This window comes from Eubalaena glacialis, chromosome 6 (assembly GCF_028564815.1).
Source record: "Eubalaena glacialis isolate mEubGla1 chromosome 6, mEubGla1.1.hap2.+ XY, whole genome shotgun sequence".
Lineage (NCBI taxonomy): Eukaryota > Metazoa > Chordata > Mammalia > Artiodactyla > Balaenidae > Eubalaena > Eubalaena glacialis.
Window position 1 is genome coordinate 97,128,546 of NC_083721.1, and position 130,213 is coordinate 97,258,758.

General features: G+C 42.1%; 2 protein-coding genes across 2 annotated transcripts; one reads left to right on the forward strand and one right to left on the reverse strand.

Annotated features, from left to right (window-relative positions):
• Positions 1-13,306: 13,306 nt before the first annotated feature.
• On the forward strand, positions 13,307-80,904 carry SLC7A14 (solute carrier family 7 member 14). The gene is made up of 7 exons (XM_061193439.1): positions 13,307-13,610; positions 41,246-41,482; positions 43,047-43,264; positions 51,879-52,025; positions 54,576-54,784; positions 56,958-57,835; positions 80,582-80,904. Exons 1-7 carry the CDS (start codon positions 13,307-13,309, stop codon positions 80,902-80,904), a joined length of 2,316 nt encoding a protein of 771 aa, XP_061049422.1.
• A 24,748-nt stretch (positions 80,905-105,652) lies between these two features.
• CLDN11 (claudin 11) lies at positions 105,653-120,131 on the reverse strand. Its single transcript, XM_061193440.1, has 3 exons — positions 119,680-120,131; positions 115,967-116,131; positions 105,653-106,940 (listed from the first exon to the last, which is right to left on the reverse strand). The coding sequence occupies exons 1-3, from the start codon at positions 119,903-119,905 to the stop codon at positions 106,708-106,710; spliced, it is 624 nt and encodes a 207-aa protein (XP_061049423.1). The 5' UTR covers positions 119,906-120,131; the 3' UTR covers positions 105,653-106,707.
• Positions 120,132-130,213: the final 10,082 nt, after the last annotated feature.

Sequence of the window (130,213 nt, forward strand, 5' to 3'; positions counted from 1 at the left end):
CTGGACATTGCTGCTCTAGATGGGCCACTGCTCTGGAGATACAAATCCTGGGTTCAAATCCCATACCTGCCACATGGTAGCTGTGTCACTTTGAATAAATGCCTTAACTGTTCTGTACCTCAGTTTCCTCATCTTTCATTTAGAGATGGTTAAAAATAAATCTCCCTCACAGGGCTGTTGTAAGAATAATATATATATAAATCAGTTACAATTGTGCCTGGTACATAGTAAGCATCATATAATTGGTGCTATTCTACAACTGAATTGTTACCCAAGATAGGATATGGGCAGCATCTGGCACATAGAAGGAGATGGGCAAATATTTCTACCTGACGTGCGATGAACAGAAAAGGCAGAGAGGGAAGACCCTCCTTTTTAAGCACTATGACTTGCATTTTAGACATATAACCATGTAACCTCCCCGTTTTTAGCCTCACAATAAACGACTCTCTTTTTTGTCTATTTTACCCTATATCCATTTGCAACAGAATGAAATCCAGAGTTCAAAATAACAAGGGGGCTGTTTTAATCCTTTTATGTGTCCCAAAGGGAGTTCACCCGTTTTTACTTGGAGATTTTCACTAACTAAATAGAATGGGGTCCTAGTCAGACCCAAACCACAGACAGGAAGAAATTACACTCTCAGCCCTTGCCTATGACAGGTGAGACCAATTAAGTGTTCTCAATACTGGGCTCTGAACACAGAGGCTCATTTGTTGGGATACTCATCAGTTGTCAAAATATGACACAGAGTTTGACCCACCCTACCCCGCTTGGTGCTAGAGAGACTGTACTTCTTTATGTATCTCACTGATGCAGAATATACTGAAATGGGTCTTCTGGGGCTGGTTCTGAACACCAGACACCATGGCCTTCTCTTCTGGGGTAGACAGAGAAGAGTAGGTCACATCTGGGCTGGCATCTTCTGGGGAAAGGGAGGAGGTCAAAGGCTCCAGGGCAGCAGGTCCACCAGCCTAGCTTGGAAAAGGGACTTTACACCTTCTACCAAGCTTCAGATCTCAGAGAGGGCAACAGTCTCAGACACATCAGTTCCAAGTACGGGTCAAGGTGCATGGATGACCAATAGTTCAGATGGACCTGAAAGTTTGTAAACCATCTAATCCTCTACCTCAAGGAATATTTTAATTCTTGTTTATATTTGTTAAGTAGATTCTCCCATTTCTTTTTCATGTTGAATGAAAGGGTGTCTTTTCCCCTTCTAAATCACTCTTTCAGCCAAGACATTCCAGCATCATGGCATAATGGTTTCTTGATGTTGACTCACACTGACCAACACATGGTTACTTGTAAATATCATTCTATGATTCCATTTAATAGTAGACCCCATATTAAGGACTAAAAATGTACCAGCAGTGAGGATCTTCTAGAGGATGCATTCTTCCTTTTAAAATCCCATTACACTAAAGAAGAAGAAGAAAATCACAATAGCTTATTCCTAATAGGAGGTCATCATCAAGCTTGCACACTACACTACACTCAACCCATGGTCTCACTGCTATAAGATGAAATAAGAGTGTTTGAGAAGGAGGACGTGAACAACAGTGTTGAATGCCTCTGACAGGCCAAGGGAGGGAGATGAGGGCTAGAATATGTCCATTGGATTTAGCAACACGGAAGCCACTGATGACTTCAGCAATGCAGTTTTGGTGGCAGGGAAGATACAGAAGGCAGAACAGAGAAGGCCAACGACTGACAAGATATGAAGAAGTGGAGACAGCCTGCAGGATGATAGCTAAAGTGTGGCAATACCTAAAGAGGGCACGGCAGTTTGGGGGAGGAGGGGTGTTTTTACTTGTTTGTTTGTTTTTTGGGTTTTTGTTTGTTTGTTTTTTTAACATCTTTATTGGAGTATAATTGCTTTACAATGGTGTGTTAGTTTCTGCTTTATAACAAAGTGAATCAGTTATACATATACATATGTTCCCATATCTCTTCCCTCTTGCATCTCCCTCCCTCCCACCCTCCCTATCCCACCCCTCTAGATGGTCACAAAGCACCGAGCTGATCTCCCTGTGTTTGTTTTGTAAGATGAAACTATCGAGAATAATTCGAATTCTTAGAACAGTCCAAGAAATTATCAGAATTAGCTGCCTTTGGGGGGGTGGGGGATAGTCAACCCGGAAAGAAAGAAAACCAATCTAAGAGAAGCCAGGATCATAGGGCTGAGGTATTTGCTTCAGGGGCAGATTCTATCTTCCTGTATTGGCCTGAGCTTTGTGTAGCAACTGGGAGAATCCTGACTCCAGGCTCCTGGTGATTCCAATCTGCTGTGTAAGGCTGATTCTGTAACCAAGTCAGAGCTTTCCTTGGAAATTCTCTGAAAATTCTATCTCCAAAGTGAAGAGTGATAATGATAATATTGGCTAATCTAATTCCACGAGGGAAACAGATCCTAAAAGACTTCCCCATAATGGAGATGCATGGAGACATAACTACAAAAACCGAGGATATATCTTCATTGCCAGGAACAGGAGCAGGCTGTTCTGATTTTCAATTAAACATTTTTCCCTGATTAAAAAAAAGATACATGCTGACCACAGAAAAGATGAAAATAGAAATCATTCCTAATTCTACCACCTACTGATTCCTCCTTTTAACATTTTAGCACTCTGCCTTCAGAAGAGAATGAAATTAAATCATACACTGTACAGTTTATATCCTTTATTATTGTTATAGTTGTTTTAAATTAATATATTCTGAGTAATTTGTTATGTCATTAAATATTATTTTAGAACAATATTTTATTGGATGCTTAAAATTTTATTCTTTGGATACCTCATAATCCATTTAACTCTGTCCCTATTTTTGGCATTTAGATTGTTTCCAATTTTTACTACTATAAATGATATTGCAGTGGCCCTTGAAAAAAAAAAACAGAACTTCTTTTGCACCTGATTATTTTCACATGATAGATTTATTTTCCAAAAACATTTATGTCAGCTCACACTCCCACCATCAGTGTACTGAAGTATCATTTCTTTGACCCATTTCTTTGATCCATATTACTGAATATTTGTATTTGCATTAACAGTTGCTATTTAATGTGCTCTATGAGGAATACATTTGAATTCAAGAACTTGCAGTTTACAAAAATTTTAACTCAACAGCTTGGAAGCAAGCACTTTTAAGTCAAATAGCTTGTAGGTTGGAAATTCATTTACAAGTCCCCAAATGGAATCTGGCACTCCTCTGTGAGTTAAGTGCTGTTGGCATTGAAATGTGCTCTCCCAGTTTTCAGATTTCCTAATGAACAGACATGCTGATAGTCAGGAAAGAAATCTGCCTCCAGAGAGGAGTTCTCTGGGCTGTGGATCCAGAGTATACCCCAAGGGCCTGCAGATCCACGAACCCTGAGTGGGTGCTATCTTCCAAGTAGACTCAGAAGCTAGAAATGAACAGTATACCCACAGGGCAAAGTGATCTCCATTTTTCAAAAACATATTAAATTCCAGGCTGTCAAAGTTCTCAACTATCTTCCTCCCAGATGAAGGAAAAAAAAAAAGCAATGAAGCAAACTAAAAATTATACCTTCTCTTCTATGGTGCATACTCTATAATGTATGAGATATTTACTGCTCTGATTGGGTAAAAGACTGTTTGAAGTCTCCAAGGAGCTATTGTACATGAACCATCTATATCAAAAAGTACAACTCTAACCTTAACTAGACGTAAATGTTTTAATGTTAAATATTTTAATATTATAATATTGTGGATTTTTAATTCAGTCTTCCCTTGACTTAATTAATATTAAAGGATCAAAAACACAGAAATGTTACTTATTTATAACTAGGTAATATAGATAATTTGGTTTTCCAAAGGGATTTGTGAAGGCAGTCAATGAGTTTAATCATTTGTAAAATCCGAGACTTGAATTAAATGATTTCTGAGGTTTTGTGTTCTTTGATGTTATGCACAAAGGGTACTCAACAAAGGAAGTCATCTTACACTGTAATAAATGTCTCAAGAGAACACGGATTATTACAAACTCCTATTGTAAATTATATCTTTTTTAAAGAAATATTTTATGCCAAATATTCTTTTTTAGCTGTGGAAAAATCTTCATTCTACAAACAATTGTTGATTACCTACTGTTTGCCAGTCCCTGCTATGGTCCCTGGGGATTCAAGAAAGAACGAGACAGACAAATCCATACCTTCAAGGAGTTTACAGTCTAGAGAAAGGATACAGACAATGAAAACATAACTAAATAAATGTCAAGTAGGGATAAATTACTCAAAAATAAATGGATGGATAAATACATAAGTAGATGACAGACAGATAGAGAGATAGATAGATAGACGATAGAACTTGAGAGAAAGAGTCTGAAAGACCAGGGCTACTTTTAGCCCAGATGATCCTGGAGGGCTTCTCTCTGCAGAGGTGACATTTCAGCTAAGACCGGAATCAGGAGAAAAAGAAAGCCGTGCAAAGACCTGAGATAGGAGATTCCAGGTAGGGGAAATAAGTGCAAAGGCCCTGAAGCAACAGAGAATTTAGTGTGTTTCAAGAACAGAGAGGAGGTCAGTGGACCAAAAGGGAGGGTGGCAGGCAATGAACTCTGAGAGGAAGTAGACACCAGGTCACTTACGGCCCTGTAGGCCATTGTAAGGAACTTGGATTTTATTTTCTTTCCAAGACAAAACCATCTGGGGGGCTTTAAAGAGATCCAAGCCTTCAGGTGTATAACAATCTGTGGCAAGACACAACTTAACATATGCTGAGTTGGGGGAAATCAGAGAAGAGGAGCCCCAAGTGGTTAACATACATTTAATGACAGATGGGATATGAGCTGAGTGCCAAAAGAACATGAAAATATGGATAGCTTTGGGGAGGGAAAGAAGCAAGAAGCAAAGGCTAAGAAGTAAAATCTTGGTAGTCAGTGTTTACTTCATCGTCATGCCTGTCTTCCTGGCCAGCCTGGGAGCTCCGAGAACAAGGGGGGCATTTTCTTCCTCTTTCTGTCTCTGCATCTTGCACACACGATGCCAGACATTTAGTAGGTGCTCTGAACCCATTAAAGCAGATGATGTGCATTGAAAACAGTACAAACCCAGAGCAGAGAGGGGTTGGGTATGTGGTGTCAGGCTTTGCTGAGAACCGAAGTTCATGAGGCGTGTATAATAACCTACATCGATAAAATTAAGATTCTGTCCACTTGTCTGTTTATTGTTGTATCACATACAAACAGCCGTTATCAAAATTTGAAGGATCTGCTTGAAATTATCTGACTTAAAATGCAGACTCTTTAGAATAGTAGAAATTTCCTTTGGGGGCACTGGAATGAATCTCAGAGACAAGAATCTCCAGAATAACTGAATCAAAGTACAAAGAGGCCTGGGTATGGGTTAAGACACAGTGAATAGGGAACACAAAAGGAGTTTCAAATATGGGCTCCAAACCCAAAGGCACAAAGCTATCCAAATTGCAGTTATGGATTTGTGAGGGAGCTTCTCATATGGGCAACTCTATTTAGCATATCCAGGGAGAGAAGCTGCAGGGATGTTATCTACTTAAGGATTTTCCTGAGCGACGCTGAGGAAGCCAGCTGGTTAATAATGAAAAGTGTTTATTAGACTCCTGCAAGACTCTTGCTTCTCCAAATTAGGATGAAGAAATTCCCACTGAAGCCAAGTTGATAGGAAAAGTTTTGAGGAACATTAAACACCCTCAGCTCCTTTAAAGGAACATTACCACATAGACAACTAGGTAAATGCCTCGTTTTCCTTTGGGATCACCCCAAGCCTGGCATGACTGTGATATCATATAAAGAAAATGTAGGCAGCTCTGTCCACCTTCTTAAATATGGAGCAGTAGGAAGAGCACTGGCGTGAGGTCAGGCGGAGGAAGGAGGGGAAGATGATGTCAGGTGGGGATATCCTCCCTGCCTGGGTGTTGGAGGAGAAAGTGACATATATATATATATATATATATATATATATATATATATATATATATAAACTGAATCACTGCTGTACACCTGAAACTAACACAACATTGTAAATCAATTTAAAAAATAAATATATATTTTAAAATATGTATCAGAAAAAAGATAGATGTCATTGTTTTAACATATTGAAATTTAGGATTGCTTGTTACTGCAGCAAAAGCTGATTAATGCAGTCAATAACTTTTTAGAAATAGAAAAAGAAATAGCAAGCTTTGTAAAGGAAGCCGAAATGATACCACCTCTTTTGCATAGCTATTCAGTTGTCATAGATTCAAACTCTCCTTTAAAAAACATTCCAAGCAAAACAAAGCCAGCTGTGTCTGAGATCTCACATACAATGTAAATGGGCTAGCACATTGATAAGTAACGTGGTAGGTGATCAAGAAATACCTCAAGTGGACTTGATCAATCAAACACTTAGCAAAGACATAATTGGGAAGATTGGCAATCTGAAAATCAGGAACCCTGGTTTTAAAGCCAGTTGTACATCTGAGTGAATTTGTCAGGCACCAGCATTTTATGATTTAGGAGGTTCATGCGTGCGTGCACACACACACACACACACGCAGGGCCAGACTGATCAAAAACATCTCCTTTACCACTCTGCTATGGTCCAAAAATGTCACCGTGATAAACTGCAGCCTGCCCAAGAAGTACAAATCAGAATGTGATTGATCTAGAAGCCATACCATGTGAGACACTGCTGATCACTGAAGAAATTGAAGATGTTTAGTCTGGGGAAGATAAGACTCCAAGAGATATGTTAGTTGCCTTCAAAAACTTGAAGACTTTCCTATAAACAGATTAACCTTAATCAGTACAGATACAGAGAACAAAACTGGGGACAACAGGAGAAATTTACCAGGACACAGATCTCAATTCAATTTACTAGGGTGTTCTGTTCGGACGCCGCAGACCCTGGGATTCACATATATCTGACCTGTATCTGGCCACCCCGTGTGAAATCATAGTGACTGACAGGCAAGTGACTCCGCAGTTGGGATACGAACTTAGAGCCATAACTGGCAAGTTTGGAAGAAATAGAAGAGCAACAGAAGCCAGGACCTCAGCAGAGAATCTGCCATCAAAGACTCTGGCTGAGTGAGCCACAGTAAGCCACAAGCAAGAAAGTCAGAAGGAGGTTGTGCTTTCAGGGATAGGGTGGTGACTGTAGGTGAATCCACCATGCCCTAGCCACCTTTGTGTGTGTGCATTTTGGGCAGAAAAGTCAAGGGTGTAAAGGAATGAGAGCAGATATAACATCCAAAGGTCCAAGCAAATCGGCTGAGGACACCCCTTTAGATAACAAAACACGGGAAAGGAGAAAGCCCTTCCCTAAAAGCATGAAAAAGGCAAGCATGAACACTAGGAGTGAAATACCAGGGTGTACAGTCTGCAGCCATAGAATCCAGGGGAGCTTCAGCAGAGAAGAGCCCTGGGTAAGGTCTGGGCAGTAGGCCAAAGACCCTCTGAGAGCTGCCTAGGGAGGTGGGAGAGGGTGTCAGCAGTCAAGGACAAAAAGACCTGGTCATCGGCCAGAGGAGGGTGATGCTAGCAGGCTGCCGCTTCCTGGCAGTCATGTATGCCAGACACTGTGCTAAAAGCTCCACACACATTAACTCCTTCGCTCCTAACTAGCCCTGTGAGCTAGTTAGTGCCCTTATTATCCCATTTAATAGATGGCAAAACTGAAGCATAGAGAGACTCTTAGTGAGTAAGGGCAGAGCCAGACTTTGAACCCAGGGGACCTGGCTCCTGAATTAGGTTCTTAACCAGGAGCCAGGAGCTCAGCCCAGAGGAGAAGCAGCGAGGCTGGTGGGGAGGAGGGCTAGCACACGACCCAGGGTACAGGAGTTGGGGGCGGGGCCTCAGAAGGCTCCTTCAGATCCTGCAGTCACCTGGAGGGGCTCATCAAACCTGGCACTTTCAAGTGCAACCTCCTTTTGCCTGGGGACATCGATTAGAAGAATTTTGTTGCAATCCTAACTGTTCAACCACGTGAAGGGGCAGCTTCCACCAGCCAACGTTCCTGCTTCTCCAGATGTTCCAGCAAAGGCTGGACACCAGCTCATGGGAAGTGTCAGGAAGGGATTTTTGTAATCCCTTAGTGTATTTGCAAAATCAGGCAGGAGTGATTTGAGGCTGTTTACTGTTTTGTTAGCCTTCGTTTCCTTCCTCTCTTCACCTCCAAACGCAGGCTCCAACCTAATTCAACAATCCTACCTAGTCGGTGAACTTCCAAGCCATAATTATTTTCATCCTCACACAAACCTGTTCTTACTGTCATTATACTTGGAGCCCACTGAACCCTCAAGCATGCCGGCAAACACCACAATGATGACTCCCTTCTCCCAGGGGCCCTGCAAGCCTTCCTTAGCGATAGCTGTGAAGTATTTTGAGAAACTTGAATTAAAGTGCTAGAGAAAGCACAACACACATTTATTGCTCATCTTGGAAAGACAACAGCAATAAGCTTCCAAAACTCTCTTTGATTAACATAATCTGGGGGTAATGAATATGGATATTGTCAATAGTCACTTAGAAGCATGTTTTCTTTTGTACATTTTGTTCTCTCCAGTAAATTTCCAACCAAGAAAGGAAATGCCCCAAGCCCCTGTTTGCATCAATAAAGCAAGCACTCAGAGGAATTACATGGAGGGAATGGAGCCAGGAAGGAATTCCACCACCTCCAACCTTTATTCTAGTTGATTCTCTCTGTTTTCACCATGATTTCTAATTATCTACCAAATTGAAACTGTCACGTCCCTAACCAGCCTGGTTCTTTTCTCAGTGTCTCTGTGACAGTTTCTGATGAAGGGCTGATCAGGACAAATATCCCAAAGGGTTTCTCCAGATCCACAGTCACCGCCTGCAGAAGACTGCTGCTGAAAGGCCCAGTTACCTGCCCAGGAAGAGAAACAGGAAGTGCCTGTTGGCCTTGGGACCCCACGTGGAAAATGGCAATGGGTCAGTCAGGGTTCTCCAGAGAAAGAGAACCAATAGGATTTATACAGATACATATGAGGAGATTTCTTACATGAGGAATTGGCTCACATGTTATGGAGGCTAAGAAGTCCCATGATCAGCTGTCTGCAACCTGGAGAACCAGGAAAGCTGGTGGTGTCATTCAGTCTGAGTCGGAAGGCCTGAAAATCGGGAGGGGCAGGTGGTGTGAGTCCCGGTTTGAGTTTGAAAGCTCAAGAACCAGGAGCACCAGTGTCCAAGGAGAGGAGAAGATGGGTATCTCAGCTCAAGCAGAATCAGTGAATTCACTCTTTCTCTGCCTTTTTGTTCTATTCAGGCCCTCAATGGATCAGATGATGCCCACCCATGCTGATGAGGGTATCTTCTCTACTCAGTCCACCGATTCAGATGCTAATCTCTTCCAGAGACACTCTCACAGACTCACCCAGAAATAATGTTTTACCAGCTATTTGGCATCACTTAGCCCGGTCAGGTTGACAAGTAAAATTAACCATCACAGGCAGTATCTGGTTTTCTACACCAGCACTTTAGTCATTACTCACAGGGCAGTGGACCCTAACCCTGCTGTGCTAGAATCACCCGGGGAGCTCTAAGGATCAGGATCTAAGGAATCCCTATATCTATGCCACACCTCAGACCAATTAAATCGGGATTTCTGGGGCTGAGGCCAGGCACCATTGTTCCTGAAAGATCCCCAGGTAATTCCCCTGTGCAGCCAAGTTGGAGAACCATGGCTGCCCTCAGCAGCAGGTCCACACCCCACTCACTGATACACCTGTCCTGGCACTGACGCATCATCGGGCGTGAGCCTTCAGTTAACTGCGCAGCAGCTACAATGAGCTTTTAAAAATGTAAATCATATCATGTTGCCCACCTGAATAAAACCCTCCCATGGCTTCTCATGGCTCTTAGAGTAAACACAAACCCCTTGTCTTGGCTTGAGAGACCCTCAGCAGTCTGACACTGTGCCCCTCAGGCAGGAAAGCCAGGAATAACAGCTTGGCAAGTGGAGCCAAGGCCCAGCTCTGCCCTTATGGGCTCCATGACTTTGGAGAAGTTACTGGACCTCCCCGGCCTTCTCTGCCTCATCTGTAAATGCAGATTTAACCAGCTGACACATGTAAAGCTCTCACATGGTACCTGAATCCTCCTCACACTCTCCCAGTGTCACTCAGTTCCCAGAGCAGGCCACCCCGTCTCCCCTCTGGCCCAGCTGTGCAAGACACTCTCCTCTGACACCTGGCATGACTGGCTGCTTCCCGTCACTCAGGAGCCAATGCTGTGACCACAGAGACCCTCTCGCCCTTTCATCACCCTGTTTGACTTCCTTTATAGTCTGTATTCATTTCCTAGGGCTGCTATAACAAAGTATCACAAACTGCAAGGCTTAAATAACAGAAATGTATTGTCTCACAGTTCTGGAGGCTGGAAGTCTGAGATCAAGGTGTCAGCAGGGTTGGTTCCTTCTGAGGGCTGTGAGGAAGAATCTGTTCCAGGGTTCTTTCCTAGCTTCTGGTGGTTTGCTGGCAATCCTTGGTGTTCCCTAGCTTGTAGATGCATCACCCTGATCTCTGCCTTCATCTTCACAGCTCGTTCTCCCTGTGTGTGTGGCTCTGTGTCCAAATTTCCTCTTTTTATAAGGACACCAGTTGTATTGGGTTAGGGCCCCATCCTACTGCAATGTGACTTCATCTTAATTAATTATTCAGTACATCTGCAACGACTCTATTTCCAAACAACCTCACGTTCTGAGGTACTGAGGATTAGAGCTTCAACATATAAATTTTGGGGGGACACTACAACATACCCCTTATCCCTCTCTAGAATGATCTGGTTTTATTTTTCTGTCTGTGTGTTTAATTGTCTTATCTATCTTCACTGAATGTTATTGTTGATACTGTCTGATTTTTCTGCAATGGCCATGCTATATACATTTGTAATATGAAAAATAAGAAAAAACAAGGTTTTCAGAAAAAAAAAACAAAAACCTTCTCCCTTGCATTGTGATTTGGGTGACCATCATCTCCAGTTCTAGACTGGAAACTCCACGAGAGCAGGGACTGTGTCTTTGCATCCCTGAGCCTAACATCATGCCTGGCACATAACGGATGCTCAGTACATGCTGGCTGGGTTGAAATTAAATAGATATGTACGCTGATTTCCCCACAAGAGCTCAAGAGCTCAAGTTGAGCAGTTGTTCTTGCAGCCTTCCTGGTATACATTTTCTCACAAATCTGGAAATCTTAAAAAAAAAATGCTGGCACTCTAGGCTTTTGAATGACTCTGGTATATACAGTGGCACTGTCTAAATGTACTGATATCTAAGATGTCAAGAATTAACACACAGCATGAAGCAACACTGTCAAATTTAGGAGGAAATTATAGCAGTAGGTCCATCACCCAACCCCTGTGAACCAAACTGCTACATTTCACCTGATTCTTCTAATTAGGTTGTATCTACAAAGCTTTTAGAAGTGGACAAGTGTTACATTAAGTGCTAAGTAGTATTAATTAATAATATGGGTAGATTACACGGGCTGGAACTTGCTGTAAATGTAAATGTCCTAGGCTTATCAGCACAGTACTTGGAATCAATGTTCCAGATGTACTTTAAAAATTCTTTATAGAATTTTATGAAGCTTCTGGCTTCCAAAGAAAGTAACTTCATACAATCTTGGCATTTTCTAACTTGACAAAACTTTAGAAATCATCTAGTACAATAATTCTCAAGTCTATCAGACCCAGCACCTCTTTTTTGTAATACATGTTTTGATACGCCCCTCTTTAATATCCTAAAGCAAAATTCATGGGTAACCTGCCTGTATATAACATATTTCAGTATTTAAACACTCAGGCAAGTACAGCTGTCATCATGAGATGCTTGCACTATATGAAAAAGTACTGTAAACGTGCCAGTTTCAAATGGCAGGCTGTTACAGGTATGCTGAATGGGTGATGCAGCACCATGGGTTGCACTGAAAGGGTGTCTTGGTTTTCTAAAACAGTGATGAACTCCACTTAAGTTCAAAACTAAAGAATTTACAATCTTCCTTCAATGTATTCTATAATTGCCTTCCTGGAAAAGTCAAGGTACTTGTCTATTAAAACCATCCAAAATAATCTCATGTGCTTATATGTAAAACAGAGTTAGGTTTTAGGTTCAGATCATCATAACCAGAATTTTCACCTACAAGAATGTCCAGGGCTTCCCTGGTGGCACAGTGGTTAAGAATCTGCCTGCCAATGCAGGGGACACGGGTTCGATCCCTGGTCCGGGAAGATCCCACATGCCGCAGAACAACTAAGCCCGTGCGCCACAACTACTGAAGCCTGCGTGCCTAGAGCCCGTGCTCTGCAACACGAGAAGCCACTGCAATGAGAAGCCCATGCACCGCAACGAAGAGTAGCCCCCGCTCACCGCAACCGGAGAAAAGCCTGCGCGCAGCAACGAAGACCCAACGCAGCCAAAAATAAAATAAATCAATTAAAAAAAAAAACACGAATGTCCGATATCTGAAAATGGTATGACACCATCTCACACGTTTAACATCCCTGGGGCCCACCAACCAAATGCCATGAACACTCCCCCTACCCCAACCTCTGAGAGCAAAAAATTTCTCAAAACATTTTCATTTCATTTGAGAACAAAGTTCCAAGACAATCCCTTGGGGTGGCACTGCCCCTCTTGAGAGTCATAGATCTAATTTTACATCGTTATATAAAAAATGAGAATTTTTGTCCCCAGAGATTATGCCCAAGAATCACAGACCAAGTCTTGGCAGAGCCAGGTAAGAAGCACTTAGAGTTTGACAGAAGAGCATTTTCCACAGGCCAGGCATTGTCTTAAGCTCTTTTTAGACAAACACTAATTTAATTCTCACATCGACACAAGGCAGGAGGCTTGATTATCCCCACTATGCAGTAGAAACTGAAGCACAGAGACATGAAGTAACGTTCCTAAGGTCCCAGAGCCCTGACTCAGACCACCCTCTTCATAACGACTATGCCACACGGTGCAAACTACGGACTGTCATTTAGGACTGGAGGCAAGACAAAGGGGGACATGCAACCCTCCTGCATTATAAATACACAGGTTAGGTCAGTTCTACCAGTTCAGTACACTGACCTCCATCCATGCCTTCAAGCCATGGTTTGTTTCCCACTTGGTCTCATCTTCCTTTTTCTTGTGTTTTTCCTGCAGACATTCATTCCCAGGAGAAGGCTGCCCTGGGTCCCTCTCGACCTTTCCTAAAAGGGAGATCCCTGGTCACTAGATGAGTTCCAGAAGCATCCACTAAGGCTTCTGCAGCCCTCTGCCATCAGTTGACCTTCACCACAACCCGTCTCGCTCAGGATGAGTGGCTTCCTCGCCTCCCTGGACCCCCGGCGAGTGCAGTGGGGGGCTGCCTGGTACGCCATGCACTCCAGGATCCTGCGCACCAAACCGGTGGAGTCCATGCTGGAGGGAACTGGGGCCACCACAGCACATGGCACCAAGCTAGCCCAGGTGCTCACCACCGTGGACCTCATCTCGCTCGGAGTTGGCAGCTGCGTGGGCACTGGGATGTACGTGGTGTCTGGCCTGGTGGCCAAGGAAATGGCAGGACCCGGCGTCATTGTGTCCTTCATCATCGCAGCCGTTGCATCCATATTGTCAGGTAAGCATCTCGTGCAGGCGCAGGCCTGTGGAGAGCGTGCCTGCAGGCCTGTTTGTCCCACTCTCCTAGAGTATTTAGTGGTGAGATGAACGAAGTGGTCATCATGCTCCCTTTTTGCCTTGACTACCAGGGAGTTCAGCGCTAGGTTTTGGCTCATTGTAGTAGCTTCCTTTTTCTTTGGTTTTTCGATCCAAATAAATATTCTGGTGCCTAGCCATTGCCCAACTTCTCATTCCCTGTCATGTCCTAATGGCTCTATTTTTATTCTGTCTCCCTTTCATGAGAAGATAGGTCAGTCCTTTCGTGGGGGGTGGATATAGCCAGGATATAAATAATAAATAATGGATAGGCAGAGTAGCAAAATAAGTCAGTAAATCTGATATGATTGGGATTTGATGAGCCTCAAACTGGCGTTGTGATCTCCAAGCAGGAGGAAACCAAGTTCGGAAATAAAGCCATCGTGAGAATCACAAAGCACCATCTGCCACAGCACTTCAACAGACTGATATTCTGCAGAAGTAGCTCAGCTAGCTCCTTCTCTCTCCTTGAGAAAGAATCATAAAACTCGTTGGTTTGTTTTTTTTAATGAAGTACCAGGACTTACATGGTGATGATAGTTTGTGAAATAGCTCTATTTCCTTTTCCTCTTTCCTCCTCTTCTCTTGAGTTGGAATCCACAGTATCTTCCCAGATGGTGGGGTTGGGTCAATGGACACCTTGAAAAAGAAAGAAAAGGAAAACTTCCTGCTTCTTGATGGTTATACTGCAAAAGCATGAGGCTTTGCTGGGTTTGGGATTGGCAGATCACGTGGGTCAACTCATGTCTTGGCAGTGAATGTTGTGGCCTCTTCAAATGTTTCTGGAGAAGTAAAGATGCTAACTTACATTGGGAGTTCTGTGTACTAATGCACACCATCACAAGAAGAGTTCTACATTAGTATCGTACATCCAGACTAAACAGTCTTCATCCATGTGGGATGCACAGACTAGGGATACGCAACCAGAAAGTGCACTGGTTTATATCTGACATCGTTTTAATGTGATGAGGAAAATATTTCCAGAACCGATTTTATTTATCTCCTGTCATGGCTTATATCCTTGTTGGTCTTACCACTATCTTTTCCTGAAGTCATTCTCTAATATGCATGAATATCCTAATAATTGAGATTCCTGCAGAATAGAGGATTTTTTCCTTATAGATGAAAATAAATTATTCACATGAATAAATTCTGTGGATGCTTGAAATTCTATTAATATTAACCTGATTGCAATCATTTTCAAACTTGTTTGGCAAGGAAATTATTTGGGGGAAGGTGCCAGATTCTTACTCACCATAAATTTATAAATCTAAAAATGTTAGCACATAGAACAGAAGAGCAGTGGTAAGACAAAAGGCAGGCATGTAACCAGGGAGTCCTACAGAGGGCATAGGGCAGATGGTTCAGAGTCCTGCCTGGTCAATGCAGACTGCACAGTCTCCTCTAGATCCCATCCTATTAAGGCCCAGTCCCCCAAACCATGACAATTCCCACAAATGAATCACCCACATCTTATCCTTCAAGGTGCTTCATTACATTTAGAAATTAGAACAAGGCCCAGTCACATTCTGGGAGCCTGTCCCTCTGACATCGTGCTCATGGGCGCTGCGTAACCTAGACTGGGGCTATGGAGGGAGTATTCAAACACCACAGAACTTTGCAAATGCTACAAATCAGAGTTTGTTTATTTGCTGTTTGTTTTCAGAGAGTGAGTTGTTAAACATTTACCAGCACATCACTGAACCAGCTCCACCGAAGGCCCTGGTACTGGCCAGTAATTGGTGCCTTCACCATGGCACCAGGCACCAAAAGAAAGCCCTGCTTCTGTCCCAGTAGGGATGCCCCTCTCTGCACGTGGCCTCATCCGTAACACTTCTCTACACTTTGTAACTGACATCTCCCAGCTGAGGCCAGCCAGAATCCTCCTAGAGCCCCCAGCCAGGGACAGGACCAAAATAACTGTGCCAAAGTTAGCATTTTTATATCAGGTTTCTTCAACCAGGCCTCTCACTCTATGACCCTTTGTCATTAAACCAAGGAAAGTCCCCCTCCACCCTCTTCTTTCCACTCCCACACCATCATCTCCATATAGCTTCTCTCTGGACCCAGCTTCCCACTGCTTCTCCATATCTGCATCTATCTCCAGCAATAACTGCTGCTTGGTTGCAAGAGTAGAATAAAGAAAAAGTTGGGATTGACTAGATTTAGCTTTTCCCAGGCAGAGAGAGAGGGGGGAAAAAGCAATGGGGCTAGGAATACTCGAAAAGGAAGAGGAAATACTGCTGGACCACACAACTTAGGTTGGATGAGAAGGGAAGTGAGAACATGAAGGTAATGGTGATTTATGAGAAGTGGCAGGATCGACGAAGACTGGTGTTCTCAATGAGGTCAGGAAATCACTGAAGTAAAAACACTGAGAAAGTGAACTAGAAGACAAAAGTGAAGTTGAAGAGTAGGATGCTTGAAATTAAGATTTCAGAGTGGTAAAGTAATCAGTAATGATAAGTTTAGACTTGGAACCTGGCTCAGCCACTGACCAGCTGTGAGACCCTGAGCAAGTTCCATAACTTCTCTGAGCCTCAGTTTCTCCACCCTGAAAATGGTGACAATAATACCTACTTCATAGAGCTGTTGTAAAGACTAAATGAGGTATCTGTAAAATGCCCATACAACACCTGGCACGTAGCACCTATTAAGTGGTTATTATTATTTTGTGCCAAACCCTATATTAGGAGCTTGCCATACATCATCACGTTTAAAACCATAATATCTCTTCAAAGTAGGTTTTATTATCTCCAGTTTTACATATGAGGAAACTGAAGTTTAAATAACAGAAACTAGATTTGAATTTATTACGCCAGCAATATCTCTCAACCCTGACTATGAACTTAAATTACTTGGGGAATTTGCTTCTGAATAAGGGATTGGGGGAGGGAGGCTCAGCTTTACTGAGTTATAAGTACATACAGTAAAGTTGACCCTTTTAAATATACAATTCTATGAGTTTTGACCAATACATACAATTGTGTAACCTCCACTACAATCAAGATACAGAAGAGTTCCATCGCCCCCCAAATAATTCCTTCATGTTACCTCGTTGTGATTTTCCCCTCCTGCCACCCCCAACCCCTGGCAACCAGAGACGTTTTCTGCCTCTATACTTTTGCCTTTTCCAGAATGTTATATAAATGGACTCATTCAGTATGTAACCTTTTGAGTTTAGTTTCTTTCACTTAGTATGAGGCATCTAAGATTCATTCGTGTTGTGTGTTATCAGTGAGACGTTACACTTTATTTCTGAGTAGTATCCCACTATATGGATATTCCACAGTTTGTTTTTTTTTTCTTTTTAATTTATTTTATTTTTTATTTTTATTTTTTGGCTCTGTTGGGTCTTCGTTGCTGCGCACAGGCTTTTTCTAGTTGCGGTGAGCGGCAGCTACTCTTCGTTGCGGTGCGCGGGCTTCTCATTGCGGTGGCTTCTCTTGTTGCAGAGCAGGGGCTCTAGGCATGCGGGCTTCAGTAGTTGTGGCACGCGGGCTCAGTAGTTGTGGGGCAGGCTCCAGAGTGTGGGCTCGGTAGTTGTGGCGCACAGGCTTAGCTGCTCCGTGGCATGTGGGATCTTCCCAGACCAGGGATCAAACCCGTGTCCCCTGCATTGGCAGGTGGATTCTTAACCACTGCACCACCAGGGAAGTCCCTCACAGTTTATTCATTTACTAGTTGAAGGACAACTGGGTTGATCCAGTCTGGGACCATTATGAATTAACCCATTATAAATACCTGTGTACAGGTTTTTGTGTGAACACAAGTTGCCATTTCTGTTGAGTAAATACCTAGGAGTGGACTTGCTGGGTTTTGTGGCAAGTGTATGTTTAACTTTATAATAAACTGCCAGACCTTTTCCCGAAGTGGCTATATTATTTTTGATTCTCACCAGCTCTGCGTGAGAGTTCCAGTTGCTCTGTTCTTTGCCAGCACGAAGAATTGTCAGGTGTGTTTTTTTGTGGTTGTTTTATTTGTTTGTTTGCCATTTTAGAAGGTGTATAGTGATATTTCAATATGGTTGCAATTTGCATTTCCCTAATTACGAATATTTTGAGCATCTTTTTATGTATTTATTTGCCATGCAAATATATTCTTTGGTAAAGTGTTCAAATATTGTTCTCACTATTTAATTGGAGTCTTCATTTTCTTATTAAGTTTTAAGACTTCTTTATATATTTTGGATACGAGTTCTTTATTAGATATATGGTTTTGCAAATATTTTCTCTCAGTTTGTGACTCATTTTTAAATTTTCTTTTAATTTCTGTTTATTTCTTTTTTAAAATACCGATGCTCAGGCTCTACGCCCTAGAGATTCTAATTCAGTTGGACTGGGGTAGAGCCCAGGAACTGGCATTTTTAAAAAATTCCCCAGGGAATTCTAATGTGCAGCCAGGGTTAAGAACTGCTCCACTATAGGAACCAGGACCTACCTCTGGAATAGCCATGACCTACAAGAAGAGGAACCATATGTTAAGACAGGAACTATTTGGCCAGCAGATTCTTAAGAGACTTTTGCCCTTGTGGCATCATCTCCCATGAGATGCAAACCAGCTTATAACATGAAACAAATCTAAGAGAGAGAGCCACTTTCTCTATAATTTGACAAGTTTTGTAAGTTACAAAAACTTCCCAGGGACTTCCCTGGTGGTGCAATGGTTAAGAATCCACCTACCAATGCAGGGAACACGGGTTCAATCCCTGGTCCGGGAAGATCCCACATTCCGCGAAGCAACTAAGCCCCCTGCACCACAAAAACTGAGCTCTGTGCTCTAGAGTCCGTGAGCCACAACTACTGAAGCCCACGCGCCTAGAGCCCGTGCTCCGCAACAAGAGAAGCCACCGCAATGAGAAGCCCGCGCACCGCAACTAAGAGTAGCCCCCGCTCGCCACAACTAGAGAAAAGCCTGCGTGCAGCAACAAAGACCCAACGCAGCCAAAAATAAATAAAATTTAAAAAAGAAAAAAACTTCCCAGGCTCCTCCTACCGTTCCTGCCCCAACACCATAACTGCCCACAGCCCTATCACAGGTGGAGGGAAATTTATCAGAGGAAGCAGCCTGTGCTGTAACCTTCACCCTTGTCCAAAAGGTCTTATCTACTCTTGAATAGCTCAGCAGCCCACAACCAGACCCCGTGCCCATGCCAAACCTTAAAACCCTTTTGTATATACCAGACTGTATAAACCAGATAGGGGAAATAGTTTTTCTTCCTGGTTCCCACTGACAGCTTTGTTGCAAGATGAGGGATGGAAGGAGGGTAGTTTATAGAGGTTCTCTAGTTCACTGGCTTGGGATGGAACACAAAGCAAAGTCTCCGTGTCAGCGACACCTGGCCATTAAAAGTAATCTGCCCCAAGAGGCTCCTATGAACGGAACGTGAGTGGAGAAATAAAACTTGTTTATTTCCAGTTCTTTTAATATTAATAAAATTGAACCTCAAACAGAGCGTAGATCTGAATGACTCCTAAGCTCTTGCACTGTCTACAACTACCCTTTCAGCCCATTTCTCAGGTGGCTTTGGTAAGGATTAAATGACAGTAAGCATGCATAGTATCAGTCCCCTGCCCGGTACACAATACCAGTAATTTTTATCATCTGCTCATGAGAAATAATAGCAAAAATCTAATGAGATATGGTTTGGGAAAGCTGTATTGGGTACCTACCATATGCCAGTCCTGGAGCAATACCAAAAATAAATAAGAAATTGTCTCTACCCTAAAGGACCCATCATCTCCATTAATGGAGGGGAATGCTAAACCTGATAAGTAATTATGGCAATAATAGTAATGATAATAATGATAGCAGCAGCTACCATTTACTGAGCACTTACTGTGTACCTGAAGAGTTCTAATTGCTTTCCACATTATTTTACTCAATCTTCACAACAACCCCATGTGTAAGTGGTGTTATTTTCCTCATATTACAGATGAGAAAAAGGAGGCTTCTGAAACCTTTGGTAATTGGTTTAAGGCTCTTGTTTAAGAGGTGACCAAGCAAGGAATAGAGTGAAAGCAGTCTGACTCCAGAGCCCTCTCATGAATCACTCTGCTATTCTGCTACTGTATTAGCAGATTAGGATTAGGTTCAATTGATACAGCAGAAAACTAAAAATGAAAGATAATTTCACTTCTCTCTTGTATAAAAGAAGTCTGGAGGGAGGCTGCTACTGTGGCTCTGCAGTCATGGGTAATCGGGCCCCTTGACCTTTCTGCTCTACCATCTGGATACTTGGCTTCCATCCTCAAGGTGACTGCAAGATCCACGATGGCTGCTGAAGCTCCAGTCAATTTGTCTGAGTTTTGGAAGGCAGGAAAGAAACAGGAAGTTGAGGCAGGTCATTTCCCACATTTCTGTCCCTTTTTAAAGACGCTTTCTCATAAATCCTTTCCTGTAACTTCCATTTATATTGCTTAAAACCTGAACACTTAAGATACAGCAAGTGAGATTGAGAAATGTAGTCTTCTGACTGGGTACATTGCCAACCCAAGTATTATAGGGGTTCTATTGGTGGGAAAGAAAAGGAAAACTAGCTGTCACTGCCACATCTATAATCGATGCATAGCCCCTAAGCCCTCCAGTTTGCTGAGGTCAAGTGGTTCTGAAACATTTAAGTAAAATTTGTTCTGATTCCCAGTAATGTACAATCAGAAAATCTACAGTCTCCCTCAATAAACCTAGAGAGTTGTGAAGCTTACTTCCTCCTAGTTCCTCCAGCTCTGAATCTCTGCTTCCGTAGAGTCTCTGTCTCCACTCCACGTTTCATCGGCTTCTGCCCTTTTCTTCACTTCATCATCCAACTAGATGATACCCCATTCCCTCCTGTCCTCCAAGTAACAGCAAGGTAAAGCTGTATGTGCAGTGAACTTTATGGAAAGTTTGGGCCAGAGATAGGCAATATAATGCAGTCCATCCCAGCAGACAGCAAGCTTACGATGGAATATAGGCTACTCCAATTCTCCCTGACTTTAGAGAATGTACACAAACCCTCTGTTCTTCTTGACTTCAGCCTCCAGCCCCATTGATGGGCAGCCTTCCTCCTTTAAACTGACCTTCTACTCCCTCACCTGCTCACTGTCAAGCCCTAAAACTCTTGTTCATATCTTATCCAGAGCAGTCTACATATCTTTCTATCGCCCTCCAAGTTCATCCTGGCCATTCTTCAAAGACTATCATCCCCTAACCAAAATGGTCCACCAGGATCATTCATTTAAACAAAGTGAGTTCTAGAAGGAGGGATTTGGGGGCCAGGGCAGGAAGGTTAGAGATCATTCTGTAGTCATTGAGAAGTTCAGTGGCGTGACCAGATCTGTCTTTTGGTAACACGGTGGGGAGAGAACAGAGGTGGGGAATCTGGCTGTGTGCATATTGTACAGAACAGGAAAGAGACTACGAGGCTCTAGGCTCTGAAGTGGAGGCTGACAGGAAGCCTGGGATGGAGAAGAGGATTTGGGCATGGCTGGATGAGGGAGGGTGAGGGAGAAGGATAAATGCTCTTTCTAGCTGAGAAAAGGCACACAATAAATGAGAATGTTTTTGAGAAAATGTCATTTGAATAATGGATTTACAATACCATCCTGGTGAAAGAAAGTGAAGGCAGAAACAGAAAACTCTAGTAAAGAGAACCGCCACAGAACACCACGAGGTACAGTAAACTAATCTTTGTGTTCAGAACACTGGATACGGTGCTCTCGTGTAGCGCCTCCTCTCCATCCCCACCAAGCCAGTGGAGGGAGGGGTGATTTTAGTTCTGCCCTCAGATGAGAAGCCAGGGGGTCAGAGGTTAAAGTAACTTCCTGAGAAGCAGGCAGATATTTACTGGCAGAGCCAGAACTCAAATCTAAGATTGCAGGACTCCAAAACGCACGATCCTCCGTTTCAGCAAGCTGCCTCTGAGATCTTTAAAGCAAAACACTCTTTCTCATTAGATGGGGATTAATAAATTGCAATGGATGAAACGGTCTAAAAGGCAATAAAGGACCCTCACACCGAGTAGTATGTTTCTTGGCACTCTAAGTTTATTGTTCAGCACTGGGGTTGATCATTTGTATTTCCTGCCATCCTCACTTGCTCTTTAGCATCTTCTCAACCATCATTAGGTGAGCCCTGGTAACTGCATCCCTGGAGAGGTGGTAAGGGGAACAGAGCTCTTTCCCACAGACGAGGCTCCCAACCGCCTCCCTGGGCTTGTTCTGCAGACCTTCGCAAAGCTTAAGCAGAGTCTCCTCATTCCAGTGTTCATCTCAGGTTGGATTTTCATGCCGAGGAAGATCGCTAAAGATTTAGGATCTATTTAGATAGTCTGGTGAGTTTCTTTGTTTTGTTCTTCAGAACAGACCATTTTCCCCTCCCCAGATTGAAGCCAGACCTGAGAGGTGACCACCAGAAGGGCTGGCCCTTCTGCAACCTATGTTCAATGACCTAAGATCACTCATTCATTCCACAAACTTGCATTTATTTGTTCCCCCAAACATATCTGAGAACTGCTCTTAACCACACTGGGGGGCGGGAGAGGCAGAAATGCAAAGTGGGTGAGAGGGTAAAGAGGAAATGCAAAGATGAACAAATTCAGGGCAGTCTTCAAGCTTCTTGAAAACTAGCTCTCCAAAATATTGTCTAAATACACAGCTGTAGGTTGAAATCTTAATAATGATAGCAGCTGCCCCTGATGTTTGTAAAGTCTCTAAGACATAAGTTAGTAAACACTCAATAAATGTTAGTCATTACTATTATTATTACTATTGTTTTTATTATCATTAGGCAAATTCTGTGCCCTGGGCACCATGCATATACTACATCATTTAATCCTCTCAGCCTCCCTGGTAGGTGATAGTAGCTTTCCTGTAGTATGCCCAATCATAATAGCTAAGCCACTGAGCACTGATAACATGCCTGGCACTAGCTGAACACCAGTTGCACAATCCTCTCAACAAATCCTACAAAATAAGTACCATTGTCAGATTCATTTTGCAGATGACAAAACTGAGGCTTGGGGGGGATGGGTGACTTGTCCGGGGCAACGAAGCAGTCAGCGGCAAAAGGCAAGTCTAAATTCGATTCTGCCTGCTCCAGAGACTGTTCCCCCCATGTTGCTCCATGCAGACACACCCCCTCAAAAAATTTAAAAACTCGCCAGAGAGAATCGAATGAATCAAGGAAACCCTCATTCTTGTTAGGGTTTCAAAAGAGCCTGTAGCTCATTCTATTCCATTGATTAGGAGAGCACTTTTCTAGCTCAAAACTTCTGTAACCCAGGTCATGAAAATGACTTCTAAGCTCAGCTGCTTTCTGTCACCTGTCAGCAGTGAGAAGGGTGTTGTGAAGTGCATGTAGCTCTTCTATGTGGGGCTGGATTGACAGCCCTGTAGGAAGGATGTCAGTTACCAGTTCAGAAAAGGTGAGCGCAGTTTAATAGAAATATGCAAGTTTCTCAAATTGCTGATTGTGAAAATGAGTTTCCTCCAGCAAACCCAGGAGAAACTGGGCTTCTTTTACATCTTCTCCAGCACTTGCTGGGGTGGACAGTGCATACCGAGAGCCCCCAGCACGGCTGTGAGAGGGACTGGCCACCGGCCCTGGGCTCAGCATGGCAGGGTGCCGCAGAAGACAGGAAAGAACTCCGAGACAAAGGGCTTGGCATCGATCGATGCAAAGAAACAAGACAGGCACACATGAAATAGTCATGAGAGCTGCAAGAGACAAAGGGCCTGGGTCAGAAGTCAGGACACCTGGGATCTAGTTCCAGCTCTGTCCCTCAGCAGCTCAGGACCCTGGAGCAAGTCATTCACGTCTCTTGACCTCAATTTCCTCCTATGCACAATGAAGAGTTCAGATTAGATTGCCTGTATGAGTTAGGGTGAAAAAGAGAACTCAGGGAGCGGAAAGATTTGTAAAGAAAGGTCCAATGCCTCAACTCCCTACACACACATCCCAACACCACGTAGCAGAGGAGCACCAGGTAGCATCAGAGCAATTAGTCCCAGAGCTGATCTACCTCACTTCAAGCCCTGCTCGGCCATTTACTACTTGTGCAACTTGAAAAATGTACTTAACCTAGAGCTTCCCAAGCAGGTTGCCAAAAATTATAGGTGTGCCAAGGTACTGCTCCCTCAGCCCTCAGGGCAGCAGGAGGTGGCAGAGGCCCAAGGCGACTCCCCGCTACCTGTGAAAAGCCTCATCCCTTTACACATGACCTCCTTCCCACATCCGTACAAACGTCATTTTCTAGGTGTATTCTGTCAAGTGGAAAATATTGGGAAGTCCTGAGAACCTGTCTAGATCCTGGACTCATTCTCTGTAAATGGAATAATGATGGCCTCAGCATCATTACTATCTTGTGAGATTAAGATCAAGTATGTAAACTGCTCAGTAGAGCTGGTGCACACAGTAAATGTTTAGTAATGTTTGCTCTTATTTTTATCACTACTACCACTACTGCTGGCCAGATCTCTAACCTAACAAGGCTAGGTTCGTTCTTAGTGCAAATGAGCAGGCCTTGGTTCAGATTCTGAAGCCCCTCAGCGCACACCTAGTAAAAGACTCAGACCCACCTCCTACTCACCCTTTCTCCAGATAAACCTTGGGCAAAAAGCATACTTTTGTTTCTGAAGGCATTTGCCCAAGAGGAACTCTCATCTCTACAGGGACAGTCCCCTTCAAACAAGCTGTGCTGCAAAACATACAAAAAAGCTGTGCCTCAAAAAACAAGTAAATAAGTACATAAGAGAATTACAAATTGTGGTAAGTGCTCCATGGAAATTAAACAGGGTACCAGTGCAAAGTACTCTCTCTCTCTCTGAACAAGTGATATTTAAGCAGCCTCCATTCTGTGCACTGAAACAGGGGTTAGAGGTGAGTCAGGCACAACAAGCAAGGATAACCACCTGAGACAGGAGTGCTCATGGAAACTCATAGAGGAGTTATGCCTAGCACCAGCTCCTGCCCTTGGGGCTCTGGGGAAAGGTAGACTATGTGCAGAGTCTAACTGGCTGGCCACAGCAGCTCAGGAGCTCTGCATGTGCCAGCCATCAGCTCTGAACACCCTGCCCCACTCGGTGCCCCTCCTCACACTGCCAGGTCACAGAGGCTGGTGCTAAGGGCCCATGGCCAGCCGAGTGAATCAGGGAGCCCACTGCCCCTCCCCCAGCAAATTCCACCAGCCCTGGCAAGGGGGTGAGATCACCAAAGCAAAGGGGGTATGAAGAGAAAAGAACAAAGGGCAGAACTTTGTTAAATGGCTACAATCAGATGGAGATGGAGAAATCAAAAGCAATAATGGAGAAAGAAAAATGTAGGCAGAGGAGGAGGAGTGAAACTGAAGGAAGAATATATTCTTACACATGGAACTGAAGAAGGTGTAAGCATTGGCATCCCAAGCTGCAGGGACGCAGATAAACGGCCTTTCCAGTTGACAGCCTGTGGATTGGAGCTGCCAATTTCTGGGGTACAGCATAGACAAACACTGTAATACAAAGGGTAGAGCTGGCATGGAGAAGACAGAACAGCAAGCAGTAAAGTGAAACTTTGATTTAACAACCCAAGAAATGCATTCATCTTAGACACAGTCTGTGCCTGTGCTTTATTGACTGTCCATGGGTAGCTGTATGTGTGTGAAAAGCAATGATTTGCTAGCATGCATCACAAACATTTCATACTCTACTTCACCATTGGCCACTTACATAGACCTGGGCCTCAAAGTCCCTTGCAAAGTAGTTGAAAACATATAAATATATGTATACATTTACATAAATATGTATGTATACACATACACACATAAATATATCTTTATATCCTATCAACTCTTCAGGAATTTCCTATTCTGTAATAAATTCAATAATAGTCCTTGGTTATTTATCTTGAGACTTTATTTACAAATACCCCAGTTTATAATCTCTGAGGCTTTGTAAAGAAAATAAACAATGCAATGAATTTCTCTTATGTATAAAACATAGATACAAATGCCTGCTCCTTTGCAAACACTTCTAAGCATGTTTTAATTATGAGAGCACTCGACACAATAAATCAGGTCAAGAGCACTCAGTGTTTTCCTTGGAGGGCATGCCTCTGTCAAGAAGCCACCAACATATCCAAGGGATTCACTGTTCCATTCACTGGAGTTGTCTTGTAGAAAAGTCAGCTAAAATCCCACCATTGCTATTGCATTTGGTAGGGGCTGTCCAGGTGGAAGCAATCCATTAGGACCATCTAGGTGAGAATCTAGGAAAAACAGTTACCCCAGATCCTGGTCAGCTGTGCCCCAGTACTGTTTACCATGCACTCCATCCTTCCATCCTCATGGACCAGTAGGCAGCAACACTCACTCCTTAAAATACAAACTTCATACTTATGCCCTACAGAAGGCCAAACTCTTCTAGAGTTTGTGGGCTGGAGAGTAGAAAGGGCGAAGGAGAGGGAGGGAGGTGAAAGTGGTACGTGTTTGTATCCCAGGAGGGAGGAGAACTATAATAGAAAGAATTCGGAGCTGTAACCAAATCCCCACACCCAGAAGATTCTCTCTAACAACTTCCTGAATCCTGAGTCTCTGGTCCTCCCTCTCTGCATGTTGGCCCATTTTCGAAAAAAGTCAAGATGGCACCCCTTTTAGGAGGGGTTTCTCATGTCTCTGGGAAGGTCCTCCACTGAAAGCAGATCCAGGCCCACGAGAGATTCTCTGGGTCTCACCCTCCTGGGCATCTGCCAAGAACACAGCCTGTCCCAGTGGAACCTGGTCCCACGTGATCGTCAAATGGGCTGAGGAGGCCACACAAGGGCTCAAGTGTGTTCTCTTAGCACTCTCTTTTAGTCCTGCCCACTAAATTCTCAGGGCAAGGGGGTGATGGCCTGGTCCCCTCACAGAAGCTTCTTAGGACTGTCATCTCTGTCAGCGCGACTTTCCCCTGCTTCAGAAACGGGGGCACTGCCTACTTCTGGAGAGATGAGCTGGAAAATCTTTGACTGGCTGTCACTTCAGTGCCTGCTCTCCTTGCCTTTCTGCACAAAGCCTTTTGGGCTCAGTCATCAGAGTCACCTGGACGAGGGGCAGTAGGTCTCATAAAGAAAGGTTGAACAAGAAAATGGGAACTTTCTCTTCACCCTCACAATTTCTAACAGGATTTGTGGAAAAGAACAGATGTTTCTAGATTAAAGATTAAGAACCTAGAAAGAAATTTTTCCAGGTTTTGATTTAGAAGTGAATCAAGCACACATAGGGCTTGGTCTAGATTCTAGATAACTTCTCTGCCAATGCTGAGTCTCTAAAACCTTCAGCCAACAATACTTGTTTATAATCTCTTTTGTCCCATCTACAAGGCAAAGGCTCCTGCATAGACACTCCAGAAGCTACTGCTAAGTAAAGCTCTCTGATATCCTTTTCCTCAACTGTAATAACAGCCATAGCTCCCGCTGGAGGAGTGCCTGCCCATGACAACCTGCACAGTAGGCATCGCCATCGCCAGTTTCCAGATGGAGAAACTAAGGGTCAGTGAATTGGGTGACTTGCTCAAAGCCACAGTTAGTAATAATTCTAGTTGACAATTATCAAGCACTTACTGTGTGCAATGCACTGGGCAAAGTGATCTGTGTGCATTATCTCATTTAATTGTTATAAGCACTCTCTGGGTCTCTCTCCAGAAGCTGTGTGTCTTCTATGACACCTCACGGCTTCTCCTAAAGCAAAGAGGGGCTGCTGATGGAGGCCCCAACATTCCCTCACAGCTTACCTGAGCATCAGATGAGGAGCCATGTACAATGGGCCTACCATAGGTAGATGCCCCAACACATGTGTCTTTCCCTTTTGTAACATCTTTTCCCCTGAAAGGCTCTCTTTGATGTTAACCAAGGTCACCTACATAAAAATGTTAGGAGCAGAAAAAAGGGCAGTTCTAGCCCACCTGCCACCTCAGCAATGAAGAGGGACCAATCTGGGCCAGAAGATGGACTCAGGAACAGCTAACCCTGTGAATTCTTCAGTTGAAAGCAACCATATGATCTTTATTATTATTATTACCATCTTCATTATCATTGATAAAGCAACAAAATTAATGTACACTAATGATGATATTAACAATAGCATGACCAGACAATATAATACTGGAATTCATCATGTTATGAAAACTGTACCTTCCAATAACCTCTAAAATATTTTCAAAGGGGAGATCTAGACAAGAGAGTAAACAGATAGTCTGGTCTTATTTCATAAGTAAATTAATAAACTTCCTTGACCTATTTTGGGGGTCACTTCTCTGACTATGAGGACAGCTTCTTTCCTTCCTGTTTATATGTTGATATATTGGTGCAGCAGGTTGGGGAACTTTCCAGTTCTCTGCTTCCTACCCAACTTTAATTGGAGGCCTGTCAGGTTCAGTAAGTAATAGTGTCACACACCCCCTGATTGAAGATGCCACCCATTCCCTAAACACAGGCTTTTACTGTCCACCTGGGACCCGCTTTGGCAGAAAAATTATGGCATTCCCAGACAAACTGCTTTTCTTCCAGATGCATTTGTAAAAATTGCCTGGGCATCACTGACAGGTGATGGAGTGACCAAGGTTACTCAGGTAGAAGAGACAGTCGAAGTGGGAGGGAGAGAGAGCCTGATGGATTACTCCCTGAAAAAGAAACCCACAATTTTCTTGGCTGATCAAGAGCATTGGGAAAAGGACATTGGTGCAGGGTCGCAGGGGGCTGAATAGATGTTTCTCAGAATCCAGCAACGTGCTTCTCAAGGGGGACAGTGATGATGGGGATACTTCATTACCACCATCTGGAATTCAGTGCTGCAGAGAACACAAATGTTTCCAAGAGAATTCACACTCTTTCTCTCTAGGGTCCTGTGATTTCTCCTTATACCCCACTCCCAACCTACTAGCAGTACTAGCAACCATATCAGTATATACAACATGTATAGCCCTGCTGTGAATTTATTAATGGAACAGAGATACTTTAAGAAGACTAAGAAAATGAGTAGGAAATGGGTAACAACGATCTCAGCAAAATGCTGTCTTTGGTGAGGACTTCCTTAAAGACATGTTTGGGTCTAAGTGGTGAGTTGCACTGGTGTCATCCAACGGCTGATTCCTTCCTGAGTCTAGGAGACAGAGGATAATTGGCACTCAGGAGGAACTGACTTCATGGACAAGGAATCGCTGACAGATAAAACATGTTCAAAACAACCAATCAGGCCTGTTATCTGTGACCTGTGGCCAGTCACCCCAGGCAGGCTCCTCTGAGCAACACACAGGCTGGGACTGATCCCAGAGGCCTGAATGAAACTGCAGAGCTGGCTAACTGTTTTCTTGGACACTCCTCTCCACTCCTTCTCATACCTCCTGATGCCCTTTTCTCTATGGATAGTCCTTCTGGCTGTCTGAACACCTCACTTCAGAACTCAGGGTTGCAGTTCTTTAAAGCAGCCCATGCACTTTCCCCCACTCCCTGCAACTAATATCTCCTTTCTCGTTTTCTTATAATTGTTGCTTTTCTGGTCTGTCCTTGCCACTAGACTATAAGACCCACAGAAAAGGAACTGTATTCTTCCTATTCACCTTTAAGTCCCTAAAATCTAACATAGATGCATCAAGATGGCACCTTATAAATGTTTCAGATAAATGAATGAATGAATTGGAAAGCTCCTAGAACTGGGTATCAGGAGACTTCCATTCTAGCCACTGCTCTGTCATTACCTGAATATGCAGCTTCAGGTCTGGGGCTCGGTTGCATCCTCTATCAAGTAAGAAAACCACCCAGATGAGCACTGATACCCCTCTCCACCCCACGCTCAGTACAGCCTGTGGGTCCTCAGAGGATAGTCAAAAGCTCTGGGGAGGCGTGGGATGCGGGAGATCCCGGGCAGACCAGCCTCAGGTCTCCTACTCTCTCCTCAGACAGAGCACCCTGCTTTCACTTATTTATGTATTAAGCTCTCAAATAAGACTTTGTGGGCAGAGTGGGTTTGACAACCGAGAGAAAGCTTTACGACTATAGTAGATGAACCGTCCGGTCCTTTTCTGTTAGATTCCGCCAACCTATTAACCAGGTCCCGCTCCCTCAACACTCGATCCCGGTCCACCTCTGCAGACTCATCATCTTCAATCCCCAAAGCAGCCTATACGTCATTCCAGCTGTGCCCTTTCATCTGCCTGAGACCCCCCCTTTCCCATTTTGTTCTGCCTGGGAAAGCCCAGCTCACCCTTCAAGATGCAACTCAAAAGCCTCCCCGCTTCGTTTCCCCACTTCCCCGGCAACCAGAGAACCATGCTCCCTCAGAACCACACTCACCCCACGGGGCTCCCAGAGCACCTCATAAATACCCTACAGCGTTACGTACCAGCCGCGTGGAATCTTCCGGTTATTAAGCTGTTTCCCGATTAGAATATAGACGCTTCAACGTCAGGAGACCTGCCTTACTTTCCGTTTAAGTCTCTGATACTCACCACAGTGCCTGATTTAGTAGGCACTAAAGGAAGGAAATTAGGAAGTCCGACGTTATTCAGGAAATTAGTAAATTCGCTGATAAGTAGGTTAGGGAATTAGTCACTATGTTAAACTACATGGTAATGGGAAAACCTCTCTTTATCTGAGTAGAGTAATTGGTGTTCAGGTGTAAATAACCACTAGATTTACTCTCCCCAGGCCCAAGTACACTTTTAAAAAGTACTTATTTGTCTGATGGCTTTCTTTGGTGGAAGGAAGAGGGAAATGTATTTCTCGAGTGGAGAAACCCTTCTCTACCTTTCACCTACCACCAGCAGGATCTCTCTCCTTTACACCCTCTTAGGGTGGAGAATCTTTGCTTCCTGGTCCTGAGAGGGTACTAGAGGACCAGGGTGGGCAGGTTGTGAATGACAGGATGACATTAGACGGGGAGGAACATGTAGTGATCATCTTAACTCTTGGGCAGCGCTGTCTTAGGTACAAGTTTAGAAAGTTCAATATTGTTCGTAGGCTCCCTGGGAGTATCTAACCGAAGCTTGGCCTATTATACCTATATATGATAGGACCATAGACTCTCGGAGTTAAAAAGAAATGCACACTGAAAGGAACCAAACTCTTCTGAACCTCAAATCACATGACATTTGGGGTACTCACAAAGGGATTGATAGAGAACGTTTCAAATATGGAATCTTCTGGTATCTTGTCCCAACCCACTTTTCAATGTGTAAACCCTAAGTTTGACTGCTCTTCAGGCTGGGAATTACTCAATTTAACCAAAAATAGTTCTAGGTATAGAAATAAAACAGAACACTAGGGATATTACAAAATGAGAACAGGGATATGTTTACAATATACTTAAAAGGTAGATAACTGAAAAGGATATCAGAGTTGCAGGCTATGAGGAACCATTCCTATTCTCTCTAGTCCTGCAGAAATGAATCCTCCACACTGCTCGAGGACTTGCCATCTCTGAACAACTCTAATGGGAAAACTTCCGTCATGTTCTCTGCAGCACGCTGTCGCTCGTTGATGGCCATCTTCACCCCGACATTGTACTCTCTATTGATTTTTCTCCAGCTACACGGTTATACTTTTGGAATCAACATGCCTCTCCCTCTCCAACCACTTGATGAATAGCCAAGGAATGCAAAGTCACTTTGATAATAGCATAAGGCAAATATGATTGGGAAGGTAACTCTGGGGCAAGAAATTTTTGAAATGCCTTACTAAATTGAGTAGAGATTGTTTATAAACTTCTCTCACATTTAGAATAGTGATTCTCCATCCCAGTACACCAAATCAACTTTAGATAATAAATACACTGTAATTCTTTTTCTACTATTCTGCAAAGCAAACTAGAGATAATGTTACCTTCCTAAACACTAACTTTTTTAAAAAAAATCACCATGCCCTTTGTATAGAAGATAAATGAAAGAAAAGTAATTTCTGATAAAAATAATATATCAGCATGTGAATGCTGGGGCATAAGTACATTAGGGGACATAACAGAGTCGTCGGTTGCCTGCCATCATTTGTAGAACCACTATGAATGCAACTGCTACAAATGTACCTTCACATAGGTGTGCTGTTTGCTGCTCAAAGACCATGAGTCTTGAGCTGCTGCTGATGTGGTTTTCCCAAATGACGAGCAACTCCTGGTAAATTTTGAGACAAAACAAATTACAACTGTCCCTCAATCTACCCAGTTGTTACATCCCAGGAAAATTCAATGTATATAAAACCACACCAAAAAAACACTTTGTGTTAATATGTAAAATGAAGATAGATTCAAGCTCAGAAATCATAAATAGGCTTTCTCTTACATGAATGTCCACTGGGACCTTCGGAATCATGTAAGACACAGGACAATGCCTCATTCCGTGGGACAGTCCCACACACTGCAGAATGTCTAACAGCCCAGGCTCCCACCCATTTAATGCCATGAGTGCCCACAATAATCATGTGAACCATAGACACCCTCACAGATTTCCAAAATTTCCCCTAGGAGGCAGTACTACCTTTTCCAAGACTACTGGCTTGCAGTATTTCCTACAGGGTTTCCCCCATTGACCCAAATGATTAAGAGTTGCTTCTAGCTGTAAAATCAAAGAACAATAGCATGAGAAGGTAGCCTGAAGCTCATCTAGTTGGCCCCCTCGTTTTACCCATGTGAGGTAAGTAACTTGCCTTTGGACACTCGGTTACCACATAATCTAGGATGAAAAACAAGGCTTCCCTTTCCGTGGTTTTTATTTCTCATTGAAATTAGAAAGATACCCTTGAATGTGTCTCTCTTACACATGAGATAGTTGAAACAAACGATGAATGACTAACAACATTTTCCAGTTTTTTTCCAGGATACTTGGGGTTGAAATCACTCACTCCTGATCACTTAGCTTCAGTGCCAAGCTGGAAACTTTCTAGTGTCCACTAAAAGCTTGGATTCCTGCACACAAATAAATCAGAAGGCTTCAAAAATAAAATCCCTCACAATGTGTTCAAAATGAGAATGTGTCCCAAAGAATGATTTATGGTAGCAGAAATTGTCTTACATGGTTAGTGGCTAATTGATTGTCCCACTGTTCTCCCCAAACTCTAGTCATCAGGATCCAAGCAGGTTTGGGGAAATGAGTGACTAAGATTCTATAAGTTCCTGCACCGTGCACAGCATAGGGCCTCTTCCTCCAATCCAGGAGATCAAGGGGCAGGTCCCTTCACAAGACCTAAAGAAGACTTGGCTCTTTGCTAATTACCCTTGGTCAGTGGGTTCTGATGGTGAATTGGGTGTTTTTTAATTTAATTTGTCAGATCACATATTAAGGAGAGAACATTTGACTACCCAAACTTCACAATACTGGCTCTCCAAATTAAATTTGCAATCAAACTGATGCCCATTTCAAAAGCATTCCTTGGACAAATTCTACTTATAAGCCTTGTACATTATCAGGTAGTAAAGAAGGATGGAGAGAAGAAGCTCACAGAATATAAGAATTATTGGGTATATAGAGATTGGTTCAAGATGGCGGAGTAGAAGACCATGCTCTCACTCCCTCTTTCGAGAACACTGGAATCACAACTAACTGCTGAACAATCATCGACAGGAAGACACTGGAACTCACCAGAAAAGATACTCCACATGCAAAGACAAAGCAGAAGCCGCAATGAGACAGTAGGAGGGGCCCTATCACAATAAAATCAAATCCCATAACTGCCGGGTGGGTGACTCACAAACTGGAGAACACTTATACCACAGAAGTCCACCCACTGGAGTGAAGGTTCTAAGCCACACGTCAGGCTTCCCAACCTGGGGGCCTGGCAACGGGAGGAGGAATTCCTAGAGAATCAGACTTTGAAGGCTAGCGGGATTTGACTGAGGGACTTCGGCAGGACTGGGGGAAACAGAGACTCCACTCCTGGAGGGCACACACAAAGTAGTGTGCATATCGGGACCCAGGGGAAGGAGCAGTGACCCCATAGGATACTGAACCAGACCTACCTGCTAGTGTTGGAGGGTCTCCTGCAGAGGCAGGGGGCAGCTGTGGCTCACCAAGGGACAAGGACACTGGCAGCAGAAGTTCCAGGAAGTACTCCTTGGCGTGAGCCCTCCCAGAGTCCGCCATTAGCCCCACCAAAGAGCCCAGGTAGGCTCCAGTGTTGGGTCGCCTCAGGCCAAACAACCAACAGGGAGGGAACCCAGCCCCACCGATCAGCAGACAAGCGGATTAAAGTTTTACTGAGCTCTGCCCACCAGAGCAACAGCCAGCTCTACCCACCACAAGTCCCTCCCATCAGGAAACTTGCACAAGCCTCTTAGATAGCCTCATCCACCAGAGGGCAGACAGCAGAAGCAAGAAGAACTACAATCCTGCAGCCTGTGGAACAAAAACCACATTCACAGAAAGACAGACAAGATGAAAAGGCAGAGGGCTATGTACCAGATGAAGGGACAACATAAAACCCCAGAAAAAGAACTAAATGAAATGGAGATAGGCCATCTTCCAGAAAAAGAATTCAGAATAATGATAGTGAAGATGATCCAGGACCTCGGAAAAAGAATGGAGGCAAAGATTGAGAAGATGCAAGAAATCTTTTACAAAGATCTAGAAGAATTAAAGAACAAACAAACAGAGATGAACAATACAATAACTGAAATGAAAAACACACTAGAAGGAATCAATAGCAGAATAACTCAGGCAGAGGAACGGATAAGTGACCTGGAAGACAGAATGGTGGAATTCACCGCTGCGGAACAGAATAAAGAAAAAAGAATGAAAAGAAATGAAGACAGCCTAAGAGACCTCTGGGACAACATTAAACGCAACAACGTTCCAGGGGTCCCAGAAGGAGAAGAGAGAGAGAAAGGACCAGAGAAAGGACCAGAGAAAACATTTGAAAACATTATAGTCAAAAACTTCCCTAATATGGGGAAGGAAATAGCCACCCAAGTCCAGGAAGCGCAGAGAGTCCCATACAGGATAAACCCAAGAAGAAACAGGCGGAGACACACAGTAATCAAATTGGCAAAAATTAAAGACAAAGAAAAATTATTGAAAGCAGCAAGGGAAAAACGACAAATAACATACAAGGGAACTTCCATAAGGTTAACAGCTGATTTCTCACCAGAAACTCTACAAGCCAGAAGGGAGTGGCATGATATGCTTAAAGTGATGAAAGGGAAGAACCTACAACCAAGATTACTCTATCCAGCAAGGATCTCTTTCAGATTCGATGGAGAAATCAAAAGCTTTACAGACAAGCAAAAGCTAAGAGAATTCAGCACCACCAAACCAGCTCTACAACAAATGCTAAAGGAACTTCTCTAAGTGGGAAGCACAAGAGAAGAAAAAGACCTACAAAAACAACCCCTCTAAAATTAAGAAAATGGTAATAGGAACATACACATCGATAATTACCTTAAACGTGAATGGATTAAATGATCCAACCAAAAGACACAGGCTTGCTGAATGGATACAAAAACAAGACCCATATATATGCTGTCTACAAGAGACCCACTTCAGACTTAGGGACACATACAGACTGAAAGTGAAGGGATGGAAAAAGATATTCCATGCAAACGGAACTCAAAAGAAAGCTAGAGTAGCAATACTCATGTCAGATAAAATAGACTTTCAAATAAAGAATGCTACAAGAGACAAGGAAGGACACTACGTAATGATCAAGGGATCAATCCAAGAAGAAGATATAACAATTATAAATATATATGCACCCAACATAGGAGCACCTGAATACATAAGGCAACTGCTAACAGCTATAAAAGAGGAAATCGACAGTAACACAATAATACTGGGGGACTTTAACACCTCACTTACACCAATGGAGATCATCCAGAGAGAAAATTAATAAGGAAACACAAGCTTTAAATGACACAATAGACCAGATAGATTTAATTGCTATTTATAGGACATTCCATCCAAAAACAGCAGATTACACTTTCTTCTCAAGTGCACATGGAACATTCTCCAGGATAGATCACATCTTGGGTCACAAATCAAGCCTCAGTAAATTTAAGAAAACTGAAATCATATCAAGCATCTTTTCTGACCACAATGCTATGAGATTAGAAATCAATTACAGGAAAAAAATGTAAAAAACACAAACACATGGAGGCTAAACAATACGTTTCTAAATAACCAAGAGATCACTGAAGAAATCAAAGAAGAAATCAAAAAATATCTAGAGACAAATGACAATGAAAACACGACGATCCAAAACCTATGAGATGTAGCAAAAGCAGTTCTAAGAGGGAATTTTATAGCAATACAAGCCTACCTCAAGAAACAAGAAAAATCTCAAGTAAACAATCTAACCTTACACCTAAAGGAACTAGAGAAAGAAGAACAAACAAAACCCAAAGTTAGCAGAAGGAAAGAAATCATAAAGATCAGAGCGGAAATAAATGAAATAGAAGTAAAGAAAACAATAGCAAAGATCAATAAAACTAAAAGCTGGTTCTTTGAGAAGATAAACAAAATTGATAAGCCATTAGCCAGACTCATCAAGAAAAAGAGGGAGAGGACTCAAATCAATAAAATTAGAGATGAAAAAGGAGAAGTTACAACAGACACCGCAGAAATACAAAGCATCCTAAGAGACTACTACAAGCAACTGTATGCCAATAAAATGGACAACCTGGAAGAAATGGACAAATTCTTAGAAAGGTATAACCTTCCAAGACTGAACCAGGAAGAAATAGAAAATATGAACAGACCAATCACAAGTAATGAAATTGAAACTGTGATTAAAAATCTTCCAACAAACAAAAGTCCAGGACCAGATGGCTTCACAGGTGAATTCTATCAAACATTTAGAGAAGAGCTAACATCCATCCTTCTCAAACTCTTCCAAAAAATTGCAGAGGAAGGAACACTCCCAAACTCATTCTATGAGGCCACCATCACCCTGATACCAAAACCAGACAAAGATACTACAAAAAAAGGAAATTACAGACCAATATCACTGATGAATATAGATGCAAAAATCCTCAACAAAATACTAGCAAACAGAATCCAACAGCACATTAAAAGAATCATACACTATGATCAAGTGGGATTTATCCCAGGGATGCAAGGATTCTTCAATATATGCAAATTGATCAATGTGATACACCATATTAACAAATTGAAGAAGAAAAACCATATGATCATCTCAGTAGATGCAGAAAAAGCTTTTGACAAAATTCAACACCGATTTATGATAAAAATTCTCCAGAAAGTGGGCGTAGAGGGAACCTACCTCAACATAATAAAGGCCATATATGACAAACCCACAGCAAACATCATTCTCAATGGTGAAAAACTGAAAGCATTTCCTCTAAGATCAGGAATAAGACAAGGTTGTCCACTCTCACCAATATTATTCAACATAGTTTTGGAAGTCTTAGCCACGACAATCAGAGAAGAAAAAGAAATAAAAGGAATACAAATTGGAAAAGAAGAAGTAAAACGGTCACTGTTTGCAGATCACATGATACTATACATAGAGAATCCTAAAGATGCCACCAGAGAACTATTAGAGCTAATCAATGAATTTGGTAAAGTTGCAGGATACAAAATTAATGCACAGAAATCACTTGCATTCCTATACACTAACAATGAAAACTCAGAAAGAGAAATCAAGGAAACACTCCCATTTACCACTGCAACAAAAATAAAATACCTAGGAATAAACCTACCTAGGGAGACAAAAGACCTGTATGCAGAAAACTATAAGACACTGATGAAAGAAATTAAAGATGATACCAACAGATGGAGAGATATACCATGTTCTTGGATTGGAAGAATCAATATTGTGAAAATGACTATACTACCCAAAGCAATCTACAGATTCAATGCAATCCCTATCAAATTACCAATGGCATTTTTTACGGAACTAGAACAAAAAATCTTAAAATTTGTATGGAGACACAAAAGACCCCGAATAGCCAAAGCAGTCTTGAGAGAAAAAAACGGAGTGGGAGGAATCAGACTCCCTGACTTCAGACTATACTACAAATCTACAGTAATCAAGACAATATGGTACTGGCACAAAAACAGAAATATAGATCAATGGAACAGGATAGAAAGCCCAGAGATAAACCCAAGCACCTATGGTCAACTAATCTATGACAAAGGAGGCAAGGATATACAATGGAGAAAAGACAGTCTCTTCAATAAGTGGTGCTGGGAAAACTGGAGGGCTACATGTAAAAGAATGAAATTAGAACACTCCCTAACACCATACACAAAAATAAACTCAAAATGGATTAGAGACCTAAATGTAAGACTGGGCACTATAAAACTCTTAGAGGAAAACATAGGAAGAACACTCCTGGACATAAATCACAGCAAGATCTTTTTTGATCCACCTCCTAGAGTAACGGAAATAAAAACAAAAATAAACAAATGGGACCTAATGAAACTTAAAAGCTTTTGCACAGTAAAGGAAACTACAAACAAGACGAAAAGACAACCCTGAGAATGGGAGAAAATATTTGCAAACGAATCAATGGACAAAGGATTAATCTCCAAAATATATAAGCAGCTCATGCAGCTCAATATTAAAAAAGAAAACAACCCAGTCCAAAAACGGGCAGAAGACCTAAATAGACATTTCTCCAAAGAAGACATACAGATGGCCAAGAAGCACATGAAAAGCTGCTCACCATCACTAATTATTAGAGAAATGCAAATCAAAACTACAATGAGGTATCACCTCACACCAGTCAGAATGGGCATCATCAGAAAATCTACAAACAACAAATGCTGGAGAGGGTGTGGAGAAAAGGGAACCTTCTTGCACTGTTGGTGGGAATGTAAATTGATACAGCCCCTATGGAGAACAGTATGGAGGTTCCTCAAAGAACTAAAAATAGAATTACCATATGACCCAACAATCCCACTACTGGGCATATACCCAGAGAAAACCAAAATTCAAAAAGACATATGCACCCCAATGTTCACCGCAGCACTATTTACAATAGCCAGGTCATGGAAGCAACCTAAATCCCCATCGACAGATGAACGGATAAAGAAGATGTGGTACATATACACAATGAAATATTACTCAGCCATAAAAAGGAACAAAATTGGGTCATTTGTAGAGACGTGGATGGAGACTAGAGACTGTCATACAGAGTGAAGTAAGTCAGAAAGAGAAAAACAAATATCGTATATTAACGCATATATGTGGAAGCTAGAAAATGGTACAGATGAACCGGTTTGCAGAGCAGAAATTGAGACACAGATGTAGAGAACAAACATATGGACACCAAGGGGGGAAAGCGGCAGGGGGTGGGGGTGGGGGTGTGATGATTTGGGAGATTGGGATTGACATGTACACACTGATGTGTATAAAATGGATGACTAATAAGAAAAAAATAAATAAATAAACATAAAAAAATTATTGGGTAAAGATGTGGATCCTTCACTAAAGAGAATAAGTTAGTTACCTCCTAAGCCCTTCCTTATACTGCACTTAAAAAGAAACCTACTCTATGTGCAAACTCAACTCCCTTCAGGAGAAAAGAACACATAAGTTACACATGTCCGCCAAGCATCCAAGAAAATATCACCAGGTCTCACACTCAGCACTTACACACTCTATACTTTCCTTATAGAGTTCCTCGGGCCTTCCTTCTGACACCACTTCCTCTTAATTTTAGACTCACCCTAACAATTTAAACATCAGGTGTTGGAAGCAGCAATTTAGAATAGGAGGAGGTCAGACTGCTCCATGTAAGCCTTGCAACAGCAACAAGAAGAAACAACTGAGAGGCTGACCTCCAGGAAGTGGATGAAAACTATTTTACAAAGTGGAGGGAAGGGGGATGACATAGGAACTCAAAATAAATAGCAGCCTCGGCCATTCAAGGTAGGGACAAACAGCTTTGCTAGCCTTGAGAGCATCTCCATAATACAGGACAATACAGTAACTAATGTAAAAGAAAATTATGTTCAATATATTTTGTAGCAAAATTCCATATAACAATAGAATCCTAGATTGTCAGAGTAGAAAGACACTTAAGAGAGCATTCCAGCCTAATTCCTTTACTTTACAAGGAAGGAAACAACGTACAGGGGTACACAGGTTCAAGGTAGAGTCGAGACAAGAGGGCAGCCCAGCTGGTCCAGTGCTCCTTCCACACGGACGCCCTGACACTGATGCCACTGAGTGGAAGGAAAAGAGACAGTGCATCACATTTAATCATTCATTGTGTCCACGCTTTTGACATCTCTGTTTTTGCTTCCTTGCATTGATTTTACTCCCTTCAAAAGGAGAAGAAACTTGTTCTCTTTAGTCACAAAAGAGTGAACAATTTTTCCCTGATTTGTGATGAGAGAACCTCAAGGTTGGCTCTTAACAGAATTGGGACTGAAAGTAAAGCTTACTGAGTTCCCTTCTACCTCCTCCTATATCCCACTCCTGGTGTGTCTCCTCCAAGCTGTTTTATGTCTGTCCTTCCACTTGGTACCCCACCCACTGGCCCCAAATCCAGAGTTCCTAGTACAATGTAGAATATTCTCCCAACTTCCAGAAGTTTGGTGTATTCCCTGTCTCTTTCTAATTTGATCTCTAATTCTATAAAACAAAAAAATGAGGCAATATACCAGTGTTTCTCAAATATAAGTGGGGAGCTTGTTAAAATGCAGATTCCTGGTCTCCATCTCCTGAAACTACAATTCAACAGATGACTCTGGTGGAAGCGGGCCCTGACCCACTTTGGAAAACACATGGCTTCTGCTTGCCTCTCCAGCCTCGGATCCTCCCAGCACCCCCAGGCACATCCCACTCCACCCAAAGCTTCATACTGTCTCTCCCCACCATGTCTTTGCCTCATGTTCCACCTTCTGAGTGCAATTAATTCCTCCATATACCTCAAAACCAGCTGAGGCACTTGTCGTATCTCTGCTCTCCTTGTTCCTGTACGTCTCTGCATTACTGAGTTTATACAGCCTACGATATGAGCTGATTTCCTGGTATAGCTCCCCTTGAAGGCAGTGCCCTGCATCACTTGTCTTTTTTTAGTCCCAGCACTTGGCACCTTCCCAAGCACACAGTAGGCACTCTTAAAGTGTTCATTAAATTATCTTTTGTATGTGCTAAATTTCCTAGTTAATAACTAGTCATTTATTTATATTTGCATTGTTATTACCCGCCCACCCGCCAGTATAGTACAGGATTTTCGAGGGTTGCTTGAGGTATCACTCTCAAATGAGGAACACCTTTTGTAACAGGTAAAAATGAAAGAGAAGAATGCTAGCATAATCTAACACTGGTGCCATCAATTGTGGGGTCATAATGAGTTAGATCCATGTTCACTCAGGATATCTGACACCTAAGGAACAATGACAGAGACACATACGATAACCGGGAGTTTTCCTAATGAAGAAGATCAGCTTCTAATAGCTCCTTAGAATTAGTTCTGGCATTCATTCAGGTTAAAAAGTTTTCCAGAAGTGAAGCTGGAACACATTAGAACTTTAAATTGATTCATTTATATAAAACTTTGCCTATTTGTTCTAAGATCCCAGAGATTTCCAGTATTTTCTACCCAAGATTGTTAACCACCAGAAGTTTAGCTCATCTCCTGAAATCTATCATCCATGTGTGTGTCCCATGCAGGTGTCTGCTATGCAGAGTTTGGAGTCCGCGTCCCCAAGACCACGGGGTCGGCCTACACCTACAGCTATGTCACCGTCGGGGAGTTTGTGGCGTTTTTCATCGGCTGGAACCTGATCCTGGAGTACCTGATCGGCACCGCGGCCGGCGCCAGCGCTCTGAGCAGCATGTTTGACTCACTGGCCAACCACACGGTCAGCCGCCGGATGGCGGACAGCGTGGGGACCCTCAACGGCCTGGGTGAGACTGCCACAGACTCTAACCCCAACATGCAAACTTGCTGAGCCAAATAAATGGGTTCCTCTTTCAGGATGCAATTTGGCAAAATGTATCCAGGGCCTTAATACATCTTCTTTTCCAAGTAATTCCCCTCTGAATCTATCCTAAGGAAATTATTCTAGTTTCCATAAAAACTTTATATGAAAAGATGTTCATCACAGCCTTATTTATAATAACAAAAAATTAGAAACAGCTTAAATCATTCTACAATGATTACATAAACTAGGGCAGCATATTATATAGCTAGCAATTAAAAGGACGATCAGGAAGATTACTGTAATAGCATGGAATATGTTTTTGATGCGATGCTGTATGACAAAGGATACAAATTGGACGTGCATCATGTTAATAACTATATAAAAATAAAACTAATACAGGAAAAAGAACTATAAGGAACTTCTCCAGTGGTTTCCTTAGAACATTTTTTAAATTTTTCATAAATAAGCATGCATTAATTTTTAAATAAGAAAATATATTTCTAAAAGAAACAGAATGGATGAGTAACCGAAATGAGTGAATACTAAATAGTCAGAAGCTCATGTAACAAATACCTTGAGACTTCAGGCTCTGAGCCTCACTTACCACCCACTTTCCATCCTGATGTCTGACTATCCCTTTACATTCAAGGGAAGCTAAACAGTAGTTGAGGAAGCTTTGGGGTCTTGCCCCAGAACTTCCAGGGACTAATTCAGTGGCTGCATGCAAGTCATTTGACTTTGGTGCCCCTATCTAAGAAAAACTGACCAAAATGCTGAGCACCTAGATACCATGAGAAGATAAAAAATATGAAGACCACATTTTCTCAGTATAATGATGTCATAGAATTTTAGGTCTGAAAGTGTCCTCCAAAATCAGGTAGCCCGCCCTTTCACTTTACAGATGAGGTCCGGAGAAAGGAGGCACTTGCCCAAGGCCACACAGCTGGTTACAGGCAAGAGTTCAGCTGAAATCCAGGAGCGTGACTGCTGAGGCAGTGCCGTCTCCATTCTATAGAGGGCAGGAGTCCACTGGCCAACAGACAAGACCAAAAAGGCGGGGCATGTTCCCCAGCCATCTTCTCCGCAACCACATTCACTCAAATGGAAAGAACACCCTTCTTCCAATAATTTTCAGACACGTATTTCTAAATTTGCTAACAAAGAGAAATTTATGGACTATAAAGTAAACAACAATGAAGATAAAACAGTTCAAATAACATGTCAGATCCATATATACATCTGAATGTCCTGGGACAGTCCTGATTTTGGATGTTCCGTGCGATGGTTCCATAGGCACTGCTGTAATTGTCATATCATGTGTCCCAATTTTTGGTCCAGGATATTAGGCCACCTCACCTATACACCAAAACCTTCCCATTTGCAAATAGACACCTGTGGACCACAGTGGAGGCGAACACACACACACACAGTTCCTTCTCCCTCCGTAACAAACTGACCACCTTTCTCTGAGCTGAGTGCAGATGCACCGGGGTAGGCCTGGGAGTTCTTCTCCCTGGACAATATCAGCTCGTGTCTTTCCACTCTAGGGAAAGGAAAACAATCATACCCGGACCTTCTGGCTTTGGTGATCGCAGTCATCGTCACCATCATTGTCGCACTGGGGGTGAAGAATTCCGTGGGCTTCAACAACGTACTCAATGTGCTGAACCTGGCAGTGTGGGTGTTCATCATGATTGCAGGCTTCTTCTTCATCAACGGGAAATACTGGGCTGAGGGCCAGTTCTTGCCCCACGGCTGGTCAGGGGTGAGTTCTTTCCTAAATCCCAGTGTACCTGTTGCACGCTCTGCCTTCCACCCTGTGACAGTCTGAGACACACTTTCAAGAAGATGCTGCTTGTCTCATAACCTTCATGGCACTCTTTTCATCACCTTTTATCTGAATTTAATTGGAATGTTCTGAAGAAGTGGTTCTTTTTTATTTATTTGTTTCACAAACATTTGAGATCCTATTTTATGTGGAAAACAATAATAGACTTGAAGTTTTGGTCACTTGCAATATACCTAATATTACGCTAAGTGCTCTGCATATAATATCTCATTTAACCTTCCTAATAACCTTGCAAGGAGGATATTTACATTCTGGTCTTACAGATGAAAAAAACTCACACTCAGAGAGGTCAAATGACTTGCTATTAAGCACACAGTGTAAGTGGCCAAGTCAGGACCCAAAGCCAGGACTGTCTGACTCCACAGCCTGTACATGAGCAGCTCAGTCCTACAGAATCTCTCTACAGTCTATTCAGACAGTCCATAAATACACAAGGCAGTAAAGGAGGCCGGGAGAGTGGGCGGGTGAGGAAAGCATGAGTGTTGCCTGGGAATGGAACAAGAAAAGAACAGTTTTCAAATCTAATCCCAACATTTGACCCAAGGTGGAGAGTCCTGCTGGGGTCTGAGAGCAGAGAAGCCCACCTGGTGTGGCCTGGCGGTTGGCAAGAGAGTGCGCTGGACCAAAAGGACATTTTCAGATCTCATCCCTGTGATCTGATGGTGTGGTTTATGCTAAAGAAAGATGGGAAGGTCCGAGTGGCAAATTCTTTATACTGAGAAGTACTAGTTCTAAGTCGCACCTGGATTCTTTCTCTAGCACGACTAAAAATGCTTACTTTATGGATTTATGGGTAAAATTCACCAGCTCATTCTTCTTTTTTTCAAATAGTAGAATATAAATCAGAGAATTTTGAGTTAGAAGGGATCACAGAGGTCACCTGGTCCCATCCCCTCACTTAACAGGTAAATAAACTGAGGCTGGGAGAGGCACACCCACCCAGAATCAGTGACAGAAGCAAGTCCAGGATTCCACCCGTTTTGCTTTTGTAGTTTTTGCTTACACTGGTTTTCCTCCAAGAGGTCCAGGGACCAGAAATAGCTCTTGGAGAACACTCAAAATAACTTCTGTGTATTCTAAACCATGCCACGCTGTTCAATGCAGAGAAACAAGCAAGGAAGCAATTTAAGCCAAGATTTCTAGTCTTCTGCTTATCAGTAAGAATTCTGCAGAGTGCATCCCTCCCCCCTGAAGTGAATAAATCCTAAAACTGGTTCAAACCAGAAGAAGAGACAAAGAAACACTGTTAACCCCATTCTGGATTCCCAAGTCTATATTTTCTTATGATACAAATCGTTCCCTTCCTATCAAATAAGAAAACAACAAATTATAATAATGAGAAAGAAAGAATGTTTTCCCAGAACTCAACTGCATTTTCATCATAGCACATGAAAATGTTCTCACCATTTTCTTAACAATGTAAGAAATTACTGGGTCATGGACCTACTACGAGACTTTGGCCAACAGTTAACTTCTGTGCTTTCAGGTTTTCTCATCTATCAAGTGGTAAAACTAATGGCGACCAAATGTTTGCAAAAAAAGAATAAAATCTTAGATGTTTTTATGTGCACACTGTGTGGTTAGCAACAGCGATCATGACAGGAGGAAGCAGCTAGAATTTACCCACTACCTGCTGGGGGCCCAGCATTCTGCTCTAGGAATATTATCTCACTCTTATAACAAAACTTTAAAGCAGGTGCTGCTATCCCCAACTTACAAATGGAGAATTCAAGGCTCAGAGAAGCTGGGTAACTTGCCTGAAGTCACTTAGCTAGTCGGTGCCAGGACTGAAATTCCCACCCAGGTGTGTGGCTCCAAAGTCCCTTCCACTACACTGAGTGCCTTATGTATGATGACCCCTCCCTTCTGAGCCTTCTTTTAAAAAAAAAGGTAATAATGTAATTAAGCTGACATGTTACATTTTCATTTCCTTTAAGCCTTCACAAAGTCTTGGGGTCTTGGAGCTAGAAGGAGCATTAAGATGGGGGTATAGTTAAGCCGGCCCAGGCCAAATGTGCATTTTTACTAAGACATCATATCAAAGCAATTTGAAAACTCTTCTTAATTACTCAGATCATGTTTAATTTTCAAAATCTTCCTAATAACTTATCTAAATGGCACACACTGTAGTCTAGGCCCCATGTGAAGACTGGAAATAGTCATTATCCTCTGTGTAAACACCCTTTGCCCATGCTGAAGAAGATGAACTAGTCTTTTAGCTCTTCCTTTTGTGCTTTGTTCTGGGGTCTTTATTCTCTTTGGGGGGGGGGTCTCCTCTCCCTGCTTAGGGGCTCCACATCCTTCCTCAGTCAGGAGCTGCCTCATCACGGAAGGAGCTAATCAAGCCAGGCTTAGGGGCTTCCCATTTACCCAATCCCAGTTCTCACTGGCTTCTACAGCAAGAAAAGAAAATTGGAAATCAGGCATAAAAAAGAAAGGAAGGATGCCATCCCTAACAATTTTTTCCTTATGACATACTCTTTCATATACACTTTCCATTTAATCTTCACCACAGCCTTGCAAGATAAGTACAATGATCTCCACGTTTATATCGAAATAACTGAAGTTTAGAAAAGTTAAGATCACAGATCTAGACTGTAATAGAGTTGAAATTCAATCCCAGTCCTAGATGAGCCAAAGCCCTTATTTACTCCATTACGCCCAGGTTTGCACGCATCGAACCAATTGTCTTTTTTGGCACCTTTGGCCACTGACCTCACTCCAACCCAAACCTGCTACCTGGAGTAGGCTTGTCATTGGTCACCAAAAAAGCTTGGCTGGGATTTTGGATTTTTCGTGGCAAATCCATATTCCCTGCAAGAAATTCAAATATATGTCCTAGTGGCTGTGCCTGAAAACATCATCTGAGCACAAAGGACAGCCCAGTGTGAAGATGATGCTGACGCATCCTCCCTGCTATCTGCCTGGCCTTGGATTTCTGCGTTGTACATTTCCTCCACAGCCGACTGCCTGGACCTGTTCTTTCTCGACTTTGGTTTCAGGTCGCTTTTCCAGTCCAGCAAGGCCACTTTGAATATGGATGCTGTTTTTTAAGATCTGACACCTTCTCATGAGCATGTCATCCACCAAGTGAATAAACACACTCCCTACTCTGTCATCTGACGATTGTCAACAAAATCGAGTTGCCTACTTGGCAGCTTCATGAGCTTCTTCACTCCTTACAGAAACTCTGACCCCCACCCCTGGCGAGGGGACTAGTGCAGAGTTGGAGTCCACTTTCTTCTTCGATCCCTTTAGGTAGGACGGGATGGAGGAAACCACTGTGGACAGAGCGGTTTGTAAGGATACCATTACATGACTTGAAACACAATTTTCAAGGACTCTGAAAGAGTTAAAGAGCAATCCATCCTCTGGCCATGGACCCCTCAGAAGCCTACTCTTTCCGTGCTCCAACCACTTCCTTCCAAAGAAAATAGCATAAGGAATGGCTTACTCACTTACAGGTTCTGGGTCAAATGCTTCTTTGGTCTTGAAGAGTTTAAGAACAACAAACTTTTTTTTCCCTATATCAAGTAACTGCTGGCCCTCAGCTGAACCCCTGCTTCCATCTGCAATTCCTCAGCCCTCAAACGTTGTTGGATGCGCATTCGCTATATGTTATTTGTTCTCGATGCTCTCTTATGGTTTCTCTTTAACCAAATAAGACACTCTACCAGCACAAATAGCTCCCAGGAAAATGGTTCAGAGCAAGTATTTGTGGGGAATGCTGACAGCCTCCAAACAAAGGAAAACCTGTTTCCCATGTCTCCACATTTGAATCCACTTGCTGGAACCTATTAGCACATTCCACTGTCGCTGTGGACAGGCTGCTAATAGATCTGGAGCATGAGAGTGGTAGGAAATGCTGTTAAAGTTGGAGTTTTGTCTTGTGACCTTGAGAGTGAATTATAAAAATGTGCCTAATTATCTCCTAGGCACATGTGGCAGACACGCCAAGGCAGCATACAGAGAGCTGCCTCATCCTAATGCCTCTCAAATATCAGCAAGGCACAAGGGCCAGCTTTTAGGGATCTCAGACGCTGAGTAGCAGGCCGGCAATGACATTCTTTTGTCAACTAATTAAGCAGCGGCCCGCCAGCAACTGAGGCACGTGCTGTTTCCCCACAAACCTCTGTAGAGGGAAGGAGCCATCTGGATCGCCTGGCTGAGCAGCTACACCAGGTGGACTTTGGAAAACAATTTCCATTAATGTCATCAAATAAAAATCAATACTGCTTTTTTTATTTATATAAAACATTAAAGGAAAGTTAGGATAAAGTACGGATGAACCCAGAAACACACACACACACACACACACACACACACACACACACTTCACCCATCAGTTTAATTCACAGATGCTCACCCCTAGGTACCACACACATTCTTTCATGCATGGAAGTGTATCCTAATCGTAAATGCCAGAGGCCGGATCTGAGATCTGGGTAGAGTGAAGTGGAAAGCAGTTTTAGTGGGTATTTGGGTAGAGACACACCCATACACAGTTTCATTTTGTGGTTCTTTTGTATTTACCAGAGATTATTTGCTTACAAGGAAGAAAAACTCATTCAAACTAACTCAGGTAAAAAGGTGACCCTATTTGCTAATTGTATTATCTTTTCTTACATAATCTGTTTATTTAATCTATATCTTGTTAGGCCAGAGTCTGTTTGATCTTGGCAGGTGCGCTGATTTTTCCCCATTTGCCCACAGTCCCCAGATCCGTTCTCTACCCCTCATGCTCTGTTCTGTGCTCCAGAAGACCCCCTGCTGGTTGCTTCCTGTTGGGGTTAGCCAATGGGAGATATCACCAGATCAGAACGTGAGAAGAGAACAAGGCCAGGGTATTTCTTCCTCACTTCTTCCCAGCCTTGACCCCTAGAGTGCCTTCATTGAAATCATTCATTTGAACCATCTGAGTTAAATTCCGTGTCCTGCCTATCACAGTAGAACCTCCAGATGTCCTACCTTTGACCTGTTTAGTCTTTCTTCAACCATAATTTCTTTCTAGTTCTACATATGCAAGTTCAGGCTAACAGACATTCTCTTTGCAAACTTACTCTCTCTTCCCGACTTGATCATAGTTAATTTTCTGGTATCTAATCATTATCAGTAATTGCCATCCATTCTTTCATTCATCTGGGAAATAGTAGCATCCGTGTTTTACAAATAATATAGGTATTTATTAATCTTGTTCAGTTTGTTACCACAGTCAAGGTAGCATTTCGGGTCGTGCAGTGCCCTCTAGACTCCAAGCCCCAGGAAGTCAAGAGTACTCAGAGTACTTTTTGCACATAACTGCATCCACATCACCAAGCACAGTTCCTGGTTCATGGGAGCAGTTAATAAAATGTGTCAAGTTCTAAAAGAAAAATAAGGAGGATGAGGAAGAGGAGGAGGAATTTGTGCCCTTGGTTTCATCTGTTCTAGAAAAACTTATAATAGTAATAAAAATACTACTGATAAGAGGAATATTTATTAAGTACCTATTGTATTCTATGACTGTGGTTGACCGTATTATCTCATTTAATCCCTGGAACAATCCAATGAGCTAAACACGATTTTTATTTCCATTTAAGTGATAAAGAAAATGAGACCCCAAGGGGTTAGGAACTTGTTCTAGGTCACCAAGCTAGTACATGGCAGAACCAACCTAGGTCTGACAGTCTACAGAATCTGCACTCCTAACCAAGTCCTATGCCACCCATTTGCATGGCTCTGTGATTCCCTCTGGAGCCTTCAAAATTGGAAGGTGTCCCTCCAATTCTGTCTGGAGGTATCTTCCACTGAGTCTTCTTTTTCAGTTAGACATCCCCTGGTCCTCAGTTAATCTTCATATGGTACGGTTTACAGACCTCTCACCTTTTTCCAGGGTAGATTGGCCCTATAGTTCTTATTTAGGACCTTCCTACCCACCTACCCTCAGCAGGGAGCTCTTCCAGTATCTATGACCTTTCCATCCAGCACTGATCACACCAAGTGGGCATGGCACTGTAGCCCTGGGACATCCTAATCGGGAGCAATGCATCTTCAGACTGATTGTCAGAAAAGGTCACTGTATGATTTACAAGAGGGTGTGTGTGTGTGTGTGTGTGTGTGTGTGTGTGTGTACGGGAAAAAAGATGTTAAAGGAAGAGAAGACAGGACTGTTTTCTGGAAGCTGTCTTAAAGCAAGGCTTTCCTTGATTGGAGCAGCTTAGCGAGCCTACAGTCCCAGCAATCATTCATCCCTGAACACCAGAGACATTTTTTAGACAAATGAAAACAAGCACGTTTCCAAACCTGTGAACCTCCACGTATGATGAGGTGAGATGTTTGACCTCCTTGTCTGGATGCCAAAGACACTTTCCACGTCCTCAAATGGAGGACTTTGCTGGTGTGAAATTGGGAGTTATCTCCTCTCCCAGAAAGTATCCCCCTGGTGACAACTGCTTGTTTGAGAAGTTCTTTCTATTAGAATAGATCAGGAGTTCTTAGATTTCTTTGTGTGCAGTGGACTCCTTGGCAGTCTGGTGAAGCCGATGGACCCCTTCTGAATTATGTTTATACTATGTATAAATTGTGTTTATAAATGAACAACCTAATTACATAGGAGTTCGAAAGAAATCAATTACAGTTAACCTCTGAACAACACGAGTTTGAACCAAGCAGTTCCACTTAGGTGGATTTTTTTTCAAAAGTAAATACTACAGTACTACACCGGTCAGTGGTTGGTTGAATCTGCAGATACAGAACCACAGATATGAAGGAACCGAGTACATGGGGGAACCACAGATACAGAGGGCCAGTATAAGTTATACTCAAATTTTCAGCTGTGCTGTGGTCGGCACCCCTAACCCCCATGTTGTTCAAGGGTCAATTGTATATTGAAATATAGTTATAAAAATATTTTTTAATTGTGATATAACTATGTGCTTTGTTATTAGTGCTTTAAATATTAATATCTATGTCTAATAACTGACATAAATTGGAAGTCACAATGAGCACAAGTGGTATTTCAAGATCTCTGCAACAACTAATACAATGGGAAAATAGCTGATTGCTATTGGTGACAAAGTCACAGGTACTGTTAGTCACCTACACTCATAACTGAAAGAAATGATAACATTCAGTTGAAGGGTAGTGAAAAGAAAGATGTATTTTTTTCTCTGCAAAATTCTCAGACGCTCCCCCACGAATTGCATGAACCCCAGAATAAGAACTTCCAGTTAGAGAACTGAAGCATTAAAGTCCTGACAGGAGAGACTGTAGAAGAGACCAACTCATTTTACAGATGAGCAAAGGTTGCTTTTGAAAGTTTGAGACGATCTTCCATTTTGTGATGTTCCTTGTAGGTTCCAGTTCTCAGTATTTTGTCTTTTACCTATTGAGAAGTCAGTAGGAAAGGTAAGAGTGAAAATTTAGGGACAGGTGTCTGCTTGGCACGTGTTTAGAATTTCATCATTTATAAACCGAATATGGAGAAAAGGAAAAAATGGTCAGTCCACAATGAGCCTCACTCCTGGACCCCTGGCTAGAGCTTGCAGGTTGCCAAATCCCCTCACCCCATACACAAAAGCCCAGAAAAATCTCTTTCATCTTCCCCAAATGGGACACCCCCAAGCATTCAAAGAGGCACATTTCTTACTTTCAGCTGATAATGAGAATGCTAAGGTGGGAAAACATAATTTAAACTTCGATAGATTCTTTGGAAGAAAGTCACACGCTCCTCAGTGGAAGATTTTCACTGCTTGACTCATCAAGTCACAACCACCCTTGGGATCACATAGGCTCCTGTCAGACAGACATCCAGCAGATGTCACTGGATACCATCTCCTCAGCTTCACACTGCCTCACTCCTCATCCTTCCCCTGCCTTGTAGCCCAACAAGGCCATTCAAGCCCCCAAAAGGAACAGTAAAATCAAATTGTCTCTACCTGTCTTCCCATGAAAGACACTACACGATTTGAAGATCTGAAAATCTTTTATATCATTTCACATCTGGAAGATGCCCTGGAAATGATCTACCAGGGTCACTAATGGTAATTTGGACAATTTGTGCAAAAGCATCTGAGCCCCCTACACTAAATGCCAGAAGCGCCCACCCCATGTCTCTGTGTCAGTCACAAGTACCTCCCTACATTTCCAAACATCTCCTAAGGGCAGTCATACAGACCCTGGTTGTGAGTGAGAACCACTGAATGAAAACAAAGCACAAAGAAGTTAATGAGTTCCCCAACACATAGGGGTAGCCAACTTATTGATTTATTTATAACCCCACTTACTTCCAAAAATTATTTGAATGTGCTGAATGACCTAGTTTTTATTTGGATATAATTCTCCTTATCTTCATTTTACACATGGGGGAATTTCCCAGTGTCACACAGCTAGAAAGTAGAGATCAGAACTCAAGCGTCTAGCACAAGTTCCACCATGTTACTCCTTCTACCACTCAGTACTGTTTGCCGGGCACCAGGCAATTCTGGGGACCACGTCAGGCCCTGGTGCTGCCCTGACACTTTGAGTCTGAAAAATGTCTTCATCCCTATAGGTGCTGCAAGGAGCAGCCACATGTTTCTATGCGTTCATTGGCTTTGACATCATCGCCACCACTGGAGAGGAAGCCAAGAATCCCAACACATCCATCCCTTATGCTATCACTGCCTCCCTGGTCATCTGCCTGACAGCATATGTATCCGTAAGTACCAAATGCTTATGTGACCCTCCTCATGGCCTTTTCATATTTGACCTTAAAATGTGGCTCTGGGACTGGGTTTCCTTCTGTCAGGAAGTAATCCTTCACTTGTGCCTTCTCGGTGTTTGTACGCATATGTTTCGTGTTGCTCCTTCTTTTTACACTGGCTCAAGCTCACCCCACCCACCAATGACAAGGAGAAAATCAGGGCTCCAAACTGGAGATGGGAGAAGCCCCAGGTCCTCACTTCAGCCATGGCCCGCATCCCTGCTCCGTCCTATGCACAGGCTCTTGGTGTCCGCTGCTGCCCAGGGGAGAGTGTGCAGGGAGTGGGCTGCCGTCCAAGGAGCTCAGATCACAGGCTGGCAGTAACGGGCGGGTGTGCAAGCAGAGGCACTGTGGGCCTCTGCGCACCCTCCTCAATGCTCTTCTGTCTTCTGGGAGCTTCCCGGCAGCAAAGAGGCAAGGCTCTCCCAGGGCGGGGAAAGAGAATTCATCGTCCTCTAGAAATGCTTCTCCCTTAACTCTCGGGGGTGGGGGGTGCGGAGTGGGAGGAGATGTAATTTCTTTCTGCTGTTGCTCCCTCTTTTTACACTGGCTCAAGTTCGCCCCTTCAGGTTTCCCTGCCAAGGGAAGTCCTTAGAATGGAGCCTTCAGGCTGTCTTCTGAGGATCACGCCCCTCAGACACTCTTCACACTTCTGATGTGTCATCTCTCAGCTCCCATCCCAGAATTTCTATCACAGAAATAGTTCAGCCACATGCAACATCCCCCTCAGCCCCTGGCAGTGGAGAGGACCAGCTGGTAAGCCGACAGATGTGTGGTTACACAAGTCGCCCCAAGTCCTGGGGGTCCCACTCACTTCAGTCACCACAATTATCATAGAAAGAGCCAGCAGCCGGGGTGCACCCTGTCAGCCCTGCCGCTCCTGCTGCCACGGCGTGCGACAAGAACCTCCTAACAACCCCTACCAAAAACACCGGAAAAACACCTTTAGCAACAACCTGAAGAAACCAGGCCAAGGGATCATTAAGGTGAGCTGCAAAACAGGATTGTCCTGGAAGCCAAAGGAAAACATGAGAGCAGCACTGGATGTGGTTTGCCCACCCAAATCTTTACGGATGGGTCAATTATCACCCCCCCCCCCGCCACCGCCCCATGCACACACATGCAACTGGCTTCATCTTATCCAACCCTGATGATCCCTGCAGACAGAATGTTCAGGAACAGCTGGGGGTGGGGGAAGCAGGCAGGGGTAGCAGCGGAGACACTCTGCTCTGCATTCCCCCTCCTACTCCTCCCTCATACCTCCCCTCCTCCAGGAGTCAACCATTGTAGCACACACAGTAAAGTTAATAATCACAGCTCCTTCCTTAGAACAGTGCTTTATAGACTACAGAATATGTCTACACATCTACCAACTTTTGCCCATCCTAATCTAATGTGGGCAGGAGACACTCTGAGAGTTGCTGTAAGAATCTATCCCTCTCTCCTCAGGTCTACCCCGATGTTGCTGGGAAAGATTCCCTTTTAGAATGCGTGGGCCCTAACCATGCCTCCGGGGTTGTTTGGTCTTGTGTTGGTCAGCAGGCTGCCATTCTACCACCAGGAAAAGAGTCAAATTGCTGGGCTGTGGTCATTCATCCTGCTGTCCTCCCTAGTGGCGCATGGCTTCACTGGAGGATCTTGACTCCTGAGAAATAGGCAAAGAGGTGATCTAGAAATGAACCACCCTCTCCTTTTCAGGCTCTGGACTCCCTCACTGATGCCAGGATTGGCCTTCACAGGCCAGGGGGCACCTGGTCTTATGACTGGCGGCTCCATCACCTGGGGCCAATTATGACGGGAGGGATGTTACAGCAGATCTATGACATGTGTGGAGAAATAGGTCCTGGTTAAGCAAAGCCATAGTGGTCTTATAGCCCACAGTAGCACTGGATTCCATCCTGATGCCATAATTTATTTCTTGGCCTGCCTGGTTCCTGGGACTGAGCTACAGAGAGGAAATGGAAACATGAGTCCCATCAGTTAATCGGTTATAGATCTCCTATGCATTTATCTTTAGAGTTTTGATCTCTGGTCTTTAGGGTAAGATCTAGTACAGTTAAGATTCTGTAGGACCCTGAAAGTGTAAAAGAAATGAAACTCTTGTCTAGGTGGGCATGGTGCTCATGGTCACTGCCAGGCCCTGGCTCTAGTGCCTTTGGCTGCAGCTCCTTCCATCGGATAATATCTGCCCTTCATTGAACTATCAGTGTAGCTCTGCTTTCATGGAGCTGAAATACCTGCAGACTTATCCCTCAGATACAAAAGGGTCACAGAGAGATATTACAAATGATTTGGTCTAGTCCACTAAATTCACATGTGGGGAGAAAATACTGAGACCAAGCGTTCCAAAGGCCAAATAACTGGTCTAAAGTAAAGGCACGTGCCAAGAAGTGGCAGATCCAAGCTCCCATGCAGGACCAGGCCTCTCTCCTCTCCTATGGGACCTCCATCCGTGCTTCAGACAGACCCCTCTACCTCCAGCCATGTTTCCTCTTGTTTTAACAGGTGAGCATGATCTTAACTCTGATGGTGCCATATTACGCAATTGACACGGAATCCCCTCTCATGGAGATGTTTGTGGCTCGTGGGTTCTATGCTGCAAAATTCATAGTGGCCATCGGCTCAGTTGCAGGACTGACAGTCAGCTTGCTGGGCTCCCTCTTCCCAATGCCGAGGGTCATTTATGCCATGGCTGGCGATGGGCTCCTTTTCAGGTAAGGGGTATGCTCAGTGGCATTTATTCTATTCTTCCATGCCTGCCCAGGGAGACTGTCACCCACTGTCAGCCTGACCGTAATTTTGATGTGAGTACCTGTCACATAGACAATGGAACCTGTCATATATCTTGGCAAAGGGTTTGAGTGAAATTAGTTTAGGTCCTAAAACAGCCCCTCCGTTTGATTCTGGGTCCCTCAATCTAGCAACAAACTAATATGTCCCCCCAATGGCCCCCTCCCCTCTTATTTGACATTGTATAAAGATGATGAGTGCCAAAATGCTACATTGGGTGGCCTCCAGAAGGAAGAACCCATCCCAGGGGCATCTGAGGCTTGCCCTCACATTGAGGCCTGACGACTACCCCTCTGAAGCTGAAAAAGTTCACAGTTACAATCAAAGAGAGGATAAGACCGTCTGAACAGAGCCTAATAATAGTAGCAACAATTGCTACCATTTATTGAACATTTGTGTATCCCAGGTATATGGTATCCCATTTAGTCAGCACATTGACTCTATTTTACAGAAGAGTATACTAGATGAATATACTCAGAGAGGTTAAAAAAAAAAAAACTTGCCCCAAATCCCCCAGCTGCTGGGTGGCGGGGTCAGGATTTGAACCCAGGACTGTCTGACCCCGACAACCAGACTTTTAACCACATCAATATACTGACACTTCCAGCCCCCTAAGCTGGCCATGAAGTAGCCTATCTGCCCATGGTACAAGGGGATGTGGCCCCATCTCTTGGTTCCTAGTGTCTACTGTGTGAAGAGCTTGCAGGGAAGGCATTCTTCAAGCGCACAAAACAAGGAGTAAACCTCCAAGGAGCTCTCAGGAGTGCAGAGAGATCCAGCTCAGGGACTTTATCTCTGCCATAGGCTGTCACATTCTGCACCGTTTCCTCCACATACCCCCTGAGGTCACCACTGAGCTGTGACCTTGGGGGAGCTGGAAAGATCAAGAAAAGGCTGACTAGCTATCTATTTTATATTTGGTAGTGTATATATGTCCATGCCACTCTCTCACGTCGTCCCAGCTTACCCTTCCCCCTCCCCGCAGCCGCATGGCACAGGGAGATCAGCTTGTGCTTTGTGACCACCTAAAGCGGTGGGATAGGGAGGGTGGGAGGGAGATGCAAGAGGGAGGGGATATACGGATATATGTATATGTATAGCTGATTCACTTTGTTATAAAGCAGAAACTAACACACCATTGTAAAGCAATTATACTTCAATAAAGATGTTAAAAAAAAAAAAGAAAAGAAAAGAAAGGGCTGACCATAGTGGAGGTGTGACAACTTCACACATCCAAAAGGTTTTTCAGCTATCAAAGAAAACCAAGAAGAAAGATGCTGGGGCTCCGAGCACAGTTTATAGTCTTGTTTGAATCATGGAAATAAGGGAGGAATGGACGAGGAGGGAGGAGGGAGTGCCAGAATGAAAGAGGAGGAGGGTGGGAACCTACCTAAGCCTCCAGGAACTGCTAAAGAAGGGTGCCATTCAGTCACCCTTGTTGGTCTTCTCTATCTTCTCCAGTTAGTAAGTGGCTGGATTTAGCCTTCATCCAGGAGCACATGTTCTCAATGACTGTACTATTTTGCCAACCAAATCCCTGTACTTCTGTTGTAGAGCAAGTGCTTCTCAAGCTTTGGCATAAATCAGAATCCTCTGGAGGTTTTTTAAAGCGTAGAGTTTGTTGGGCCCCGCTCCCAGAGAGTCTGACATGGTAGGTCTCAGGTAAAGCCTGAGGATACATATTTCTAACAAGTTCCAAGGTGATGCTGATGCTGTTGATCCATGGACCACACGTTGGGTCAGACAGGTGTAGAGGACCCCCAAGCAGATGTATGACTTCGCCAAGTATCCCGTCTTCATAGCAAAGCTTATGCTTCAATTTAGATTTCTGAGAACCCTCTAGATTCAATCAACCCATCACATCACATAATGAAGTAGGAATTTTAATAAAGAAGTTTGGCTCAAACTCAAGGAATTAAAGTAAATTCTGTTTAAATTATATTCCAGGAACTGAATCCTGGGGTAGGAATAGCAGCTGTATTTAAAGCAGTGAATCCAGAAGTAAGCTGGAGAAGCAGGACCAGGAGGTGTTAAACCATGTTGAATCAATCCCCATGTGTAGCTCACCGTGAACCCTCTGCTTGCCCCTCCCTTCAGGTTCCTGGCTCACGTGAGCTCCTACACGGAGACCCCAGTGGTGGCCTGCATCGTGTCGGGGTTCCTGGCGGCTCTCCTCTCCTTATTAGTCAGCCTGAGAGATCTGATTGAGATGATGTCCATCGGCACCCTCCTCGCCTACACCTTGGTCTCTGTCTGTGTCTTGCTCCTTCGATACCAACCAGAAAGTGACATTGATGGGTTTGTCAAGTTTTTGTCTCAGGAGCACACAAAGAAGAAGGAGGGCATTCTGGCTGAGTGTGAGAAGGAAGTTTGCTCTCCTGTGAGTGAAGGGGAAGAGTTTTCCGGCCCAGCCACCAACACATGTGGGGCTAAGAACTTACCATCCTTGGGAGACAATGAGATGCTCATAGGGAAATCAGACAAGTCAACCTACAACGTCAACCACCCAAACTACGGCACCGTGGACGTGACCACAGGCATAGAAGCCGATGAAACTGAAAACATTTATCTCATCAAGTTAAAGAAGCTGATTGGGCCCCGTTACTACACCATGAGGATCCGGCTGGGCCTTCCAGGCAAGATGGACCGGCCCACAGCAGCGACAGGGCACACGGCGACCATCTGCGTGCTCCTGCTCTTCGTCCTCATGTTCATCTTCTGCTCCTTCATCATCTTCGGTTCCGACTACATCTCAGAGCAGAGCTGGTGGGCCGTCCTTCTGGTCATTCTCATGGTGCTGCTGATCAGCATCCTGGTGTTTGTGATCCTGCAGCAGCCAGAGAACCCCAAGAAGCTGCCCTATATGGCTCCCTGTCTCCCCTTTGTGCCTGCCTTTGCCATGCTGGTGAACATCTATCTCATGCTGAAGCTCTCCACCATCACGTGGATCCGGTTTGCGGTCTGGTGCTTTGTGGGTAAGCAGCTTCCTTTGAAGCCTTGAGAGTTCCCTTCTAAGACCTTGATCAGGCTTATCTCAAAATTACCTCCTAGCTGGACTGGGCATCACTATTCCGAGAGAAATCTGGCTGGTTCTGTGGATCCCTACTTACTGCTTTAGAGTCAAAACAGCCAGTTGTGCCCTTTCTGCCTGTTATGATCTTGGTTGTTAGTCTTGAAGAATGATACTGATCAATCCATCACTTCATTGAATACTATTATTGGATGTTCTTTTGGTGGATAATTAGTATCATAGAAAGTCCACTTAAAATGAATCCACATTTTTAAAAAGGACAAAAATAACATAAAAATGAGGGTGGGAAAGGCTGATTGGAATTCTTAAAAACTAAAAATTATGAAACATTTTATTTATCTTACGTTCAACAAAATTAGCAATCATGCCATGTTTTTTTAAATGAGCAAACTATGAATTAAGTATGGGGTTTCAGGCACAGTTTTTTGACAAAATTGTATCATGGCACCATTTAACAGCCCTCACTTTTTGTTGACTTTGCAAAATATTCAAGTTTTTCATTTTTTCCCAAGATCTTTCTTCATCCTTTGATATTCCAATCATTCTCTTGGGAAGTACCCATCATACCATCATCCTTGTTGCTTTTCTCTTCTTCTATTGATAACTGATAGGACTCTGTTGGGTCATCAACGTCCACAGCTTTGAGTGAATTACTATTGCTCTGTCTAAACTCACTTTCACTGCCTTCAGGAAGTCCTGTATCATTCCCAAGATTTCTAGTTTTCCTTTGGGATCAATTTATATTATATTCACATTACATGTTTATCCTATATGACCATCACTGATGTTTATGGAATTGCTGGGGATTGGTGCTTGTGATAACTTGAGAGGGATGTTTAAGTGAAGACTAATTTTAAAGTTCCTTAGTTATTATTTTTATATTTCCTATACAACTTGGTAACCCTGGGGTCTCTGGCAACAAATACTTAGCTAAGGAGAGTCCTTAGGTGCTTTGAGGAATAGGAAAGTAGAGAATAAGTAACTCAGCCTTAAGGGAGGCAAGACAAATATGTGTGAATCAACCAGCCTGGGCAAGGCAGCATAGAGAGTCATTGAGTTGTAGCCCATCCACTCCTTGAGGTCAGGGATATGGGTGTTCAACCCGGTGACCTCTGTGCCGGAACATAGTTCGTGCTTAATAAATACTTCTCTCTGATTGTAAAGCACTCTTCAGATGAAAAAAAAGGAAACTTCCAGTCAGAATAGCTGGAAAGGACTTTAAGGAGGTAGAATTTGAACTGGGCCTATAAGATAGGATTTAGGTAGAGGGAAGTGGGGGGAAAACACAGTATTCAAAGGAAAGAACATATGTCTCCCAGAAGACTCCTCACATCTGAAGGCCATCCTATGCCTTCTTGTAAGCATTTTGTACCAATTTTTCACTACCCTAAGCCTCATCCCTTGTTAGACTTTAAGGGATCTCTTGAGAGGACCCCACCGACTCATCAAAGTTCTAAGCATTTATATGATTTATTCACAATCTCTCTTTTCTGTTTAAACATTTTTCCACTGGAACAAGAAGCTAACCAATGGAAAGATGCTATTATGGGCAGAAATGAATGAAGTGGGTAGAAATATTACAGTCATGTATTTGTCAAATGAATGAAGGCACAGACACAAATACACATGAATTTATTCATCTTTTCCTGGACTATTTAAGCTAGAAGAAGCCTCCAACATCTAGTACAGTGTTACCCACAGTGTGGTGACCATTCCATTGTTAATATATGGACTGATTTTAAAGAGTATATGAATGAACTTTTTAAAATATTGTATGATTATTATTCACTTTCACAAATACTAGAAAAATATATATATTCACATGAATCTGGTGATTATTTTTAAATTTTAAAAGTGAGTCAAGGAGATTCAAGATGGCAGAGAGTAGGTGGACATGGAGTTCATCTCTCTCCACGGATGCATCAGGAATACATCTGTAGATGCAACAATTCTCACAGAACACCAGCTGAAAACTAGCAGAAGACCTTGGACACTGGAAAGGACTATAAAGATCCCTGCATAACTGGGTAGGATGGAAAAAAAGAAGGGAGAAGGAGGAGGAGAGGAAGCGGGACAGGACCTGCACCCCAGGGAGGGGAAGCTGAAGCAGAGGAGAGAGCCCCGAATTCGGGGAAACCCCCTCTCTGACAGGGAAATAGACTGGGACAGAAGGGAAGCATTAGAGGCTATTGGAAGAGGGTGAAGCGGCCAGCCTGTGGCAGACAGGACAGAGTGAGAAATACACAGATGGTCCGTACTGTGGCCATACGTGCCTGGGACTGGGACGTGTATTCACAGGTGTGCAAAGGGGCTGGGAGCTGGTGCATGGGGACTGGAGAACAGGCTCAGAGCGAGAACTGCTGTTGGCTGTGGGGAGACGGACTGAGGGGACGGGAGGGAGGAAATCTGCAGCAGGGAATGCCTAGGGAGGAAGACCGGACTGCCATGGAAGCAGGGTGCTATTGCTCAGTCACACGCAGGGGGAGGAGCCACTACTGTAGCCTCTCTCTGCCTACACACCAGCACCTGCCAGTGACAATAAAAGAAGCCCAGGGGGCTTCCCTGGTGGCGCAGTGGTTGGGAGTCCATCTGACGGTGCGGGGGACACGGGTTCGAGCCCTGGTCCTGGAAAATCCCATGTGCCGCGTACCAGCTGGACCTGTGCGCCACAGCTACTGAGCCTGTGCTCTAGAGTCCGCCAGCCACAACTACTGAAGAGCGCGCACCTGGAGCCCACGCTCCACAACAAGAGAAGCCGCCACAATGAGAAGCCTGTGCATCACAACGAAGAGTGGCCCCTGCTCGCCACAACTAGAGAAAGCCTGAGCACAGCACAAAGACCCAACACAGCCAAAAAATAAACAAATAAATAAAGAAATTTATTTAAAAAAAAAAAAAAAAAGAAGCCCACTCAGGGCTGGCTCTTGTGCGCTGGCTGCTGAGCAATAAAAAAGCCCCCTCAGGGCTGGCCCTCCTGTGCCTTACGCCAGGCAGCAGAAAAGGCCCTCATTAGGGCTCTTGCACCCGTGGCCGCCGGCTTCCCTCCGCATTTGGTGCACCTGGGGCTCCCATGATCCAAGCAGTCATACCACCTCTGCGCCCGGTCCTCACAGGGGCAGACCCAAGAGCTCCAAGGCAGACTCAGGACAAGACTCCTGTAGGTGGACCACGTACAGAGCTGGGGATAAAACCAAAGCTGAACCCCAGGGATGGGGTGACTAAGGAAGAAGATGGAAAATCTTTCCACCAGCTGTACAAGCTGCAGATTAAATCCCCACAATCAGTTAGGCAGACCCTGCGTCTATGGAATATCTGAGTAGACACTGAGTGTTCCCACAAATGAAAACGGTCTAGCTCTGGCAGCTGTGGACTTTGGGGGCAGCACACACAGGAACTGGGCCAGATCAGAGCCTGAGTGGTCCCCACAGTGCCCACAGCAGGTCCAGAGACCAGCCAGGAGGCAGAGGGGGGGCTGTGGCTCACGGCGTGTGCAAGGACACTTACAGCAGACATCCCACGGAAACATAATTATTACTATTGACTTTATTATGTTTTGATTCATTCTGTTGTTGGTTCTAGCTTTTTTTTTTTTGGTTTCTTTTTCTTTCTTTTTTTGTTTGTTTGTTTCTTGTTGTTTTAGGGGTTTTTTTGTTTTGTTTATTTAGTCTTTTGGGATCTCTGTTTTATAACTTTTTTTATTTTTTTTATACATTTCTATTTATACTTTGCTTTTCTGTTGTTCTGTGTTCTTTTCCCTTATTTTTTTCTTCCTCTTTTTCTTTAATATATTTTTCTTTTATATATATATATTTCTATTTCTACTTTGCTTTTCTGTTGTCCTGTGTTTTTTCCCTTTTTATTTTATTTTATTATTATTATCTTTTTAATCATTTTGATCGGTTTGTTGTTTCCTTGCTTTATTCTTCAGTTGGCACACTGCTTTGGTTTTGTTTTCAGGTTATGTGTTTTTGTTACTTTTAATCCTAATTGTTTGATTTCATTTTTGAATTCTTCTATTTGTCTGGTTGTTCTCTGGCTTTTTGTTTTATTTGGCTCTGTTTTTGTTTCTTTTATATGTGTGTTTCCTTGTTTCTGTTTATGTTTGATTTTGTTTTTACCATTTCTCTGGGGTTTTGTTTGTCTTTTTTTTTCTTTAATATATTTTCTATTTTTTAAAATATTTGTTTCTATGTTGCCTTTTTGCTCTTCTGTCTTCTTTCCCCTTTCTGTTTTTCTTTTTTTTTTTTTTAATATCATTTTTGTTGGTTTGCTTTGTTTCTTTGCTTCATTCTTCAGTTGGCAAGCTGCTTTGGTTTTGTTTTTTGGTTTTGGGTTTTTGTCAGCTTTCTTCTTAATTGTTTGATTTTCTTCTTGGGTTCTTTTGTTTGTCTGGTTGTTCTCTTGCTATTTGATTTATTTTGTTCTGCTTTTGTTTCTTTTCTGTGTGTGCATGTTTCCTTGTTTCTGTTTCTGTTTGTATGATTTTACTTTTTACCATTTGTCTGGGGTTTTGTTAGTCTTTTTTTTTTTTTTTTTCTTAATCTCCCTTATTGCCGGGACGAGCGACTTGTGGGGTCATGGTCCCTCAACCAGAAATCGAGCCTGAGGCTCTGGAGTGGGAGCACTGAGCCCGGGATGCTGGACCACTAAAGAATTCCTGGCCCCAGGGAAGATTAATCAACAAGAGCTCTCTTGGAGGCCTCTTTCTGAATCCAAGACCCAGCTCCACCCAACTGCCAGCAGCTCCCAACGCTGGACACCTCACACTAAACAACAAACAAGAACAAAAACCCACCCATCAGCACACAGACTACCTAAAGTGATACTAAGCTCACAGACACCCCAAAACATACCACATGACATGGCCCTTCTCATCAGAGGGAAAATACTCAGCTTCACCCACCAGAACGCAGGCACCAGTCCCTCCCATCAGGAAGCCTACACAAGGCACTGGACCAACCCCACCACCGGGGGCAGAGAACAGAAGCAAGAGGAACTACGACCCTGCAGCCGAGGCAAAGGAGACCTCAAATACTGTAAATTAGACAAAGTGAGAAGACAGAGAAATATCTTATAGGCAAAGGAGCAAGATAAAAACCCACAAGACCAAATAAATGAAGAGGAAATAAGCAAACTACCTGAAAAAGAATTCAGAGTAATGATAGTAAAGATGATCAAAAATCTTGGAAATAGAATAGAGAAAATACAAGAAACCTTTAACAAGGACCTAGAAAGACTAAAGAGCCAACAAACAGTAATGAACAACACAATAACTGAAATTAAAAATACTTTATTTAATTTTTTTAATTAAATAAAAAATAGCGGAATAACTGAGGCAGAAGAATGGATAAGTGAGCTGGAAGATAGAAAGGTGGAAATAACTGCCAGAGAGCAGAATAAAGAAAAAAGAATGAAAAGAATTGAGGACAGTCTCAGAGACCTCTGGGACAATATTAAGCGTACCAACAACGAATTATAGGCATACCAGAAGAAGAAGAAAAAAGAAAGGGTCTGAGAAAATATTTGAAGAGATTATAGTTGAAAACTTCCCCAACATGGGAAAGGAAATAGTCAATCAAGTTCAAGACGTGCAGAGAGTCCCATACAGGATAAACCCAAGGAGAAACATGCCGAGACACATACTAATCAAACTAACAGAAATTAAACACAATGAAAAAATATTAAAAGCAGCAAGGGAAAAGCAACAAATAACATACAAGGGAATCCCCATAAGGTTAACAGCTGATATTTCAGCAGAAACTCTACAGGCCAGAAGGGAGTGGCAAGATATATTTAAACTGATGAAAGGGAAAAACCTACAGCCAAGATTAGTCTACCCAGCAAGGATCTCATTCAGATTTGATGGAGAAATCAAAAGTTTTACAGACAAGCAAAAGTTAAGAGAATTCAGCACCACCAAACCAGCTTTACAAAAAATGCTAAAGGAACTTCTCTAGGCAGGAAACGCAAGAGGAGGAAAAGACTTACAATAACAAATCCAAAACAGTTAAGAAAACGGTAATAGGAACATACATATCAATAATTTCCTCAAATGTAAATGGATTAAATGCCCCAACCAAAAGACACAGACTGGCTGAATGGATACAAAAACAAGACCCATATATATGTTGTCTACAAGAGACCCACTTCAGACCTAGTGACACATACAGACTGAAAGTGAGGGGATGGAGAAAGATATTCCATGCAAATGGAAATCAAAAGAAAGCTGGAGTAGCAATACTCATCAGATAAAATACACTTTAAAATAAAGACTATTACAAGAGACAAGGAAGGACACTATATAATGATCAAGGGATCAATCCAAGAGGATATAACAATTGTAAATATCTATTCACCCAACACAGGAGCACCTCAATACATAAGGCAAATGCTAACAGCCATAAACAGGGAAATCAACAGTAACACAATAATAGTGGGTGCCTTTAACACTCCACTTACACCAATGGACAGATCATCCAAACAGAAAATAAATAAGAAAACACAAGCTTTAAATGACACATTAGATCAGATGGACTTAACTGATATTTATAGGACATTCCATCCAAAAACAACAGAATACACTTTCTTCTCAAGTGCACATGGAACATTCTCCAGGATAGATTACACCTTGGGTCACAAATCAAGCCTCAGTAAATTTAAGAAAATTGAAATTGTATCAAGCATCTTTTCCAACCACAACACTATGAGACTACATATCAATTACAGGGAAAAAAACTGTAAAAACTACAAACACATGGAGGCTAAACAATACGCTACTAAACAACCAAGGGATCACTGAGGAAATCACAGAGGAAATCAAAAAATACCGAGAAACAAATGACAATGAAAACACGACGACCCAAAACCTATGAGATGCAGCAAAAGCAGTTCTAAGAGGGAAGTTTATAGCAATACAACCCTACCTCAACAAATAAGAAAAATCTCAAATAAACAACCTAACCTGACACCTAAAGCAATTAGAGAAAGAACAAAAAACCCCAAAGTCAGCAGAAGGAAAGAAATCATAAAGATCAGATCAGAAATAAATGAAAAAGAAATGAAGGAAACAATAGCAAACAATAGCAAAAATAAATAGCAAACAATAGCAAACAATAGCAAAAATAAATAGCAAACAATAGCAAACAATAGCAAAAATAAAACTAAAAGCTGATTCTTTGAGAAGATAAACAAAATTGATAAAACATTTTTCCAGACTCATTCGGAAAAAAAGGGAGAAGACTCAAAGCAACAGAAATAGAAATGAAAAAGGAAAAGTAACAACTGACACCACAGAAATACAAAGGGTCATGAGAGACTACTACAAGCAACTATATGCCAATCAAATGGACAACCTGGAAGAAATGGACAAATTCTTAGAAAACTACAACCTTCCAAGACTGAACCAGGAGGAAATAGAAAACATGAACAGACCAATCACAAGCACTGAAACTGAAACTGTGATTAAAAATCTTCCAACAAACAAAAGCCCAGGGCCAGATGTCTTCACAGGTGATTTCTATCAAACATTTAGAAAAGAGCTAACACCTATCCTTCTCAAACTCTTCCAAAATATAGCAGAGGGAAGAACACTCCCAAACTCATCCTATGAAGCCACCATCACCTTGATACCAAAACCAGACGAGGATGTCACAAAAAAAAGAAAATTACAGGCCAATATCACTGATGAACATAGATGAAAAAATCCTCAACAAATACTAGCAAACAGAATCCAACAGCACATTAAAAGGATCATACACCATGATCAAGTGGGGTTTATCCCAGGAATGCAAGAATTCTTCAATATATGCAAATCAATCAATGTGACACACCACATTAACAAACTGAAGAATAAAAACGATATGATAATCTCAATAGATGCAGAACAAGCTTTTGACAAAATTCAACACACATTTATGAAAAAAACTCTCCAGAAAGAGGGCATAGAGGAAACCTACCTCAACATAATAAACTCCATATATGACAAACCCACAGCCAACATCATTCTCAATGGTAAAAAACTGAAAGTATTTCCTCTAAGATCAGGAACAAGACAAAGGTGCCCACTCTCACCACTATTATTCAACATAGTTTGGAAGTTTTAGCCATGGCAATCAGAGAAGAAAAAGAAATAAAACAAATCCAAATTGGAAAAGAAGAAGTAAAACTGTCACTGTTTGGAGATGACATGATACTCTACATATATAATCCTAAAGATGCCACCAGAAAACTACTACAGCTAATCAGTGAATTTGGTAAAGTAGCAGGATACAAAAGTAATGCACAGAAATCTCTTGCATTCCTATACACTAACAATGAAAACTCAGAAAGAGAAATCAAGGAAACACTCCCATTTACCATTGCACCAAAAAGAATAAAATATCTAGGAATAAACCAACCTAAGGAGGCAAAAGACCTGTATGCAGAAAACTATAAGACACTTACGAAAGAAATCAAAGATGATACAAACAGATGGAAAGATATACCATGTTCTTGGATTGGAAGAATCAACATTGTGAAAATGACTATACTACCCAAAGCAATCTACAGATTCAATGCAATTGCTATCAAATTACCAACGGCATTTTTCACAGAACTAGAACAAAAAATTTTACAATTTGTATGGAAACACAAAAGACTTCGAATAGCAAAAGCAATCTTGAGGGGAAAAAAATGGAGCTGGAGAAATCAGGCTCCCCGACTTCAGACTCTACTACAAGACTACAGTAATCAAGACAGTATGGTACTGGCACAAAAACAGAAATATAGATCAGTGGAACAAGCTAGAAAGCCCAGAGATAAGCCCACACACATATGGTTACCTTATCTTTGACAAAGGAGGCAAGAATATACAATGGAGCAAAGACAGCCTCTTCAATAAGTGGAGCTGGGAAAACTGGACAGCTACATGTAAAAGAATGAAATTAGAACACTCCCTAACACCATACACAAAAATACACTCAAAATGGATTAAAGACCTAAATGTAAGGCCAGACACTATAAAACTCTTAGAGGAAAACATAGGCAGAACACTCTTTGACATAAATTGCAGCAAGATCTTTTTTGACCCACCTCCTAGAGTAATGGGAATAAAATCAAAAATAAACAAATAGGACCTAATGAAATTTAAAAGCTTTTGCACAGCAAAGGAAACCATAAATGAGACGAAAAGACAGCCCTCAGAATGGGACAAAATATTTGCAAATGAAGCAATGGACAAAGGATTAATCTCCAAAATATACAAGCAGCTCATGCAGCTCAATATCAAAAAAACAAACAACCCAATCCAAAAATGGGCAGAAGACCTAAATAGACATTTCTCCAAGGAAGACACACAGATTGCCAACAAACACATGAAAGGATGCTCAACATCACTAATCATTAGAGAAATGCAAATCAAAACCACAGTGAGGTATCACCTCACACTGGTCAGAATGGCCATCATCACAAAATCTACAAACAACAAATGCTGGAGAGGGTGTGGAGAAAAGGGAACCCTCTTGCACCGCTGGTGGGAATGTAAATTGATACAGCCACTATGGAAAACAGTATGGAGGTTCCTTAAAAAACTAAAAATAGAACTACCATATGATCTAGCAATCCCACTACTGGGCATATACCCTGAGACAACTATAACTCAAAAAGATACATGTACCACAATGTTCACTGCAGCACTATTTACAATTTCCAGGACATGGAAGCAACCTAAATGTCCATTGACAGATGAATGGTAAAGAAGATGTGGCACATATATACAATGGAATATTACTCAGCCATAAAAAAGAACAAAATTGAGTTATTTGTAATGAGGTGGATGGACCTAGAGTCTATCATACAGAGTGAAGTAAGTCAGAAAGAGAAAAACAAGTACTGTGTGCTAACGCACATATATGTAATCTAAAAAAAACGGTACTGATGAACCTAGTGGCAGGGCAGGAATAAAGACGCAGGCATAGAGAACAGACTTGAGGACACGGGCGGGGAAGGGGAAGCTGGGACGAAGTGAGAGAGTAGCAGTGACATATATACACTTCCAAACGTAAAATGGATGGCTAGTAGGAAGCTGCTGCATAGCACAGGGTGATCAGCTCGATGCTTTGTGACGATCTAGAGGAGTGGGATAGGGAGGATGTTAGGGGGGCTCATGAGGGAGGGGATATGGGGATGTATGCATACTTATAGCTGATTCACTTGTTGTACAACAGAAACTAACACAACATTGTAAAGCAATTATACTGCAATAAAAGTTTTTTAAAGAGTCAAATTGAAGAAAAAACTAGTACTAGTACATGTGCCATATGATTCAAAGTAATAATTAACACTTATATAGCTCTTGCCACATATTAGCCATCATTCCAAGGACTTTACTTATGTTAACTTATTTAATCTGCACAACCACCTGCATTTCACAGATGAGGAAACTGCGGCACTTGACTGAGGTCGCATAGTTAGAATACAGCAAAGCCAAATTAGAACTCAGGTGTGTGGGTCCAGAGTCCATGATCATAACCACTATACTAAAAATGTAGTATATGAATATAAATAACATATAAATAAAGTTTGAGAAACACTGACATGGTCCACCACTTCCCCACTTCGCCCTCTCTCAACCTTACAGATAAGTAAACCGAACCTCCAAGAGGTTAAATAACGTGCTCAAGGTCAACAGGAATAACAGGAAGTTATTCATAGAGCTATTACTGCAATCCAGAATCTCCATGCTCAGATCTGGGGCTCCTACCTCCCCACCAGGGTGCCTCTGAACAGACCTTCTTATTTGCTCAGAATGTTTGATATGTAGTCTGTGCAGATTAACACATAACATCAGGGCTGGCCCCACAGGTGGATGATCTGTGCAGTCACACAGGGCTCTGCACTTGGCTTAATGCTCTGCTGCTGTCTTCTTGAATTCTTAACAATTTTTTAACAAGAGGCTCCATGGTTTCATTTTGCACTGGGACCTACAAATTATGTAGTCAGTCCTGCATAATATCTATGTTTCTGGCGAACCAGAGGAATTTTGCAAAAGTGATGAGGTGGCAGGAACCCACTGCCTAGTTTTTGTTTTTGTTTTAATTTTTATTAGAGCATAGTTGCTTTACAATGTTGTATTAGTTTCTACTGTACAGCAAAGTGAATCAGCTATATGTATACATATATCCCCTCTTTTTTGGATTTCCTTCCCATTTAGGTCACCACAGAGCATTGAGTAGAGTTCCCTGTGCTATACAGTAGGTTCATTAGTTATCTACTTTATACATAGTATCAATAGTGTATATATGTCAACACCAATTTTCCAATTCATCCCACCTCCCCCTTTCCCCCTTGGTATCTATGTTTGCTCTCTACATCTGTGTCTCTATTTCTGCTTTGTAAATAAGATCGTCTATACCAATTTTTTCAGATTCCACATATATGCATTAATATACCATACTTGTTTTTCCTTCTTACTTCACTCTGTATGACAGTCTCTAGGTCCACCCACATCTCTATAAATGACCCAATTTCGTTCCTTTTTATGGCTGAGTAATATTCCATTGTATATATGTGCCACATCTTCTTTTTTTTTAACATCTTTATTGGAGTATAACTGCTTTACAATGGTGTGTTAGTTTCTGCTTTATAACAAAGTGAATCAGTTATACATATACATATGTTCCCATATCTCTTCCCTCTTGCGTCTCCCTCCCTCCCACCCTCCCTATCCCACCCGTCTAGGTGGTCACAAAGCACCGAGCTGATCTCCCTGTGCTATGCGGCTGCTTCCCACTAGCTATCTATTTTACATGTGGTAGTGTATATATGTCCATGCCACTCTCTCACCCTGTCACATCTTACACCTCCCCCTCCCCATATCCTCAAGTCCATTCTCTAGTAGGTCTGTGTCTTTATTCCCGTCTTGCCACTAGGTTCTTCATGACCTTTTTTTTTTTTTTTTCCTTAGATTCCATATATATGTGTTAGCATACTGTATTTGTTTTTCTCTTTCTGACTTACTTCACTCTGTATGACAGACTCTAACTCCATCCACCTCACTACAAATACCTCCATTTCGTTTCTTTTTATGGCTGAGTAATATTCCATTGTATATATGTGCCACATCTTCTTTATCCATTCATCTGTCGATGGACATTTAGGTTGCCTCCATGTCCTGGAAATTGTAAATAGTGCTGCAGTGAACTTTGTGGTACATGTATCTTTTTGAATTATGGTTTTCTCAGGGTATATGCCCAGTAGTGGGATTGCTGGATCATATGGTAGTTCTATTTTTAGTTTTTTAAGGAACCTCCATACTGTTTTCCATAGTGGCTGTATCAATTTACATTCCCACCAGCGGTGCAAGAGGGTTCCCTTTTCTCCACACCCTCTCAAGCATTTATTGTTTGTAGATTGTGTGATGATGGCCTTTCTGACTGGTGTGAGGTGATATCTCATTGTAGTTTTGATTTGCATTTCTCTATTAATTACTGATGTTGAGCATCTTTTCATGTGTTTGTTGGCAATCTGTATGTCTTCTTTGGAGAAGTGTCTATTTAGGTCTTCTGCCCATTTTTGGATTGGGTTATTTTTTTGATATTGAGCTGCATGAGCTGCTTGTATATTTTGGAGATTAATCCTTTGTCCATTGTTTCATTTGCAAAATTTTGTCCCATTCTGAGGGTTGTCTTTTCGTCTCATTTATGGTTTCCATTGCTGTGCAAAAGCTTTTAAATTTCATTAGGTCCCATTTGTTTATTTTTGATTTTATTCCCATTACTCTAGGAGGTGGGTCAAAAAAGATCTTGCTGCAATTTATGTCAAAGAGTGTTCTGCCTATGTTTTCCTCTAAGAGTTTTATAGTGTCTGGCCTTACATTTAGGTCTTTAATCCATTTTGAGTTTATTTTTGTGTATGGTATTAGGAAGTGTTCTAATTTCATTCTTTTACATGTAGCTGTCCAGTTTTCCCAGCACCACTTATTGAAGAGGCTGTCTTTGCTCCATTGTATATTCTTGCCTCCTTTGTCAAAGATAAGGTAACCATATGTGTGTGGGCTTATCTCTGGGCTTTCTAGCTTGTTCCACTGATCTATATTTCTGTTTTGTGCCAGTACCATAATGTCTTGATTACTGTAGCCCTGTAGTAGAGTCTGAAATCAGGGAGCCTGATTCCTCCAGCTCTGTTTTTTTTCTTTTTTTTCTGAAGATTGCTTTTGCTATTCGAGGTCTTTTGTGTTTCCATACAAATTGTAAAATTTTTTGTTCTAGTTCTGTGAAAAATGCCGTTGCTAATTTTATAGCAATTGCATTGAATCTGTAGATTGCTTTGGGTAGTATAGTCATTTTCACAATGTTGATTCTTCCAATCCAAGAACATGGTATATCTCTCCATCTGTTTGTGTCATCTTTGATTTCTTTCATCAGTATCATAGTTTTTTGCATACAGGTCTTTTGCCTCCTTAGGTAGGTTTATTCCTAGGTATTTTATTCTTTTGTTGCAGTGGTAAATGGGATTGTTTCCTTAATTTCTCTTTCTGAATTTTCATTTTCAATGTATAGAAGTGCAAGAGATTTCTGTGTATTAATTTTGTGTCCTGTGAGTTTATTAAGTTCATTGATTAGCTCTAGTGGTTTTCTGGTGGCATCTTTAGGATTTTCTATATATAGTATAATGTCATCTGCAAACAGTGACAGTTTTACTTCTTCTTTGCCAGTTTGGATTCCTTTTATTTCTTTTTCTTCTGTGATTGCCGTGGCTAGGACTTCCAAAACTATGTTGAATAATAGTGGCGAGAGTGGATATCCTAGTCTTGTTCCTGATCTTAGAGGAAATGCTTTCAGTTTTTCACCATTGAGAATAATGTTTGCTGTGGGTTCGTCATACGTGGCCTATATTATGTTGAGGTAGGTTCCCTCTATGCCCACTTTCTGGAGAGTTTTTATCGTAAATGGGTGTTGAATTTTGTCGAAAGCTTGTTCTGCATCTATTGAGATGATCTTATGGTTTTTATTCTTCAATTTGTTAATATGGTGTATCACATTGATTGATTTGCATATATTGCCTTTGGAGTCAGACAGTCCCAAGTTCAATCACAGCTCTGCCACTTCCTTGTGACCTTGGGAAGTTCACTTAACTCCTTTGGGCCTCAGTTTTCTCATCTGTAAAAATGCAGATAATTCTTTTAGCCTTGATCTAGTTGCTGTTTGGGGCTTAAATAAGAAAATATCAGAGAAAGCAGTAAGAAATATTGTTTTGCTGCCTTTCTTTTAAAAAGCTAGAATGATTCATTGTCTCCCAGACTAGCTATCACATGCCAAAGTACAACATGAACCTGTTCTGACTCAGGCTGCCTTCCCAGTTATCAGGCAGAAGAAAACTCCCAGAGAACCTTTTGTAATCTTGCTGATAGCACAAACTTCAAACTAGCTCCAGAAACTGATACTCCTTGGCATGTGAGGATGCCACCCTGCAGCTTGGGCTGGCCAGACAGAGGGCAATGAAGCCTGCAGTTTAAGAAGCACCCAACTGCTAGCTATTAACTGATTTGGTATCATGATCTTTGAAGGCTGGAATATAAGTAAGTTTCACCTAGAACAAAGATTCTCAACCTTGACTACACAACAGAATCGTGAGAGTTGCTTCTGAAACATTCTATGACCAGGATCCCCTCACAGAGATGTTCTGATTCAACTGGTCTGGTATGGCCAACTATTGGGTATTTTTAAAGCTCTCTTAGGTAATTTTAATGTGCAGCCAGGTTTACAATGATCTAGAACAGTGGTTCTCAAAGTGTGGTCCCAGACCAGCAGCATCAATATTATGTGGAAACTAGTTAGAAATGCAATTTCAGAGCCCATCCCAGACCTACAGACAGAATCAGAATCTCTGAGGGCAATTTAGATTTTAACAAGCCCCCCAGGTAATTCTGATGCATGCTCAAATTTGAGAGCCACTGATCTAGAGAGAAGAATAACAAGATATTAGCAAGAAGGGCAGATAATTTAATTACAAAACTCCCTATTTTGGGATATATAAAGTATATCCATCCCACAACCCCAAATTGGCTTGTAAATTTTTTAACTATCTTGTAGAATAAATATCCCGTCTCTAAACATCTGAGCCTCCAAAATATCAGATTATTCTTCTTAATCTCTCTATTCATAATATAAGTTTCCTGGGGAGAACAGTAGAGAGATTTCTAAATGGAGCTTAAGAAACTTCTGCTACTTTTTAAAAAGATTTACATGGTTAGGCTGAGTCATAAGTTAATAATCTTCTTAAACACATTTTTTTATCCAAATTTCTCTAAATGAATCTTAATTACAGCATTTTTGTGACAATGTTTTGCTAAGCTTTTGATCTTGAGAAGAGCACAATTCACAGCGAGAAACGAGGCACGGTCCTAACTAGACACCCAGCACTTGTTTATCTTCCTTTTGACAAGAGAAATAACACAAATAGCAAATGTTTAATAATCCCCAACAAAATGAACACAAAGCGGCCTTCATCTACCTTTTCTCTTCGATGATGCAGTTTTGTAAAGGAATACCTCAGGGGTTGGGCAGAGGTTCAGGGAATATGAAACTAGGAGGGACCAGTAAGAACACTATACAATGGTATTTTCCAGGCATGTGTCAGGTCTACTGGTCCCTGTGGGCCTTTACTGTAAATGAATCATCTGTTAGACCAGCTGTGGGCGCCCTTACTCTGGAGTCTGTCAAGTTTTCATCTGGAATTTTTTCAGTCCCTCTGAGGAAAACAAATTACCGTCTATAGCTTTAGAGAACAGATAGGACTTGTGACTTGGGCAATGGACCTCATAAATCCTGTACTAAACCATCACTATCCCAAAGAGAAGGCATACTTTACGGTCTTCGCCTGAGCTCTCATCTGAAATCCTATTGGAAACTGACCCAAAGCAGCCACTGTGATGAAGGGAAGAGGAGGGAGAGAAGGGGGCCATGAATTCGACCTGAGAGGGCACCAAGATAAACAAATTCCTGATGATATGTCCCATAAATAAGTTTGAAATTCTCCTTGTAGAAAACAAGAAAACAACTGGCAGCCTCAACATCAAAATCATGCTCAGAAGAGCAAGAAAAATCATGGAGGCCAGAGTGAGGATGGCCACAGGGCCAGGGTGATTCCAAGAGGGAGGGAGGGAGGAGGTGAATCGTTCAGCAGCTGAGGCTGCCTGCTGGCAGAGGTGCTGGGCTACACAGGGAGACACCTGGCTGAGAATGAAGGGAGAGGAGACCATGGCAGTGGAAGGCCCTGGAGTGGGTGTGTGCCGTGCACCCTTAACAGACAGCGCTGTGAAAGAGTGTGTGATGGGCTTCTTTCCCTCAGCATTACATTTGTGAGATTCATCCGACCTGTGCTTGTAGTTTTAGTTTGTTCATTCTCCTTGCTGTCTAGCATTCCACTGTGTTGATATACCACAATGTATTTATCCATCCTGGTGTCCATGGATATTTAGCATGTTTCCAGTCAGGGCTGTTAGGAGCAGAGCTGCTACGAACATTCTTGTACATGTTTTCAGTGGACACACAGACACATTTCCCTTGGGCTTCTGTTGAGTTAGAGGTGGAACTGCTGGCTTGGATTACTGGACTTTTTAATATGTCTTTAGACAAGATTGCATTCTGTCTCACAGCCATTATACTCAACAAATAACATGAGGGTCTCCAGCTCCATTTTGCAGGTGGGAAACTGAGGCATAAAGAATGTGACTTTATGTTAGATCAGCTGCAGGGCCAGAAGAGAAGCTCCCCCGGTCCCCATTCCATCCTGAGCCTGCTCTTCCTGGCCACACCATATTAAACAAAACTTATGTTATTACAATCAACAGGGCTTGTGAGTATTTAAAAAATAACCAGCAAAGTGGGAGCTGGTGGGGATTGTGCTGGATGGGAGGCCACCTTCTCATTACCATCTTCGTGTCTGCATTGGCAAGTGTCTGTTTTGGAAAGTTGATCCCAGAGTAGTAAAAATAAAAAAGCCTCCGGGCATAACAAAGCGCCTCGTTATCTTCAGCGGGCAGGGCTTCCTGCTGGAAAGTGTGCCCCAGGAAGAGGCTGCTCCACCCAGCCTGAGGTCAGGTGGCCCACCTCTTTTGGCCCTGAGCGTGGAGCCATGTTCAGAGGACAGGAAGCTCCTGGGGGACTCCAGAGGTCAGGGACCTTCTTCATAACCTGAGCTTGTTCCTGCAGGATTGGAAATCTGTCTAGACCCAGGTCACCCAGGCTCTTTTCCGCATTGAGTTTTTGTTCGGGATTTCTCCCATACGATTCAGAGGACCCCCTACCCCTACCCCTCTCACTTGTAGGTTTGAGGTCATTTGCTTAATTTGCACAGCATGGACCGAGACAAGTGGAGTAAGTAGGTGTTTCGCCAGCTGACACTGAGGTGCCCTGAACTCGTGAAGGCAACTTGGCATCCCGAAAAGCTCTCTGGAGGCCCCTGGGTAGCATGGGAGCAGCCCTCCATTTAGACTCCAGAGATGTGAGTTCTGGTGCCATTTCAATCCCTGCATATTGCACACTTCTTAACTTCTCTGGGATGATGGACGAGGAAGTGTGTTTGTATAAAGGGCCTTCTGATCACAAGGTATTCTGTTACATAAAGAAAGCCCGTTCAATTGCTGAAGGCATGATTCTTCATCTTGTCTAGCCCGAACCTCTCAGGCTAGACAAGATGAAGACAATATGGCAGGCATATTCTCCACCCGGGAACTTCTGTCCGGAAAAGAAGCCAGAGCCTCCCTTTGAATATGTCCCTTCAGTGCAAACAGCCTCTCACGGGACTCATTGCCATTACTGGGTGCCCAGTACAGCCGTGTCTGCTGTTAAAATATTGAAACACGTCTGTGTCTGCTGCTAACTAGTCACTGCCTTGCGTGCTTCCTCCCCTCCACGATCCAGCAACTAAAAAAATAACTCCAGCCCAGCAGGGGGGCCTCCAAGACCCTGCTATAACACAAAAGCTGATTCCCTTCTGATTTTTAACATCACACCTGCCTTTCATTCATTCAGATATCAGATGTATAACTACAAAGCAGTGGATCTAAGTTTTTATGGAACTGGAGAATTAAGTACCCAAATAGAATAAGTAATATTATTTATCAGGCAGCCATCTTATTCTTGAGGCTTGGTTCCAAATGACTTCTGGCTTATGCTAAAAGCAAATCTACTTTCAAAAGATAAAACTTTGCCATCTGTAAGGGTTTACAAAAGAGTAAACCCAATCCCAGTGACAACCTAAATGACAGGACCCAAAAACTATTTCAAGCAATGACAGCATCACTGTAATAAGTATATAGCTTCAAAAAGTGAAGAGTTTATCCAAACATAATAATTTGGGGAAATTTTAATGCTGCTGGATATCAGATGATATTAAGGAATTTTTAAAATAAATTTCTGTTTTTTTAATAAATTTATTTCTTTATGTATTTTTGGCTGCATTGGGTCTTTGTTGCTGCATGCGGGCTTTCTTTTTAGTTGTGGCGAGCGGGGGCTACTCTTTGCTGCGGTGCGCGGGCTTCACATTGCAGTGGCTTCTCTTGTTGCGGAGCACAGGCTCTAGGCACACGGGCTTCAGTAGTTGTGGCGTGAGGGCTTCAGTAGTTGTGGCTCGCGGGCTCTAGAGCACAGGCTCAGTAGTTGTGGCGCACGGGCTTAGTTGCTCCGCGGCATGTGGGATCTTCCCAGACCAGGGCCCCGTGTCCCCTGAATTGGTAGGCGGATTCTCAACCACTGCACCACCAGGGAAGCTCGATATTAAGGAATTATTATCAGTTTTTAGATGTGATAATGATACCAAGTTAAGGTTTTTAAAGGAGTCTATTTTACAGATACATACTGAAACATTTACAGATGAAACAGGATGAAAGGGATTTGTTTCAAAATAATCTAAAGAGAAAGTGGTAGGGGAGTGGGTGTCGGGAGGGAGCGGGCTAGCGATGAACACATAGGATTTTTTATACTATTCTCTCCACTTCTGTATGTTTTAAATTCTTCAAAAGTAAAGTTCAGCAAAATTGTTTCCAATCAGTCTATACCTCCCAGCCACCCCTGGTAGGTGGGAGAAATAACAATTGGAAGCAGCCTGGATTAGGACATGGAGGACCCGGAAGGATCCACAGTCCGAACACTATCTAAACACCGACTGTGTAGCTGTGGAAAGTCCTGTATTTTGTCTTGCGCCGCAGTTTCCTGTCTGTGAAACGCACATAACCTTAACCTACACACACACACCCCATTCTGAAACAGGCCAGGAGGAGTCTAAACAAGACATTTGTAGAACATTTTGCGTTCCTTGGGAGAAAGGTGTGACATAAAGGAAGCATCACTGTAGGACCTCAGCACCCAGAGGGGTTGTGAAGTTTTGTTCAGATGATTCAGGATTCCCAGAAGCTCCCCACAGATTTTTCAGAAACGACCTCATGCTTCGTTCTCTAAGCCAACTGAAAAAAGGAGCAGAAACAAAACACCCTGCTTCTACACAGGAGGCTTTTAGCAGCTCTGTTTACTCCTCCAACACAAAGCCCTTGTTTATGTGTGACAGATGGTAATACATGTTTCTCTCTTCTCTCCACCCCCGCTCATTTGTTCCCCTCTGTTCCTTTGTCCCCCTCCATTCTTCCTTTTCTCCAGTCCTTCTCTGCCTCACACCACTTTTCCTGAACTGATTCAAGGGCCAGGGAGAAGGATAAAGGCAGACAGAACGCCAAGCCCTAGGAGAACGCATTTGCCCAAGTCGGCTATTCATGCTGTCAGGCCGATGCACACAGTCGATTCTTGGTTCACAGCACTCATATTTGAAATGTATTTTTGAAGACAGAGTGACACACCTTTGAAACTGTAGGGGGCTCAGAGCAAACATTAGAAGGCCCATAAATATTTATGTGGTAGGTTTCCATGGATTGCTTTCCCAAAGTAATCACAGACGACACATTTGCGTACAGACACATACACACACACACACACACACACACACACACACACACATCCATACTCGTGTTCCTTCCAGGCCCAGCCACTCCCCAGACAGAACCTAACCTTGTACTGAATATTTTTGCGCTAGGCACAGTCTATAACGCAGCAGGGGAGGGGGTGTGAAGGGCTGAATAAGCTAGAGCCTTCTCTCTACCCTCATGGAATGCTGCTGCTGTCCCTCACAGACCCAGGCAAGTGACTTAGTCGTTCCCAGCCTCCATTTCTTCGTCTGTAAAATTAAGGCATTCAAATAGGTAAATGACATAGACTCTTTTCCAGCTCTAAATATCTATGATTCTATGAGTAATCACACCAAGGCTCCCAGAGAATTCCCATAAACCGATCTACCTGACACCCCAATACTTGGTGGGGACAGGGGAAGTTTTGTCAGAATAGATGTCAAACCAGTGCTCGAATGATGACCCATATAGTACAGAAGAGAGAAGCTAGGGGCAAAGGGGGAAAGAAAAAATGGTAGTAAGTTTAGTAGGGAAATAACATGCTTATAAATAGGATCCGAGAAGGGGATCAAAGAGGAAAGAATTGATGTAATAGATACCAAGCCGAAGGAGAAGGCAGCTTTGGCACCTGCCTGTATGTCTAAGAGAAAAGATAGCAAGAAAGAAAAATTGGGCATAAGGAGGTGTGTGCTTGACGATAAACTCAGTCTCCTGAAACAAACATGCTTCCAACAGAGGCATTCTCCAAGAAGCAGCATGCTGGCCCTTTTAAAAGAGGCCTCAGTTTGGTGCCTTGTTCTACACAAGGATAATAACTATCCCCCATGGCCACACCCACCCCCAGACAAGAAAGAGTAAAGATCCATGCTCAGAAAAAATGAAGTCGCTATTCGAGAATAGCTACGTCTGCAAATGATTAACTCCAGGATTTATTATCAATTAGGACTATAAATCTCTGCTTACTTTGGCTCCTGTAAAGTTGATTTCACTGGGGGATGGTGGGGGGAGAGAAATCCAAGCTTAAAAAGACACACTGCAAATTCAAAAGGAAGCAGGATACCTCAAGCACCAGAGCGGAAAGCAGGCTTCACCTTGTGGTTCTAAGCAAACAGCCCAGCAGATGCCCACAGGGTTAGCAAAGTCAAAGAGACTAGTGCCACCAAGAAGAGGGCGTTGGGGCCTGGAAGGAGGGTGCATAAGTGAGGGGCTCCCAGCGGCCAGGCCACAAAATGGCCAAAGTTGGCAGCGAAGCATGCGCATCAGGAGTTGTTTTTTTGTTTGTTTTTTTTTCTGGCCACGCCACGCAGTTTGTGGGATATTAGTTCCCTGACCAGGGATCGAACTCGGGCCCGTGACAGTGAAAGTGCAGAGTCCTAACCACTGGACCGCCAGGGAATTCCTACATCAGGAGCTTTAATGTTCCTGATCTCAGGGGTTCTCAGCCTTGGCTGACCACTGGAATCACCTGTGAAGCTTTAAAAACACCTATGCTTGGGTCACACTGCAGACCAATTAAATCAGAATCTCTTGAGGATGAGGCTCAGGTATCAGGATTGTGCAAAAACTCCCCAGGTGACCCACCAGGTGCAGCCAGGGTTGAGAACCACTGCTTATCTCGTTTCCTCCTCACAGCAACCCCAAGGTATAGGTACAATACTCTCATGGTTTCATAGAAGAGAAAGCTGAGGCACAAAGAGGCTCAGTAACTGGTCCAGGGTTACACAGCTAATAGTGATGGAGGCATGATTTGAACCCAGACCTCACACTCTTAACCATCACGCCCCATGGCCTCCAAGGCTATGGTTCTCAGCGTTCCAGGCCCTGAGCCTTCGTGGGCTTTTCAAGGTAGAAAATGGGGTCTCTCAAACTATTTTCATATATCTTTTCCTAAAAATTCTAATCAAAATGAAACATTAGCGCATATTAATGCTACATATTAACTAGGAAGGCAGGTTTCTTTCCTTTGCTTGGAATGAGAAGGTTGCACTGGACACTGCATGCTTATCAGGAGTTCTCATTCATTCCTTCAACAAACTTTTAAGTGCCAGTTTTCTGCAGAGTCTATAAAATAGAACCACCCTGGGCAGATAAGCACACAACAGATATTCTAAGGGCCGAAACAGTGGCATGCACTAGACACTGTGAGAGTCCACAAAGGAAAGTGGACAGCTGAGTGGCAGTAATGTATTATGACTTTGGTGAGTGAAAAATGGCAAAGTAAATCGTAGGATCATATATGCATGTTGCTACGTGGTGAAATAAAAGATGGAGTCCCTAAGTGCAGGTATGGGATAATAAGACGCTATGAGAAGGTTGGGAATACACTGCTGGTGATCCGTAACTATTTAGTCCAGAGTAGAAAATGCAAATTCCTGGCTATCACCTACATAAGTACAGTGAGCTAGATGTCAACAGGGGAGGGAGTACTGTGGTGACCTCAAGAGCCCCTATCGTAACTAAAGAGGCAGCCAATTCTCACCACCAGCCAAACGTCTCCATATCGGAATGTGGGTACAGTGCTGTCAGTCCTTCTGACTTTTTCAGGGGAAGCTGTAAATATGGGTTGCTTAATGCAAGATCTCCCAATTTTTAAATGGCATCTAATTCGAGTCTTTTCAATACACTGTATAGACCAAAGAAAATAAATCCAGCACCAGCTCTGCTTTCACGATTGAGAGTGAGCTCCCTGCCTGACCCGTGGATCCCAAAGCAACTGCTTTTATCCCACCTGTGCTTCCCCCCCCCTCCCACCTACAGGTATGCTCATTTATTTTGGGTACGGCATCTGGAACAGCACCCTGGAAATCAGCGCCCGAGAAGAAGCCCTGCACCAAAGCACGTACCAGCGTTACGACGTGGACGACCCCTTCTCAGTGGAAGAAGGTTTCTCCTATGCCACAGAGGGCGAGAGCCAGGAGAACTGGGGCGGGCCTGCCGAAGACAAAGGCTTCTATTACCAGCAGATGTCAGATGCACAGGCAAACACCCAGACGAGTAGCAAGGCGAAGAGCAAAAGCAAACACAAACAGAACTCAGAGGCCCTGATTGCCAATGATGAGTTAGATTACTCTCCAGAGTAGGAGCAAACACGCAAGAAATGTGTAGAAATGATGGTGATTTATTTTCAGTAACTTAACCTGTGGGCTAGAAGGTGGAAACGTCTTTGGCTCTCACTTCAAAAACCCAGCCTTCCCCAAAGTCAGTCCCCAGTCATAGCCTGTCATTTGCCACTTCTGCTCTTCAGGATAGTTCTGTCGAAGGGCTTAACCCAGGTCCCATAGCTGGTCCCCTTGTAAAAAACAAAAACAAAAACAAAAAACAAAAAAACTAAACAAGAAGCTACAAGAAGTTCTATCTTAGGTGCAACCATCAGAGCTGATGGCAGCAAACGTTTCCCAGGCCTTTGCTTTGCTGGTTGAATCTTTTTGCTTCTTCCTAAGGCCCCAAGAAGCAGGGAGTAAACTTCTTGGACCACACTGAGGCTGCAGCTCCTCCTGGAGATGTGCCAAAGCAGGCCGGGGTGGGCACAAGGCAGCATTTCAACCACCTGAGACCACAAGGGCAAAGCTCTGTTCTCAGCATGCTGGGCTGAGAGCTGCTCCCTGAGGCCGGGTGGCACGTGGCACTCCCTCAGCAAGCCACATTTCGTCCTGAAATCTCACAAAAACAAATTCATGGAGATGCATGCCTCTTGTTCTTCGCCAAGGTTCTCACAATCTCCCAACTAGAACTTTAGGACACAGCAAAGGTCAGGGACTCTGAGACCATGACCCCAGAGATTTCAGACTCACCATAAAGCAGTCATGCAGACCCAATAATACGGTGAGAAGCACCATCAAAGCTCTACTTAAATGGCCAGAAAAAAAAAAAAACAACAACTGAATAACCATCTCTTGCAGTGAAGGCCAGAAGGGCATTGGCAAAAATTAACTCTCTGTCATGCCTTCTCTTATACCAGACTCTAAGCTCCTGCTGATATGATGAAAGAGGGCAAAGTAGGAGCATGATTTCATGGCACTAATATGCCTTGAAGAAGTAGGCTGTTTGTTTTATGATCAGATAAAAAAGCTTTACAAGGAGAAGTGACCCAGCCACTGAGATCACATTGCAAACTCTACTTCAGATTTCTAAAATTATAAATTCTGTAGTTTTCTGAGATATGCAACCACTTGATTGGTGGGTGCTGCTCTGAAAACAAAAATACTGAAGCACAGCTACTTAGTAACTGCATTCCATGAGATCACATTTCACTTCTGAACCTTATTCCTCTGGAGTAGCTCACTTTTAGATGCGTATTTTTCCTTTTATTTCCCAAAGTAGTTTCACTGAGAAAAATCTGGTAAGGTCTAAATCTGGGCCATAGAGGGGCTCTTAAAGGTATTTTCTCAGAAACAAGCTGGAAGAGAACATTTGCAACAAGAAAAAAACACATGGTCTATGGATTCTAGTCCTGGGTTACAGGGATTCCAACACTGCCTTGAGATGTGCACACATGTATGTGAAGGCACAATTTGGATCAAGCTAAAATCTGTGAGAATTTCCTGAAAGGGAGGCGCAATAGCAGATTCTTTGCTCTCTCTGTCTCCTGGATCTAGAGTTATGCCAAAAGTTTTCCAGAACATCAACTAATGTTTAAATCTATTCTTTCTTAAAGGTTGAGGTTTGTGCCACCTTGGCATGTTTCAGGATTATAAACAGGAGGCAAAAGCACATTTTTATGCAAAACTAACACTGATCAAGAATGTACCAAGTCTTAAGCAATGCGAATAAAAAGAAATGTAACATCTGTCCTTGGAGGCTCACAGCCCAGGGAACGAGGAGCACCAGAGCCTGATAAATGTAGATAAAACAACCGAACTTGACAAGTCCTCTTGGTTGATGCCCTGGGCTTTAACATCATATTTTTTAAAAGATCAACTGAAACTAGTTTTTTAAATAAACTGCATATCCCACCCATAGCCAATGTATGCCATTTAAATTCGAATAATTACTGTTTCCAGATCTTCTTTTTCATTCCTCTATATTAAGCGTTTACAGCTCTGGTTTCCTGAGGTCATTTTTTCATTTTAATGTAATGCTTGGCAATGCCATTTTTCTTTCGCCTAAGATGAACCATAAAGATACAGTGCCTGGTGTGTGAAATACATCCTTGGGGGATTAAATTCGCTATCAGTAATTTTTGTGAAAACAAAGTTTCGAACTGGTCTTAGGACTCAACAAATCTGCCTAGTTTAAATATAATCTGTTAAACTTGAGACACATCCAGACAGATGGGATGGCGCTGTATTCATTAAAAGTGTTCAAAGAGAAATATGAACGCAAAAATAACAAAATCTTAACGTGAGTGAAAGAGCTTCCTTTTACTAGTAGGGTGTAGGTATTAGCGTAACCATTGTCTGGTGGCAGACGTATGCAGTTTCTGCAGCGTGACAAGAGAGAAGGCATGCTTTGGTAAACCCCGTTGGTACTGATTTCTTGAAGGCCTTCTCTAAATCACTCTCATTTCAGGAGTCATTTCTCACCAGTAGCATCTCTATATTTTTTTAAGCTTTGCTCTTGTTATTGCTCTAAAGTTGATTAGTCATTTCACCAGTGACCTTGGCTTTTAAAAAAAATTAGTCAATATGATAGAAAAAGTTTTTCAAGATAAATAGACATGTTTTTCCCTCATGTTTCCCAGCCTCTGTGAAACAGTCCTAGATTTCACAATGCAGTTTTCAAATACCATTAGCCACTAGAACGATTATAGTAGCGTTTCCTAATTAATTTTCTTAAGCCCATATTTGTGGGACCACGTTTTAAGTCAGATCACCCTATAATTACCTCAGAAACTTAGCCCCTTGAACAGAGTCCAAGAAAGACCTATATTTTACTGAATCCTCTGTAGCAAGAGCTCTTTCAGTGAGATTTCATCATGTGGATTTATGATTTGGAGGCAATTACTTGATTTTTTTTAATTGTATGCTCTTTATTAGCACTCTGCTTCATTTCAAGAGGATTTCAGGTGGCTATAAAAATACATATAATACAAAAAGATTAAGTGAGGAACTGAGGCAAATAAAAATAGAAGTAGAAAGGATAAGACAAGGCTAGACGTGTATTTAGTGCACAAATGCAGAACCTTGACATGCATCGCTAGATTTGCCAATGAGGAGGCAACTTAAGAAATAATGGAATTGTTGGTAATGACAACAAGAAGTATTCCTGGATGATAAGAATAAATCCTTCCCCATGAGGGCAGAGAATTGCAATACCATAGATCATTGAAACCCACAGATCAGCTTCAGAGCTAGATTTTACCAACTACATGTGCCTGGCATATAGTGGATGTTCAATAAATATCTGATGATCAGATGGATGGGTGGATGGATGAATGAAAGGAAAATGAAATATCATTTATTCAACAATTTTTTGTGGAGAGCTTATTATGTGCTATAGGGGTTCAAATATCGAAAAGACCTCCCTCCATTGGAAAGATCATAGAGAATGCAGCCCTTGTGTTGAGCCTTGTGGGATGGGGAGAATTTTGCCAGGTAGAAATGAGGGAGATGCTTGCCAGATGGAGGATCAGCATGAGTAAGGTGTAGACTGTGGCTAACAGCTGTCTCCTGACTAATAATTTCTACTGTGACTCCTTCAAGGGAAAGCAAGAAGCTAGTTTGACAGGAGCACATGATCTGTATTTAGAACTGTAGGAAATAATGCTGAGAAGGCAAGTCAGGGCTCAAGCACAGATAGACGTGAATGTTCAACCTAGCTGGATGGCTCTCCTTGGGTGGGGCGGCATTGAGGAAATGATGAAAGTATGAATCAGGGAAGGCTGGACTTTAAGAAGCTGGGGCAGTGGCTTCATCTGCCTAGCAAGGAGCTAATAAATTACATACACACTCCAAGTTGATTTAACATACCTACAGGGGGAAAATATCCATACTTAAAACAGTGTATGATTCTTCCTTTGAAACCCTGTCTGATTTCATCAACTTAGGAGAAGCATAGTCATTTAACATGTGGACAGACAACACAAAGTTATCCCCAGCCACTTTAAAATTTTCAACAGTAACTTTAAACAACCAAACCTAACAACATTTTATATCTATCTAACCTGAACAGTAAAACCGCAGCTCAAGATTTTACTCAACTTGAGTGTAAAGCCACTTTGTGAAAGGAAAGGAATGACAGAATTAGGTCAAGAATCCAGTTCTACTTCTTAGTAACAAACTAACAGCTAATCAAATGTCAACATAATGGTCATGATGAGCCTCTTTAACAGGGGGGGAAAGGTTGTTGAATTTAATGATCCATCTTTCTTTAGAACCTGTGGGTTGGTCAGGATATAAACCTAGTAATATTGGGGAAACAAAGCACAAACTCCTTCAAAGAAATGTCTTTCCCCCATTCTGAAAAGAGTTGATGAGCTTGAACTCCTTTACATCCCACTTTTAAATCTACTTTACAAGGGGCCACCTCTTCTCCGCATTATAAAGAGAAGCTACAGGAGTTTGAGAATCTGTCTAAAAGACTAGAGGAAATTGCTGTCCCCTTTCCCACTAGATTTTAGCAGGGCCGAGATGTCAGTGGAAGCCCACTGAGGGTCAGCCACACGTTTACTAATTCTGTGTCTCAGATTAGAATGTCTTGTTGGGTGGAGATGTCAGAATGTGTCTGAAGCCACAGCTGGGGTCAACTCACCGAGTCCTGGCGGCAGTTAACAGTCCACTCTGGGATTTAAGCCCGTGGGCTAGTGCGCACTCCAAAGACCAGCTTAATTTCTTATGCTGGAGGAAAGGGCGGAGCAAATTCGCCGCCCTCCAAATTCGCCACGTGGAATTCGCACTCCATGGTGTTTAGAACAAGACTTGTCCAGGAAGGTTTTTCTATGTCAAATTTCCACGGAGCCTCAGTTTCTCCCATATGCATGCACCTCCCGCACGCTGAGGACCCCCTTTGCCTACTGGCAAAGAGAGGCACCAACTGGTAACCAGTGGTGGCGCCGCCGTGAAAGAGCCAATAATGTGTAAGGAAACAACGCGCAAGCTCAGGACAGCCTCCCAACGCGCAAGCGCAGGACAGCGTCCCAACCTGCAGGTCCCGCCGCAAGCGGGAACTTGGATGCAGTTTCCCCAAAGGAGTTTGTATTTCTCAACTGGAATGGTGATGGGTAGCAGAAAGCCCTTTTCGTGTACAAATTTGTTAGTCCTGTGTCTACTTTTATTGTCTCTAAGACTTTTGAGGAGAGGCTCTTGTAATTTTTCCCCCCTCAGGAGCAACTTCGTTTCTTAAAGGCTTTCCTCTTCTTGCCCGGCTTGAGTAACTCACTCGTCGTTCTGAAATACCTAGGCACTTGCCTTGTGCCATCACTACTTCTCTAAGAAAATGTTTTCGTTTTTTAGGACTTAAAGCCCAAAAGGGATTAGTGGAAGTTTTGAAGACCATCAAAAGTGAACATATATTCTGTAGCATCAACTAAAATAGTGTTAGAAATCATTAAACAGTATGCTACGTGCACGGAGTTACAAAATTCACATAGGGCCTTCGCAAAGACAGCTTTGGGCTTGAAGTCTTCTGAAGGCAGGTAGCTGTAACTTCTTATTCTATGAGAACGTTTAGTGCATTTTGATACAATAAGGAAAGAAAATGGCTTGATATTAGAACTAGGAAACAGGGGCAGCCTGGATTTTTTCATTAGGGACTCCCTCTGTGCTTTTTTTTCCCGTTTTCCTGACATTGACATGGGTGGCATTGACTAACGGGAATTGTGCGTCATGTGAATTTCCCAGGAAGTGCAGACTGTGAAGGACTGTATTCATTCTGAGAAGGCTGCTCCTTGTACATCTACTAATTGGTCGTGGCAGTTGCAGGTACTTTGTCTCATTCACTCACGCTTCCAGAGGCTAGACTCTACCCTGGAAATCATAAACACCCACCTTCCAAAGCGAAAACACAGTTAATGCTACGATGGCGCATAAATACCTCAACCATCTGGGCTGATAGAAGGGGCTGCAGGTCTTTTAAAGAGCAGCTATAGTCCTCATCCCATATAGGCACACCATCTAACCAGGACTCACTTTCTAGCTTTTCTCACTGTGGAAAAGAAACGTTACTGTTTAATTCATATCCAAAGTTATAAATACAGCTTGTAAATTTTACTAACGTGTTTCATTTTTGTTTGGTCCTTGAGAGCTACAACTTGCTTTTTTGCAGATGGTAACTTCTGGTGTTGTTCTCTGCTTTTTTTTTTTTTTTTCTTTTTTTTTTTTTCTTTTCTGGTATGAACTTGCTGTATTTGTTAAAGTTTGTTTTGTGGTTTCTAATTCCCATTGGTGCACTGTACAATGGGGTGTGTAGTGTCATGAAGAAAGAAATAATATGCAGCTATGTTATGAAGTGTGTTTTATTTTTAAATGACTGTGATGTTGACAATATATTGATTTATTAAGACACTAAGGGAAAACTCTAAATTTACCAAAATGTGTATATTTTAATAAATGCATAAAGCTTTATTGTGTGCCTTTAAATTTAAAAATGGGTTTATAAAGAAAGTCAGAAACAAGTGTCTTATTATAAAATATCCATAATAATGTAAAGCTCTTACACAGGAGATGACCAATAGAAAAAAGAAAAGAAAAAGGAGCTTTCCCATATTTTGTTACCTTAACCAGTATCTGAAGTCTGCTACTTTCTTTCCATCCTAAAATGGAGATGAATAAGTGAATCTTGCCTTAAATGTTTCAATTGTCCTTTGTAGAAAAGCCAGATAAATGAGCTCATTTTTTGGAACTAATTGCATTATTGTGGAAAATTCATTTTCAGAATAAAAATATTTTAAAAATTACAGCTAATCGACTATTAAAATTTAAATTTGAAGAAAGTGCCATCCTACCTTATAAAGTTCACTTTACTTCTGTGAAGAAACTACAATTCCTCTTTAGCTGACTCTTGGGAGAACGTGACGTGATTCCGTCTCCCTCTCACCATTTTCCTCCAACAAGGTACAGGGCTCTCCCTGGGACCCTGCTCACTACGGTGCCTCATGAGTTACCCCATTCCCAGTTCCAGCTCCCAGTCACAGCCACACACCACTCCACCCTCAGCACCATGGAACATTCGAGTCATTGCCCTCCTTCATTTTTCGGACAAATTGCAGGAACATTACCTGCCTATAGTCTCAAACCCAATTAATGACAGTAGCATTCATTTATTTTACTTTTTGATGGCACAGGTAGTGACACCTGGAGAAAAGGTAGCGGGGCGTATCAGGGTCACATATTGCCCACACCACATGAGATGCGAAGAACCTGCCATGTCTTTATCCTACAACTCCTTAATCTCCCTTGCAAAGGTTCACCCTCCCTGGCAGGGGAGAGAAAAACGAACTTTAAATATATTAATTTATGGAATCACAGTTGCCTTCCAGTTTGGCCTCTTTTTAGATGATCTAGTCTCTTTGGGATAAATTCTCCATCTTCTGGATCCCCTCCCTTCCTCCCCCTTGCTTCTCTCCAAAATGGCATCTGGGAACAGAGCCTATGAGATCTCCAAAGAGGGGGGAGTTGGGGTACAGACGAGAACTAGGGTGTTCTGGACCCTTAATGGACGCTGCTGAAGAATGGTTACCGGGACGGCTCCCTGGACAGATGACCACTGAAGAATGACTGGCCATGGGGGTTTCATGATGACATTCATTTCCAAAGTCCATAGGCCCTTCTTCTCCTTAGCCCACATGCATTTAACTCCAGAAAAGTTTCTGCACATTGATGCCTCTTCATACGGACTCCAGGCCTTTGCTGGTCCACTGAGGCCTCAGCATTTCCACATTAGAACCCACTGCCTCCCACCCCACATACCCTCTGGGCCTGGGGAACCAGGAGCACCACCTGGGGCTCAAGTAGCAGCCACTCCCTTCACTAATGATGCACTATCATTTCTGGGCTGTGTTCACGGAGGCTTACAGCCAGTGGTGTGCAGCAGCCTGCACATGAGAATGATTAACTTTCCGTGACTTTTGTGAGTCAGTTCCTGAAACAACCATTATTATTTTTTTTGAATTTTATTTTATTTATTTTTTTATACAGCAGGTTCTTATTAGTTATCCATTTTATACATATTAGTGTATATATGTCAATCCCAATCTCCCAATTCATCCCCCCACCACCACCCCCGCCCCCCTGCGCTTTCCCCCTTGGTGTCCATACGTTTGTTCTCTACATCTGTGTCTCTATTTCTGCCCTGCAAACCGGTTCATCTGTACCATTTTTCTAGGTTCCACATATATGCATTAATATACGATATTTGTTTTTCTCTTTCTGACTTACTTCACTCTGTATGACAGTCTCTAGATCCATCCACGTCTCTACAAATGACTCAATTTCATTCCTTCATATGGCTGAGTAATATTCCATTGTATATATGTACCACAACTTCTTTATCCATTCACCTGTTGATGGGCATTTAGGTTGCTTCCATGTCCTGGCTATTGTAAATAGTGCTGCAATGAACGTTGGGGTGCATGTGTCTTTTTGAATTATGGTTTTCTCTGGGTATATGCCCAGTAGTGGGATTGCTGGGTCGTATGGTAATTCTATCTTTAGTTTTTTAAGAAACCTCCATACTGTTCTCCATAGTGGCTGTATCAATTTACATTCCCACCAACAGTGCAAGAGGGTTCCCTTTTCTCCACACCCTCTCCAGCATTTGTTGTTTGTAGATTTTCTGATGATGCCCATTCTAACTGGTTTGAGATGATACCTCATTGTAGTTTTGATGTGCATTTCTCTAATAATTAGTGATGTTGAGCAGCTTTTCATGTGCCTCTTGGCCATCTGTATGTCTTCTTTGGAGAAATGTCTATTTAGGTCTTCTGCCCGTTTTTGGACTGGGTTGTTTGCTTTTTTAATATTGAGCTGCATGAGCTGTTTATATATTTTGGAGATTAATCCTTTGTCCGTTGATTCGTTTGCAAATATTTTCTCCGATTCTGCAGGTTGTCTTTTCATCTTGTTTGTAGTTTCCTTTGCTGTGCAAAAGCTTTTAAGTTTCATTAGGTCCCATTTGTTATTTTTGTTTTTATTTCCATTACTCTAGGAGGTGGATCAAAAAAGATCTTGCTGTGATTTATGTCAAAGAGTGTTCTTCCTATGTTTTCCTCTCTGAAACAACCATTATTAACACTTAACTTCTACAAACTTACAATTAGTTATATTAAAAATAAATGTGATAAGTACTCAAAACTATTTTATTACATGTAACCGTTATCTATGCTCTTGAGGTTATTTACAACTGTTACATCTGTATGGGGGAATTTACTATATAATGATATGCTATTACACATTTCTTCCCAGCTCCATGTTCAATGAGTTCACATTGATAGATTGAAATCAGCCACGGTGGAAGTATTTACACTGTGCAAATTGGCACATGCTGCAAAATCAGGGTTGGTTTTTGTTTTTGGGGGTTTTTTCCAGAGAGCTATTAAACATTTATAAGCACATCATGGCTTATATCCTTTCCAGCTAAATATACCATAACCCTTCTGATGTTTTCAGGTGTTCCCACTCCTATCACACCCCTGCACACAGAGCGGGGAAAGCCTGCACAGGTATTTTTCCCTCTCCGTCTTACCTCTATTTCTCCTCCTCTCTCCACCATCCAGCAAGACCATCAGGGACTGGCTTTCCACTCTTTTTTCCATCTGCCAAGGATTCCCCTACATATTATCCTCCTTCCTGGGGGCAATAAGCCTTGTAATTTACTCTTACTGGTGGGAGGGTTGCCCATTTGCCTGTTTACAAATAGTATCCAAGAAGAGTCACAGGGCAACCTGGAACTAGGGATTATCAGGATCAAAAATAATTGAGTTGATATACCAAAATACAACCTCATTACATGGGTCTTAAAGTTGAAATGTTATTTAATAACAACTACTGGCGACTATGTGGGGAAAAGGAACACTTGTGCACTGTTAGTGACAAAGTAAAATGATGCAGCTGCTGTGGAAAACAGCTTGGCAATTCCCCAAAGTATTAAAGATAGAACTACCATATGATCCAACAATTCCACTTCTAGGCATATATCCAAAAATAATGAAAGTAGCTTCTCGAAGGTATTTGTTCATAGCAGCATTACTCACCCTGGCTAAAGCATGAAGGGAACCCAAATGTCCATCAATGAATGAATGAATAAAGAAAATGTGGTCTCTACATACTATAGAATATTATTCAGCCTTAAAAAGGAATACAATTCTGACACATGCTGCAACATGGAGGACATTATGCTAAGTGAAATAAGCCAGTCACAAAGAGACAAATACTATATGACTCCACTTATATGAGGTACCTAGAGTAGTCAAAATCATAGAGACAGTAAGAAGAATGGAGGTTGCCAGGGGCTGGGGGAGGGGAGAGTGCAAACTTATTGTTTAATGGATATAGAGTTTCTGTTTGAGTTTGGGAGAGGATGGGGTTGATATTTGCACAACAATATGAATGTACTTAATACCACTGAACTGTACTCCTAAAAATGGCTAGTACAGTAAATTTTATGTTATGTATATTTTACCATAATTCTAAAAATTGAAAAAAAATTAAAAGGTTATTCAGAGTATTGAAGCTGTTTTAGAGGCATCTTCTCCTTAGTCTGTAACTCAAAACCATTTTAAAAATTAAATACCCCATTAGAAATTTAAGAAATCCCTATATCCCAAACATTAAGTTGACAAGCATTAAATTGACAGCTTTTGCACATGTTATTTCCAAATATTAGCAGTTCACTGACTGGCAATGAGAGTATTTTCTGTGTCAAGTTCCCGTCCTCTCCTTAGCCCACATGCGTCTACCCGAGGATAAGTTCCTTGCATTCTCATATTGGCCTCAATCAAATCAAGAAAAACTCTAAGCTATGACGCTCAGACAGAAAAAAAACGCACACCCGCATTTCTATGACCTAGAAATTTGAATTCTCCAAGCTTTTATTTCATATATGTGTAAGCCTGATGCTTACCCATCAGAGCCATTTAGGGTGCTTTCAGGAAGGGATGAGCCCTCTGGAAGTCAATTAACTGGACAGGATAAGCACTGTGGCAGGCTTTCCTCCAGAGAAGGGAAATACAGATGATTTGTGACACTAATGAACTTCAAACCCAGCAACAGGAATACAATTTGGAACAGAATCCAAAGAGGAAACAGTCCATCCAAATTCAATTCTGGTGACTGGAAGACTGTAATTGAATTTCCTTCCTAGAGGAGACACTCCTCACAGGGCAGGTGGGGAGGGGGAAGGGGGTTTCCTAGCAATGGGTTTCCCTGTTCTCTGAAGCTCTGTGTTCGAAACGGCCCCTTTAATATGCTGGAAATAAGTTCAAGATGTGGATACAATGTCCTCAGCTTTCTTGCCCAGCCGCGTTGACCTTGTACTTAAGGAGGAGGAGATTGGGCTAAGCAGCTATGGTGGAAATGGCGTGCGGGAAGGTGCGCTGTGAGCTTTGAGGACCAGCAGAGGACCCTGTGTGCTCCCTGATGCCCAAAATGCCTCCCCTGGAAACAAGGTCTGGCATTCCTCAATAAGAAAGAGATCTTCAGATGCCTTCACAGTTAACGCCCCTTGCAAGAAGAAACACAGTGTCTTAATTCATCCACATTGACATATGAGTGACTGATATCAGTTCCTTCCCAGAAAGCAGATTTTCACAAGTCATGAGAAAAGATTATGAGGTCTCTGGATGCCTGAGAAAGGGTTAGGGGACTCCAGGAGGGGAAATGGCACAGAAGGGGGAGGCCGGGGCCCCAAAGACACACATGGCCCCATTCACTTGACAACCTTGCCAAGAGTTAGATCTAAATACAGAAGACACCATAAACCAGCCCTGATCTGGTGCCTTCAAGATCACACTGAGGGGAGAGATGGCTGGTGGGGGGCAAAGAGGCTTGAACTGCAAGAGAGAAACCTGTATTCCAATCCTGGCTCTCCACAGCCGGCTAGGTAAAACTGGGCAAGCTGCTTCCCCTGTTTCCTCATCTGTAAACAAGAAGTTGACCCATGATTTCTAACTTTCCAGATTACTGCCATGAGCACAGTGAACACATCTTTCTTGCTTCCTGCTGCACCTTGGCACCTAGTGCAGAGTCTGGGATGAGGAGGCATTCAATGAATACTTGTTGAAGGAATGGATGAATAGAAGTATTCTCTCATCATCCAGAGGCCCTCCCTATGATTTTGCCAAAGTAGAGAACAATTTCAATCACTCTGTTTAAATATTCGACAGTACACCTCTCTGACAGATTTCAGATCTTTTCAGAAATTGATCCTACGAAAATAAATAATCAGAGATATGGTCAAAGATCTATGCCAAAGAATACCTCTGTAATTACAGGAAAAAATACCAAAAAATTGGAATCAACCTAATGTCCCAAACTGGAAGTTGTTTAAATAAATTATAGTGTAACTTTAGAACTCAGTACTGCACAGTCATATAAAAATGTCTTCAAAGAATGTTTCATGACATGAAAATATTCACTAATTACATTAAATTTTTAAAGTAAGATGCAAAGATTACATACAATGTCTTTCGTTTTGAAAATGTATATATTTTATATATGCATATAAAAAATATTTAGGAGATTATATAAAGTATTAACCATTGTTACCTCTGAGAAGTCTGACTGGGGTGGTTTTGCATTTTCTTCTTTATGATTTTCTGTTTTTTGCAAATGTTCTTCAAAATATATTTTACTTTTATTTTCAAAGATACAATGTAATTAATGTTTATTCCTTATGACATAAGGGCCTTGTCAAATATTTGCCACATCCTAAATGGCAAACCAACAAGGCACCTTGGCATGTCTTCCCAACCAACGACACAAATAATAGAATCTCAAAGCCATACCGTAGACAGATTTCTCTCTCTACATTGGCACATGTAAATGTAGGATACTTATATTCCTCCAGCAGAAGGAATCCATACTCAAGTGGAGTTCATAAGCTTGGATACTCACATATGTATTGTTAAGTATTAAATACCAGTGTTAATTTGTTCCAAATGTCAAGGGTATCGAAGAGACATCACAATGCTAAAGGATAAATGCAGATATGTGTGTATTTAGTTGTAAATATTCAGTTTAATCCTTCTACCAAGTAAAATATGCACCATTATACCTTTGTGTTGCCTTGGGGATACTGCCTGTCACACAGAATATGGTCAATAATTATTTGTTAAATTAGATTGAACAAAATTTCACCCACATCTGCCAAAAATGTAATTATTTTCAAAATGTGCATATAGTTCATGATTTATAAATGAAACACATCCTTCACTGAGGTCATTCCTCTACTTCAAATCTCCAGTGGCTCCCACTTGCCAACAGAACGAAGCCCTTCACTGCCTGAACCCCGTCCATCTCTCCAGTCGCATGTCTAACTCTCCCCCAGGTCCACAGCAGACTCCTCGGGGTTTTCTGGGCACACTCTCCTGTCTTCCTGTGTCTTCCTGAATGTCCTTTACCCCCTTGTCCACTCAGCAATCTCCCATTCACCCTTCAAGTTCCTCTCAAATGTATCTCCTCTCTGAGTTTCTGGAATTTAACCTCTGCCCTACCCTCTCCGCCCCGACCACATGATCCCATAGCATTTTTATTTTTTCATTTACATGTTGAATACAGTTATTTGTTTATATGTCTCTCTCCTGCTATAGATCAGAAGCCTCCAAAAAATACGAAAAAAAAAATATTAGAACTATTTTTCTAAAATATTTTTAGTCTAAAAATTAAGAACAAAATTAAGCCTTATATTCAGTATAATATTATATAATATTAATATATATTATAATGTATTGATTATAGTATATATTAAAGTATTAATATAATATGTTGATTAAAATATATTAACATTGTTATAATAATATTTTCAGTGTTAAGTACAATGCATAATTTGATTTGTATTGTATTGTATTATGGAGCTTATTATGGATCTATTGAGCACATATCCATCAGACCATTCCTCTGAGGGTCTAATGATCATCTGGGTCTTCAAGAGCTCCTGAGGCCAGAGGACCCTCTTCAGTGATGGAGGGTAGACAGCACCACCCTCACTATTTCATTCAAGTTATGATAGTTTGTATAATACAAATACCTATTTAAGTGGATTTATAGATTGCATTATCTGTTTTTACCAAACTAACCTCACAGAAAGAGCTAGTCATCTAAAAAGACTCCTGCAAAGAAACCATAAAACAGCCTTTGCAGCAAAAACAGTGAAGCTAAAAAGTACAAAAGTTTGCTATCTGACAAGGATTTAAAACAAAATAAACATTGTTAATCTATGATCTTATACAATTCATGAGAAAGCAATTGCTTTTTGAAGGAAATTAGTGCAATGGAGAGATCATTTTGAAAAAAGATGTTTGGACATGTATGTGATTTTCTTACTGAAAATAATATGTATCAAATATAAAAACAGGTCTACTGTACATACAGAAAATTTTTAATTTTAAAATCTGATTAAGAAATTTTACAGAGAGTCTCTATGGGTTTTCAAACAATTTTTTAGAAATAAAAACATGCAACCTACCTGATTAGTTTGAAAAAACAACTGAAAGGCATCAAGGAAGATGGAGAACTGCGGAATTTTAATACAAATCTTTGCAAAATTTGTGGAGGAGGTTGACACGAGAGTATAATGATTGAGGAAGGCAGTCAATGATGTACTTCTTCTATATGGTTCTATGTATTCATATGAAGTATCTTTTTTCAGCCAAAGCAGCTATGAAAACCAAGTAGTATAATTAACTGAACTAAGAATCAGACTTCTGAATATTTTTATCCCAGTATTAAATAATGAAGTAGGTTCAAACTCATGGCTCTCATTAAAATATTATTACTAGTAAAAAGAAAAAGAGTTTGTATCATTAATAAATTAATAAATAATGTGAAATAAAATTAAAATGTTTCATTTTTCCCATTCTTTCAACTTTTTGTACATTTTGTGCTGTACATAATACATTAATACAGTTGTTCATCTATAGAGATAAGTAAATAAACATACATAGGTATATCTAGAGACAGAAGAGATAGTTCATAAAAGTTTGCAGAGTGCAAATCTTCTTATAAGATTTAATAGCAGAGACATAAAAATTGCCCATGGAGCCTGTGCATAGAATGTGAAAAAAACATAAAATTGGGGGGGAAATACTTTTAGGTAGGCCATGGTCTGTTTACTTTGTAATAATCAAGAGGAGAGAAATCCTCTCTAAAAATTTTGGTGTCCTAGAATTTAAACTATAGCACTGAGTAAAAGATTAGAATGTAAACTACAGCACTGTGTAAAAGATAAGAATGTGAAACTGTATATTCAGCTAAGAAAATGTATCAGAGAGGAATTAAATATTGAAGTTTAGTGACATTTTCTGACAAACTCTCAAGATCTCATCATTAAATAAATTCACTTGACCAAACAAAGACGCATTCTAGTATCTGTCCTCAGAGCACACTAATTTGAATTCATGAATATAATGAAAGTATGTTTCCAGAAAATTCCCAGAGGGAAATAAGAGGCATTTTTATCACTTATCATTATATAGCAATATAGTGCTTTGAAAATGAGATTCAAACATGTTTTGTTTTCTTTTCTTAAACTCTGTGGAGTTTTGCTTCCATTTAACAGATTAGAAGATGTCTGCATTTGAAGCTAATTCACTTATTGCTGTGCCCAGATCTTCAATCGCTACAGAATATTTACCCACTCTTCCTCCCCAAAGTTGCATCTCAAAAGCTGCTCAGTTGCTGAGATCAGCTTATTGACCTATGAAAGGAGGTGAGCAAACTTAGTGGCAACCAAATGAACTCTTGTTGAGACAAAAGCAACCAGCTTACTGGAGACAATTTGAGGACAAATAAAAGGAATAACTACTTTCACCATGGGTGGTAAACATATGGAACTTGTTAACTCCAAGTGACAGTGCTAACTCAAGCATAAATGGGTTCAAGGAGGGTTCAGATGCATTCTGAGAGAATAACTCTCTAAAGGGTTATTAAATGAAAATTAAGTTTGTTCGGGGAAAACTCCATGCTCTGGAGATGGACCTCAAGGAGAACATGAATCCCACTCCTCTGTCCATCAAAAGCACTGCGGCTACTCCGGCCTGACACAGGGCAAAGTTCTTTTGTTCTTACCATGACATCAGAAATAAATTCCAGATCCTATTACACAGAGGGCATCTTTGATAGCCTCCCAGGTCTTGGCACTGCCCACCCTCCTTGGGCTGGGGAGGAAAGTACGTGACTAAGAAATCAGAACTCTTGCTCTCTCTTTCCCATCCTGAAGCCAAATATACTTTTTAAGCAAAATCAAGGCCCTACTTCCCTTCAAGGGGCCTTTTGGAATTGAAAGTAGCTCAGAAAGACCTCCTGACCAACAGTGCTCTTTTTTTATTTTATTTTCAAATTTTAAGCCAAAATTGGTTAACTTCAAAGAGGCTCTGTGCAAAAATCATAGCATTGTTTTCCTAAGGAGGCCTTATTGAATGATTGATATTTTTAGGGTTTTCCAGCCCAATGATCTCTGCTAAAAACAGCATGTACTGACTCATCTTGGCATTTGTTTGCAAACAAAACCCACAGTCTGAACTCTGTTTATCACCCCCCAACACTGGAGTTGCTAACAAGTAGTGATCACAGTGGCCCATGCCTAGCAAAAGGTGCTCCCCTGTGACTTTGCTTTTTACATACAGATTATAATCTCTGTCATTCTTTGGAACTTCAAAGCCTACAAGAGACTATACTCCCTTCAATAGCTAATTCCCCTTATTTCCTGAAAATCTGTTTGCGGAGAATATGAGTCTACATTTCCTCTTTCAGAGATATAAATATTCACTAGCCCTTATACTATAGAGAAGTTTGAGCTTCCTCTACTTTCCAGGTGACCACAGATAAATGATCCATTTCTAAGAACATTTGTTTTGAAGACTAACAAGTCCAGAATTTAAACCTACCCCTAAACTAACATTTTCAATTGGGAGAATATTTATGTTAAAGAATCTTAAGCTAATTTGAATCTGTCCTTTCATTAAATGGCTTTCTGTAGTAATTCATTCCCCTTTCTTTTTTTTTTTTTTAATTTACTTATTTTTATTTGTTTTTGGCTGCACTGAGTTTTTGTTGCTGCGTGCGGGCTTTCTCTAGCTGCGGTGAGCGGGGGCTACTCTTCATTGCGGTGCATGGGCTTCTCATTGCAGTGGCTTCTCTTGTTGCAGTGCATGGCTTCTCTTGTTGCAGAGCATGGCTTCTAGGCACGCAGGCTTCAGTAGTTGTGGCGCATGGCTTAGTTGCTCTGTGGCATGTGGGATCTTCTTGGACCGGGGCTCGAACCTGTGTCCCCTGCAGTGGCAGGCAGATTCTTAACCACTGCACTGCCAGGGAAGTCCCATTCCCCTTTCTTAAGGAATAAATTCCACTTGAAGGCTAGAGCAGTGGTCAATACTTCAGGCTTTACAGTCAGGCTTGCAAGGCTGTGGAACCTTAGGCAATCTACTTAACCTCTCCATGCCTCTGTTTTCTCATCTATAAAATGGGTATACGATAGCCATTAACTCATGAAATTGTTGTAAGAATTAAATGAACAAATACATGTATGGTGCACTCTATGTTACTATCGATAGTTCAAGTAAAATTTATGCTTATCTTTAATAGCCTATGAGAAAGAGGCATACTTCTGACATTTTTATTCTACTGTATTTTGTTAAACATAATTTAGTTTCATTTCATAAATTCCAAGTATGCTGTAGCAGTATGAGAACTGGCCTTAGCATTGGAAGAGATGGGTTCAAATCTTGACCTTGATACTTACTAGCTTGTGGCCTAGACTCATTACTTCACCTCCCTGAGCCCCAGTTTCTTCACATAGATAAAAGGGATGATACTGATGGCTGAATGGACTGAATGCTTGTGTGCTCCCCAAAATTCATATGCTGAAGCCCTAATCCTCAATGTGATGATATTTGGAGGTGGGCCTTTTAGGAAGTAATAAGTTTAGATGAGGTCATGAGGGTGGGAGCCCCTGTGATGGAATTTGGGTCCTTGTAAGAAGAAAGGCTAGAGCCCTCTCTCTCTCTCTCCCTCTCTCTCTCCCCACCAAGTGAGGACACAACAAGAAAGCAGCTGTCTGCAAACCAGGAAGAGAGTCCTCCCCAGACACCAGATCTGCCAACACCTTGATCTTGGACTTCCCAGCCTCCAGAACCATGAGAAATAAATGTTGACTGTTTAAGCCACCCAATCTATGGTATTTTGTTATAGCAGTCTGAACTGACTAAAACAGATGCCCTCTTCATAGAATGTCAGAAGGTATGACATAGGCTACAAGTTTCCCTCAAAATCCACTCTTTTCTTCTTACAGACTTAAACAATTAACCAGGCACACAGCCAGATAGAATAAAGGCCAGGTCCAGCTTCACGGACATGCCACCTGTATAGTCTCACAAGCCCCACAAGCAGAAGGACCATTAAACCCTGGCTTAATTCTCTGCTGTTGGCATCTCAGATTCTTAATAATTTTATCATTGAACTTGTGTTTTGTAAGTGAAGTCTAATGGGACTTGTATTTTGTAAGTGAAGTCTAATGGGACCATGGAGCATGCGTGTGAGCTGAGAAAATATGTGCAATGCAAGTGTCCATCACTTCTTGCCACCTTATCTGTGTTCGTGATTCCCACGAGCACAGATTTCTGATGGATCCACGATGTATGGGAGTTCAGCAGGACTCAAAGCAAGTTCAGAGGTAAGTGTGTGTTTGTTATGCCTATGACTGAGTGCCATGGTTTGAATGTTTGTATCCTCTCAAAATTCTTATGTTGAAATCCCAACACCCACAAATGATGGTATTAGGAGGTGGGGCCTTTGGGAGGTACTTAGGTCATGAGAGTGGAGCCCTCATGAATGGGATTAGTGATTTTATAAAGGAGGCCCCACAGAGCACCCTCACCCCTTCTACCATGTGAGGACACAGGGAGAGGGTGCCAGCTATGAAGCAGGAAGAGGGTCCTCATTAGGTGACCATGCTGGTGTCTTGATCTTGGACTTCCCAGAACTGTGAGAAATAAATTTCTGTTGTTTATAAGCTTCCGGTCTGTGGTATTTTGTTATAGCAGCCTGAACAGACTAAAACTAGGTAAACAGGTACACGGACAGTCCCCAGAGGCCACACTTACCATACAAACCACAACTTTCTTCAAATAGAGAAAGAAGACGATGGAATTCTAAGAAACATGAATGACCAAGGAACATCATCTTTGTATTAATTCCCTGTATTCACCAACCACTTTACACTGAAAATGATGACATAGAAGGAAAGGGAAAGATAGGGCAACTTATAGGTCCTATTCATTTCAATCCTTCCTTACTCATCAGTAAGCTGAAGGTAGAGCGTGCTGGCAGAATGTGTGCATATCAAGAAGTAAAATAAAAAATGAGTTACTTTTGTGCAATGTTTCCACCATTCTAATAAGAAATACTAATATGTGTACATGCTACCAAATAGAAATTGTGGAATTTTAGTGTTTCCATGTAAAAGTGAACTGTTCTTTTATTTACATTTAAAACAGACGTTGCACAACAGAAAGAAGAATGGCAAAATTCAGGCTTGTAATTTAAAATTTTAATTTTTCTTTACTTAGAACAACATTAAATAGCAAAAAAAAAAAAAAAAAAAAAAAAAAATCCACCATGACAAGTCAAGAGAGAGACCACAAAAAAAAGGAAAAAGCTTTATGTTTTAAGTATTTTTAACCACACTTTTTCCCTGCTTTTTGTAAAAGGAGCTACATATTTTCATTTTATCCTGGGCACTGCAGATTATGTAGCCAATCTTGATAAAGACCATACTTCCCAGCCTCTCTTGCAGCTACATGTGGCCATGTGACTTACTGCAAGCAGATTCCTGCAGCAGCTTCAGGGAACTATCTTAGGAGATGGTGGGCATGAGCCTTTGGCCCTTTTCTTTGATCCTTTCTCCACCTGCAGTGTAGATGCTGCCATCTTGCACCATGAGTTCAAGAGTCACCCCCTGGGGCTAGCGAAGTGGTGAGTTGGAAGGAGCCAGCGTCCCTGAGGGCTTTGTGAAGAAGAACCATCTAATAGGCCAAGACTGTGAATTGCTAAACTTTTACCGTGTGTAGAATGGATTTCATGAAATGACTTGGTAATAGCGTGTGCCTGTATTAGTCACTCAGTGAATGCCTAGATTTTTATTTTTATTGTTTGTTTTTTAGTCAGCTAAGAAAATAAATATTATTCTTCATATTTTTCTTGGGAACAGTTCAGCACCCATGGACCATCTACAATCCCCAGCATGGGGGTCACTGCTTCAAGTTTCCATTTTGCTCACCATATCTGGCCGAGCCTTCTATGACAAGTCCGTGGCAGCTGACTTCACTGTTCTTGTTGCACCTATCGTAATAAAAGCTGAGCTCTGACACCTGGAGAGGAAGTTTTTATATCATTCAAACAAGAAAAGATTGACACCTTCAACTAAATTCCACCCCTAAAAAACAGCATGCTCCTCTGTGGAAGGTCTCAGCAGGACACGGTGCAGAAACCTGGAGAAGGTCTTCTCTGCCCATTCCTCACTCTTCTGTGCATAATTAAATCAACAGAGTTTAAGGAGTTTGGGGATTGGCTGACTTTCAACACCCATAAAAAACGTGCAAAGTTGGGAGAAGATCTAGTCAATATGCCTCATGTATCAAATATTCTGTAAACTCTTATCTTTAATCTGTGCACTAATGTGCTTCTGTTGGTATTTTATTTTCTCCTCTCAGTCAGGGTGTAAATTTCCAAAGTAGATTAAAGATGGCAATGATAAGAAGCCAACGGCATCATGATTCATGACGTTCCTGACTACACCACTAGGCTGTGAGTTAACTGAGGGCTGGGATTGACTTTGAGATTCTTTTTCATATCTGGTGGCTAATGCATGGCTGGCACATAACAAGTGCTCATCAAATGTTTGCTTAATTAATTAACACATGAATCAATTAATGAATAAATAAATACTTTTAACAGATGCTCTTAAAATCCATTTTAGGATGACTAAAGTTCTAAGAGCTTGTGACTTGTCTTTTTCTACAGTGTTCACATTTTCTTTAATGAGTGTATACGACTCCAGGTATGAGTCTAGACCAACAGCATCAGTATCCCCTGAGAGCTGGTTAGATATGCAGAGTCCCAGGCACCACCCCAGACCTGCTGAATCAGAAGCTGCATTTTAACCAGACCCCTAGGTGATAGGTATGAACATCACAGTTTGAAAAGCAAAGTTGAATGTAACTTGACATAATAACATTTTAATTAAAGAAAGCCCCAGACTGTGACAACTAGGTGCTCTTTGCCATTTGGAAGGTAATTTTGATATAAAGCATAAGCAATTCTTACCTTCTACAGTCCTCTAGAAATGGCTTACGGTTTCCATGTTTTTCATTTCAACAATGCGGCATGGAGCAGTGACAAGTCCCTCCATCTCCACACCCTCCCCCAGCCCCAGGGCCACAAAGCCTGAGCTCTGAGATTCTGCGTGAGGTAAAGAAATATAGATTCCTCAAGAGCTGCTATTCAAGCCATAAGCAGCATGTGCCAATGTTCCACCCACAATTCTGGTTTAGTCTCCTTTAAGCTGCACATCTGGCTGTCACACACTCTTTTGTGGGGACATCTCAATGGCAGCACTGATGCTGCCCTTGCCCAAAGCCAGCCCTACAGTGGCCTCCCTGTCCTCCCAGCATGTGAGGTCATGAGCATGAATGTCCTGCCAAACATTTAAGATGTTGCAGTTCACATTGTGTACATTGTATAGAGAAACACTGAAACGCCGATTTGAAATTAAAAAAAAAAAAAAACTACAGGGCAAGATACAACCAAACCTTGTTCTATTGTTATCCCTAACCACCAGTTCAGCACAAATATGTAACTTGTATTCTTAAAGTAGACAATCTTCTCTCTCTTTCTCTCTCTTTTCTTTTTTTTTCTGTCACTGTAATTAGCATCTGTAGATTCAGAGATTTCCTTGAAACATTCTTTCTCTAATGTGGTTTCTATCAAATTCTTGGAAAGCGTGAGCAGAACTGGTTCATTTCAAATCAAAGGTCCCCTGCATGTGGTCCCTTCAGAATAGGCCAAAGAATTGGAGGGAAGCTGCATATAACTGTTAGAGTAATCTTGCCTCCGAGGACCATCTAAGAGGGATGAAGGAAGGGATTAGCTGCACTACAAAAAGGCATGAGGAAGAGGTCCTTCCCTTCACTGTTTATCAAAGTGTGGCGTGGGAACCACCGCTTCAGAATCACTGGGGATGCACAATAAAAATGCAGCTTCTTGGGAAACAACCCATATCTATTGAGTCGGTGTCCAAGGTGAATCTGCAATTTACCTGACTTCCTGTAGCGATCCTTATCTCGGAGAACAAGGGCTTTAGAGCTAGACTTGAATCCAATTTTAGTTCTCTACAGGGGCGATCTGACCTTGACAAATAACCTAAACTCTCTACATGTTCTTTTCCTCATCTATACAGCAGGGACTGTAGGGAGGATTGAGTGTGTGAAGTTCCTGGCACAGACAGGTCTCAGGAGCAGGACTTCCCTTTTCCCTGTTATTCAGGTAGAGCTCTTTGGGTCTGCCATTTTACCTGTGACCAGGGGTCACTGTCTTCCCCTGAGTGACGGTTACTATATGTGCCAGGTTCTAACGGAGCTCTAATGAAGGCAGCTAAAATCATCAAGACTGAATCCCCTTTGGTTGCTAAGGGAGAACCTGCTGCTCTGTAGCTGTGCTGTCCAGTCCGACAGCCATTAGCCATATGTGGCCATGGCCACCGAGCACCTGCCATGTGGCCAGGACAAATGGAGAGGTGCTGTAAGTGTAAAAGCCACACTGGAATCCAAAGACTTAATGCAAAAAGAAGAGCATAAAATATCCCATTAATAATTGATTACAGGGGGCTTCCCTGGTGGCGCAGTGGCTGAGAGTCCACCTCAATGCAGGGGACGCGGGTTCGAGCCCTGGTCCGGGAAGATACCACATGCTGCAGAGCATCTAAGCCCGTGCACCATGACTGCTGGGCCTGCGCTCTGGAGCCCGCGAGCCACAACTGCTGAGCCCGAGTGCCACAACTACTGAAGCCCACGAGCCTAGAACCCATGCTCTGCAACAAGAGAGGCCACCACAGTGAGAAGCCCGCACACCGCAATGAAGAGTAGACACCGCTGGCTGCAACTAGAGAAAGCCCGCGTGCAGCAACGAAGACCGAACGCAGCCAAAAATAAATAAATTTTTAAAAATAAAAATAAAAATAAAAAAAATAATTGATTACAGGGAATTCCCTGGCAGTCCAGTAGTTAGGACTCCATGCTCTCACACTGCCAAGGGCCCGGGTTCAATCCCTTGTCGGGTAGCTAAGATCCCACCAGCCGTGTGGCACAGACAAAAATAATAATAATAATAATAATAATAATAATAATAATGGATTACATAATGAAATGATAATATTTTTGATGCATTGAATTAAAATAGAATATATTAAAATTAATTTTGCTTGTTTATTTTTAGCTTTTTAATGTGGCCCCTAGAAAATTTTAAATTACACACGTGGCTAATATTACATTTCTACTGGACAGTGTTGTTCTGGAAGAACAGCTACCCCTCCCTCCCTCCCTCACACTGATAATAAAACCCAGCACTGGAGTTATGACCTACAATATGGGATTCCCTAACTAGGCGGGCAACGATCACCTTGGAGAGACTGGGGTATCTCTTCTCCTGCTGTAGGGAAAAGTGGGGCTCCTAAAGCATACCCCCTCACGAGAGAAAGCAAGCAGCAGCCTCAGGGAGGGAGGTGGGTGAGTGGGCGTATGCATCCATAAGAGGACACTTCTGATTCAAGCCAGTGGTTGTGAGGAGGGGGACAGTTGTGAGGACCTAGGGCCTTCCTTGTCCACGCCCCCTGAGAGCCTCCTGCTCTATCCATGTTCCCAATCATTACTCCCTGGCAAGTTTTCATGAGGTAGGGAGCATCCACCAATATAATCACACCACTTGTGTCCTTACAAGACTGTATCATAATTAAGCAAATATTTTGGTCAACAAGAAGATTATCCTTTCTCCATAAGTAATTTAGAAATAGTTTCCACCAGGTCATAATCTCCTGATGTACACAGATCTCTACAAAAATGACTAGCCCAAGTGGATATTTCCAAAGAGGAAATGTTTGCCAATCATTATACTATCAGCTAATGAAATTAGTATTTTTGGAAAAATACGGCCAAAATAGATTATAATCTGTTTTTTTAGAGCAGACTTGTAACTTGACAGAGTTTCTGGTATAGAAAACACACATAAATCAATTCAATGTATTTGTCTTTGTTCAAAATTACCATATACATGCATATGTTTGAACGAAATGCAGTTAGATATTCTGACCTAAAGATCCAATAAAATGGGATTGTTTTATAGTTCCCTTTATACCTAGCCAATTCCTTTACTAAGCACTCAACGTAGATAAAGGAGTTTGTGTGATACCTGGCACTTGATATCTGATGGCTGCCTATTTATATATGACTTAAAGAAGCCATAACATCCGCACATAAGAGACCTAGAGAGCATCTAGGTTACATTTTTACTGCCACACATTACCACCACGATACAGTGAATAAAATATAACTTTTCAATTATTCATGGCAGGGCAGAATGACCTGTTCTTGAATCCCTGACCAGGTTCCCTATAAATTACTAGTAGAGATTAATGAAAAATTTTTCAATTGATGGATGATACCTCTGGATACAACAGAATATTAAAGGCCAGTTTTGCAGACAGTCCGTTATTTTATTGCACAGATTTCATTTAAAGAACAAAATGCACCATTAATGTTTGGAGAGTTTGGGGTCTCAGATACTGATATACCGTCAGTGTTTGCACCCATAAAGCCAAATTCAACAGTACAATTTATGTTAAACAATATCGCTTCAAGGCAGCTAACAGAATGAAAATAGAGAGAAATGGGGAAAAGCTTCTAAAATGTGTTAAATTGAAGCACATGCAAGTGTAGGATTCAAAACTACATCATACAAACCTGGAAATCAAAAAAGTTTTGTGGAATGTCAGTTAGAGTTATACTCACTTGTACTGTTATTTATGGTATCATTAAAGTCTATTTGGTTCATTTCCTTCATACTGATGAATTGAGAATTTCAGGAAAACCATGGTTATAAAAATGAGCAATCTTGAAAAAGTATGTACAGATAAATGTAAAATCACAAACTAAAAAATATCTCCACCCCTTGCCCTCAACTTACAAAAGGGAAACTTTCCCATGGAGGGAAAGCTCCACAATTCCCCTCCCTTCCCCACCCCATGTTCCCAATTCTATCTTTTTCTATTGGTTATAACTAAGTGACCTTGGAGCTGAGAGAGGAGGGAGGGAACAGAGAGGCATCTTTATGAGGCTCCCATTGTCATCTGTAACAGTTTGCAAGTGTCTTTTATTTCTCTCCCCACACCCAACTCAGCAATGTTTGCAAGATATTTAAAAGTTAAAGAGAGAGGGAAATTTTTTTCCTATATATATATATATATATATATATATATATATATATATGACAAAGGAATGCCCCAGAAAAGAGCTAATAGTGGGCAAAACCATGGAAAAAATGTGTGGCATCTGAGCTAAAGATTTCTTTTAAGGCAACAAAAGGAGAGGGGGTGTTAAGACTACAAAATGCCAGACAGGATGCTTTTCTAGACCTTTGGCTTTGGAGCCTGGCAGAGGAGTGGGCTTCCCACCCCCTCACTGTGGCAAGCAAACCTAGGGCCATGGGCCCAGCATCTATAGCACCTCCATGGGCAGGCTGGTGGCCCTCTTATACATGGGCGCTCTTGGCATGAGTGGGGGAACTGGAGCCCGAAGAGTAGTAGAAACGGTTTTCACCGAACGACTGGGCATCTCCGGAGCAGCAGATGATGACACAGCCACCCACAAGGCACAGCACAGCACCGATCCAGCCCGCGTACAGGGAGTAGCCAAAGCTCACGATGGTGGTCTCACGGTGGGCGCACACAGGAAACCAGATGGTGGCGACAATGGCACAGAGAGCTGGGGAGACATGGAGAGGGCTGTGACTGGGCATCCCCATCACACACCAGCAGCGGGCAGGCTCCCCTTCACTCCACATACCCACCCCTCTGGCTTCCAACCAACTCCAAAAACTCAATACACTCAGCTCTGCTCCCGCAGGGGCAATCTGAACCTAAAGGTTTGAATCCATGGAATAAGCTGATCAAAAGCTTGTACCAAACTGCTAGGTCCTTATTTTTTCAACAGGTGGCAGGGACAAAAGAACTCTGATGAAAAAACCTAGAAATAAATCATTTAAGTCCAAAAAATACGTATTTGTATTTATTTATATATCTTGACTTTATATACCTATAGTTATAATTCTACTCTTACACTTACCTAATTGCATTATAATTATCTCTTTACATGTCTACTTCCCATTCCAAGTTCTGAGTTCCTTGAAGGCAGGGCCCATGTCTTATGTTTGTAAAGTCAGAGTTTAGCTCAGTACAAAGCACAGAGTATGTGCTCAATGTATACCAGCTGAATGACTGGATGACCTGAGCTATTCAAAAATGAGAAACAAGACAGTGCCCACTCCAATTTCCACTCTATTCTTTCAATTTGGTCCATTCATAGTACAAAGACCGGAAGAAGCTATGGAAGTTCTCTTGCTGCGGTGAATACTGCCAGACATCAGCGGAGTATCGGCTAAGAGTCTGAATTTGTATTATGCTGCTCACAATCACAAAATCTCCATACACACATGAACAGTTCTCAGAGTAAAAGAAGTTACCCATTCAAGGGTTGTGACCCATCACAGCAAATGTCATCATCATAAGAAATAGCCTCTACATCATTTAGTTCTTCCCCTCCTCCCAAGCAAAGTAACAAAACAGGGCAGGCAGGAGCCTATAAAGACTTGAAACAACATTTTAAACCTCTACACTAGCACTGTCAAATAGGGTAGCTACAAGCTACATGGGCTATTGAACATTTCTTATGAGGCTAGTGAGACTGAAAACCAAATTTTGAATTTTAATTAATTTAAATTTAAATGAACACATGTAGCTAGTGGCTGATGTACTACACAACAACGCTCTAGACAAAGTAACTCCATTCTTCTTTTGGTATCATCTGATTTCTCACAGCTACAGCAGGACAGAAATTTTAGTTAAAGATGTAGGTTGGGATGGCACATTAAAGTTGACAGACCAAAAAGTAATAATAATAATAATAATAAGGTTTCTAATTGTTAGTCATAAAGCCTTTGATAAATTCATGGCAGGGCATTGCACTGTTTGCTACCTGGGGTGCCCTTGTCACTTTCCACTCAGCAAGCTTTTTTCTGATTTCTGCTCATATTGAGTAATTTTCTAACTTACTTCTATGCCCACAGAGAAAAAAATGTAATTTTTCTTTAACATAGCACTCAAATCTAACAGCCCTGTACATTAGTTCTGAACTGAAGAAAAGATTTAAGTCTTACCCATTTTGAAAGACCTTTTAGACTATCTCATTGCACTTGCGTAGCTTGTAACATAGGGTTTTGTTGACAACACGCTAAGCCCATCCCCACAAGGCATGTATAGATATATATAAATAGATGTGATTCCTGTCCTAAAAAAGTATAGATCCCAAGTGGAAGTCAGAAGTAAGAAAGTGAATTTTGGGGCTTTGAATTGCTCCAACTGGCTTTCTAACAGCCTAAATTCATTCCATTAACTGTGAACTATTCATATATTTAAGCAGTTTATATGTTGATAGATTATCTAAGAAGCTAAAATCTATCCATATGTTAATAGCTTCACTTAAAGAGTAAAGCACCATCATGCCAGCTTCTGTAATATTTTTATATGAGATACCATAAGAAGATGTATTTTCCTTCTGTGAATAGAGTATTCTCAAGAACACCAGTTGATCTGGTTGATGGAACCTTCCCTTTCCAACGCAGGCCTTTGAATACTTAAGATACATTTTTTTTCTTTCTCTTCCTCTGGCCACAGATTCCAAATCTGGCACTCTTGGAGAACTGCTTGGCTATTGTCATAGTTATACTCTCAGTGAGGCACAGAGAAAAGCCTTTTCTCTATCATGAAAGGGGCACAAGCTTTTTCTAGAGTGTTTGAGCCAGAAAGAATTGCTCTAGATTCTTCATATCAAGACACAATCCAGCTACACACCCCTAGATGCCAAAAAGGGGCATTCGTTCTGATACGGGCAAAACCAGCAACCTAGCAAGGGCTTCCAAACACCCAAGCTTGATTAGAGGGAAAAGTGAGGAGGGAAAAGCCGAATTCCATAGGGAAAAAAAAAAAATTTGATTCCCAGTTGATTTGGTTGAATCCAATTGATCTTTCCTAGAAACTATTAACTGGATTCAAAACAGGTTATGGTTCAAATTAAGTTTTATGTTTTTCAATTACTTTGTATTTATATATACCACACACACACACACACACACACACACACAAAAGCATTCTCCACATTTCATTTAAACCTCACTTAACTTGCAGGTTGGTTTAGATTTTATAGAATAAGATTTAAAAGTTGCCTCTAATTTCACTGAATTCTTTCCCTTTTCCTAAGCAAAGTAATAAAGCTAGGTTATCTTCACGTAGGGAAAGAATCAGGCTCGCTATTCAAAAGTAATTATCAGTCTTGATTTTGAATGTTCTAGAGATTTTGTTAGATTTTATTCCAATATAATTCACTAGAAAAAGGAAAAATCATTAAAATGTCAACATTTAAATAACGAACTTATAGGACTGGGTGAGTGAATGGGTGGGTGGATGGACAGACAGATGGATAGATGAGAGGTAGATTCATTTCCAGTCTATTCTCCACCTCATCTACACCAAAACTGACTTCCAAAATTATAAAACTTTAATGTGACTTTAACACACTCAAAGCTACAAGCCCATGATTTACCTCATTAAAGATTTCCTTCTTTTACAATCCATGCAAAACAAGGCAAATAAGCACCAGCAGGCTCTTCATTTCCTAGTAGATAATTGAACTCTGGGTGGAATTCCTGTGGCTCTCAAAGATGAACCACATCAAAAACCACTAGAAGATGACAGACTGCCACACAACATAAAGGGAATGAGAGGTTCACTGGGAACAGTGACCTTCAACTGAACTCACAATGAAGAATGTTTAAAAACTAAAAAAGGAGTTTACTCAATTTCAGCATGGTTTGAAGGGAAAGGGGATTTACTGATTTACTAGCTTTAATCAGTAAAGTTAAAAATGCAAGTCATATCATACTCAACTAAAAGATGTGACACATTAATAGAACTGGCAGTAATTTTGGGCTTTCTTAAAGACATAGGAGGCCTGCTAGAATTATTTCTATTTGCAGACACAAACACACACACATACAAAGAGTTTGTAAGGATTCTCTCCATATTTTGGGAAAATAAAGAAAATGTTTTTCTTAAAAAGTCACAGTTACCCATAAGGTAAAGAACATTGAAAGAAGATAAAGGGAATTTTCATTTCTTTTTATGTCATCAGAATTTATTTTTAAATTAAGTCTCTACAAATAGGACAGGGGGAATTTTAACACTTAGATTTTTCAATTTGTTTCTCCTCTTCTACCTTCAGAAGATGCAATAGTTAACTGCACAAGAGGAAAAAGATTCTGCCACTTGTGGGGGAGTAGAAAGTGAAAATTAGGGATATCTTCATCTGAAAAAACAAAAGAAGGAGAAGGGGAGAAGAAAGCTTCACTGTGTAGATATAGATTCATCTGGACTTGGTCCTCTCACAAGCAGAATTCCTTGCTCTTCATAGAATAAAATTGTTTGCTCTTTTTGATACATTTCAAATAATTTAATACAATCAGTTCTTTAGTTGATAGGAAATACCCTTATTAAAAGTTAGCAGTGATCCTGATGTAGCCAAACACAGAAAATATTTGGGAAGGCAGTTTAAGAGCAATGAAATGTAAGTGTAGCTTTTCATCTATTTCGGGATTAGATGACACAGGGTAATACATGGAGTTAAATAAATGTGATGAAGTTAAATAAAATTGGTACAGGTGTGTTTGGCTTTGGAGGGAACAACTTGAGAGAGAGAGAGAGAGAGAAGGACAGACAGACAAAGAAGCCCAGAAAGACAGAAGAGCAGCAGACCCTGACATTCCTTCCTCCAATGAACACCTCTGTTTTCAGGCTTTGTCACTTTCAGTACTAAGCATTGAAAGAACTTTTAAAGGCATCATTTCCAGCACAAAGCAATATTTTCATTAAAATAACTTAAATTACTCTGACTTACATTAGTAGTACTGGAAAAAATCTTCCTTGATCTGATATCTGAGATTTTCTTCAAAAACATCAGGGGACTGGGAGAAAAGTAGACGTACAGAGACGAAGCAGACTGACTGTGAGTTGATCATTGCTGGGAATGAGTTTGGGTTCACAGGGGTTCATTACACTAGCCTCTACTTTCGTGTATGTTTGAAATTTTCCACAACACCTTTTCTTAAAATCCCCCTCCATTTAACATTTTACAATGCACCGAACGCCGTCTTCCGCAATTGATGCTATTATGTCATACGATCTAACTAGCAATTCACTTTAGCTTTTCACAAAGAAGCCAGTTAACTCAAGACAACAAGTAATCAGATTTCTAACCAGCTGTTGGTTGGAGTCATATGCATTTGTTGTTTCCTTATAATTTGAAACCAGAAAATTTTTTGTCTTTCTTTTTTTTCATTTGTCACTGTCTAAATTTTGACTTAAGAAAACAGCTGCCAAAGGACACAGGCCTCTATGCAATGACTTTTATGAAGATCTAATATTTACAACAATCATCAAGTCAATGGAATATTTGAGTACATTATTTTCCTGGCCTGCTTTCAGCACTTTTTTCCCCTTTATTTCTATTCCACACAGCGTTATCTCTTTTTTCCTACAACCTTTTTTAAAAGCCAGCTTCATGGTTATTTGTTAATTTTTTTAAAAACACTGAAGTTAGAGACAGGAAAGACCTCATAAAGCACTTAATTCCTCCAATTTTACTAATAAGGTCATTTTAAGCCACAACCGTACTAAGATGCTACATCCTTTCTTCTACCCACATGAAATTTGATTTAGATTAGGAACTTTGTGTAAATTTAATGAGTTTGAAAGAAGACTTTTTCTATTATCTCAATACTCCAGGATTAAGGGCATCACTGTTTATTTCACACCCAAGGATTCCCAATCCCCCTAGGACATCCGATTCTCTGTGTGTAACAAGCTCAATTTTTCCCACGTTTGCATATACCCTTTATTTTACAGCACTTTCATTATTAGCCTGTAAGTTCCAAGTTGAAAGCTTTTTTCCAATACAAACAGGATTCCTGAGGCCATACTTTTTAAAAGGAGGAGAGAAGACGAAGGATTCCACTTAGGAAGGAAAATACATTTCCTTTCCTTCCATTCCCTACCCCATCTCCCCAAGAAACACCCAAATCAAGTACTTTGTAACTTATAGTGAGATGAGAATTAGACTGAATCAGAACTAAGCTTGAGCATTTTCAGTTGGGTAGCTTATCATGACTTTTCATAATGGAATAAGTCAAAAACTCAAACTATTGATCCCTACACTCTGGTTTTTACAAAGCAAAGAAAATATTTCCATTAGACCAGGATGTGACCTGGTGTTTCCAGGAACAGTTCGTCATCTCTCCTTACCAGTTCCATGTGTGGAGATGACCCTGCAGAAATTAGACGTGATGGAAGGAATACCCAGTTGCCTTCTAGGTTAGCTCTCTATTTCCTCTAAACAACAACAGCTATAAAATAGTAACCTGTTGTTGAGCACCAACGAGGCGCCAGACACCATGCACGCTAAATAACTTGCATACATCATTTCACTATTCTTACCAACCTCAGAAGTAGGCAGTATTGTCCCCATTTTATATAAAGCCTCGGAGACATTAAGTAACTGGCCCCATTCACACAGCTAGAAAGCGGTAGGTCCGAGATTTAGTACAGTTGGTCTGACTCCACATGATGAGATGAAGCATCTCAGGGCATAGATACCTCCTGCCTCAGCAGGGGCTCTTGAAAAGCCACAGATTAGAATTAGATTTGCCTCCGCTCCATCCTGGATATGAGGAGGGAGCCTGCTGCTGCTTGAACTACTCATCTGGCTTAAGAAGTCGGCAGCATCAGGCTCCCATTCCTTCCCCCACAGCAGGAACCAAATCCTCACAAGACTGAACTCAGACTCCTGAGAAGATAAGCTGTTGTACCACAGACATAATTTTTTTTAAGCTTTCTGAAAAATAATTAAAGGTTTTCAGAGTCAGGAAGAACTGATTTTAATTAAAAGTGCTTACAGTTTTCATCCCAAGATTAGCTTTGACACTGTTTCCGGTTCCCAAGCTCCCACACCCCAGTGTGCCTGGTCCCCATTGGTCGGGGACCACACCTCAACTGGAGCACCTTTGGTGACCCCTGGGACAGAAGCCCATCCTGAGCCACACAAAGAGAGGCTTCACTCTCTCTTGCTCCTCCCACCAACTGCCCAGCAGGGGAAACAAGGCACTCGGGCTCCCTGCAGAGAAGACACCTGGGGGAGGCCAGCAGGTGCCACACTTGAGACAATGAGCTTTACATTTCCAGAGCGAGCAAGCAAGCGAGCTTGTTCCAGTCTAAACAACATCCAACCCAAAGGCAAGCCGCGACCCACTAAGAAACAAATCCGGACAGAAGCAAAGAGGACGCAAGGACCACTGGAGATGCAAGGCTACAAGAGGGCAAGGAGCAGTGCCCTCATCCCATGCTTACAGCGAGTGGCCAGAAAGGGGCAGCCTCCCTGGGGGAAGGGGTGTCAGACCACTCAATGCCCCCTCCATCGTCTCCCTCTGGGCAGCAAACAAGGACTGAGGAGCTCACACCCGTACCTGCCCACCCCTCTCACTCTCCCCTCTATGATTCTGTCTGCATCCACCAACCCACTTGAAAAAGATGGAAAAAAACAGTATTTAATTTGTCTAGGAAGTTTCAAACAACTGGTTGTTATTTTTTAATAATCGTTATATTCAACTGGACAATTAAGTTGTTTTCAGGGGTTTTTTAAACACCAATTTGTCTCTGTGACTTTGCTTTTATATCTTTATTTTCTACAGGGTTTGGGTTTGGGGTTTTCTCATGTATTCTCTTACTTGTGGATATTCTGTGACTCTCATATGGAAGGCTAGGATTTCTAAAGATGAACACTCAACACAACGGACCCATCCTTTGGTTTTGGCATCATCAGAGCTAAAGAGAAAGCCTTCTGGGGCTTCTGTAAGAATGTGAGGAAAGTTACAAACAACCGCAAATATCTAGGATGAGAAGGGTTTCACCTGGATTCTGCAAACCAGTTTACTTGTAGAGCTTTTGTCTACCTACTGCAAAGGGAGTTCAGATACAAAGATCTGACCACCGTAAAGCACTACAAGGAAGGACCCTGTGAGTTGGATGAAGCGCATGATGTTGATCGTGTGTTCCGTGTGGCACTCCCACACAAATTCTTTGTGGCTAGAACCAAAATGTCCATGCCCAAATTCTTCTCTGGAAATTACAGAGAAATTTCAGAAGTAATTTCAGAGGTAATTCTTCTCGGGAAATTACAGAGGTAATTTCACTCCTATTAACACACACACACACACACACACACACGCACGCACACACACACGCAAGCCCCTCCTCTGAATTCTCCGTGGCTTCACAAGCCTCTGAAAACCTCCATCCCTTTGCAATCAAGGGAAACCTTACCCCTATGTCTCATGTCTCCTCACCTCACCGGTGTCACTGTGTGTGACCATCACTAAGTGGCACTGATCCACACAGAACCCTGGCTCCTTACCTTTCCCCCTCAAACACATGGTCTGATACCAGTTTGGGGATGGGAATTTCCTGTCCCAGGAGAACATGATTTATACCTAACTCATATCCAAACCAATGTCTCCTCACAACGTCTCAGGGCACTTGGCAACAAGAGGTGCTGTTCTTAAAATGCATGTCAGAGAGTAGAGCTAGAAGGACCCTCCCTAGGTTGTTAAATCAAGACCCCCGGTGCAGGTGTAATCAGGAACACTGAACAAGCACATGTCGTGTCCTTGGCCTGAGCTGTCCCTCTCTCCAATCCATGACCTGACCACCTTCTAGCCAACTCTCAAAATTCATCGCTAGGGTCCTCTGCTCTGGAAAACTCCTCCAGTCTGGATCAGGTGCCTTCCTATGTGTGTGCACAGCCTGTGTACCTTTGTTAGGTGAGCACGTACCACACTATATCAAGATGTCCACGTACACTCAAAGCAGAGACTACCTCCTTTTTTCCAATATCCCCAGTGCCTACCATAGTGCCTGGCACTCAGCAGGTGCTCAGTGGATGCTTACTGAATAAAAGATGGAATCATCACCTAGTGATCTACCACCCTCAGCATCTTACTTTTATCTTGCCCTCCTCTTTCTCTGGTCTTTCTTTATAGGTTAACTGAAGTTCTCGATCCTGGTTGCACTCAAGAGTCACCTGGGAAGCTTTCAAAAAATATCTTTGCCTGGTCTGATGCCCAGAAAGTCTGACTCAATGGACCTGCAGTGGGACCTGGACACAGGTGTTTCCAAAAAGGTATTCCATCGTGAAGCCTGAGTGGAGAGCTGCCCTGTAACTCTCTTCTGCCTTCTGTTCTCTCTCTTAGGTATACCCTCAAAATCCTTTTTGTTTGTTTTTTTTTTAACTTTTTTTTTCCTTGGCGGCGCCGAATGGCCTGTGGGATCTCAGTTCCCGGACCAGGGATCGAACCTGCACCCCCTGCAGTGGACGCACAGAGCCCTAACCACTGGACAGCCAGGGAAGTCCCTTAACTTACTTTTATGTTCAGTGACTCCCACAGACATTACTTGTTCCTCTGCATCAACCACCCAAGCAACATAAAGGGATACACATTGTGGGGGGCTTTTCCCCCAGTGGATTCACATGCCTTCCTTGCACTCGTCTCTTGAACTCGATGAAGCGGCAGCAAGACCCGAGATTCTTCAGGTTCGCTGGGAGCTGGGGTGCTCTACGGAAAGCTGTCTTACCCAGCAGAATGAGGATGACGCCAGCCAGCTGGGCCCGCCTGTACTTGGCCACGCCAGGCTCTTGTCCCATTCGGATGCAGGGGAGAACCGTCAGCAGCAGGAGAATGGCCGGCAGACCCAGGACTGAGGCAGCGATCATCAGGGCTCGGCAGGCCTGCACGTAGCCTGGGAACAAGAGTGCAGACAGGGTGGGTTAGGCCACGGGTCCCCTTGGATCCTCAATCCTGCCTCACGGGAATTCAGCACCATCTGCCTTCCTCCCTCTTGTCCCACTCCAGGACTTATAATATGTTAAATGTTGTCCAAGATCACTTTGCATGTTCAACTTTTAAAGTGACTCAGTGACAAAAAAAGGAAGGTTGGGGGCTGGAGAGACTGAATGGGGATCCCTGGTTTAGACCACTCATCCAAGCTTCCGAGATGAAGAGGCCAAGAGTACAATTACACTGTTACATCACCTTGTGAAAAAATTCAGATTAAAATTCAGATCTTCAAAGAAGTCTTCTGCGATGGTCTGTGTTGATCCCAGCCTGCTGTTGATATGCTCTACCTGTGTGACCTTGGGCAAGTGTCTTGACACTTTCCTCACCTATAGAGTAAAAATAATAATAGTACCTACATCTCTCCAATGGAATTCAACTAAGATTAAATTCGTTAATTCATGAAGTGCTCAGAACAGTGCCTAGCACATGCTAAGTACTCCAAAAAGGGTCAGCTATTATTACTGGTATTCCTAATATTACTCTGTGTCAAGGCAGTACTTTTATCTCCAGGTGTACTAGGTGATTTTGTCCCTTAACCATGTGCTTTTAATTCACATTGTGTATAAACAGCATGTGGCCCCAACTAGACTAAGCTAAGACTCAGGCTTCCTCTCTTGATATCTCCCCAGATGCTGCTTGCTCATGAATCTTGTCCCCTATAGATGGTCAGGCTCTATCTCCTGCTTCCCCGACTGTGCCCTGGGCATGCTTCCACAATGGTCCATTTTCCATAAAGGCATCTCTCCAGCCCCAGGGATTCCTAGAAGACAGACACCTGCCTTGGTCTTCATGGAGTTAACACAGTGCCCACAACAGATGATGTAAACATACAATTATGAATGAAGGAATTAACGAGTTGAATAATAAGAGTGGAGCAAAGCTACCTGAACTTTATACTGTCAAATAAAATGCCAGGTAACTACTTTATTAAGAAACAGATTATAATATGTGCAATATTTATGTAAAATAAATCTGACAAGATGCTGGGAGAATATGACACACTTAAAATGTATCGTTTCTCACTAAAACACTCTCCCTCCTTCAAAAAAAGGGGGTGGGGGAGTTGTAACACTCCCTCTTGACTCAGAGGAAAGTAGAGCTAGTGGCCTGGGGGAAGCAGAGTTAATGGCAAACCCAAAAACAAGCCCCAGCTTCTGCCTCATGTGCCAGGACCCTCACACCAAATCCGGCCAGCCTACCTGGGCACCAAGACCCAACTGCAAGATTGCCTCTTAGCAAGATGTGTTTTGCCAGAATTCAGACTCCACAAGGGCACACTCCCAACAATTGCCCAACTCAGTTTCTTCTGAATTAAGGGTAATCAATCAATCAAGTATCTGTTGACTTGAAGACCCCCAGAAAGGAGCCACAGGAGGTCTGAGGCAAGACCTCTGACCTCAGCCCTAAGCCCTTGCGACTGGTCAGAGAACCAGGGCTGGCATAAAGGAGAGTCAGCTAGCCACCCGGATTCTGAAATTCATGGCACAGTCTGTGAACATGCTAGGTGCCAAGGCCACATTTGAGAATCTAAAGATGGAGACTGAGATCTGTCCCTGTCCCCACCTACAGTGTGAGGGAGGGGACCACAGGAAGGATTAGGCCCTCCCTAAAATGTACTCCATCTGTAGGATGGTCTATGTTCTCTAAAAATAAACCACTTGTCACTGGATGCTCAGCAAACTTAATTTCAGGAGGAAGGAGGCAGAGAGTAATTTTATGCTTCAAGTCAGATTCTTAAAAATACCATGCCTGGCTTTTAATAAAAAATATAGCTACCATTTATGGAGCCTCTACTACATCTAAGGAGGCTTACATTTCTCATCTCATTTAATCCCCAAAACAACTCTGAAAGATAGGGCGTTGGTTTCATTCTAATTTTTAAAAGAAGACAACTGGGGTTCATAGAGGTTAGGAACTTGTCCCAAATCACTCGGATTGTGAGCACTGGATCCCAGAGTCTGACCCAGGTCTACCAACGGCAGCTTTAACTGAAGGTGGGTCCACATCTGGGTTCCCCAGACCTCTATCATTCTGAAAGTCCTAAATGGAGGGCAGGACTGGCACGCACTGTGCGTACCTGCTGTGTGTCAGGGGCAGTGCCAGGTGCAGGGGAAGATGCAAAGAGGGTAGGATGCTATCTATATCTTTGAGGAATTTAAAATGTGGTAGGAGAACTTGACTCACAAACAATGAACAGAAAAGTCGAAACGTGCACTGACGGGGATAGGGGTCAAATACCAGGGTAGCAAGGAGGAAGGGCGGAGAGATTCCGACTACAAGGACCTGGAAATAGGAAGCACTTGAGGTGAGGCTTAAAGAGGGGCAGTCTTCGGGAGCGAAAGGCTCATCCAGGAGAAGGCCAAAGCCAAAGTCTCCCAGACTGGCGGCCTCGGGGGCCAGTTACTCCAGCCAGCCGACCGCCCAGTTACTCCACTTGTTAAGGAAACCGGGATAGGCCTTTAAAGGCGCACCATCCTCAAAGGCTAGCGAGACAGTCGTGCTTAGGCCTGGGCGGGGATAAGCCAAGATTCCGAGCAGAAATCCTGAAGGGGCTCCGGAGACCTTGCCAATCATCCAACTGACTGGAGGTTTAAATTTGAATTGAAACTTGCCCAGAATTTTTCAACGGGGCAGCCAGTTAAGATTCGGCACCGGCTGGCGTCGGGGAAGGTGGAAACTACGCAACTCTTCCCTCCCCTCCCCACTCTGAGGCACAGCCGTAGGGGAGGGGGCGACCCGCGGAGGTGCGCCTTTTCCCAAGGTGAGTGGGCCCTCCCAGGGGCGCCCGTTCTTCCCTATCCGACCCCAGGGTTCAGAGACTGGGAGGGGAGTCTCGGCAGGCCCGAGGACCGGCGCGGGGGCAAGGGGTGGGGGAAATGGGACGGGCCCCAGGGCCTGTGGGAACCGACTGGGCGCAGGTAGGAAGGAGGGCCCTAACTTGGCCAGGACACCTCGGCCGTCCCACAAGGACTGGGAAACTCAGCCTGCGCCTGTTCGGATAGCTGGAATGCTTTTGTTTCTCTCTTTCCTCCTCGCCTCTGCGGGTGGATTCTAACAGGGAAAGCAGGGCGCCTGCAGGAGGAGGCCGGGGAATGAAGTACTTCTGGTCCACCCACAGTGAGAGCACGCGGCAGGTGAGGCTACGGTAATTAACATGCACGGAGTTCCAACTATGTGTCTATGTCTCAGTTCATTACCTTCTCAGGGTGACTCGGCCAGTGGCCACCACTGTCATCCCAAATTCCAGATAAGAAGACTGAGGCTGAGAGAGGTTAAGTTCAGGGCTACCTAATTCCTCCTCAACAAAGTAGGACTGAAGGTGTCAAAAGATGCCCCAAAGTCTTCAAGCCCCCAAATGATTCTGTGAACGCTGCCTAATGCTCCCCTCCCCCGTCTGCCCGGAAGGAAAGGGTTTATTTAGGACAGCCACTTGCAAGGCAGGGTCCTTACCCGGCAGGATGAGGATGTCCACCAGGGGCTTGCAGTGGTACAGCCCCGTGGCCAGGACGCAGTCGGCCCACAGCCCCTTGGACCCCAGCTCGTCCAGCTTGCGGCAGGTGGGGATAGTGTAGCCGCAGGTCACCACCCAGTCATTGGTGGACGTGGTGACGATGATGCCGATCCAACCCACGAAGCTCGTGACGAAACCCACTACCTGCAGGCATGTGGCCACCATCGTGGCCGTCCTGGAGTCCCTGCGCCTCGCCCCTCACTAGTTGTGCCCGCGCCCGGGCTGGACGGCGCCTGCCCCTGTCCTCCTTCTCCCGCGCTGGCGAGCCGCTGGCCTGCGACGGCGAGATGCGGGATGCTGGAGGAGGTGGGAAGCCACGAGACGCAGCGAGCCCAGCTGCACGACGGGCGCGCGGCGAGGACAGCAGCGCGGCTGGGCACCGCGCCCCCGCCCCCCTCTTTAAACCCCGCAGTCCCGGCCGGCGAGCTCCAATCCGCGACGGCCCCGGGTCCAGCAGGCCAGTCGCCGGGCGGGGTCAGGAGTGGGATGTGGAGGGAAGCAGAGTTAGGGAGGGGGTGATCCCGCCGCCCCGCCGGCGAGCGTCGAACGGTTAGTGTTGGAAATAATACAATTTGGAAATAAAATAATTCGATCCAGGTCCAAGTAATAGACAGCGACAAGAGGGCCCGCGTCAGGCGCGAGTTCTATTTTGCTGCGAATTCTCTCTCTTCTTGCTGCCCCTCTCTCATCCTATCTCTGGGTCTCCGCTTCGCTCCATCCCTCCTCAGCTTCTCGCTACTCCTTCCCAGCTGAGAGCAAGGACCGTGGTACTCCCAAGAGCGCCCAGTACAGTTCCTCCTTGGCCCAGGATTGTTTTTTGTTTTTGTTTTTGTTTTTTAATACATTTTTATTGGAGTATAACTGCTTCACAGTACTGTGTTAGTTTCTGTTGTACAACAAAGTGAATCAGCCATATGCATACGTAAATCCCCATATCCCCTCCCTCTTGAGCCTCCCTCCGCCGTCCCTATCCCACCCCTTTAGGTTTCCCAAAGCACGGAGCTGATCTCCCAGTGCTATGCAGCTGCTTCCCACTAGCTATATATATAGATATATATAGATATATAGATATAGATATAGATATAGATATATATCGATGCTACTCTCACTTCACCCCAGCTTCCCCCCCCCCAAGTTCATTCTCTATGTCTGTGTCTTTATTCCTGCCCTGCCACTAGGTTCATCAGTACCTTTTTTTTTTTTTTTTTTTAGATTCCATATATATGCATTATCATACGGTATTTGTTTTTCTCTTTGGGACTTACTTCACTCTGTATGACAGACTCTAGATCCATCCACCTCACTACAAATAACTCAATTTCGTTTCTTTTTATGGCTGAGTAATAGTCCATTGTCGGCCCAGGATGGTAACTGATGAGCTGAGAATTGCCCTAAGAAACAGACTTGAAGCATTCAGCATACCATAGTTACTGGTAGAAAGAAAATGATCCTTTGCCCATGGTCAAAAATCATCAGAGGTGGCCATGGCCAGAGTAATGGTAACAACAACAATAGCAACTCACATTTATGCAGCTGTCATGTACCATGTGCATGCGTTTATATTTTATAAATTATCTCATTTAATTCTGTTAGCAACCCTTTATGGTAGGAACGATTGTTTACACGTAATACTCATGAAGAAACAGCATGAGAGAGGTTAAGTTGCCCAAGTTCACATAACAAGGAAGACAGGGGTAGCCTGCATGAGCCCATCGCATCCCACCTCACTAACCATTCCTGGGAACCTGTCCTGATTGTCACTTTCTGAAAATTCCTAAAGGGCTCAAGTGTCTCATTTTTGACATTAAAAGCTAGGCTGACAGCTCCTGCTCACTGTAGATAAGTTAGTATCTGCACTCCACTGAGAACACTGCCTAGCCTAGAGTGAGTGCTCTGCAGGTGTAAGCCGTCATCATCATCACCATCACCATCATCACCATCATCAAGCCACCTTCTCCCCATGAATTCAGGTAAGACCTATTATATGTACTTTTCTATCATGTAGAGAAGTTGTCCTTGGGCTATATTTACATTAAACAGTTTTAACTCCCTTTGGTACATTTGGCTTATTATATCCCTCTATCAACAACCATGAGATTTAAAGATGAGAAGGATTTCAGCAAGCACAAAACTTCCTACTCAACACTCTAAGGCATAGATCATAAGTCACAGGTACTAAGCTTTCCCATATCTCTGCTGGGCAAATCACCATGTCTTCTAGAGAAGACTTGTCTCAAGGAGACCCCAAAGAAATCAACTGCACAGACAGAAAAGGCTCTGTAATAGATGAGAGAGTGTCAAGTAAAAAGCTGCAATAATCACCCAGGAGAGCACAGTGGGTAAGAATGCAGGCTGCCTGGCCTCGAATCCTGTCTCCACAATTTACTAGCTGTGGATTCAAGTTACCTCACTTCTCTGGGCCTCAGTTTTCTCATTTGTAAAATGAGGGTTAAAATAGTGCCTAACTCGTAGGTTTCTTGATGATTATGTGAGTTAATATACATACAGAGCTTTAAACAATGTCTGGTACAAAGTAAGGCCTCAGGGAACCTGGGCTGCTATTATATATGATATATATAATATGATTTTATATATATATACATACACACACATATATTTATATATAATTCAGAACCCTTGCTTTTGCACTCTTATGTGTTCTCCTTGAAATCACACAAGTTTGATTTGTAGGAAATGCTATATATTATAGGAATATGTCCCTTTTTTGAGTGAGTCATTGTGTTGGGGTATTTCATCACCAGGGTCTACTGACCTGGATGTTTTCAGATATTTCCTTATAACATAAAAAAGAGCTTTTGTAAGAAGTAAAACATAAAACCCAAGCAACATCAATTCATTAAAAAAGAAGTTACGAAATCTGCACTCTTGCGACTCCATGAGCATTTGACATTCTAACAATAAAAATTCAACCAATCATAGTTCAACAATGCCCAGATCACCCACAGGTCTCACAGACACACAGAGACATCTGTAAAGGCAGATTTCAGAACTCAGGCTCTAACTGGTAGAAGGAGTTGTGAAGTTAAGATCTTGGAATGGAACTTCCTGAGTTCATATTCCAACTTTATTACTTGGGCTGTCCCTTATCCTATGTGACTCTCAGGTTTTTCATCTATAAAGTGAGACTAGCAGATGCCCCGATACAGTTATTGTGAGGATTAAGTGAGATAACTTTTACAAAGTACATAGCACAGTGCCCAGCACCGATGGGCACTCATAAATGTTAGCTACTTTTAGTATTATTCACAGGCAATATAGATCAATTGGAAATATGAGTTGCCTTTGATAAAGACTAAAACTAAAATAATTAGGTTATTGCAATCATTATCTATTAATGGGAGAAAAAATCCTAAAATGAATGTTTAAATGATCACAGCACAGATGTACAAAAGGCCACTCAAGGGAGGCCAGCAAAATATAACCTATTTGAACGAATTAGCCATAAATAAAGAGAGAGTGTGTCCCTTGAAAAGAAAGTTGTGCAGCCATGGAAGAATAGAGAACTGGGAGCCAAGAGGCAGAGAGAGGCCGTGAGAATCCTCTACTATCCACAGGAGATGGAAATGGTATGGTGGCCACAGAATCCGAGGATGTGGTCCCTTTGGCAAGGCTCTCTGTAAAGTGGGGAAGTCCCTCAAGCTATCTTAGCCAAGGGACTTTTCCTAAAATCATCTGCATTCTTTGGCTGTGACTCTACTCCCCAAGCCCTCCTCTTCATTAGAATCTGACTTCCTATGTAGCATAACTTAATAAACTGACATTCCAGGTCTACCACAGTCCCGGGTACGCTTTTAGTTGTGAGAAGCAGTCTCTCAGGGTCCAGTCACCCCAGATAAGTGAGAACAATGGATCCCCAGACCTCCCAGACGGAGGTTTTTCCAGTTAATTTTCTCCCAGAAAATTTTGCCATGCCGTCTCTTCACATTTCTATAGTATGTAACAGAACTGGTAAGGTATACCTGAAATCTGATTCCAGGTCTTCTGACCCTAAGTCCAATATTCTTTCCATTATGAAAAATGTAAGAAGAGTCTTTCCTATGGTCTGAGCATAAGTTCCTCAACTTATTCGAAGATACTTAAAGGGGAGGATTAGAGAGATGGTCAGTGCCCTAAACCCCAGATGTGTACTGAACAAAGGAAGCAGCCTGGTTAACTGTTCTTCTACCATTTATACCTAAAAGTAGTTAAACTAAGTGTGATTCAGTTAGAGTACAAATGCATATCGTACTGGCAAATGTATTTGTTGACAAGCATCAAAAGCCCACATTGAAAGCAAAGCTTGGGCCAAAGGAGTGGGCTCGCAGCGCCTACTAGTGGTTGTCTTTTATCATTGCATAGCTGGTAAAAACATTTTCTGTGTAAAGGAGCCTGTGACTCGCAGGGAAATATGATTAACCGCAAATTCCAAATGTGTGATCATTAGATCCAAGTGGAATGTATGCTTATTTGTGAAAGCTTTCCTCATATATTAAAATGTATCTCTTTAGAAAACCAAACATGAAAACATAGGACATATATGAAATTACTTAAGTGAGATTATTCATTTAAAAATACTTTTAATAAGACCCCTTTTTAAAAGGAGAAATTTCTCTGGTGGATTTCGCTATTTGGTAATGCAAAAATTCCACATACACACACATTTTTAGAAACATTGTAGTACCAATTCATGGTGTAAAATAATGTATCAGACATAGGCTTTAAAAAATGAAATGCCATTTACAATAGCTAAGATATGGAAACAACCTAAGTGTCCATCAGCAGGTGAATGGATAAAGATGTGGTATATATACAGTGAAATACTACTCAGCCATAAAAGAAGATGACATCTTGCCATTTGTGACAACATGAATGGACCTTGAGGGTATTATGCTAAGTGAAATACGTCAGACAGAGAGACAAATACTGTATTATTTCCTTCATATGTGGAATATAACAAACAAAATAAATGAACAAACCAAACAAAAACAAACATGTAGATACAGAGAATAGAGTAGTGATTATCAGAGGGGAAGAGGCAGAAGGAAGGCAAAATGGGTAAAGGGAATCAACTGTATGGTGATGGATAGAAACTAAATTTTTGGTGGGGAGCATGCTGTAGGGTATACAGAAATAGAAATATGATGTCATACACATGAAATTTATATAAATCCTAGATCAGGGCACCAACTAGCAGATTCGTGTCTGGTGAGAGTCCTCCTCCTGGTTCACCCATAGCAGTCTTCTCACTGTGTCCTCTCATGGTGGAAGGCACAAGGGAGTTCTCTGGGGTCTCTTTTTATAAGGGCACTAATCCCATTCATGAAGGCTCCATCCTCATGACTTAATCACCTCCCAAAGACCCCAACTCCAAACATCATCACATTGGAGATTAGGTTTCAACATATGAATTTTGGTAGGACACAAATATGCAGTCCATGACAGATGGGAATCTGAAGACAGCGCAGAAGAAATCTAACTGGTCTAGGGAGTGGGCAAGAGGCAGAGTGAAGGTCTAAAGTGGAGCTCTCTCCAGTAGGAGGAGGGGATGTGTGCTACTCAGGTCTCAAGCAGGAAAATCTCTTGATTACCGAGAGATGCTGGCCTCAGTCAAGGTTTCTCCATCAAGAGAAGAGCAGCACCTTCACAAATTACTTCCATCTAGAATTTCAAATTCAACTAAGGAAAAATTTACCTTTTCGGGGTCCCATTTCTAGGCCTTCGTGGTGCAATTAAAATACTGTGCCTTCAGAAACCATTTTATTCCAAATTTCCCCTTTGTCGACTTGGAGATAAAGCAAAATAATGAAAAGCTTGTACCTGGGGTATAAGGTTTGAGTCCTTTCCAAAATGTTTTCTCTCTTCTGCTTTCTAACAGCCAATTCTATTTATCTGCTTCTCTACCAGAAGTTTCAGAATACATTGGATGAAATCATGTCTAATTCAACCAATGAGATCATACTTCCTGAAGAGCAGTAAAAGTCCTTAGTTTTAGCTCTAACTGGGGATCACATTTACTAAAATATAATAGTAATTAAGTATGGAAGTATGGAAAGGGAAAATAAGAAAATTAACTAGAAAGCCACACTATTAAATTTGCTTAGAAATTAAGAGCAGGTGTTTGCATTTAGCTACCTAAGGCAACAAAGTACAGAGCAATTTGTCAAACTGTCTTTTACTGAAAATGTAAGAACTATAAAGTGATCAAAACTATCATGTGTCATTACTCATTCAATATATAATATAAAGTCATAAATTATGTTATCAATACTATACTGTTCCAATTTAAAAAATGGCTAGAAGAGAAGCTTATGTCTCAATCATACTAATAGTTTTTGTTGTTTGTTTCTTACATAAATAAAGATCCTATTTTATGAAATTATTCTGAATGGGAACATTCTTGGACACCAAAGTCCCAGGGAGACATTAGAGCAGGGAGGTTAAGGGCCCTGGTTAGAACCTTGGCTCCATTACTTACTAGCTGTGTGGCCTTGGGCAAGTTATTTAACCTTTTTGATAAGTAACTCTGTTTAGAAACTAATATTCTATTTCCTACCAGTAAAATGGTATTTAAAATAGTAATTATTTCATAATAGCCATGAGAATTAAATGCATTGCTATATGTAAAATGCTTGGAGCACTAACACAGAGCAAGTACTCAATAAATATTAGCTTTAACACCAAAAAATAATCAGTTGATATTAAACCTGTTTGAAATTACATAATCTTTTTTTTTAATTTTTTTATTATTTGTTTTATTTTTCACTGCGTTGGGTCTTCATTGCTGCGCATGGGCTTTTCTCTAGTTTGCAGAGAGGGGGGCCACTCTTCGTTGAGGTGCGCGGGCTTCTCATTGCGGCGGCTTCTCTTGTTGTGGAGCGCAGGCTCTAAGGGCACAGGCCTCAGTAGTTGTGGCACTCAGGTTCAGTAGTTGTGGCTCACGGGCTCTAGATCACAGGCTTAATAGTTGTGGCGCTAAGTAGTTGCTCCACGACATGTGGGATCTTCCCAGACCGGGGCTCAAACCCGTGTCCCCTGCATTGGCAGGCGGATTCTTAACCACTGCGCTACAAGGGAAGCCCTGAAATTAACATAATCTTAACCTTCATATTACACAGCAGTGAAATTCAAAACATTTCATAGTCTAATGAACAAGAATTTGAAAGGAAAGCAAATTGCACCTCTTCTCTAACTATAGGATAAGGCCTTTAAAACAGCTAAGATATTTCTAGCCACTCCCCTCTTTTTGCCATTAAGATTTAACAACTAGATACAATTCCTTTTTAATCCACTGATAATATTTTTGCAGAAATTAGCTTGGCCACTGGGGGGCTCTCACAGGCTCTCATTAATGCTATTTAAAAGTGATTCAATAAAAATAACTAACACAAAGAATGAACATCACCAAATACCAATAAAACAACTGATAAACCCCTTTTCAAAAGTAATTCAGCAGTATATATCAAATAGAATAAAATATGTATATTCTTTGATCCAGCTTCTAAAAGTCTATCTAAAAAATTATGATGATGCTATCACTTATACGTGGAATCTAAAATACAACACAAATGAACCTGTCTACAAAAGAGAAACAGACTCTCAGACATAGAGAACGGACTTGTGGTTGCCAAGGGGGAGGGTATTAAGAGAGGAACGGATTGGAAGTTTGGGATTAGCAGATGCAAACTAGTATATATGGGATGAATTAACAACAAGGTCCTACTGTATGGCACAGGGAACTATATTCAATATCCTGTGATAAACCATAATGGAAAAGAATATGAAAAAGAATATATATATGTATTAACTGAGTCACTTTGCTGTACAGCAGAAACTAACACAACACTGTAAATCAACTATACGTCAATAAAATTTTAAAAATAAAATAAAATTCAGTATTAGTTACCTACAAAAAATAAAATAATTATTATGAAAGTGTTCAATTAACTTTTTCAATTTACATTTCAATTAAGTGTTCAACTAAGACCTAGATGATAATGTTATAAAATATTAATTTCAAAATGGAAATTGCTAAATTTTATTTCAAAATATCTGTACAGTTGGAGACTAGTTTTTAAATATAAATAAATATATTTGGAAAATATACACTGAAATATTAACAAGCATTCCTTGGAGTAGTGAGATTGAGGGGTTTTACTCTCTTTTGTTCTTTAGGCATTTTCCAGTTTTCCATAATGAACATGAGTTGATTTTATGATGAGAAAAAAAATGTTTAATTTTTTAATTTAAAATATTTGGGGGGAATTCTCTGGTAGTCCAGTGATTAGGACTCCACGCTTCCACTGCAGTGGGGCACGGGTTCAATCCCTGGTCTGGGAACTAAGATCCCACAAGCCACACAGCATAGCCAAAAAATAAATAAATAAAATAAAATATTTCTTAAAATTTTAAATATTCATTATTATAAGGGTCTACGAAGAGTACTCAAGTCCCTATACACTATGTGACCCTCCTGATGATTATGTGACTACCTCACCAGCAGTCCTCTTTACCTTCAGAACGTAGTTCAAGCCCTTTAGGATATAGGCTCACACAGGCCCTTTATGACACAAACCCCTCAACAACCCTTACATTTCAATTAAGTGAAATCCCCTCCACTGTGCAGCTCCCTACCCCACGCAATGTCCACACCAATCATAATGAACTCCTTGGACGTTCCTCATAGCGGAACACCACACTTTCTGGTCCCCTATGCTTTACACCTTCGTTCTGCAAGAAGTGACCTCTCCACCCAGCTACTTTGCAGTCACCCAAAATTAGCCCAAGAACCTCCTACAACAGGACTTTCCTACCTCTTCCTATGAAGTTCTGAAGGGTCCCATAAGACCTTGTGCATGCTTTTATCAAAACATAAATTACCCATACTATGCTGTCTAGTTTCTAATTTAACCATGTGGATTGTTTTCTCAGCAAGAATAATATTGCATTCATTACTAGCCTCCAACCTATCCTCATGCAGATCCTTCTACCTAGAATGCCTTCCAGCACAGCCACAGCTCACATCTCTCTAAGTTCCGTCCAGGTGTCATTTGGAACAGGAACATCCCTCACCCTCCAGAGTGAGCGAAGTCTACTCCCCATGTTCCCCTAGCCCTCTGTATAGGACTGAGCCATGCTGCTTTCAAATTATCTGTTAAGCTGTCTGGGAGTTCCTCAAAGGCAGAAGCTGTGCCTGACTCATTCCCCTAAGTCCAATATCTAGTAGAGTATCAGGGTCAGGCCAGGGCAAACAGTAATCATTGTTATCTGAGCTAAACACCTTCTCTTAATGCTTTCCAAACTAAAGTTCTAGCTTAATGTCTAAAACGCTGTGGTAGGGAATTCCCTATCGGTTCAGTGGTTAGGACTCTGAGTTTTCACTGCTGGGTCCCGGGTTCGATCCCTGGTTGGGGAACTAAGATCCCACAAGCTGCATGGCCAAAAAAAAAGGAATAAAATAAATGCTGTGGTTTCAACCAACATCACTTTAGAGGAAAGTTCTCGTCCTATGCTGTGGTAAGCAACCTCTAAGGTGACTCCCAGTGATCCCCACCTCCTGGTATTCACACTCTTGTGTAGTTCCTCCCACATTGTTCCAGGGTGAGTCTGAATGAACAATAGCACATGACAGAAGTGATGGTATATCACTTGCAAGATCAGGTTATAAAAAGACTGGGGCTAAATAAAAGAGTGGTAAGACAAATGATGAACTAGGAAACTCCAAGCTCTCATTCTTCCACAGAAACATCCAAAAAGAGAGAGAGAGAAGGACAAAATGTCAGGACCAACTTTGTTGGTGCTCTGGAAAATAGTCAAAGGTTTATAGCAACCAAACAAATACCCAATCAAGAAAAAGCCATCTTCAAAATGATAGGAAAGTTTGGGGGCAATTTTATTCACCCTTTCGCCTTCCCACCCCAGTGCAGCGGCAGTCTTGATCTTATTTTTATAATTTCTATCTCTTTATTGATATTCTTATTTTGTTCATAAAATGTTTTTATAAGCAGCAGCAGCCCAGTTCCCAGTTCCCTCCCTTGAACAAGAGAACAGAGCAGACTTTATTTGAAAAGCATCATGTACATCTATTCTGACATCTCTGGAGGATACTTGAACTACCGACACAAGACTCATCTTCAATTTGCCTAACTTGGAACTTGGAAAAAGCAGTGGGCACTGCTTGTAAAAGATGCAAGGTGGACTACAGACTCACAGATGCCTGGGACAAAAGATTACAGGTATAGGAACTTTCCTGGCGGTCCAGTGGTTAAGACAATGTGCTTCCATTGCAGGGAGCGTGGGTTCATCCCTGGTCAGGGAACTAAGATCCCGCATGCCACACGGCCAAAAAGATAGAAGAAAAAAAATAAAAAGATTACAGGTGTAAACAACCAATAGATTGTCTAAGAACTGGAGGATGAGTTAGGATGAGATTCTTTGGGAAATTAGGACATTCAAAAGCAGCTGTCTATAGGGGGA

Coding starts and splice junctions, on each gene's coding strand:
- SLC7A14 (XM_061193439.1), top strand. CDS start 13,307: ATGAGTGGCTTCCTCGCCTCCCTGGACCCCCGGCGAGTGCAGTGGGGG. Junction 54,785..56,957: donor GGCGATGGGCTCCTTTTCAG/GTAAGGGGTATG, acceptor CCCTCCCTTCAG/GTTCCTGGCTCACGTGAGCT. Junction 57,836..80,581: donor TGCGGTCTGGTGCTTTGTGG/GTAAGCAGCTTC, acceptor TCCCACCTACAG/GTATGCTCATTTATTTTGGG.
- CLDN11 (XM_061193440.1), bottom strand. CDS start 119,905: ATGGTGGCCACATGCCTGCAGGTAGTGGGTTTCGTCACGAGCTTCGTG. Junction 116,132..119,679: donor GGACATCCTCATCCTGCCGG/GTAAGGACCCTG, acceptor TCTTGTTCCCAG/GCTACGTGCAGGCCTGCCGA. Junction 106,941..115,966: donor CGTCATCCTCATTCTGCTGG/GTAAGACAGCTT, acceptor ATGTCTCCCCAG/CTCTCTGTGCCATTGTCGCC.